General features: G+C 45.5%; 1 protein-coding gene across 3 annotated transcripts; it reads right to left on the bottom strand.

Moving 5' to 3' along the window:
- Positions 1–2,008: 2,008 nt before the first annotated feature.
- On the bottom strand, positions 2,009–93,302 carry PAK5 (p21 (RAC1) activated kinase 5). 3 transcript variants are annotated; one of them, XM_086745335.1, is made up of 9 exons: positions 93,214–93,302; positions 44,252–44,466; positions 20,915–21,712; positions 14,723–15,214; positions 12,829–12,962; positions 10,735–10,861; positions 7,123–7,248; positions 4,968–5,102; positions 2,009–4,316 (listed from the first exon to the last, which is right to left on the bottom strand). In XM_086745335.1, the coding sequence occupies exons 2-9, from the start codon at positions 44,453–44,455 to the stop codon at positions 4,161–4,163; spliced, it is 2,172 nt and encodes a 723-aa protein (XP_086601461.1). In that variant the 5' UTR covers positions 44,456–44,466; positions 93,214–93,302; the 3' UTR covers positions 2,009–4,160. The 3 variants fall into 3 exon arrangements, with proteins under 3 accessions (XP_086601461.1, XP_086601460.1, XP_086601462.1); XM_086745334.1 differs by lacking the exon at positions 93,214–93,302 and adding an exon at positions 80,582–81,118; XM_086745336.1 differs by lacking the exon at positions 93,214–93,302 and adding an exon at positions 80,582–81,118 and having other exon boundaries at positions 7,123–7,215.
- Between the last annotated feature and the right edge of the window lie 28,594 nt (positions 93,303–121,896).

The raw sequence follows: 121,896 nt of genomic DNA, 5'->3' as shown, positions 1-121,896 counted from the left end.
CAACAAGGGCAAGACTGCCCAGCCCACGAGGCGATAGTGACGGGGGAAACGGCTTCTGAGGCCTGGACACTGCAAGGACCTGGATGAGGGCTTAAGAGCCATCAGGTTGCAGGAGATGAGACCTGGAAGGTCCCACAGAGGTTGCCCTGTGCAGAGAGGCGGTGAACACAGCTCAGTCAACTGTGTAGCCTGTGGTTGTTCCCTGTTTTTTTGCCTGGCTCTGGCTTTATTTGAAGTGAAACAGACACGTTAGACAGTTAAGCTTTTTTTTTTTTTTTTTTTTGTTTTAATTTTTGTGTGTGTGTGTGTGATGGCTACTGCACTTTGAAACATCTGCTGATGTCAGCAACCAAAAGTAATATAAAACCTCATTTATAAGACTTGAAGATGCTTAAGGGAGGAAATAATACTGTGGGCTCATTAGCTGGCTGCTGATGCTACTGGGGAGCCTGGGAGGAATGTTTTCACAGGCATGACAGCTGACCAGTTATGAGCCAAAAATTAAGGACAATAACAAAAAAAAAAAAAGAAAAAAGAAAAAAAAAAAAAGAAAAAGAGGGATTATTTGCCCCAAGGAAAGAAAGGTGGAAATGTTTCAACAGGTATGGGCTTTGTTCAGTACTTCATGGAGTACTTCACATGCAGAGCTCTTTGGGTGTGCTGATCACTGCTCAACATTTGCTGTACTGTATGACTGACCGGGTGTTTCTTTCAAGCACCACCGTTGCTGACTCATGTTGAGCCACAAAAGGTTTTTGTGTGTGCGTAAAGGAGAAGTTGTATATTTTCTAACATAAGAGAGTGTGTGAGCGCAGGTGCACATGGGTGTGTGGGCATCTGTGTTGTGAGGTGGGCTCTCAGAATGGCTAAACCACGGTATCTCGCATTCAGATGGATATTTCACTAATATTTCTCTAACTACATCATTTCCTTCAGCCTGACAAACCACACTGGTGATTTCTGCTGCAGGAAGTTTCTTTTTGTGCAAGGAGAAAGGGGGAGGCTGGTACATGACAAACGGGTGCTGGGGCCTGGCCTCTTTGCAGGTGGGAAGGTCCCAAGGAGCAACAAAGTCCATCTCCCATGTCAAGGTTTTGGCAAAGGCTGGTGACATGGATTTGACTGATTATTCCCCCACCTTGCTTTGGGGTTTTTTGGGTGATATATTTAGGATATTTAGCTCATAGGCTGCCTGCTTTTGCCAAGCTCCGTTGTACTGCAAGCCCTAAGCATTTGCAGTTTCTCCTTATGGCAAGTTAAGGATGATTTCCTCCAATCATATGGAGGCTCTTGCCTTTTCCAACCTTCTGGTCCTTGGTTTGTTACGTCTGATGTGCTTGGGACAACTGTTAAGTTTTGGTTTGGATTTTTTTTTTCTTAATTTTGGGTAGAGACACAGTCAGAATCTCAGGCTTCTTATTCTTACTCATGTCCTGCAGTTCATTGTAGATGTTTATGCAGTGACGGTGCAATGAACCAGGAGAAAAAAAAATATTGATACTGAGATGTTCTTTTTTTGGAGGTCTTATTCCTACCTTCTAAAATCTTCCACTATCTTAAACTAATAAATACAATAAAAAAATACAAAACAACCTATTTTCTTGTGCCCGTACAGCTGCTGACTCCTGACTGTCAACTTCCCATGGCTGGCGGGCAGGCACAGGTTTTATTTGGGATCCAGTGGCTTTCCCAGCCCCAAGCCCTCGTGGTACTGGAGCTCAGCCCCTGTGGCCTTCACCGAGGCTGGGGTTTCCCAGTAACCCCCCCAGTCAGGAGTCAGGATGCGTCTGAGACAAGCACCAAGGGAGCAGGGCTGAGCAGCTGCCTTAAAATCACTTTATAAATCGCTATATACGTGTGTATCATCTCACACATATATACAAGGAACCTCTTTTTTTTCTTGTTATTTGCTTGGTCCAGTACTGTGTGACTGAGTCAAATTTAGAAAAGAAAAACAAGGGCATGGGGAAAAACAAACAAACAAACAAACAAACCACCGCACTGAAAATGAAAGCATTAATTAATTAATTTATTTAACTTGCATGTGCATTTGTCTCACCAGTAGCTGGTGTTCACAAAAGAAACCTTGAAATTGACAAAACTTACTTTCAGAAAACTTGATGAACACCGCTCAAAGTATCTAATGATAAGAAAGTTGCAGGAAATTCTTCACCTGTACAGCCTAAAATGTACTGAATATTGAAGAAAAAAAACCCCAGCAACCGCAACCCCTTTTTTTTTTTAATTCAAAGATGGTTAAAAAAGTTAAATTTTGTGGCTAGCATCACAGTTTCACCTGTATGTCATTGCCTTTACTGGTGCAGCCTTTTTTTTTTTTTTTTTTCCTGAGTTGTCAAGACTACAAAATAGAAACACCTTGGAACGTGGTGGTTTCTGCAGGGGCGGGGGGGGTACCAGGAGTGTGTTTGCGATGGGGCGGCGGGAGCCCAACACATTTTCTTTAGTGTCCTTCTTAAAATGTGCAAACAGAGTGAAGAAGAGAACGCAGTGGGGAGTAAGACACACAGCTGTAAGAACATTTATTCAATGGTCGAGTTCATATTTATCTCCTCTTTTCAATTCTTTCTCTCCCTTCAAATATTCTTTAACTTTTTAAGGGCAGTACTGAAGGAGCTTCTTTACTATTGGCAACTCTTTTCTTCCAGAGGAAAAGCTTTAAGCAACAGCTCCGGCCAGGTTTAGAAGTTTGGTTATAATTTACTACAATAAATAACAATTAATTTATTCACGATGAAATTCCATAATAAGAAAGAAACTAACTGTGTTTTCACAAAATTGGCTTTGTGTTTCTTAATGAGATCGTAAAATGAGGTCAGTAAGGAAAAAAAACACAAACCTTTTTGAAAAACATGGCTTTCATATAATACACAATTAAAAAGAACTAATCATTAATAAATAAAATTCATTTATCATTGAAATAATTATGAAGCACTTCTAAAAATTTTAAAGGCAAATCTATTCAGGCCTACAGTTAACATGCAAAGTCATCCAACAAATAACACAAACCGTAGTAGTTAACTGTTGCATCAACATTCAAAAAGGTCTAGACAGCAGCACGACTTCTTCTATATGGCAAACACCTGGTAACGCATCACAATGGTTTGAGCTCTGGGGGATCCCACTGGGCGGGTGGGCAGGTCCTGCCACCCCTTTCCACTTCCAGAGACAGAAATAACCGAGATTTTTTTTTTTTAATTTTTTTTTTTTTTTTGTGATAACAAAACTGAGCTTGTGGTGGCATCAAACGAAGGGACCACCACGGTGTGAGAAGATGACCTTTGAGCAAAGGTACGCTGGATGCGTTGGCTCGCACCGCTTGAGAAACAGGGAGATGAGGGAGACCCTGACGACCACTAACATTCAGCAGCAGCTCTGGTGGCCACTGTGTCACTGGTAGCGCTATGAGGGCGAGCGCCCGAAGCGAGACTGTGAGCATTGGCTCTTCAGGCTGCCGTGACGGTGGGACGAGAGCTCTCCTCACCCCAATGGAAAATCTGCAAAACCTTCTAACTTCCTAAAGGTGGGGTGTTTTTTATTTCTGTTTTCAAAAGGGTTAAAAAAGTAAGAAACTTCTTTATCCTTTCAAATTGTTGCTAAGTTACACTTATTACTTCAACTAACACAACAGTTACGTGACAAAAGTACTGCAAATTATCAAAACGTACTGTACAGAAAATTACAAATTCATTGCAAAATACATTGCGCTGCTATGACTGAGATAAAAAGTGCTTTTTTTTCTCTTTTTTTGTCAGAAAAGTGTTCTTCTCAAATAGAAGTGCTGTAGCCTGCAATAAAATTCTGGTGTTTCGCCCTCGTTGTGCTATCTTCTATTAATTTTCTCTCCAACCTTGTTTGCATTTGGCGCCTTCTGCCTGGATGGCTGAGACAGCGACAGCACGGGGGAGCGACGGTCCATGGTGGAGTGTGGCCACCCAGCTGGTGGCCAGGCTCGCTCCCCGCTCCCTCGCAGCCCCAGAAGCACCTCCTCGGGTTTTTACACACCACATTATTTCCGCAGGGCTGGTCTTCCTCTACAAGGTTTCGCTCTTCCCTGGCTGTGATTCCCATAAAACCGCCAGGATTCCTGCACAGCTGTTATCCGGACTCCGCACTGACCTTCTCCCAAAAAGTCGCCGGCTTCAGCGGTGCCTGTGCTGCCTCATGAGGGGCACGATGCAGGAAGGGGGCCCAGCCAGTTTGAGAAACGGGTGTCTCAACAGTTCCTGTGCCGTGGCTCTCTGCGAGGGCTCCCGCACCAGCATCGACTCCAAGAAGCCCCGGAGGACCGAGGAGACCTGCAACATCGCACCGGTGTTAGGGGGCGGACAAAGACACCTGTTTGCAGGCTACACTGCGCACATTGCTTTTCTGGGGACAACAAGGGGCGTGCTGAGCTTTCCTATGGCAACAGATTTACTGAACTGAAGGGCCGTGCATCTTCTACGTGCTGTTAATGTTGAAAGTATCTGGACATCAGTGCGGTGCAGAACAGCACTCACTGCAAAGCTTTGCGTGTAGTTGGTGAGAAAAGTATTAACATACGCTGAGGGCTCAGATCCAACTTCTAGAAGCACACCCAAAAAAAAACCATGGGAGGTACCCGAAGGCTTTGGTGTGGGTGTAACAACCCATCTGAGCAGGGCTGTCGCGCCGATTTGCTCTGGGCCTTGGGGAGGGTGGGAAGTGCAGGGAGCACGAAGCTCTGCCCAGTTGCAAAAGCAAAGCTGGGCTGGGCACAAAATGAAAAAAAAAAAAAAAAAAAAAAAAGGCACTCTGGTATGCTGATGGCTTCAGCCTCGCAACCTCCCCACGAGTCCTGTGTAGGACCCACTGCTCAAGGGGGTACCTGAAAGATGCAATTTATCTTTTGGGCATGGAAGTGTGGGACTATGGTTTTATTAAATGTTTGTACATGCAAGACCCTCATCACCTAAGGCAAGTCTGACCTTGTGCATGTCCTTCACCCGGGGCGGTAAGTTATCCCGGATTCGGCGCATGGCCTGCAGCGGCGGCTCGTTGAAGTAGGGAGGTTCGCCGTCTATCATCTCTATCACCATGATGCCCAGGGACCAGATGTCCACCTGTAACACACAGGCCCTTCACAAACCCCGCTGGTAGAGCAGAGATGAGAGGAGTAACAGGCTCAGCGCTTGGGTTCATGCAAAGCTGGCTGGCTCATTCTGTCGTACCTGCTGTCTGCCTCCAGTCTAAGTCTGGTGAGCCGCCACCATCATACTTTTTTTTTTTTTAACCAGCTGGCAACATTTTTTTTTTCTTTTGAGCAGTAAATGCATTGAAGATAAAAATTAGAAACCCTTAAAATCCCAGGTCTGCAGCCCATTTAGGTGATGGCCACTGGAAGCACTGCTAAGGTGCACTTTGAGGGGCTGGCAGCACTGCGCTGCATTGATTTGCACCCAGTGAACGTGCGGTGCTGCAGGAAGGCGCAGCTAATGGGAGAGCAGAGTAAAATTCAGCTGCTGTGAAATCAGTTACTCTGTCTCCCCTGAATTTTTTTTTTTTTTTTTGTGCTATAGGAACTCCATCTGAGACCCCAAGGCAAACGCAAGCACTTACTACACCCAGGCCCATTTCCAGCGAGCACAGGTAACACATCATTATACAATCACTTTGGAAAATGATTCAGCCCCAGCTTAAAAAAAAAAACCAAACACCACCCACCCACATCTACCTTTTTTTTTTTTTTTCCCTGCTGCCCTGCTGCAGAGCTGTTCCAGAATCCCAATCCTCTGATGACTGTAATTCCCGTCATTTGCCAGCCCAAATACAGCCAGGGCCAGTTCACAGTGCTTTTGCTCTTTTGCCAAAACCATCCTTCAGCTTAAATCCTCTTTTTTTCCCCCCTTTCCCTTCCCGTGGGGAAAGCCAATGAAGCTGTAAGTTCAGCCACTTTATAATCCCTTCAGTGTTACTAATGGGCTAATAATAGCTGATGTTATTATCCCTGAAATGTCTCCTACAATGCCACGCGTCCTGGGTGGCCGCCGGTGCCTGCCAGCGTGCTCTCGCTCTCGGGTGACCAGTCCCTGCTGCGTGACGTGAAGCTGCAGCGTCTCCCATCTTAGGCCTCAGCTCATTCCCCTCTCATTCCTCTCTCTATATGTATCTCTCTGTCTTGCAGGTTTTCTCTCTGCAGCTGTTACTACAGGCACTATCAAGCAGAAGACGAGTCCCCTCACGACGCAGAGGAGAAAACGCAGCCGCGTCTCTGGCTGGGGAGGCGTGAGTCACTGTCACGGCTGAGCGCAGGAGAGGGGATTGCTCTTTCCAGGCTGGCAGCACAGAAGTGACTCAGAGCTTCCTAACGGATGGGGTACGGCACTGCAGAGCCGCCGGGTCTCCACCTACAGGCTTTTTGTGGTCTGATCTGGAGGGCTCCAATAAAACTGTGTGAACTGCCTTTCTCAGACCACTGGGCAGTTCTTAAAATAGTTCGCACAGATACATTCCCCCCCCCCGCCAAACTAATGAGAGATTGAGTGCATGGAATAAGTTGATGCAAGGACAGAGAGGGTGGCAACCCAATGCCCCATCCAGTTTGGGACCCTACAGCACCGTGCCCGTGCCTTTGCTGGCACTCCGCCAGAGGAAGGGGATCTTGGGCTTCAGCTGGATGAAAGGGGAGTGGATCTCTGCCTGTAGGGCTGTGAGAATACTCATGTGACCTGGCTGTAGGGTATGGGTATGAGATTTGGCTGCTTGGTTTGGTACACGTAGGCACCTGTATCTGCAGCTCCAGCTTGCAGGCTTGATATAAAGATCATCAAAGGGTCTTTCATGATGTGAAAATGATGCCAGTTTCCTCCAATACAGCACCCTAAGCTATAACATGTAAAAGCATTACATTGTTTAGTGTGCTAAACAGAGTCAGCAGTTAATGACTTTGTCTGAGAGAAACACTAAGACAAGGCAGGATGTAGCACTCTGGGGCAAACAGAATTGCTGCTACTTAGCGTATCTGTGCAAATGCAGTTAACTGCACGCTTCTCACAGGGCTCGGTGGGGTCAACCAAGGCACCATGCAGAGGGAAAAGGGCCGCTCTGGGTCCACGTGGACAGGCAGTGCCTCGCCGTGCTCACCTCCGTGCCGTAGGGCAGGCGGGATATCACCTCTGGCGCCATCCAGTACGGCGTCCCGACCAGCGATTTCCTCCTGGGGACCTCCTTTGACACCTGGGCGCAGAACCCAAAGTCAGACAATTTTATCTGAAAAAGCAAAGAAAAAGAGAAAGCCCCTCTTGAATAACAAGGCAAATTCCTCCAAGACATGCGTGCCTCTGAGAGATGCATCTCCAGCTGCAGCTTTGGGGACAGGGATGGAGCTGCAGCGTTTGCCTGGGACAGGACAGCAGCGCAGTTTTGGAAGAGCGGCTGGAGATGGCGATACAGCCGAGAACATGCGGCTCATTAAAATGAAGGCAGGGGAAAGAAGTAGGAGAGAGTGGCGACGGTGCTGGTTACCAAGATCAACTGTCATAGCTCATTGCCTCTCCATCAGCAAAAGATGCGGAGGTGATAAATCGCTTATTTAAAAAACAGAAGGAAAGCAAAAAACTCTGAAGTAACAGTGTTTTATAATGAATCTATGATGGCGTAGGTATCTCCCCATGTTGGTAGCCTATGTATGTATACTGATATTCAATCACATAGGTATTTCAAGTGCCACGCTCCTATCTGTATCAGGTATGTGCTCTGTGAGTTTGTCAGAAAACAGACTCACACCATTTGCTTTTAGCACAGAAAGCAATACCCCGCCAACGATTTTTCAAGACCAGGACCTCACACTGTGGACTATCACTAAAGACACTGTCTCCTTTATGTAGTAAGTGAGCTGATCTGGGGAAGGCAGGGAAGGGTAAAAGACTCCTCCAAAAGGGTTGTAAGAGCTAAGGGGACCTGCTCCCTGTGCTTGAGAATTCGGGAATTAATGATGGTACTGTCCTTGAGTAGCTGTGGCGGTGACCTGAAATAGAAATAATGGGATACAGAAGCACTCCGGAGAGCAGCTCTTGCTGCATCATGTGCCTGCTCATACTTCTATGCCAAGTTTTTGTTGTTGGTTTTTTTTTTTAATAAAAAAAATTATAGAAAATTATTGCCTCCCCCTCCGCGTTGCTGTACAACACCAAGGTGAAAACTCATGCAGCTCCCAACCAAAACAAGCCAGTCTGTGTGTCAGTGGCATCACCCCCTGCCAGAAACACCTTGTTCCTTAAGGCTAAAGTTTTTTGGTTGGTTTGGGTTTTTCCTCCCCTCCAAGTATTTATTTGGAGGCCTTGAAGTTATCATAAGAGTTTTCCTGGACATGAGGGTAACCTCCATCCCCCTCAGCTATACACCGCACAGTGCAACGGCGACCCATGGCCAAGGTCCACAAGTGGTGTATCCCATCACGTCTTTGGTGCCTGGGGACACAAAGCGAACCCAAACAGCCCCAGGACAACCAAACTGGGAAGCTGCACAAATCCCTGCATTGTGTAGAGCAGCATTTTATTATCAGCACTGATTTGTTTTCTTTTGGATTCTGTACAGACATTACTTTTTTTAAAACTAAGAGTATTATTTTTAACAGAATTACAAAATGATTGTTGGTATTTCTAAGACAAAGCCAGTAACAGCCAAGTTCTCCATGCTAAATGTATTTTTCAGTTTACAGGATGAAGAATGGAAGAAATAATGCATATTTTGGAAGCAGAGCCTGATCGTCTTTTGTAGGAGCACAAGAGGTTTTGCATATCTATTGCTCATTCGAGTACATAAAAGAAGACGATTTTCTAAAAAAAGATAATTGCACAACACAGCCATGAAGAAATCTGCAATGCAGATAATAAGTACTGGAGTAATGAGTATAATGAGGCACTGTATGCAGATCTCGGGAGCAGATCAGATGCTATTTCAGCAACATGGATTGAAATCGCAACTGAAAAACTCCTACACACGTGGAGTTCTCTTCCCCTGACAGGATTAACAGGAGCAGCTGCAGGAAGAAAATCCCTCTCCCCTGGTGAAGTGGGAATCAAATTATAAAGGCGAGCCTTTGATGAGGGAGTCAGACCAGGCCTGGGAGGCCAGGAGTTTTACTGTCTGAGGGAGAAGATCTAGGTTTGGTTCCAGAAGGACTGGGTGCTCTTGGGCTCAGTCCAACCTGCTAAGTCGCGTTTAGGTCGGTGTGGAACGCCAGTGGAGCAGCCCTGAAAGCCCTGCTTATGGGCCTGACTGGCCATGAATGCATCAGTTTCTACTCAAAGTATCCCAGCGGGGCCACAAGGTGAGATGTAAACTGGTGCCTAACTCAAGCAAAAATTAGGGTCTTATGAATGATTTGCCTCCCTCCAACTAAGCCTTTGGGTGCCCCAAATTAAGATGCCTCATGTTTTACGGCTGTGTACGCCCAGAAGTACCACAGCCCAAACCCACCTTTCTCCTTGTAAGGAAACACTCATTTCTTTGGGACTAAATGTTGCTGAAGTAATATTTTTTTGAGTGCAAACTTTATTTTGCTTACTGAGCAGGTCACGTGCAGCATTTTCTCTCCCTCTCTCCCCACTCATTAACAACACAAAGTCCAGTTCACTCACAGCAGCATCCCACTTGAGTAAAAGGAAGTGTGGGACAGGTACTATCAGCCATCTCGTAAGGATACCAATGGTAAAAGCCACTCTCAGGCAGGGGAGTATTTCAGCAGGAATGTAGAATATTTCCTATTTCACAGAATCATAGAATGGTTTGGGTTGGAAGGGACCTTCAAAGGCCACCCAGTCCAACCCCCCTGCAAGGAGCAGGGACATCTCCAACCAGATCAGGTTGCTCAGGGCCTCATCCAGCCTGGCCTTGAACGTTTCCAGGGATGGGGCATCCACCACCTCTCTGTTCCAGTGTTCTACCCGCCTCATTGTAAAAAACTTTTTCCTTATATCTAATCTGAATCTGCCTCCCTCTATTTTAAAACCATTACCCCTTGTCCTGTCACAACAGGCCCTACTGAACAGCCTCTCCCCATCTTTCCTGCAGGCCCCCTTGAGGTACTGGAAGGCCACTACAAGGTCTCCCCGGAGCCTCCTCTTCTCCAGGCTGAACAGCCCCAACTCTCTCAGCCTGTCCTCACAGGAGAGGTGCTCCAGCCCTCTCATCATCTTTGTGGCCTCCTCTGGACCCTCTCCAACTGGTCCATGTCCTTCTTATGTTGGGGGCTACAGAACTGGACAAAGTACTCCAGGTGGGGTTTCACCAGAGCAGATGTATAGATTATATAGATTGATGTTAGCCTCCTAATTAGCTTGGGAAAACAGAGCAAATGTATAATATCTTGCCAACTAAAGGATAACTAAACGTAGTAAAAAGAAATATTTTTTTAGAGGTGCCAGAGTGGAAGTGGTGGAGCACAGAAAAGGTCTCCGATCACGGAAGCATCATCCATGTGGCATTGTTTCCTCTGCCACTGCCTTGTGAGACGTGCGATCCCCCGCAGCCACTCTGCATGCAGTGCAGATGTCAATCACTGGCCAGGCCTCTGTTTTTCTGATTCAGCTCTCTAACAAGTTATACACAGGTCATATCCCTTGGTTTCATGCACCTGTCTTTTTGTTTGTTTTTTTTTTTAAAGTTAGTGTCACTTTTTTAATGCGCACAGCTATTTTTACGCCAGCCCCAAGAGATGGCAGGCTTGTGAGAAGGATGGAGTTGGGTGCTCACCCTCCCGTCGCTTGTGAGAAGGATGGAGTCACTTTTGATGTCACGGTGGATGACGCCTTGGTTGTGCAGGTAGGACAGGGCTCTCAGGACAGACAGGCAGACGGTCGCTATCTGCTCCTCATTCATCCTGAAACAGCAAGGTGGGAAAACGAGCTGAGCGTTAACGAAGACAGCGGGAAAGGGAAGCTGGAGAGAAGAGGCCCAAGTCCCTGTTCAGGCCAGCATACAGAAAGCCAGGAGACAATTTAGGCACTGGCTCTGTGGAATGACACTTTGGTCCTATTTCTGTCAAAAAAGGGGAGATGAGGGGTGAGAGACAACCCTGCAATGAGGTCTGGATAAGTCTCTCTGCAGCACCAAAATGCAGAGTATATTATGTGATGTAGCCTGTTTCCCTCTGGGAAATAACGGCAATGCCTTATTTACAAGGCATTTGCCCTCCTGCCAAGGAGGGCAAATCAATACTGGGATGGAAACAGGCATGGAATAAATATGAGGAAAAAACCCTCTTAATCGTGTAGGCAAAACATTGGGCCCTGGGTGTAGCTCTTTGAGAGCACTTCTTTGTTTTTATGCCTTGTATAAAAATATCCATGGTATTTTGGTAGAAAAATAAACAGCAAGAGTCCTCACTTCTGTGCACGTGTGCAAAACCCCACTGTGGAAGAAGCCATCTGCCACTACGCGATGGCCGGGATGGGTTGTGCACCCCAGTACCGCTGCCCCATCACTGCACGTCCCCAGCATCTCTACTAAGTGAGCAGAAAATCACCCGTGGAAATTTCTGCTTTAACTTTGCGTGTCATTTGCAGTATTTTAGCAAAATCTTTGAGAGAAAGTCATGCAATGTAAAAAAAAAAAATACCCAGAATATTAAGGAAAGACTATTTTGAGTTAAAAAATAGATGACAGCTCTTAAAAAGTGGTGTCCTGGGAACATCTGTTTGCCGTTAAACTCCTGTCAGAAATAGCTAAGATAGAGCTTTTCACGTTTTGGAGAGCAGTAGTTAACAAATGACTTCCAATATTGGGATTTATTTCAGCACATCAGCTAAGGCAACACTAAAAAATTAAAATACCTGTGTTACAACTCTGCTTTTGGTAGGATCTAAGAGCATCATTAAACGATGAGAGAAGGCAAGTTTTCTCATTTACTATTCCTTGCTTTTCTTCTTGCTCACCTAAATACGCTCCCACTAGTTTGGTGTGGAAATTTTAATTTTTTTTTTTTTATTCAAGAGGAAAAAATTAAATAAAGAATTCTTCTTCCCTGTCTCATTTTATCCTGCTTATCAGGAAATGATGAGTGAAGATCAGCTGTAAAGAGGGCTGTAAAATCCAGTGTCTCCACTCAGCAGCGGAAGAGTGGTTCCATACACTACTGCTTCTGTGCTGGCGAACCGCCTTCTTTAAAGATACAATATTAAGTGAAATAAGGGAACAAGCTCTACTGTAAGCACAAATATTCTGATACAAAAATACTTCTCCCACTATATTTTAGGCTTGGTTTGCAGTTAACATTTCTGACAGCGTGGTTACATGGGTTATGAACATGGAGAGAAACCACCCTTAGAACTGATGTAGTTATAACAGTAAAAACAATACAGATCACCAAACAGGGAAAATAATTTTTTTTTTGCCATTTTAGGAATTAATGGATAAAAGTCATATTGCTGCTAAATTACCACCTGAAGTGCTAGCAAATCCCCATCTACCTTTCAGAAATTTCTTTCCCTTCTATTTAAAAATGCTGGTACTGACAGGAATTTGTCTGCAGTGGCTTATTTATGCTGGTAAAGTGAACATGCTACAGCACATATATGTATGTGTGCATATACATACACACACACGTGCATATATAGCTATACATACACACATATATATTTATGCATACACATTTTCCATGTATGTATATTGTATGTATTTTTACGTTTGTCTTATGTATTTTGTGTATATATACAAAGCAATAAATATATATTAAAATATATATTAAAAAATACATATTTAGAGCCAGGAAGTACCCAGCTTCCCTCCTGCCCAGCTTACACCATGGGCTTTACGCTGCCCGTCCCCGGCGCAGCGCACCCAACCCACCTCGTGTGAGTCACTATATCTGTCAAAGCGCCGCCCTCCAGAAACTCCATCACAACCCACAGCTCATCACCAACAAGGTAACTGTTGTACATGTCAACCACGTTTTCGTGATGGTAATCTCTCATGATTACAACCTGTGAGGAAGAAAAAGACGGCATGTGAATTGCTACAGGCGCTACCTGACACTTGTTTTGACCTTCTTCTTCACTGTGCTTTTCTCTTTGTGCTCAGTAAAGGTTCTGCTATGAATCACATCCTCCCTAATCCTTATGCCAACGCGTAAACAAAATCAATATATTTACATAAAAATAACAGTCATCGTAAATGCATTAGCAAGAAGGAAGAATCTTTAGTTGCCAAATTATAAGTAGTAGATAATAGGACTTTTTTTTTTTTTAGACTGCAGAAGCAGGGCTGTTTATTTCACTGCTTTTTTATTGCCACTTGCTTTGAGTACAACAGAGATTATTTTTTTTTGACCTGATCAATTGCTCAACCCATCAAAGTCGTCTTCATCATGTATCAAACTGTACTTTGCACAGTATTTTAACAGAATGCTGGTAATATAGGGGATATTCATATCACAACTCAAATCTCACATCTAAAAGGACCTGTGCAGAACTGGGACCACAGTGACAGCAGCCCAGCCGAGGTGGTGACCATGACCACCACTGTGGGATGTCAGAAAGGCCATCAGGAGAGCAAACAACGGCCAAGAAAAGCTTCATTATAGATGGAGGAATTTCAGCACTGCTGAAAATAAATTTTCAGATGACATGAGTGACTGGAGCGTGTCGGGGAAGCAGCTTGGTCCTGCACAGCATGTAGGACCTGCTTCAAGATGTTACCACTCAAGAGATGCTTGGTTAGAGCTACCAAGACGCAATTCAGCGCAGTCTTCCAGCAGAGGCAAAACGAAGCCAAAATATCCAGTACAGTCACGGACTATGCAAAGGAGAACTGTGTGAAGTTTGTTAAAAACTAGTATTTTAATTTTAAAATGTTAAGTTTTTAAAGAAACCAGTGTGTTATGTGCTGAGGGAAGATCCTTTCATAGTTAACATACAGGAAACAAATGACAGAATCAAAAGTTAGTTCTCACAAGAGGTTTCCTGGAGGACCTGCAGGGCTTTTGGTGTTGATCAGCATATTCACTGATCTCAAAAAAGGGAGAGGAGAACATGCATCCGTAGCTTCTTTAAGGGAGGAAGGAGTAAAAAAGGAGAAACTCTCTGAGTTGCAGAAAGAACTCTCAGCACCAAACTGGGTGAACAACTGACACATGAAAACCAGTGTTCTTAAATTTAAAATAATGTACATGATGGAAACAATCTTCCATGAGCAGTTGTGGGCTCTGAACTGGCTGCAGCCACTCAGGAAAGGCGACGTGGGAATTAACACAGATGGTTCCATGAAAAAGAGACTGTCAGCTCTCTGCTTAGTAACCATCAAGAAAGCAAAGGGACTGCTAATAGTTAGGAGAGGAAAGGGGGAGGAAACAAAAAGCACGTGTACGCCAGAATACGGCGCACATGCTTCTTGAACAGTCTGGTTAGTTTGGATCCTCCATTTTGGAAGAATAAACTATACCAGCGAACGGGCAGAAAAGGCAGCCAGGCCGTATCTACGCACCTGATGGGCTGCATGGACCAGCTAACAGATTTCTTAGCTGTTTACTGTGACTTCCCACTGCATTACAGGTTTAAAGCCAGGAGGAGATGCAGCTGATTTGAAACTGGTCTGGTTATACAATACTTATACAGCACAGATGCCTGTGGGACTCACCACCTTCTTTAGAAAAATATCAATTTGGCTCTTGAAGTTGTCATTTGGCCCACATCACCTGTTGAAGCTACCGCCCGCAAAACCCATTGCACCACCCAAAACAACGTACCTCATTAAAGAGCAGCTCCCTTCTCTGCTGTTTCCTGAGATCCATCTTCTTTACAGCGACTTGCTTTCCCGTGTGCTTCTCGGTGGCAATGCAGACAATACCCGTGGAGCCCTCTCCGATTTTGATGAAGCTGTCCAAGTACTCCCGGGGGTCGCCGGGGCTGACCACAAGCTGCAGGGCAGCTCTGAACTGTTCGTGGGACACCCTGGAGGGCTGCTGGTCTGAGGAGGATCCCCAGCTGGGTGGAGGATAAGCACTTGACGTGATACTTGGGGAGCTGGGGTAGGAGGCGGTGGAGATATAGGGAGAGCTGGGTTGGAGAGACGGCTGGTGATAGTGGGACGCTTTGTGGTAGACCAGAGGGTACTGGTAGCTGCTGCTTGAATAGCTGACTTTGCTCTGACTTTGAGGTAGCTTTACTGGGCCCCTGGGGTAGGTGTCTGATCCAGAGAGCGGTGGGCTAACGACCAGCTGCGCTCGATCATAATCCACCTGCAACGCAAAAGCAGATGAGTGAACGCGGGTGAACAGCCACCTTTCTTGCCGTTCATACACTTGGTTCATTTTTGGCACCCCCAGAGGTCCTCAGCGGGTGCCGGCGCAATGTGGTCCCACCTGTATCTGTTCTCAATGTGACAATGCTGCCCTGTACGTGCAAGGAGATTTTTAGACCATTGGGCTGCTGTCTTCATCAGCACTAAAATGAGGTCAGGGAAGACCACGAGATCTTTTGTGCAACTCAGGTGTACTTTTCTGTCCAGGTACCTGTTTGTAGATACGATAATCTTTGTTTAATGAAAGCGTATGCTCCAGAAAGTGTATTTGCTCGGCATCTGCAGTGCCCTGCAGGCTCTCTGGGCCATTTCCTCCAACAATTCATCCCTTTCACAACCAGCAGCCCTTTGGCAAATTCCAATTTGTGTCTTTCCTTTCATATATCAGCTACTGGGTTTTGATTCTCAGCCCTTAAGTCTTTTTCTTCTGCTTTTCTCCAGCAATTCAGGGATCACCCAACCTCTTCTTGTGGAGGTGGCGGTACCCTGAAATCCCCGTCATCTCCTGCCTTGCCCTGCTACCAGCTATTGTTGAGTGACTGCACACATGAGTATGACGAGGAGCCTAATTCAATTTACCATTTCTTAAATCACGTTCCAGAGTGACACACCACTTAACTGCAGTGTCACGAAACCGCTAATTTTCATCTGAAATCAGAGACAATCGCACAGGAAATTATCCCGATGGGAGGCCTTGTTCATTTGCAGGTCCCTTCCTTTCTTTTTATTTTTCAAGCTTTTCTAAGCTTCTTAGACTGAAAGCAAATTAATACTTCACATTTGCAAACTTAATAGTTTGCTTCTATCCAAACCAAAAAAAAAAAAAAAAAGGATGTAAGACAAAAAAAATCCCCCAGAAAAGAGCATCTCCACATTTACGATACAACATACGTGACTCCTGACGATGTGTGGAGCATCTCGGGGCAGGGGGGTGGTTCGACACAGGCTCATGATGTAGCACAATTACAAATAATTACGGCAATGAGTTCATTTAATCAATCAATTTCGGTGGCAGTGCACAAGGGTGGACAGAGCAGCAAACTACACAGCTCACGGTTGCTACTATTACTGCTGGCTGCCGGCCAGGAGTCCCTGATCCATGTTAGTTAAATGCACATTAATCTGAATTTGGCAGTGTAATCAAGGACCCAACTGAACTGTGAAATTGAATTCTGCGGTGGAACATCATTTGACCGTTTTATGCTAAGACTGCAAAAAAAAAAAAAAAAAAAAAATCTGCCGCAGCATCAATTTATCACTGTAGGCTGCCGCACAGCGAGGAGGAGTTTCTAGCTGGAGTCGCCTCGGTGCGAGGAGAAAAGCCTCCAAGCACAATATTATATCAGCGCTTCCCCACCTCGTGCGTGAGCCGGGTGCGCCCATCTTTTCATTTCACGTGAGGTGTAGCAGGGAAGAGGGAATGTCTCTCCGGAGGGGCTGCTCTGAGACTTTCCTTGGAAACACGAAGCTGGAGGCCACTTCTGCCTGAGATGCGCACGCTGACAGCTACCAGCCATACGGAGCATCCGGCGAGCACGTAACAGCGTTGTACAGCCTCCTCCTAGGATGCCGGTTTTGTTTAAGCGAAACATCCACATGATTACAGCCGTAATCTCACTTACTCCGTCAGGCAGGGGTAGCCATAAAGTAGAAGGGGGTCAGAGACATCACGAATTTCATGAAGGACATTACATCTGCCAAACTAATTAACACGGAAAAGTGCTCAGATGGTTTGGTCGAGGGAGGGGAAACTCAATCTAGCCCTGTCCTATATATCTGTGCACGTAGTGACACGTAAATTATTGCTTTGGCTGTAAATACACAGTTTTCTTTTAACTGGGGAAAGCCTTGTCTAGAAATGCAAGCTGGATAAACCCACACTAATGAATTATTTGAGGCTTCACCCATGCTTGATATTTCTGAGCACGTCCCAAGCTTAACAAATTGGCAAAAGTAAATTCTGCAATGAAATTTTAAAATGAAAATTCAGGGGTTCAGTGTGCTTCCTAAGAATTTTTGAAAGCTTTTCGAGGTTAGCACTGCAGTATAATGTAAACTCATTCACGTCCTGAATCCCACGAAATCTTAGGAAAAATCAGGAGCTATAATGAGTAAATCAGCTGAACCTCTCCTCCGAGGCTGTGTCCTGACGCAGCGCTTCACATCACAGCAAAATCGAACACACTTTATTCCACTAATAACTCTATTTCTGCTACTGAGTGCAGTTACCTGCTGAAAGGAAATTCTTTAAATACCACAAAGGAAAGAAGAAACCAGTCCCGCGCTCATTCAAGATCAGGTCAAAGGAGCAGCCGAAGCTCTGGCACGACATCCATCACGGTGCCGCGGCGTGACGCGGTACCCTGCTGCTGCTGGCCGGGTTGCTTCACCAGCTCGCAGGATTACCCGCATCCCCACGCGGCCACGTCGGCAGTCGGGTCTTCTTGTTGTTAAAAGGTGGATGCAACGCTTGATGACGGCGATGCCCTTTTCGTACTGCGTGCAGAGGAAACACCTGCTTGTTCATAAGGGGTACCTACCCCACAAGGCAGGCTGCCCGGGCAGCCTTTCAGCCAAACAGGTGTCCCCACACACTCTGCAGTCGGACTGCGGCAGAGACGGCAGCAGCAGCCCTGCAGCCGGAGCCCGATCCTCCTAGGGGAGCAGCAAGCTCCCAGTGAGATGGGCTCACCTTTCCGTAAACGTCAAAGGGATTGACGTTTGATTCGGTTTCAGTCTGTCGAAGCAAAAGGTGTGGAAGGGGTCTGTAAATCACACGGAGATTGCAAGGGGAAAGGTGCTTCGCTGGTGGAAATCTCCGAGATTCCCTGTTCCACATAGAGCACTTGCAGAAAATTACTGGCATGTGAATGAGAAAATAGGGGAAAAAGGAGAGGGTTTCTGACAGTAAAGGCCTGGTTCTGCCTCCACCTGGCTGGAAATGTCCTCATGGCGCGGAGCGCCTGCAAAACACACAGCAGGAAAACAGCAGTGCCGAGCAGCGGCCAGATTAGAGAGAGGCCTCTGCTACCTGACAGCAGCACAAGGTAGGGAAGGGGAGAGCAGAAATCACGGCCCCTTGGAGGAGGAACAGAGAGGAGAGGGTCACGGAGAGCTGCTACCAAAACCTACAGGGAAAGGAGCTTTGCAATAACAGGAGCTGGTGCAAAAAGTTAAAGAGGGTTGCCTGCGATGAAGAGGAGGGTAAAAAGAAAACATACTGTACAGAGTGTCCAAAACCAAGCAGACCTGGTGGGATGAGTTTGATACTGTGTGACAACACTGAAGAGATGCCACTGAGCAAAGTGGGACGTAATCTCTGTGCTGTGAGGGAACCACAGCAGATGCTGTGACCCCATGCAAGCGTTACTGGAGTTAGTCCACAGAATAGGAGAGCAGCTGGGTAACACAGGGGTGGGCTGGACAGAACTAAATCTGAGCCTCTGGCTTCCTACAGCTCCATGGTCCCACTGCCTGGTGGTGGCCAAGCCCAGCACAGTGCAAGTCTTCTGACCTAACACCTCTGAAATCACTGATGATGAAACAGGGCTGACATTTGATTTATCTGAAATCTATCACCTGCAAATAACCCTGAAGTAAGTCTGCTCTTCACATCTACAAGCCAAAATGAATATCTTTGTTAAACGCATTGTGAAGCCATGCATTTGTGCCGGCAGACTTTCTCACTGCTTACTCCCCCCCACCTTTTAATTATACTTCAAAGCCAATCTCATTTGTAAAATATCTGATTTGAGACCTGATTGTCATTTAGTAAGCCCATTTGATGAACCATTATCTTACTAATGCCTCCTTGAAAAGAAGACTCTTCAGCAATCATCCAAGACAAGAAACTGCTATTCACTTCCAGGAGCTGGGGACGGGTTTGGGAATTGAAACTGCTGCATTTAACGGTGAATCATCAAGTTTCAATACACCAAGACTGTAGGAGTGTTTTTGATGCTCTGAGGAAAGGAACAGCTCACAATGAATCGTGCTCGGAGGCATCTTTTTTTTTTTTTTAATAAAAGTTGTTACTGCATTTTAATGAGATATTTTTCAAAGTGTTTGTGCTTGAGTCCTGTAAAACATATCTCTGTCTTCTACTCTACTGAAGGCTGTAAAATTTGCCACAGCAGGCGCAAGAGAGTCTATGAATTACTGGATTTGTCTTTCTCCTTTCTAAACTCTGACAAAATGATTGCTTTCAATGAAGTAAAAGGTAGACAGCCGACCCTAGGCTTTCCTCACAATTTCCAGAATCCACATTTAATGCCACAGTCTGGTACGCATTTAACTACCCACACGCATCCCTCCCACCACACCTCGAGCTCGGGAAAGGCACGCAGAGACCTGGTAACTTTTCTACTCCTCCCATAATTTATCCTCAACGTTCAAAGCCCTGCTCTGTGCTTTAATGCAACATGGAATGCAAGTGCATCCTCTCCCTTTACCGCGGGGCACTGATTAAAACTTTGCACCCCAGGATCAGCAAAGCAGCCAAAACCTGAGCAAGCAAGAAAGAGGCATGACTCCAGCATAAGGCTATCGCGGATTTGCAGAGGTCTGGGGCTTCTGGGTCTGCAGCTGCACAGGACCACGTTCACAGTGCATACAGTCAGTAAGAAAATGCGCCATTCAGATCATCACCGCACAGCAGAGTGGATCTCAGCACCTGACAAGCTACCTACTTCAGCACATTTGGGAAGTCACAGCAACCTAAGATTGTTTCAGCCCTGGAAAAATGAGCTATCATCTCAGCGCCCGTTGCTAGGGGAACTCGGTGATGTTCGATACAATCTACACTGAAGAAAAAAACATCTCTCGCAGAATATTGGATACTTAAGCAGGTCATCATCGCAGCTATGTGACTGGACGTGTAAGAAAAGCGTTATTCTCTTAACTGAACAAATAGTTACAGCAAACTATCACAAGCAGGGTCGGACAGCTTGTATGGGTAATATTCCTCACGTGACTTAGAAACGGCAGAGGGGGTCTCAGATTTGTGCAGAGGAGCTGCTTGTAGATATCACAGCTGAAATAGATCTTTTCACATCAACTCCTCTTTTTTAACTACATCTAAAATGTCTTGGGAGAGAGAAGCTGCTTTGCTTTAATTTCACTGCTTATAAACAAAGAGGAGAGTAGTGAGCCCCTACTCTCATTAGCGGCAAAGGGTCTTTAAACCTTGTAATATAAATATAGAATAAATACAATATAAATATTAAAACACAGAGTTTTCAGCCTTGCACAGAAACAATTAAAATACGAAAGTATCTGATATACAAATCAGAGCAGCTTCTCACCTCCCACTGAGATCTGCACAGGCACATGAACTCTTAATTCTACAAAAGCTGTCACAGACCTTGGGGTTATTGGGAACTCCAAGTAAGGCCCCCAGAAGCGGGGCATTTTCCAAACCTGCCCTTTAATAAATAACTTAAACCCACTGGCATCCATTTTCAGATACTCAAGTAAAGCAGGTAGGTTTTCGCACCCACCAAGTGGCAGCCACGCAGCTCCTGGGGATGTTACTGACCGTGTTGGGCACTGCATGCCCAACCATGGCTCCTTGCCCTTAATTTTTTGCACTCTCATTTTGGAGAGGTTGATCCTTGCCCTGGCAGCACTGTCACGTTACCTTGGGGATGCCTGCTGCAGTTTCGGACAAGCGGGGGTAGGTGTAGGAGCTGTAGGAGTGTCCTTGCTGGTGTGCTTTAAAAGCGCTTGCTCCGTAGGGCATGGCCGGCTCCTGCAGACCGGAGCCTGACCTAGACCTCTGCCTCATCGCTGGCTGAGGGCTCGCTGGGTCCACGTAGGACGACTTTGGCCTCTTGTCGTAGTCATCCTTGCCCAGGCCATGCCCCCAGTCGCCATCACTGTACTCCAGCCTCTCCTTGGGGCACTCGCTCTGCACCGACGCTCGGGACGAGGTGTAAGGGAAGGGATCTCTATAGTCCAGGGAGGATCCGCTGGGGATCCGCTGATACTCCAGCTTTAGGCCACCATATTCCAGCGGTTTGGGCTTTGTCTCCAGTTGCGGATGGTAATCTGGGAGGAACCTGGAGAGGTCTGACTGCAGGGGCGTCACTTCTGAATAATAGATGTCCCGGGAAGTCACCTTCATCATGTGCCCATTCTGCTTGGCGGCATAGCTCCCTTTGTAGTACCTGTCCAACTCTTCCCCGTAAAGAGTCTTGTCTCGATATTTTTCCACGACATAGTCTGTTGTAGTGTCCGACTCACTAGAGTACTGGGAATACGTGATGTAACCATTTTCTTCCTGATGCCTTGGCACGTGGTTTGCGTTTCCTTGGTGGTGGGTAGGAGGACTTTCCTTCCGCAGGGAATTGGATCGTGTCACCGAGATATTGTCGAACTCTTCAAGCAGGCCATTGATTGAAGTATCTTTGTGAGGCTTGTTTCCTCTAACAATAGTCTGGGAATAAAAAATCGCTTTGATTAAATACTGATTTTAGTTTAACATCTGACCAAGAAAACCACTGAAAAGAGAAAAGTTTATAATTGACTCAGAAATACCTGTAGCGATGTTCTTCAACCACATACCTCAGAATAATCCATTGCTAGAAAAGAATATCTCAATAAATACTTATGATAGGACATGGAGAAATGAATAAACAACAAGGGGTTAAATTCAGTGTACACCGTAAGACCAGATTTGGCATGCAACCCTGCAAGACACTCTTAAAAAGCCCAGTTTAAGAGATGAGTGTTCAGCAGGCAACAGCAAAGATGATTAAAACCACTCTTATTTTTTATTCACTATTATTCAGTTGTAGACATCAAGCCAAACTCGTGGGCTGAATCTGATTTACAGGGTATGGATCAGCTAAACAAAAACCATTCAGCAGTCACTTCTACACGTTATTTTAATAAATTGTTGGAACGGAAAGTAGCATATCGTTTGCTAGGCACCGGGTTTGGATTTTTTTTTATAAAACGGTATGTTCCTGGGTAGCAGAATTACCACTGGGGACTGCCTCTTAGTTAACCTAGCATAAGAGACACTTCAGGAAGAGGGAAAAATAATGCTTAACTACATCTCCTTCTTACAATACACAGCATCCAGCAAACCATTGTACACAGCTATGGCTTTGGGACATCTCCATCACCGATGCCATGTGGCAGCAGCCGGTGGTGGCCCTATTTGTGCCCTAATACTGTGAAGTCCCCCCAGCCCTGGATGATGAGTGTGTAGGAGCACTGCAGACATGAACTTGCTCCCACAGGTTGCCCACAACCCCCTGTCCATCCCTACTCATTTCTGTCCAAAATACTGGTGCTGCTGGTAGGATGGTAGGAAAGCAGTGCTTGGTCAAAACTCCCCTTCAAGAAAGAGTGACTATTTTTTAGCTAGTACCATCTGAAGACTGTAATACATGGTTGCATCCATTTTTCAGCAGTTGACTCCCACTGAGCGCTGCTTCACATTTATAAACACCCCACAAGAATAAGATGTACAGATTACGAGCTGGGGCCATAAATCAATGTGGCTCTACTGAAAACACATTTGCTTTGCTGATTTGCTTCGGCTAAATAGCTGCGGCTGTATCTTATTTAACTTACTGAGTATTTGAACGGAGTTGCTGTGGTCACACCAAGGGAGATCTCCATCTGTGAGCTGCAGCCTGCTCATGTTGCATGCTGATTACGGTCTACTGGACACCAGCCATGGCATACTGGACACCAACCACGCCATATCGGATACCAAGCGTGGCATCCAGCCTGGCCACCGGCCCTTCATTCACTGCAACGCTGACAGAAGATGCTCTGCTCCAGGCATGGTAAGGCCGCTCAACCCGTGCTTGAAAGCGCGCAGGGGCTCAAACGTTGTCAAAATATGCATTGCAACACTAATAAAATCACTTTTCCACAAAATTAACAGCAATGTACTTCTCTGTTATTCAGCAAAAGGCAGCTGAGGAAAACTGGGCTACAAGCAAAGCAGTCCTGACCTCACGCTGACCCCTGCTCTGATTTATGTCCGTAATTACTTCCCTAGTTTGCTATTTTGAAGCTAGTGATACCGAAACAATAGGACAGCAGAAATAAGGGACAGCAAATAGATCACTCCCTTCGCCTGTGAAGCCATTCAGCAAGACGAGAGGAATTGGTTTCACTCAGCTACAGCCTCTCTGGCAGGATGACTGCGCGATCATTCATATTTAATTATCACATAATAAACCAGCAACATTCGACAATGAAATGCTTATAATTGAAAACAAGATTGAAATACCCAACTGCCACCCTGCTTCCCCCGTGGAAATGCATGCCAAGGAGTAAAATGCCAATTTAATATTCTCTGTGGGACTGGCCTTCACAACAGAGAGGTTTCCTGGAGCAACCCGCGTTGTGCCTGCACAAAAGGACCTCAGAGCCGGAGGGAGCCCCTGGGAACACAGCGGCCTCTTCAATTACAGGAAAGAGGAGTTTTCCCTCTGCTCCTCCAGGCAGATGCTCTCTGGAAGCAGGATTTTTTGATACCTTCAGAAGGAAGATTTGGAAGAACGCAGTTGAGTGTTTGTGTTAGGGAATTCATCGACAACAAAACCCTGCAGTTTAGGGATTTTCTGCAGACAGGTGCATGCTTGAGAGCCAACTTTTTGATTAGGAGGACTTAAAAAAAGTACTAGTAGTAAAATGGTCTTGCTGGAAACTCCGGTTTTCAAAAAAAAGCATTTCCCACCGAAGCCCCAGGCTGATGAAGCAGTCTTGGTTGGCTCTGGGACCTCAGTGCTGTCTCATCCCGACTGATGAAGTTAAGGGGATGAAGTTAAGGGGATTAAGACCTAAAACCCTTTTGTTTTCCCCCAGCACTTTGAGGAAGACCACTGGCAAAAAATGACTTGCAAGGGTGATGGCTGTAATTCCTATTCCTCTCTATGAGTAAATTAAAAGGGCCAGCGCAAAGGGAAGACAAAACTTACCTACCCCAGAGGCACACTTTCTACAGACTAGTCTGTGCTTTATCACTATTAATAACAATTATTAGAATTATTTATTATTAATAACAACAATATTTCTATTTGCTTTGGCTTGGTTTTAAAATTAGCACTTCCCTTACGTGAAAGAACATATATCTTGGTGAGATGCCTCTGGCTAAATCGGACAGCCTATACAAGCTTGTTTTTTTCCCAAGGAGACCTCTAGTGTTATCCCTATGAAAAGAACAGTAGTGTCCATAAAGCAGATAATTTAGGAAGCGTTTCACCGAAACCCTGTGAAATATGTTATATTGTCAAGTATCCTGCTATCTGAATAGAACGTCAGGTGTTTAGACAAAAATCTGAAATAGAGTGAGTGCCTCTCTGGCGGGCAGAAATTTACCAGGCTCAAAACCCAAATTAATATCCCAAAGCAAGGATCATTCTAGAAGAGTAATAAGAGTAATTGCTCTGTAAGGATGCCCACAGAGAATCAAAAATTAAAAAATAAAATCAAAGAAGCTGTTATAAAGAATGAAACATACGTTGCATCACATTAACCTGCCCTGAAGTAATTTACTACAGAGAAAGCGTGTGCCAGGGGCTCACCAGCACCCGCAGCTTTCCTGGGAAGCACAGTATTTTTAGAAAGAAGCCAGAGACCGAGAACAGCCATAACGACAGCCCAAATTCCCAAACCCGAAAGCCTAATGTTAGCACCAGCGCCTGTACCCAGGTTCAAACAGCGGAAAGACCGAATTGCTGACGCGGGGGTCTCGGTTTGGGAACGCAGACTCCGGTTACTGCATCACCAGGCTGTGCGCTGCATCGGCGAGCAGAGGGAAAACCTCCCGGGACTGAAACACAACGGCAGGAATCACAAAAGATGGGAAAATTCTAGCTTTTAACTTAAAAAACAAAACAAAAACTTTGAAGGAAAATGTAACAGAAAAAGGCCACATTGAAAGTAATTGTGATAAACACCATTATCCTGGTAATTAGTTTCACGGGAACTACATTTTGTATCTATTTATATAATTTTTATCTCTTTTTCTTTTAACCACTCACCGGTTTCGAAATTTTTAAACTTAAGGAATTTTTGATGCTGCTGCAGGTAAAGTAGATAGTTAAAAGCAAAGCATTATTAGCAAAGGCTGACGGGCAGAGATTTATGAGGCCTCTGTTTCTGTCTATTGAGATCACATTATGGAAACCTGTACAACGCCCCGGCACACGTGAAAAACAGAGACCGAGCCCTACCGCAGGTGCAGCTTTCACCGGGTTCCCCACGGAAAGATGGAATTTGCTATAGTCAATACCCCATGTTTATTAAAGGACGTTTTTCAGCGCATTGTGCAATTTAGGAGGGATCAATGTTACAAGAAATGAAGGAGTGCCGGTGAATTTTATGCTACTGTTACCATCACACATGAAAATCAATGGGGCGCAATCTCTGTGAATTAAAGCGCGGTACTCAGAAGCTGTAGCTCTCATTTCATTTCCATTGCTCTCTGGACAGGTTTGGCGTTTGCTTTGGAGCTCGGTGACAGTAGACATCCTTCATGGTGTTTCTGTAGTGGTCTGTCCTCCGGTGATAAGCTATAATGGATCTGTCTGTAAGAAATGCTGTCTTGCCTTGTTTCCAAAAGGAGATGAAAAACAGCTTCTGCGCTCAAATACTGTATTAACCTTGACAATAATGAAGTGGGTAATTAACTGTTTTGCCCTAATACGACCTTGCATTTATTGTCTTTAAAACTACTATACTCCACACACTCGTTAAGAATATATCATCCTTTGTCCTCCCAGAGCTGTGTTTTCAGAAATTGATGGGGAATTAAAATCTCTCTGATGTGCAGGGTTAAAAAAAAAATTAAAAAAAAAGGTCTTTTAAGGAAATGTCACCCTTATAAACAGCCAAACTGAACTCTGATTTTGCTTCTAGCTAGCTTCTCTACTCATTTGCATTACACATACACTAGAAGCCCAGCCTATGCATATCTGAAAATCATTTTTTTTTCTTAAGAAAAGGTGCATAAAGCACAGCTGGTCAAAGTAATCTAAGTGTAAGTGACGGATGTGTCAGAAATTTATCTTCTTGTGTTGCAAGATGTTCAAAGTATTCGAAGTTGTGTTCACGGCACCACGTTTTACTCCCCAGCGCACGCAAATGTGAACAGCACTACCTTGGGGACAAAAACTGATACCTGTCATCGCATCAGAAGGAAAACTGCCTTTCCCTGTAAGTAAAAGAGTTTCATAGCTGCAGACAAGGGTGTAAGAAAAATGAGGGGTCTGCATTTGATCTGTCCTCACCAGAAGTTGTTGTGAGATCTCAGACCAAGCAAATTCCTTGGAGGAGCTCAAAATACCTGGAGATCCTCAAAACTCCTGGAGACAGCCACAAGCATGCAGCAAAAACCTCCTTTTCCCAGCAGCCTGGGGGGCAACATAAGGTGGGCTCCTTTCCCTTGTTTGTGAGGCTAAATTTGAAATCTGAGCTGCCGTTCTGAGGGCTGACACAAGGACGAGGCTCAAAGCAGAAGATGGGAGATGAGAGACAAACACCTGCTCACAGCCTCCAACAGCTAACTTTACGCATATAAGTGAACATGCTGCCAGGGAGAAGGAGCGGTGGCAGTTGAAAGCCCAGTGACAGGAGAGCTCAGAGCCATCCTTGCGATTCAGTGAATGCTTAACTACACCTAAATGGAGAAGCTTCATGAGAAAGGACTGAAAAACATTTCTGTACCTCCATCCCCTCTTTCACCCACTGCTGATGGCATCATGGCAGGCTGTGCTTCCCATGCTCACGGCAGAAGTGCCCCACCAGTGCTGCATTGCCATCTGCAGGAGACAAGCTTGTGCATCTGCCTTGGATATTACATAAAAGACTGTGTTTAAAAGAAAGTGCAGGAGTCCTGCCTATTTTTCGGACAAACAATGTTTGGAGACAAAATTAAAGACTGTGTTGGGGCTGAAGTCATATCCCTCTCCTCTCCATTTCCTCCCACCTAACCTAGGTGGGCAAGTGTCTTGCGGAACTCATTCCTACATTGCGCTTCCCAAAAGTCCCAGGGTTAGGAAGTCCCCTAGGTCTTGGCACAGTGGCACTGGGTGACCTCTCCATGCAGCCAGCAGATCTGCTCCTCACCAGCTGCCACCCCAGGGCTCTCTCCCTTTGGGTGTCATCTGCTCCCACCATCGGTGCGGGGTCCTCTTTGTGAACATGTCTACGCTACATCTGTATGCTTGTACCGTGAGGGAGGTAATTGGATGTATTTGCTGCTTTGAACTCCCAAGACCAAAACCCAGCTTCTGGCTGTGGGACCACCCACCTTCATCCTGAGACAGAACTGGAGGTGATACAAACTGTGCAAGTTAGAAATAAGTGCTGCATTTGGGCAGCTGCCTCCTGACCTCAGCAGGCAATGAGCAGATACAGCCAGACATACGGATGGGCCGGCACCAGCGACTCACACCAGCCAAACACCTCATTTCCCCATGGAAATACAAAACACGAAACTCAGTGGGAAGTTTAAGGAGCTTGTGTCATACAGCATTACCCTGGAAACACGCCCTTTGCAACTGAAACTCATCAGATAGGTGGCGAGAAACAGTGCTGGATGGGAAGAGACATCATTTATCACTCTACATCCTCCAGTAGTGTCCTACGGGATCTGCTCCAGTTTTGATCTACAGCCTGTCTACAAAATGGCTATTACTCAGCGCTAGTCACAAGCAATATACCACAGCCAGGAAAGTGTGTCAGAACATTTCTTCCTGAAGTCTGTAATTTAGAGCTTGGTTTACACCTGGAAGCCTCAGAATTTATATCATTTCTGTTATGAATCTCTTCCTAATTCTCATTCTCTCCATAAAAATAATAATTAAAAAAATAATCATTTCTAATATCCCACAATTCCCTCTTAGGGGGAGGAGTTCTGCAAATTTCACCAGTGCTGGATGTCTCAGCTGGGCGAGGAGGTATGGGTCTCTGCCTCCCGGACCAAACACATACTTCACACCACAGAGTGACCCGGCAAAACCAGGAGCATGAGACCACGTCACCTGTTGCTTGCCATGAAGTGTCTAAGCACATGAGCCATGATTTGTCTCATTAATTTCTCAAATCCCTTTCTAGCAGATACAGAAATTCCTGTTTGGGACGGCGCTTAGACAGGACCTTTTCCATGCACAGAAGATACTAAACATAAATGAAAACTCCCAACGGAAAATGCAGTCAGGTCCACCTCCACGGTTTTCGCTAGCTGGGAAGGCAGAAGCCCCCAGGCAATGAGCCCACGGGGGCTGCAGGATGTGCCATGTCTGGGATGTGCTTGTCAGCAGAGCTGACTCAGCATCCCTGGATATGAAAAAGCAGGTTTTACTCTGTCCACCCACTATCATCCGACATCTGCTGCTAACAGTATAGCTTCTTTTTTGCATTATAACAGAAAAGGCAACTGATACCTTGTCGTGGTTTTGTTAGTGAGGGGGGGCCTAAGGTGGTAGCTTCTGTGGGAAACTGCTAGAAGTCGCTCTCCTTTGTTCAGGGGACTTGGCCAGGCCTAGGGCGGACCCACTGCTGGCCAAGGCCGAGCTGATTGGTAGCAGAATGTCCCGTGAGAACGCCTCTGCGACAACGTATTTAAGAATGGGAAAACAGAAAAAAAAAAAAGAGAGAAGAGAAGATGTGAAGAAGCTGAGCGGGGGCAGAGGTGCAGAGGGGGAGGCACAGGCCTCATGGGCCTTGCAGGCCTCACCCTCTGGCCTCTCACCAGGCAGCCGACTGGGCCCAACTCGGTCCGGCCCGGCTGCAAGAAGTGGAGAGGAGATGAGAAGCGAATAAGATGTAAAAAAGATCCTGAGAGACATCTGCCAGCCTGTTGTGAGGAATGGCTGCAGACGCCACGGTCAGTTCAGAAGGAGGGGGAGGAGTAATGCGGCTCCTGGCCAAGATTCCCCTGCAGCCTGTGGTGATGACCATGGTGGAGCAGGTTGTCCCCCTGCAGCCCATGGAGGTCCACGGAGGAGCAGAGATCCACTTGGAGCCCGTGAAGGACCCCGTACTGGAGGAGGTGGATGCCTGAAGGCGGCTGTGGCCCGTGGAGGGCCCGCTAGGACAGCTGTTCTGGAGGGACTGAACTCCGTGGAAGAGATGACCCACGCCGGAGCAGTTCCACGAAGGACTGTGGCATAGGGGTGGGACCCCACGATGGAGGAGGGGAGGAATGTGAGGAGTTCTTCCCCCAACCATGAAGCAGCGGCCTGAAACAACGTATGATGAACTGACCGCAACCCCCATTCCCTCTTCCCCCCTGTGCCGCTCAGGGAGGGGAAGGTAGTAGAGATAATGTTAAGCTTGGGAAGAGGGAGGGGTGGATGGAGGTTATCTTGTTCTCTGTCTCATTATCCTGCTGTTTGTAGTAATAAAGAATAGTTTTCCCCAAGTCGAGACTGTTTTGCCCGTGACGGTAACTTTAAGGATTTCTCCCTGTCATTATCTCAAACCTCGAGCCGTTTTTCTTATATCATCTCCTCCTATTCTCTCGGAGGGTGGGGGGAGTGAGAGAGAGACTGCGTAGTCTGGTCCCGATCGGGGCTGAACTACGACATACCTGTACAACACCCGCACTTTCCAAGGCGAGAAGGTCACTGCGGGCAACATCAGCTCAGAAACACCTCCCTCAGAGAGGCTGATTTACCTGTTCTGTATGAAGTCCTCTCCACCATTCCGGTTTCCTTAATACTGGACTAGAGATGCCGAGCTTGGGGGAGCATAATGCTGGGCTATCCGATGGCTACGTTACTCCAGGACCATGCTCCTGTCTCTCTAATAAATTGAGTAAAAAAATAAATCGTTCTCACAGTTTTTCCTTTGGAGGAAGGACAGGTCCCAGAGACTCCTTCCTGTGCATCCACCTCTACAAAAGCATCTCCCGCTCGCTTCTGCAAGCACTACCTGATGAAATGTCGTGGCTGCTCTGGGCCGAGCTCCGCAGCGTGTTTTGGTGGGGCTTGTCCATCAGAGATGGACTGAATGGGTCAGATGAGCCATCACTGGGTTCCTGCTGCTGCAGACCAGCTACACGGAGACGCCTGAAATACACCCGTCTACTTCTGAGCATACACCAAAATACACCCGTCTACTTTGGCATCACCAAAATTTTTTGTTGCCACACAGAGAAGTCACTGCGCAGGTGAGAGCTGAGCTTGGTAACACACAGCCTTCAGATGCATATATCCAATACTATCACATTAATTAACCTGAAAACGGTGGCGTGGCCGGATGTTAATTCCTGCAACACGTAGATGATGGTGACGATGATGAGCTACACTGATGATGTAGAAATGAAATTTACTCAGTTTAAAAAACACATACTACTTGATAGATCAAAATAAAGGTACAGCTAAAGGTTTGAGAGAAGTGTAATATGCTTACCACCACCACTAGTGCCAGCTGTTTAAAATTCTTCAAAAGTAAAATGATGGAAAACTATTTTAAAAAGCGAACCAAAACAGCACTGTGTGATTTGTCACCCTTCACAGTAGTTTTAAAAGTTAAGTTGCCATAACAACAAGAGCAACATTTCATTATAATCACATTCTCCAGTAATTCTTTTGACATTTTAAAATACAAAACTTTAACAAAACATTTAGTTTTAAAATTCCACTGAAACATCTACATTCTAGTAACTTTTCCTTTTTCTTGTTTTTTTTTTTTTTTTAAATATACAAACATGGTTGATATATGTAATTGGAAATACTACTAGAGAATATTAAATGTCAAAAATAATTATTCTGGGTCTGCTTCAAACACATCAGGTACATGCAATTTTAGATGTAATGTGTATACACAGATCTCTCAGACATAGAGCAAATGAGAGTGAAATGTGACCTAAAAGTTTTAGCTTCAGTAAGAAAGTTAGTGTAGTTATTACTGATGAGTTACACAAGCACTTCACAGGGAGAGGAATGGAGAAATCCCAAACCCACTGAATTTCTATTTCACAGGACTTCAGACACAGAATGAAAAAGCAAAATGTCCCCTAAAATGAAATTCCTCAAAAACATTAACTGTGGGAATTTTAACTGCCCTCTTAACAGTGCTGCATTTTCCTAAGGCTGATGGCATTGTTCTAGCATGACAGTGCACAGAGTGGACCTGCTAAGCCAAAAAGCTCTATCAAATCACACCAAAGGCTGTAGATTTTTGGCCACATTTTGTATAAAACCTGTCCATCAATGTCAAACCTTCCTATTTTGTCAAATCAACATTTTCTGGCAGAAGAAGACGGCCAAGTCGGAAGGTCTGTGGCCAGCCTTGGTGATGAACACCAGCAGGACCAGGTATTGTACTCTCCCCCTTTCAAAGCCATGTCGTCTGCCAGTGCCTCCGTGCTAGTGGAATTTTATTTTCTCCCCTAAGGAAGTGGTAAAGCAAATTCAGTAAGATCTACTGAGGTATAGCTGTGGTCCACCGACCAGTGGTTCAGTTTCTGTGGTTAAAACCCTGCAGCAGCAGCAGCACCCAAGAGCTTTCCAACTGGGCTGACTTCAGAGGCAGCTAAAAAACACAAAGCAAAGTTGGAGATGTTTGAGACTGACGACAGAAATCCTCCCTCCAAGAAACACAACTCTGTTTTTAAAATCTTGTAACAACAAGACAGGAGCAGACTGGAAACTTGTGACATGTCATAGCTCCAGGAGCAAAGTTTGCCACAGGCAGGGGCTGTGTGTGACTTGAACAGGTTTGCATCCAAACAAAAATGACAGAACAAAGGGCAGTTAATATAACGCAATGAAGCTCCAGTGTCTCTAACCAGTATCTCAGAAATCTGGGCTTGGGAACTGGTTTGTACCTGGATTACTGATGTGCTATGGGAGAAACGTGGGCACGCTGCCTTCTGCACGATAGCTCTTCATCGTCAGCCATGATGCACGTGCAGTGAACAGATGAAGCAAGGGGTGGTGGCAATCCTGACACATTGTTCTGTTCTGGCATCACAACTTTCTAAGCAAAATCCATTGCAAAAATGCATCTTAAACCAGGTGTGAACCGACTATGCTGCCCATCGCTTTGAACTTGGTGCAACCACTCACATCAGCGGAGAAAGTGCAGGGAGGTGAGATAACATCCAGGACCCTACAGCGGCTTGGGGCTAGCCCAAACGGCTGCAGAGTTTTCTGAAGCCCTCTCTGCAGCCACAAGACAATCATCACCAACCTTAACGCTGTATCAGCCAGTTGTCCTTAGATCCAGTATCGCCAAATACTTCAGCTTTGATAATGGACCGCTACATCTCACAGGAGCCGGGGGTCAGTGCCAACGCCGAGGCGCCCACTGACGCTGCTTCTATGGCACAGAGTCGGTGTTTTACATCTATAGGTGATCAATGCTGGGAACTGGTGGGGCACAACATGGTGTGAGTCTTCCCAGGGCTGATATCATTTCAGTCTCACTCACCACCACGTATGTTTACCCCTGGTATGGGGGTACCAACTGCTGCCATAGAGAATACAGTTTGCTCTCAACTGATGATGTCAATTTTAAAACCCTGAAGAGAGGGACAGTCTATAATTCAAAGTCACACCACAGCATAAACTGTCTTTGTAGCTCAGACGACATTTCCCAGATGGGGTTCCCCTCGTGCCCTAAACATGCCCATTAACAAATGCAAGGTTGATGGAGCATTAACCCAATTAATGATCCCAGTGCTTTTTTCTCAGTGAAAGATTTCCGGCTGCAGTTTGATTGAGCTTTCTGAAATACTTAAATAAATTCCAACGTGATAAAATTTTACGCTAGAGAAGTAATTGCCTTCATTTGACAGCTCTGGCAGCGAGGTGCTTGCTTAGGAGGGCAAAGGCTCTTGGGTCACTCCACTGTGGTTGTGGTCATCTCCCTGCTTTTAATTAAAATGAGGATTTTGACAGTCTTGATAATTTAGAAGAAACAATTTAAACTGTATTACTTTTTGCTACGATTTACCACAGTGAAGGAGGCTTTATATAGGGCTTGAAGACAAAGTCAACATCTCTGTTTCAGAGCGGACGGAGGCCAGCTTGAGAAGCTCCCTGTGCTCTGCAAGCCGTGGCGTACGGTTGTGAGTTACCTTCCCACTTCATAACTCACCAGGCAACGGCAGCGAGCGGAAGAAGATGCTGACGAGTGCCTCAGTCCCAAGTGCCGTGCAGTTGGCGTTTCGCAGATCCATGGGGCTTGCCTCCCATGAGCCCAGCAAAGCACCACTCAGGGTCCAGAGGGTAACTGCAATCACACTTCTGCGTATTTGGGATTAAAACACCAAGGAAGGGTGGGATGATGTGCGTGGTGCACTAGTCAGGCTGCCAGGGAAGGGATCATTGACGTACAGCAGGAGAAATCACCCTGCAGACGGTGCCATGCCGAAAAATACCTCAGTCCTATGGCCTTAAAAACAGAGAGGAAGTTTCAAGGTACTTCACTAAAACTGCACGCTCCCGGCCACAGGCATGTAAGGTGTGCTTTTTAATCTGATTGACAACTGAGTATTACTGGCTCCTTCACCTTCTAAAGCCTCATTCTTTTATTTCAGAGAATTTAAGAATTTGTATTAGCAAAATTAAAACAGAAAAATACTACATATGCATTGTAAATTGCAGTATTCTTTCTTCCAAGGAAGTATTTTAGCTTTCGTTTTCAAGGACAGCTATTAAATGGGAAATGCAGCAATAGGAATGCCCTCAGTAAGGGGTACTAACTCCCACTGAGCGATTTTCACCCGCAATCGTGGACATAAAGCAGAAAATCTGTGCAGAAATCGAACAGTTAGGTCAAATTTACAAGGCAGGGGAGAGAAAAGACATGAGCAGCTTCCTGAGCTGGTGTTTTACCTATTCGCTCTTGTAAATGAGAAGTGCAAATCAAAGACGTTCCGACAGGAACAAGCCAAGGCAGAAGATTTCAGAGGATGCTCCGCAGCAGAGGCGATGCCCAGCACAGCACCGCAATATCTCATTTACAAGAGACCGCTGAAACATTTCTAGGGTAATCTCGACTTGATTCGATTTGCTGGACTGCGCCCTCGCCAAGTGCACTATGTCCCCGGCGGCAGATTGGTCCTGACACGCTTAATAAATTAATCTGCCCGACAAAATGCTGCTCCCACTCCTTCCTCCAACCCTCCCAGACAGCATGGAAAGTCAGGAAGAAGGAAAAGGGCCATGCAGCCACTGCTGGTAAGAGAGAAATGGGGCTGCTACTCCCAGTCTGGGGTGTGGGATGGAGTCAGATCCAACCTCCGGCCCCAGAGAGTTCTCCCAGGGTGGTTCATAAAAGCCAGCAAATTTAAACTGGTTTTCTATGCCTATCTATCCTAATGCTCCCGGAAAGTGCTACTTCATATGGAAGCGCTAAGTCCTAGCAGTAAGGATCTTCACTTGTTCTCGGCGAGAATTATTACACATAGGCTAAGACGCACATCGCAATTACTGTTTTGCTCAGACTACAAAACTATAAAATTCAGTAAAATTCACAATTTCTTGCTATTCTTTTAACCGTGTGATCCTCATAGCTAATTAAAGCCTGTTGGATCTGATCCTGGCAACTGAAAAGCAAAAACGCTCATCCTAAATACTTCTCTTCTGTTCACTCTTTTCTCTCCAAAGACCTGTATCTGAAATGCTCTTTTTTTTTTTTGGCCCATTCAGTTCATCACACAGACAACAGAAAAGGCATTTAAGAAGTCTCTGTGGGCAAGTCAGCGTTGTTCCCCATGATACACAGCACTTGTCTAGTGTAATTGGATCCTGTTTGATGGGAAAGACAAGAAAGAGCGAGCAGCAAAGCATTTTCAAATTCCTAGAGAGCCACCAAAGCCCAGACCTAATCATGTCAGAGTAGGAGATAGAAAAAAACATATTTACACCTAGAACTTTAGCTCCACAGGTAAGTGAGCTGCTTGGCAACATTATTTTCCCACTGATCCTACTGCTCGTTATAAGCCAAACTCTGCTGGGATTAAACTTGGCTGTTTGCTTATAATATAGAGTACAATTTAACGGGACTACAACCAGTATGGTTTCTGTTCTGGACTACAATGGACCAAAACAAGGTCACCAGTAGATCTAGGAGCAAATACATCATGCAGGTGTGCAGAACATATAGTTACTGCATGATTATTGTCATTGCATGGTTAAATGGAAATGGAAGCAGCAAACACTGTCCTAGTGCTGACAGGGAGTGCAAATGCTGCGTGACCGACTTTTTACAGAAATCCCCTCCACAGACCTGTGACGAAGCGGGCTAAAACCTCTACCTCGAACAAATGCCATCAGGATGCCCAAACGCATTTCTCATTACCTCTGCTGTCCAGATCCGCTTTTGACGTGCAGGGAATGAACTTCCAGAGATTTCTTGCTGCCACCTAGTGTTTGCCACTGCTGGCCACTGACCAAATGAGCAGAGACTTTCTAACATCAACGCAACTCTACATCAAAGTGACTTCAGCAGCACTATTGCAGGTTTGCCCAGTCCATGGAAACAAGAAATCTCCCAAAGTGTTTTAATCCATCCGTTTTCTCAGCTGAGCCAAGTGCAAGTCTGCTGGATTATTTAACTGAAGCTCAGTAAAACACATTCAGCCTTTCCACTTGTTAACTGGGGAAAGCTTTTACTGCTTGCATTTACCGTTTATTTCCCACGCTTTGCTCTGAGGGATCATTGCCACAGTACGGGAACCAAAAGGACCCGACTGCCGCAGCAGCCGCTCCAAAGCGCCACCTCTGCTTGCCCAAAATCCTGTTTCTGGCCTCAAAGATCTCACGGGTCACTGCAGGGAAAGTTTGGGAGGCAAAAAGCTTGGCTTAAGCGAACAGGAAAGAAACAACAGCCATGTTAGCAATGATGGAGCTAGAGCCCTTCACCTCCAGCAGCAAGCTGGGAGCGTGGCTCATTTATCAGGGCAGGCAGGCAAGCGAGAGGAGTTACTGGAACAGTTTCCTGCGGATTTGTCTTCAGGGACTAACTTCCACATTAAAAAAAGAACCTGGTTACGAGTGTCCTTGCTCAGGATCTAATTCCTGGCTTCTTTCAGGTTATACAGTGCTACCTGGAGAGTATTCCCAGTCTTGGTGTTCCCAGAGGAGACCAGATTTAATTTCTGAAACACTGACACCGAGAGTTCACCCCTTTTATGTGTAGACCTACAGGTTAATGTGTTCCTTGGGCTCTAAAGCAGGCGAGTCTGCCTCAGCAACTGTAGGCTGTGAACTCTAAATTTACTTTCCATCTTTACTTAGTGTATTGCAAAGTTCTGCTCACCCGTGTAAGCTCTCGTTAATGGAACTAAAGCTTGTCCTTACACGGTTCCTCCAACACTAGTATTGCTTAAAACCACAATGCTGACATAAACAGCATTTAAAAACATTCTTTTACTAATTATATTGGAGAAAACTACTTTTACCCACAGAAGTCTCTAATCTATATTATTGCCTATCATTGCTGCAGGCTCAGCTAAAGTCAATTCTTTTTCATGTGAGCAAACCCATTCAAATCAAGGCCAACTGTTGCCTGAACAAAGCTTACTCAATGACGAAGGACTTCTGAGCAACATCCCTAGATCTCCACCCTGTAGACAGGAAACTCCAACACTACTCCAGGGAAAAGCTCAATGAGGTCAGGGGGACCACTCAGGTGAAGATGTGAGGTCCTCCAAGTGTCTGGAGGAGCAGGGTATTGGTAGCACAAGCTCCTTCATGGATCTCAGGGACTTTTTAAATGAGGGACATGACCAGCAGGCAACCAAGGATCAACCCTCCAAGACAGAGGGATAAAACGATGCACTTAAAGCCTTACTGCAGTGCTGAACTCGTCTACGTGGTCCAATGAATCATTCCCTACCCAGCGCTATCTGCTGAGGGACCACCTCTGTAAACCACATTTCTGCAGGCATTACTTCTGGGTCACTGGAGCATGTTTAAACAACAGAAATAATAGTTAAAAAAAAAAGTGTTTTGTCACTTACAGTATTTATTCTGTGTGGTGGAAGAGATTTTTTTACTGACAATCTCAGTGTTTCTCTAGGACGGCCAGGTCCTGCTTGTGAACCCTGACACTGGTGTCTACAATTCAGCTGCAGACAGACCCTCCAAATATACCTGGCTGAACCTGAAGGGTTTCTTATGAGGGACAAATACATTGGTCAGAAAAATTATGTGAATAATTAATTTTCTTGTTCATTAGGTGAACTGAAACACTGAGGAACACTTTGTGTTTTGAGTCAATCCAAAATGATAATGATGCTGCTTTTTCTTCTCCAAAGGAGGCACTAGAAAAACAATTTCAAGTTAAGCTGGACAAAGTGCATCAATAGCGTGAAATGCAATGGCATGAAAATGAAAGAGCTACTGCTAAGAACACAATCGGGAACTTTGCTGTTTGGAAAGCCAGAAACTCAAAACTATAAAGAAGAAATGAGAATGCATCAGTTAAAAGCACCATGGGAAGAGGTGCTTCCTTCATTTTATGATGACTCTAGGTTGCCAGTGTGACACTGCAGTAAAAAAATCCATACACCAGTTAATGTACTTTTGACAGAGATGAAGATGTATTAATTTCACTGAATGTATGTGCATAGGGGTATGGAGAAGACTCAAGGGAGGTGCAAGGAAAGGAGGAACTAGTGTTACAGGAGCAATAGCCACCCTCTCCCCTAACTTTTGTCCTCGGGTGGTTTTTCACCTCACCTGACCTCCCTGCCCAGGGTACATCAGCGGAGAGGGATGGGCAGCTCCTACCATGGCGAGTGCCAGAAAAATCGCTGTAACAGCTCTGCTCCGGGCTGCATCCTGGCGCACGTCACATGCAAGGCTGCTTTGATCTTGGAAACCACAATATTTAAATACTTTCACAGAAAAACCTGAAAAAAAAAATTTCTGATCTCCAAAATGTATCCTCTTCCAGTTGAAACTCTTAGAGTGGAACTGCATTTTCCATAAAAGGAACTACTCATCTGAGAAATGTATTCCCATTCTTTCATTCAGGCCTTTTATTGAAGTCAACCTCACAGGCAGCAGCAATATTCTTCTAAAGGACTTATGTAAAAACCTGTTATTTTTGAAATCAGACAATCAGAAATAAGACTAAAAGTTTCCTCTCTGCAATGTAGTATGTATGAGAACAGATTAACACAGTGATTTATATCTAGTGATATAAATGATAAAAAACTTCTGAGCTGTATACTTCTTGCATTTATTCATACAGTGGCTGATTTTTATTTGTACAGGGAAAGATTTCCTGCAATATTACACAGAATTGGCAACGTGGCTCTTCTCACACCAAGTGAATGCCGCAGTAAGACACATCCATGGACACTAGGTGGCATATTTGTATTACATCTGTACAGGGAGGTACAGAGATTAATTGAAGTAGTACTGTCACTTAAAAACTTGAGAAATCAAACAACCCTCAAGACAGAACCATCATCCTTTTGAAACAGAAAGTTTCTACTTAAATATGTTGCTGTAGTTTCTTCTGGCACCATGTAGCCTCAAGTCTGTTCCTGTTTAGTGATCAAAATAAACTGAACAAGGGGCTGTATGACAGGACAACTGCAAATCTGGCCATAATTACCTGCAGAGGAGGATAATCACAGAAGAACTGATCCTGGAAGGGACCTCCGCAGGTCATCCAGTCCGACCTCCCATTCAGAGGCTAATGTCAAAGTCCAGTCAGGCTGCTAAGGGCATCGGCCATCAAATTTTGCCCTCTCCAAAGGCTGTGGTCCCACAGTCCCTCTGGGCTGCTGTCCCACTGCTCAACCATGCTTGCTGGTAAAACATTTTCCTTTTACCCAGAATTTCCTATGCTGGAAGGTGTTGGCTCTTGCCCTTTTTGGAGACACCCCCTCCACTTTCTCTCCTCCTGACAGACCATGTGTCAGGTCCAACGTGCGATTGGAAAGAGTGCAATTAGGAAATGTGAGTTATTAAGCATGAATTTTCATGACGTTGTTACAAGAAAGGCCCACCAGATGTCAGCAGCCTTCCAAGTCCTGTCCCTGTGGGTCCACAGCATCCTGGTGGGATGGGAGCAAACCTTCTTCAGGTAAGAACTTCAGACTGTCTCATGTACAGAGGTACCAAGCGAAAAATAAGCAAAAAAAAGCTAAACAGAGGTAAAAATTTGGGAGGGGGAGGAAGAGAGGTCAGGACAACCATTGCTCTGTCCATCTGCCCCCAAGCAGCAGGAAAAGCCTTTGAGCGGCTCTTTATTTCTAAACGCCCCTTTTCATGGTCAGGCATTTCCTTCATGCAATTCCATGCAGAAGGAGAGGGCTGGGGGTTACCTAATGAGAACTGGACATTTCTGACTGCTCAAGCCCAGACAAGGACCCTTGCTCATCTCCCCTCTTTGAGGTCTTTGGCCACACAGCACCGCTGCACACGGTTCTGCACAAATGCTCAGCATCCTCCACCTAAGCAAGGAAAGCACGTGAACGTAGGACAAAAAAATGACAACCTAAACAAGGCTTGAATTTCATTGCTGGAAATATTTTAAGAGGCCAAATAGGATGGGGAAGAGAAATATCTGCTTTTCCTCCTGTCAACACGCACTGTAAACAGAAGCTTTGATTTTCATGTCAGAGCTATTAAAAGGGCCACCACCAGTAACTCATTTTCTGATTATTTCCCCCCCCCGTGTAATAGAGAGGCTGAAATACAGCAGTAGAAGCTTAGGAAGGTTTTAAAGATTACAGTTAACTCACCAGGATTGGGGTCAATGTTTGAAAGGCAGAAGTGAGAAAAACTAAAACTAATAAGACAAAACATACAGCTTAGACCGCTGAGACATGAGGATGAAAGAGAGGGAGAAAAGCCAGTGACCCTGTGGTCTGTCCCCTACAGAGATTCTCTGCTCTGCAACACCCACACATTGCAGGACATCAGGTAAATGAGCTGCCGCAGGCTAATGGCACAATTAACGTGCATCTCAAATTAATGTGCATCTCAGCTCAGCCACGGGGCATTCAAGGGCATTTTGGTGAAGTGACGGAAAGGACGACGTTTCATCTACTTTTAAGGCAGCTCGACCCACACGGCACAGAAGAGACTCCTTCCATTTTGCTGACAATACAGCATCGATGTCAAGCTGAGGATCTCGCTCTGCCTTTGCTGCCTGAAGACTGACCCCTCTGCACCGCCAAGCTGTGCTAACGCTTATCTCAGTGTGTGTCCAACACCACGGGGCAGCAAAAGCCCCCATCCCCTTCTGTTCTGTGTTCCTGAGGGAAGAAAGTGGGGGAGGAAATTCAGGAAACCTGTGAAATTCCATCACATGAGCATGGTTGGACGTGTGGAGAGGAGGAGGAGATAAGGAGGAGAGGAGAAGGACATAAGGAGGTCCTAGAAAGGATTCAGTTCTCTTGATGCTTCTATTTTTTTGTCACCCAAATACTCACAGTCATGTCCCACCATACTCAAGGACAAGCCCACCACCATGTCATCCTCAAGTTGGGTACCTTGACCTTGCTGATGGTGTGGATACCCAAAGAATCAACAAAAGCAAAGCGATGGAGGCTTCACGCATGTAGTGGCACAGACAACCAAATAATAACCCTAGCATGGGGTTTTTTTTTCAGAAACAAATGGCATTTTTTCCTCTGGCAATTGAGAGAAGGGAGGAAGCTCAGCTGTTCATTTCACTGGGAAATATGAGAAAGGATTTTAACAAGTCTTCAGGGCTGTCCTGCTCCCACTGACAGCAGCATCTTAACAGAGCATCTTTACAAAGCCAATGCTAAGCTCTTTTGGCAAAAATCCCCAAAATAAGGGTTCTGGTGGTTTTTTCCTAATGTTTTGAGCAGAGTGGAGAAACCATGAAGAAGTCATTGAGTTTTGCAACCTAAGCACGATGCATTTGCTTAGTTGTTGATTCTGAAGCTTTCAAAAAATCAAAGGGTGGCAAAAAATTGAAGCTCCTCTGTAGCAAAATGGTGAGGACAGGCCAAGTATATTGTGTGCTGAGGGGAAACATGCAAACCATGAGCTCCAGGTACATGCAAGACAACTACAAAGCACTGAAACAAAAGGACCAAGAGGCCTGGCATCAGGATCTCAGACTTTATGAAGCCTATTTTAAGTACAGGACGACACAGACAGTTCACATTTTTCACATAGAAATGTTTTCAGGGAAAAAATCAGTCTCTTTTCAAAACCCACTCTCTCCACACCCCAAACCTTTAATGATTGTCGTTTTCTATTTTTCATGAAATTTTCTGCTGCGTTTTCCTGACTCGTGTTAGCATCTGAAATGCACAATACTCTGCTGGTATCTGGGTCACCCACATCGAGAAGGGGAATCCCATTATTGTCTCTCCTCGTACTTGAAATGAATAAATTTGTATAGTCAGCTTAGGTTGGGACTCAAACGCTGATATTACCACGACAAGCCGCCGCCACCTGTGTGCAAAAGCACTATGAGCCTTTCATCCCAGCCAACGCAGAGGCAGGGCGATGACTTTCCCAGGATATTTGGGAGCCCAGGGCACTGCCTCTTCATCATCACCGCTGCTGCCTTTGAATATAGATGTAGCAGCGAGAATATTTATCATTTATTGGTTTTACCCAAAGGGATAATTTGCTTTGCAGCTTGCAAAACAAGCAAATACCACGAACGGGGAAAGCTGCAAAAGCTACACAAGCCAAGAAAATTCCTTCTCTTCCTCTGCTTCAGTTTTGGGTGAACCCCAAAGCAAACAAACACCATTTCTTCTCAAAACCAAGAAATCGTGCTCTCTAAGTCTACCTCTATGATCTGTGCTACTCTTCAGCCACCAAGGAGCACCCATTAGCAGGAACACTTCTGCCTCACACCACATGGGTAGTCAATACTGAAGTAATTAAACAGAAAATAAATTCAGGAATGCAGAACAGTTGAGTGTTACAGGGCTGCTGTATGACCTGAAACCATGGCATGAACTAATTCTGGCCAAATATCTCAGTCTGATTTAATACCGTGACACAGGACACAATTCTGAATCTTCTGCTACACCTCAGGGCGTTCACAAGTGTGGTAAATAAACTACCAACTGCTGGGTGGAAAAGTTGTAAACAATATTGAGATCTGGGAGCCTTTGGTTCCTATCTTCATGAACTGCAAGACTATTTTAAACCCTCAGTTCTTCCTGAAGTTATGACATTCTCAGTGCCTAAATCACCCTTCAACAGAACTAAAGGTGCTGGTGCACGTGCACACATAAAAAATTCATCTAAACTAAATTATTACGCTGAACTGCTTCAGCAACATTAAATATTCTTAGTTTTAAAGTGGCCACAACTCAGTTTCTCTCCGTAAGTTAAGCTGTATCAAAACAAAGCACGTTAATTCTTAATAAATATTCCTCCTTTGGGGCTTGATCCTTCACACCTCGCAGTGTGTTTTGCTTCACTGGGACTCTGCACGTGAACCACGCCATGCATATGTCCATTCAGAGGCCAAGACCCGGAGTTGTGGTGTCTGTATGCTGCTGAGAAAGCTAATCTATTTTAAAACTTTCTAAGCTTACGGATTTACTGCTCTAGAACTGCAGAAAAAAAGATGGTACTGCTGCAAGATTGTAAACTGTTTTTTGTTTTTTTTTCATTTTAAAGCATGTTTATGTATTCACATCAAAACACCCAGGGATATTTTGGTGTTAAGAAGGGCTGTGGAACAAAGTTACTCTCCTCCTCCAGCAGGAAAAGGTTTGCCTACTTTTTTTCCTCATTATTCTGGACCTGTATTATACAGCAAGATATCTTATTACAGCAAAAAATCAAGACTTTGGTCTTACCCTCCCTGTCCTGTAGAGCAGTCCTGACCAGCAAGTGATGAGAGCCCTTTAGGAGAAGGCAGTAAATGTAAATTTAGCAAAGAGCACTTAGCAAATATAAATACGGGGTCTGTGCTCTCCAGATTATCTGATTTTCCCTAGCTGCAGAAAAAAATCACATTAAAATTAAATTCTAAATTTATTTTGCAGCTGGATGATGGTGAGATGTATATCGCTGGTGGGGTATAGGCTACCACCAGCGCACAGGTGTAATTTACTGCGACATTAGGATGCACAATCCCAGAAACACTGCTAAATCAGGGCAAATTTGTCTACTGGAATCCTGAGACTCTAAGGACTGGGATCGCAGAGCTGCGCTGGTGCCTTGTCCAGTGCTGTTCTACCCTCCAAGACAAATTTTTTCCCCAGCTGTCCAGCCTGAACCTCCCAAGCCACACGGGGCTGCTTCCCGTCATTTTGCCACTGGGTGAGGAGCTCAGCTCCATCACATGCGTTACCCCCTCCAGGTAGCAGTGGGTGGCAATGAGATCTCTCCCTGAGTTCCTTGCCTGGCTGAACAAGCAATTTAATTTTTTTCCTTGGGTGTACTTTTCCCTCTCTCCCTTGCTCCAAACTGCCTTTGCCTAAAGCACCATTCTGAAATTAATTATCAAGGAGCTTCATGCTGCAGAGGAGCATCATTTTGGTCCTCCACTGGGACTTGTGGCTTTTTCTTCTGCAGCCCGGGAGTGGAAAGGCATGGCCCCTGTAAAACCCATGACATGGTCTTCTGGGACATTAGTACAAGTTTTATACATATAACAATTTTTCCTTGCAGTCCTACTGTTAAATATTTGGATTTGCAGCTCTCTCTGTACTTGCACACTCCCCAGCCATGCCTGCCTTCTGGGACAGTCGCTCTTTGCAATGCAGATAAATATTTTCCGTTTGTTGGCACTTGGTGGCCAAGCCTGACACACCATCTCCTTCCAATCTCCTTTATATTTCCAGCAACACATAACCTTTCCCCAAGTTGTAGCGGTTTAGAGAAGTTGGGAAAACAGGTGCCCAACGGTGGCCCCCACCTTGCAGTGGGCACCTTTTGGGTGAAGAAGGGATTCTTGGGCCGAGACCAAGCACAACATCAACTTTGGTGGGCAGAGGGGGATTACTTTTGCTAAGGTTACAGGCAATTAAAGGTAGGTTAGAAAACAGAAAGGAGACTTTGCACAATACCTTCATAGGCGCGAGCTGGATGGGAGTGATGCATGAGGGATCCACCATAGGCTTTGGCCTGTTTGCCGTGTCCGCCAGCAAGCTGTGCCACTGCTGAGGTAGTCCCGTGAACTTCTGCTCCTGGTGGTCGAAGCCAGTGTGAACCCTATGCTCGAAGTTAGAGGGCCCAGAAATTTCAAGCCTTTTCTTCTTCTTTCCGAACATGGTGGAAAAATCTGGAGAAGTGAAAGAGGAAGGAAAAGAAAACAAAAAACCCACATCTTTATGCTTTGTTGCAACCTGCAGCCATTCACTCTACTGCACAGACAATTGGAGTAGATGTTATTAGCCAAATATCAATATGAACTTTAGACCACACACACTGTCTTTGAGATCTAGGCAAGGAAAGCACTTATCTGACCTCCTCTCACAGGATCTGAGATTTTAAGAAATTAAGCCAGTCTCTAATCTTTATATGCTTGTAATACCTTACGACACAAGGAAATGCCTCTACTCCCAGGAGAGAAAGCCCCAGGTCCTACTATCTACTCTCTCTGCTATCTGCTCATGTTGCAAGTTGTGTCCCACAAAAGCACACGGCCCTGAGCAACACCAGCAGCAGGATATGGCTTTGCTTGAAGGACAGCACACGGTGCGAGTGGCGAGCCGCGGCCTGACACGCTACAAGAGTAAACCGACACACAGCTTTGCATCTTAAATCTATACGCCAGATCTTGGAGAAAAGACAACCCTCTTTGCACAGGGGGTGTAAAGAGAGAGGAGTCCCTCCAGTGCTGTGCAAACAAGGAACTGGAGGCTGGTGGAGGAAACGTGACCTTCCCAGCTCGTGCATCGCTGGAGAGACCTGGGTTGACCTGGCTCCCAGTAAAGCTAATTGTTACAGCACTTATTCTACAGAAAGTGAGTATTTTGGTCAACTCCTTAGTTGTTATTTCCTGACAAGAGAGGGTTTGTTTGCCTTCCTCATGTCTACCTTGCCCCTCCTGAGGAGCCTGGGGAAGGCAGCAGGAGGGTTTGCAGGGCACGCAGGGAGCAGACAGCTGGGGCCAGAGAGGTTTCAGAGGCAAAGTGGGAGGGAGGAAGGTATTTGCTTGCTTTATGGGCATAGGAAATTGCTAATACACTTACAATCTGGATTAACCCTTGGGTTTGGTGAGCCTCACTTTACAACAAAGTGGAGCCTAGTATATTCAGGCAAGTTCAGAATTGACTTCCTGAGGGTCTCCAGAAACCTGCTGTGTAAGGCACGGAGAAACTCCTGGTCCTGTAGAAACAGACATAAGTCCTGTTGCTTTTCAATGAAATACTGTCCTGGAAAAGTCCTCTGCCTTCCTTATGCTGTTTCAAAGTAGTCCTCTAACTCTTGTGTCACAGGTTGTACAGGTGCTACCCTGACTTTATGACACAGTGGGAAGAAAATACAGCTGCACTGCTCCTACAAAAAAAAAGATAGGATAATAAATCAGGTATTTAATCCACCCTCATTCACTTTTACTAGTTATTTAAAGATCAGGTCCATTATTTGAAAATTGATTGCCAGCTGCTTTATAAGTCCCCCCTTGTGTCTGCAGGTGATTATGTCTCCCTTGTGTGTATTTTCTTGAGACGAAGCAGACCTGCTCCCGTTGGCTTTTCTTCACAGGTCTCGTCTTCCACACCTCCCTCTGGCTTTGCTCCCCTTCTCTGAACTCACTCCAAATCTTCTGCCCTTTTGAGAATCTCTCTCCACCTCTGTTATCTCTGCTATCTTCCTCACCTTCTCCTGAAACCTCTTACGACTGCCTTGCTAGCTAGTCCTTTTTCCACTTCCAACATTGTCATCTTTTTTTTTTTTAATGTCAGTTGGGTACCTTGTGGCACTTGCGGAGGTGTTTCTAGCCTAACTCAAAGCAGTCATGGTTGGTTTCTGGTCCAAAATTACTTGTTTCCAAGACTGAAACAGAAGCAGCTGGCAGTTCAGGTAGTAGCTGGTATTCACTGCTCTTCCACGGGGCTCCACAAATGGCAGCCGGCTGCAGATCAATGGCACGGGATTGATTTCATTCACCCTCTGGGATGGGAATCTATGAGGCTTATTACAGTCACATTTTAAACCACCAGCTCTAGACACGTACTTCTTCATCTGATCAATGTCCGTACTTGCAGTTTCCTGCTAGACTTGAACCCTAATGCAGCTGTTGGATGCTTGAAGTCCTCTAGAGCCCCACACAACATCAGATAAACAAAAGCACATCAGCTGGCATACTGTATACTGCCTTTTAAAAAATACACAGCAGATTCATTCAACAAGGTATTACTCTTTCGTTTTTAAATTGCTCTTTGATAGATTGCACTCTCTTGTTTTAATATCATTGCAGCTAGAAGCAAATGTGAAATTTGCCCCAGCGAGACCTTTACTTTCTCAGAATATTTAAGCCTCAAACCTGATGGCAAGGCCACTTTTTTTTTTTTTGCACGGGGATGGTGTCTGAGGCCTGGGCAGCGGGACTTGCTCTCCTCTTCTGACTGCAGATCATGCTTAGATCAGCTTAAATCGACCACGAAGTTAAAGCAGGAGAGAAAAGGAGTAATACTGGTACCTCACACAGCAAGGGACGGGTTCAGCCATGCGGGCAAATGCACAAATGCTATGCATGTTGGTGGCTGGAGAACATGTCCCGTGGGGCCATGCCCATGAAAGGTGATCGGGAAACCTGGCTGATGGAGGTCTCAGCCACGTGGCAGTGGGGTAGGACTCCTGCCATGGCCACCTGGCCCAGCTCTGCAAGTAGTCTCTCCCAAAGAATGGGAATGATGCTACTTGCTACTGCCTGAGGATGTGGGTTTGGGGATGCCAAGCCAGTGAAACCTCCTGCTCCTGCCTCATATGAGCCCTGGTTCAGTCCTTAACAATGTGCTTAGACCTTGTTAAGCCCTCAAAAAGGAGAGATGATTGAATCTCTTTGCCATAGCTTTATTGGTTCATCACAAAAAAATAAAGCATTTACTCATTTAATCAGGTGTGGAAGTAGAAAACATCCTGGACAAGTGAATAAATGAGAAAGCTCTCCAAGGTTATCAAATTATTTCAGGAATGAGAGGTACCCAAGTGCTTTGAAGAGAAATGATGGATCTCTCCAGTTCCCCAGGATGCCAGACAGCACCTATACAATATGAACGTTATGAAATTTCTATCAAGAGCACAAAATGCGTTTTATTAAAAAACAAGGCACCTATCCATTCTCCGCCATGCAAAACAGGAAGCCTCTCACAGTCACTAAGAAACCCTAATTTCCTAATGGGATTAGTTAGGAAAACATCCCACAGACAATGGGGCAATTTAGCGGAAGCAAACGGAGGTGAGTGACTGTGGGGCAGCAATGTGGGGCTGCCCAGGTGGCATCCTCATGCAACCCTCCCCATCATGCCAGGGCACTCACCCTTAACTTAATTCCTCTTGACAGCCTCCAACGTACTCCCGATCATGCCAGATCTCTCAGTCCAGCTCCTCCTGTGCTCGTCCCCACAGAATGAAAGGAAATTAGGAGGTGTACTTCTAATTTGTTGCTATTTTTGTGGGGATGAGCACAAGCAGGATGTCTGTCCTCTACTTGTGTGTGCTTTGCCAATGAATAGCCTGGCTGATTTCAACACCACATACGTGGCACAAGGTGATACTCAACATGAGAGGGCTGGAGGAGCCTGTCCTAACAGCTACTACTGGCAGTGGGTTTAAGATAGCTTCAGGAGGGAAGAAAAAAACAGAAATAATCATTACATGGCTTCAGTGGGGTATTTCTATAAAAGGACTTTACTTACCCTTACACTGAAATGATGCACATTAGTTTTGCGATTGTAAATGGGAGGTCTGAAGGAGGTACAGTTACAGCAAACAAAGAATTTAGTAGATGTGACAGCATGAGACCAAAAGCAAGACTGTTCTTAACTGGGGGAGCCTGGAGAGAAGTCTCAGGGTTGTGATGCTAAGGGGCTCCTCCAACTAACAGTCCAGCTGGGGCACAAGAATAGAGATAAGGGCCTTTCTTTACCAAAACCGTGATAAAAAAAAAAAATACGGACATGACATTTACTGGAAGAAAACAGAAAACAGTAAAAATCAGACTATCATATCACCTCTCCTTGCTGACGATGGCTGAGTAATCCACAGCAGTGCTGGTCCCAGCTGCACCTCTGGGGAATGGGGAAGGAGTAGAGATGGCAGGAGAGAGGTGTGAGCTCTTGTAGACACAGCTACCCAACCCTTTTTAATGGCATTATTCAGGTTTCTATCCAGGAAAGGAGCACTGCCAGCTCTGCTGGTGTGTGCCGAGCAGTTGTAACACAGCTCCATCCAGCTGCTGCAGAAACTGAGGTAACGCCGAAAGGGTGCCACCAGGAGCAATGGCTGCATCTTGCCCTTAATGCTGTTTACTGTAGTGCCCAACAAATCGAATTACATGCTAATCAGCACACTCTGCTTGTCAGATCTACGCCAGACTTGGCTCCTGTTCCTTTCACTCCTTTCTATGCACAGAAATAATTCACTGAGCATCACAGTGCCGTGGACTCCTGGCCCGGTCCAAATTTCACGTTGTGACCTCCAACCACAAATCAGGGCTCCACATGCAGAGAAAACTCCCTGCGTCCAAGATACAGCCCATGCAAGGTGTGAGACATGGACCAGCAAAGCAAAATCCACCCTGTCAGCTGCTGCACCATCATTGTGCTGCCTCCCAGTCACAACTGAAGGTATTTTTCCAGTAAGAAGTCTTCTACAATCCTATGCTGGAGTAAGAGAGTGGCAGTATTATTTTGGGTGCCAGAGGAGCCCATTCAGGTCCTCCCATGAGGGTGTCTCTCCTCAGGGCAGGATTTCCAGCAACAGCCTTCCCACAGAAAGTTAAAGCCTACCCGTGAGCTCAGGTTCAGAGGTGACAGGTTGCTCTGTTTGTTCAATCTGATACACTTGGCCCCATCCTGGGGTTTTGGTGGGTTGTCCCTTCCCTGTACACTCAGGGGACACTCAGGGGGACTGAGGAACTGAAAAGCTGAAAGTCCAGATTTATGTAACCGGCCTCAAAGAACAAATTTTTGCACTTACAGCATGTAAAACCCAAGGTAGTTGGAATAAAAGGAAAAAAGGATGTCTTCAATCCTAAAATGAATCGTATTCTGTATCTTTTATCATATCCTGAATAAGAGTAATCCAGTCAACCCACCAAGTCTGCTCAGCTCTGCCTGACTTACGGAGTGCCAGACCCTGTTTCCAATAAAATAGTCAGAGCCACTTTTTTCTTCCCTTCCCAGCAGCTATTCTCTTAGATTGAAAACTAGGAAAATTGCAAAGACATACTTGGTCTTGTAAGCCTGAAAACTACTGGAGTCCCAAGCGCATCTGCAAAGCACTGACAACAGCACTTGCCATCCCAGATGACCCCAAAGACCAACACTGAGCAAAGGTCTGTGAAATTTTGCCATACATAAAAATATACAAAGTTATAACTAGAATAACACAGGGAGATGAGTATTTTTAATTAAAAGTCGAGCTTTTTATGATTACATACCATAGCTATGCAAGCTGTATTTTTTTTTTTTTTCATTCCAGTATTGATTTTTTTCATTCCAGATGCTGTGTCCAAGTCAAGGAAACAATCTGTGCCCAGCAGCAGCGCCTGCCGATGACCCCGAGAAGTCTGCAAGTATTTCTTACATGCACCTTTCTGCTGCTCGAGCACATGGCCAGGCTCTAAATACTCCCTCAGGAGGGGCGCGATGCTCGTCTGCCTCAGCCCAGCAACACGTTTGCTATTTAAACAACCAGCAATTAGTTCATTTTCAATTAGGAAGCGTACGCTGCGTGAAGTTTGTATTTTTTTTCTGCAGGGATTCCCTGTGGTTCCTCTGCTGAGCAAGCAGCAGCAGAGCTCTCTTCCCCCGGGGACAGGCACGCCATCAGCATCTGAAAATTGCCTTCCTGCTCACCAACTATCATCTGCAAGCCCAGAACGGAGGGCAGCAGCCAGGGCTTGAAATGGTTACAGCCAGCAACATTAAAAAAAAAAATGCTTCATTTTTTAAGAACTTTTAAGAAAACCATCAGAAACACAGATTGCAAAATGGGAGACGGGTGCAGGTCGCTTCCCTTTGATAATTTTTACTTACTAATAACAGTTTTCTGTAGCACAAAGACCTCAATTATTCCCCTCCGGAGCAAACAGAACGCAGTAATACATCATTAGCTTTGCCAGCTTTTGTTCCCATGCTCTGATTAATTGTAACCTTTCCCGATATTTGATCGTAAATGATAGAGTATGAATTGAGAAGCGCAAATTAAATTAACGTGTCAAGCCAGCTTGCACAGCCAGTACTCCAGACAAATGTGAGCGGGGCTGATACTCGATCTCAAGGAGAAAGCAAATGTCTGGGACGGACCGATGGCAGCATAAATTGCTAAGAAATACTCCGTGAGCGGGGGAGTAAAAATGAGGTTGGTTCTCCTTCAGCTCACACTGGTGCAACTCCCCGCTGCTGAGGCAAGCGGAAGGAGATCGACACCTACCTGTATAGCTATAAAAACGAGGAAAAGGCTTTTTTAAAAGTAAGGAATAGCAACAACAATAGTTTTGCATTTCCTTTTTGTCTGCTTTAAGGATGGTTCTAAGCTTCTTGGTGGGGACCCTCTGGTGCTGGCTACAGTCAGAGCACGAGTTTCTTTCGATGGTGAAGGAAAAAAAAAAGTAAGCCTTGTTTGCAGGCATACACTTTTTAAAGAAGAATTTACCTCTATTTTTAACTGAAAATAGAGAACATTACTCTATTTTTCAGGACATGAAACAAGAAGCAGTACCTGGAAGAGCAGAGCAGATTGAACAAGAAGCCAGTAAAGTTAAAGGAAAGGCTCTTAAAAACCGCACTGGTTTCAGGTCAGGCCTGACACACCACCGTGACTCTGGGACAGAGGAGAAATCCCGCTTGACTTTCAAGATACAATACCCCTAAATACTTCCCTAATTCACAAAGGATCTTCCTGGATGTGGAGGACGGAGATGAACAGGGGGCACGCAGGAACTGGGGAGCAGCTGCCTGCAGAGCACACCCAAACCACAGGTAGGGGTGTCCTGCTGTCATGTCTTGTATTTATTAATTCATTTACTGGTCTTATCTAGCGGGTACAAGGTAGTTTCAGACCTTGCAAAAGGATATTTTTTGTTTTGCCACATGGATGGCCAACACCAAATGCAGAATACCCAGGTTGGGTCATCTGTCTAATTAGAGACTCCGTCTCTTGTGATCCCTGCTTAACTCTCTGCTCTTCTCAATTATGGTTTGAGCATTTCAATTTGGGAACAAGAAAATAAACCCGTAGAAAACATTCTGACATACCCTGCTAATGAATCGGATGATGATTTTAAACATTGATTCTCTGGCAGCAACAAAAGGGATCTACAAATCCTGAATGAATTGAGTCAGCACATACACCCCAAATTTTGGGAGTCTTCTACCATCCCGTTAAGCTCTTCTGCACGTAAACAGTGTCACTTGATAAAAAAAATAATTGCCTGTGACCATACAGTTTTTCCAGACTATCTTTATCTTTTTTAATCCAAAGAAAGTATAGAAATACCTTTTTCAATGCACGCCCACGTGAGTTTTAGGCACAAAAAGGCTTGATGGTCAAAAGGAATCAACTTATTATTCCCATGGGTTTTTAAGGTGCCTCGTATTTTTTGGGATGAGACAGATTCCTAAGTCATTTGAACACTATTAAAATCCATGCCTTAATCATGGAAAAATATATACTGACGGACCTGACCACAGCCAATAAGCACAAAAATGCTGTCCCTCCCAAAGTCCCTCATTAACACCATGGCATTCTGCTCACTTCAACCTTAGGTCAAATCAGCCAATTTTTCAGAGTTCCTATGTCACCGCACAACACAATAAAAATACATTTAAGTAATTACAAGCTGTCCAGGACTTATCATTGTCCACATTTCTTTTCAGTCCCACAATACCCTGTTTATGGTTGAAAATGCCTTCATTTGTCACAGCACAGTAGGGTGTCTCTTGATAGCTTGCCCAGGAGACGTATCTAATAGAAATGCACAATGGAACAAAATACAGGACAAAAAAATAATAACAAAAGGCAATGCATGCTTCTAGAGAAATACTAAAAGCTGGTACAGAGTGGCCAAAGTAGGATTGATGTACTCCAGGGAACAATACTCATTCTTCCTATTGAAAGCCACTCTTGTACGAGGAGTCATTTCCACACACCGGCTGACATGTGCTTCCCTAATTTAGAAATCTTGTGATTCCCAGTGGATTTTAATGCTCAGTAATTTTCAGCTGAGTAGCCTAAATGCATGTATTGTAGTCAGTCACTCTCTATTATCTTATACACATGCACACACATACAGCAATGTACAGACAGTGAATTAGTCTGCAACAGCTCTGGGCAGATTAAACAGGGGGAAAAAAAAAAAAATCCCCAAAGCCCACCAATCCCTGGAGGTAACTCAGATTGTTTCTATCCCTAGCAGTTGAAAAGACGCCAGATTTGCAGAAGCAAATAGTCCTTTGGGTGGTCAGCTTGAGATGATTAATGGTGGACACCCACAGGGAGGGTGTATTAAAAAAAGCACGCATTAAATGAGACACCTCAAATCTCAAGCTACTTCTGAAACTTCAAAGCAGTTGTAATATTTTTCTAATTATTATTAATCTTTTCAAATATAATTTATATATTATAAAAGATGTAGATAGTCTGTGTCTGAAAGCCACTCTATTTCTATGGTTTGAATTAAGAAAAAACATGAGGAAATACTGTCAAGAATGAAAGTGATTGCTAGAGATAACAGAGTGAGCAGAGAGATCAGGAAATATCAAAACCAGAGTTGTAAAACAATATTACTGAAATCTGAATATGAGTATTAGTAAATATCGATGCTTCTATAGGTTGGGGTGACTGTAGGGTAACAACTGCAGGGATTCAAAATCCTACACCCATCAAGAGAAACGACTGGGGGAAGAGGTTGAAAAGCACTTGGAGAATTGCTCTGATGGATCACAATAGGTTACACCACCTCTGCACTTTGGGCCACATCCTCACTGGGGTCCATTGGCAAAACTTTGGCAAAACAGATGGATTGGCACCAACCTGTGGCACAACGAAGAGGGCACTTGGGCATTGAAGTTTCTTTTGCTTTTGTTTTCGCATGTAAAGCTTTAGTTTTAATCCTCTGAAACTAAGTTTCCTCCCGAGCACTTGATGGTGGTTGCAAAGCTGGAATTGCAAAGCCTGTTAAGCTGCGGTAGGGCTTTTTTACAGCTCCCAGGAAAGATTAATCACGAGACCACGCTCCTCCTCACAAATGCCCTGTATTTACTATTGATGTATCTTGATAATCTGTAAAAACCAGCTTTTCCTTTAAAAAAAAAGGACACAAAATGGCTTCTAGGTCCCCAAACCAATTTATCTCGTGCTGGTTGGATCCATGAACGTACCAAAACCGTGTTGAGCAGAGGTGCCTGCCCCAGCACAGGTTATTTTACGGCACCCAATAAGTGCCATGGGGCAGGTGGTGACGAGCCACCATGAATGGGACAGGAGAGGGACACAGGCCTGTGACAGCATCACGTGTCACCGAGACACGTTACTAAGACGGGGGCTCTGGAGCCAATCTCCTGCCATAAATCCCCACCGGTATGTTCACACCCGACACACTGTTTTTTCCTGCGATAAAATTAATTGCATTTCTTATTTTACTTCTAAAACAACACAGGCTGTGTTGGCTCTCAGGAATTGCTCCATTACCATAACATTTGTAATAAAGATTGCTTTCCAATGAATGATCAACAGAAACAAAAGCTTCCTAATGCATTATTAATGGCAAGCCTCTGATAACAAGAGTATTCTTTAGGATGAAACACTCTACTGACCTGTAAATGTTTACCAAGAAATGGAACAAAATTAGATTATTTGATATGTCAAAATATTCTTAAAGCACGAACAAACATGTCTACAGATTAACAAATTCACAGCAAATGACTGGAAGATGAAAATCACGCCTGTAATCACTGTGGGTTTCCTACCTCAGCATCAGGTTTTGCTCTAACATATAAATGAAGGAAAAATATTTCCATAGTCTACAATAAACCACAAATTTATAGATCCTACTTTAAATTTTTATTCCCTGCATAATTTCTTGTCTTTTTCCGCACTCTGCATTGTGCTGAGAAACGGGTTTGAAAGCCAATTCTTACCCTATTATCTACTGAGTTGCTGCCATGCAACACTCGGTTTCCAATATTAAAAAGAGAACTGATCCCTTGAAGGCTTTGCTAGAGCTGACTATTTATTACGTCTTTCAGAAAGTTTACCATAAGCTCTTTATACAGAACTTCATAAAGCGACGCTCACTCACTCCCCCTCCTTTTGCATCACTCACAACAATCAGTAATTGCAACGGACTAATTCCTCAACGCTGATTTTTTTCAGAGCTAAGTGAGCTTGCCATGAGGAATTTGTGTTTTGCCATCTCCAGACATCAGTTTGGAAGTGATGGGTTTCACCTGTTCAGCTGGGAGATAAAGGTTTTAGGGAGAAACGGAGACCTTTGATGATGTATCTCTGAAACCAATGTGGAAGTTTTGAAATCAGACGGAGAAAAGCAAACAAAAACCATAATATAATATAAACTGGATGAAAAAACCCACACATTTTTTTATCTCTGGGCAATCAGTGCAAATCCAAAGATTAATGTTACCTGAGTTTTTATTGTTTTTCAGCTTTAAATTACTAAAACAGAAATATTTTTTGACTGCAGGTAGGTTTTGAGCAACCAGAGAGGTTACTGCATCTCAGATGGCCACCACTGCCACCTCCTGAGAAACGATGCTGCAGCAGAAAGCGGCTACGATTCCTTTCTCCGTAGGAACAGTGCCCACACGTGAATCACTGCATTTTACTGGGCCCATCCATACGCTGTTTCTGGCAAGGGCGTGTCTTGCCTCTCCAAGATGAAGGGTTTCATCTGAAATAGTCCAAAAGGACACTTCCAGCCTCTCAGAAAAAAAAAAAAAAAAAAACAAGGGAAGGAGGTTGCCAGTTGACTATGTGACCAGCTAAGCCAACTCTCTCTACCTTGGTCTGGAAACACCAAGAGAAGGTGCCATTTGACCGTGTGTAGGAGCTGGTTTAGCTTTGAAACTTTTAGACAATTAGGTCAAAATGCCACTTCTCTTCCAGAAGAAATGCTCCTGCTTGAACAACACGGCATCACCCTCTCAAAGCCCAGACACTCATTTTGCAAGCAGCTCCAATGGAGGTTTTTTCATTGAGAAAATGCCATCATAACAAGGAGTCTGCAAGTGAAGGCAAGATATTCTCCAAGTATTGTTTGAGAAATCTTATTTATCACAGATGTGAAGAACCTGGCCATGTGAAGAACCTCTTGGGAATCCAACAGGCCATGGCTCCCACCCTGCCAGGGAAATGGTGCTGGAGGCTCACCAGATCCTGAGCCCTCTTTTTATATCCCAAGAAAAGAAAAATTCAGCATATTTGCATCTGGGATTACAGGTCCTTCTTAATGTCTCAGCAGCAAAAATACAGCATAAATTAGAAAATAATAATTAAAGAAGAAAAAAAAAGACATTCCTGCATGCTGACTCTGGTTGCATTCACTGCTCTTTCCAGTAGCAACGAGATTAATTAATTAATTAATTAATTAATTCATTCATTCTCTACTTTGTTAAGGAGCAACTCCAACAAAGCTGAGCTGCTGATACAATTGGGAAATTAAAAGATGAGCTGGAAAAGTGACTGCAAAAAAATGCATTAAGGAAACATGCGTTATGCCGGGTGGTGGGGGCCAGAGTTAGCCCTCAGTGAAAACAGAGACTGCAAAGTTCGCTGGCTGAGATAAGAATTAAGTACACAGAACGAGTTTAACTCCTAAAGGAAATATTTTCTAACCAGGAGAAAATTATATGTTGTCCAACCAAACCTTTCATTTAATTTTCACCATTTTCTTTTTGTTCTTAAATAGGGAATAACATAAAATGCAAAAGACATTTAAGTTAAAAACCCCCAAATGTCAATTTAGGTTTTTCCTCAGATTTTTGGACATGTGATTCAATACATCCCCTGGTATTTTTTGTTTCAGCTGATCTGAAAATTGTTTGTGCTCTGGGCGGCCATGAGAGATGACTTACTGTGTGCTTCACAGGGCAATATAAAGGTTTTAGAAAGATGATTTGAAGATGGCCATGATACTCAGATTGTTGGAGACCTCACAAATGAACAACAATAATGGTGTTTTATGGGTGCGCAGTGCCCACCCTGGAGTTCAGCCACACTGACAACCCTGGTTTTCTAAATTATTTCCAGCTTCTTCAGGATGAAGGCAGGAAGAAATCCTGAAGGGCTTTTAAAACAATTATGCAAAGCATGGTGGGCTGTGTAATACCTTTTCCAGTAAAACTCCCTTTTACTGCTCTGAAGGTAACGAACCATGTTATTCTAACTGCTATTTCTTCTTATTACCTAGAGGCTGGATGTCTTAAACAGAAATAACATCGGCTTGTCCCCCCATGTTTCTTACTTGTGGTGTGTCCTTGAAAGTAACCAATGCTCAGGATGCCAAGAGCTGAAGGCTCAGCTCGCCCAGGTGAGATATGATATGAATAAATCAGCGCAAAGTCCACGCGAGATGCTTCTCTCTCACTAGTAGGGGCTCAGGCTGGAAAAGCTGGATCTGCAGCAGAGCTGCCATGCAGCCTTTAACTACCCATTTTAAAACATCAGTTAATTCAGTATTTTGATCTATTTTTAAAAATGCCAAATATGCAGCTCAGTATTTATGGAGAAATGAAAGAAACATGTATTTACTATGATGGTATGACTGTTTCTTTTAGAGTTTTACTCACCGGCAAGGAATTTCAAAACTTCAAGAAATTCCAAAATTCAAAAAGCTTCAAACTTCATAAGTGTCACTATCAGACTTGTCAGGCCAAATCTTGCTCCCGCATACCCCACGAGAGCAGAGCTGGGTACCTGCTGCTGTGTGTTTTGTTCCTCCCTGAAAGCCAACTTCAAACGCCATTTATCTGTTCTCCGCTGTAGAGCTGACCCAATGCAGTCTTGGGTTTTCTGGAGCATCACTTCGGTCCTGATTCAACTCTTGCTGGCTTCAGTGGAAGGCCTCTCACCCTAGAAATAGCCACTTTCTTCTCCATTTCCCCTTATTGATAGCAGCTTGGGAAAAATAACCCTGAATAGTGACAGCACAGTCAAAATCACGGGAGAGGGGGAGTGCAGTTGACTTTATTTGAGAAAGCTTATTTCCTATTCCCTTTCTTTATCTAGCTTTACCACAAGCTAGAAGAGATGTTGCTTCCCTCCCTCTTGCTGCCACCATCTCCCGCGTCTCAATGAAAACCAGAAAGGTGGTGGAGGCCCCATCCCTGGAAACGTTCAAGGCCAGGTTGGACGGGGCTCTGAGCAACCTGATCTGGTTGGAGATGTCCCTGCTCCTTGCAGGGGGGTTGGACTAGATGACCTTTGAAGGTCCCTTCCAACCCTAACCATTCTATGATTCTATGCCCCTTCCAACATTTTATAAAACTGGACCAAGGCTGACCTGCACATTATCTGCTCTGAAAGCAGCCAAATTTCTGTTAACCAGAAAATGAAAGATAGAAACTTCCAAGTTGGAAAACTTCTGAGCCAATATTTGTGAATAAAGTCTAATTTAATTACCAATATATGTATTTTTCAGCTGCCCAACCCCAAAAGAGTACACTCCCGTTGGGATGAAGCAATCACACTGTTTAACACGCAAAACCACTGCTTGCCTATCAGCTTATTAATAAGTAGTTTTCTAATTCAGAGGAAAAGGCGAGTTACAGGCAAAGCAGAAGAGCAATAATCTGAACACGAGCATCTGAAACGCTTCACTGAACTCTGCTCCAGGAAACATAAGAAAAGATTTTTTTTCTCTTCTCCCCCTCCTCCTTGATGACAGCTTTCCAGTGCCGCTGGCATCCATCACAAGCGCAGAGGCAAATGCTTCCACACTTGTTAATAATCAGAGCAAGGAAATTACGGATCGGGGGGAGGAGGAATTCTTATTTTTTTTCTGTTGGCTAAAGGCACACTTAAATCTGAAGAGCGCAGGAAGGGAACTCAGTAGTAGCTTCGTTCTCCGTTTCCACTTTCCGAGTAGAGCCAGGGGCTCCCTGTAGCACGTCATCACCACCAGCTCCTACCTCTTCCCCTCTGCATTGCTCCTCCCTTACCTATTTATGCAAAACAATCTTCCAAACCCTCTCAAAACTTCATCTCAAACCCAACTTCACCACCAACTATTGCTCTGTCCCTACTCTTGCTGTCACTTTGAGTTACCAAGAGCAAAGGTACTCCTCTCTCCCTTTGTGACTCCGGATGTTTGCTGCAAAATAATACCAGACCAAAAAACTGCCCTCGGCAGAACAGCTTCTCATGGTAGCAGATAAAAAGGATTTTCCTTAACGTCATTGTGCACTGAAATTAATAAATACACAACAAGGCAAATACAGAGGGAAACTCAGGCACTATAGGGACCAAGTAGGAAATCTATGCACGCTACGGTTACAGGGACACGGAGTAAAAGCAAAAAGAAATGTAAAAGACACTACCAGATGCCTAAAATCAGGACAGAATATTAATAAATTATTAACATGGCAGGTTTCAGGACAGGTGTCGCCCATTCTGTATCTCTACAAAATCAGCTTTCAGAAGTCTAAGGCATTAAGGCTTAATGAATCAGCGCACGTTGTTTTACAGACGAGATACCTCCAGTCAGCTAAACTGCAGGAATAAAAGCGAGGGTTTAATTCAAGCTTCTCTAGGAAAGAGATTTGTTTGAAAGAGGTCAATTAAGCCTTCCACTCAAGTTAATCTCTTCTGTTTATTTAAAAAAAAGTCTGGAATGAGGAAAAAAAAATGACGCTAGCAAAGGAAAATTTTCCTACGGATGCACCAAAGCCAAAACCTGCAGGTCAGCTTGCTCTCAGCTGGTAGAAACACAGGCAGAAATTGCAATCAGTCTGCAATTCATACGGATGCATCACGTGGAGATGATTCAGACCGAATCAGCCTAACGAAACATTCTCCTCTGAGGAAGGTACCTGGACCATTTTCAGCAGAAGTTAATATTTTAACTTACAAGTCTGGTTTGAAGAGAGTCGCTGCGGTCAGGGCAGAAGAGAGCGGACCCTCAAAGAAGCTACTTCCTTTAGTTTGCCTTTTCCTCCAGAAGCAGGCAGCTGCCCATCTCTGCCTTCGCAGCCCCTTTTCCCCTACACGCTTTCGTGCTGTTTATGGCACCATCACCATTTACATATATTGCCTTTAAGCTTCTGAGTCACCAATGGTCATTCAGGTCATTTGTTTCTTCTGCTCTTCTAAATATTGATGGGTTTCAGTGGCTTTTTTTTTTTTTTTTTCCTTTTTCTTCGGTCACTCTGTAACTCATTTCTGAGCTTCCTATAGCAAAACAGCAAGTGCCAGGCGAGCTGCATACTGTGCTGCCCATCTGCTTCCTGCTGACGCCTTCCTCTTCACCCCGCGTTGCATCCGCTCAGCGGTGTGCGTGATCTTTGCGGCAAGGTTTGCTCTATGTTAAGACTTTCCACCCTGCTGAATCAGAAAACGGGAAGAGCAGCATTATCCCTTACCAGAGCCACCACTGTATAGTTTTCTCCAGTGCTAACCAGCACCAAGCTTGTTTCCTCAACACAAAACACTAGAAAAAAGCTGCAGAAAATTTTCAGTGTGCAACCATTCAATGGGCAGATGGGAGCCACCATGGCGTTGTGACACCTCCCAACCAGGAAAAGCATCAGTTCGCATTTATTTGCCATGGCATCGATTGCCTTGAAGGATGCTCCCAGCCGTTAAGAAAAAGCCCCAGTGCACGTGCCCGCAGCAAGGACGCAAGGGACCGACAGTCCCTACAGGGGACCAACAGATCAACAGGGTGGCAGAGAAAAAAGGGGTCTGCAATTGGAAAGGCAGGAGCGATGAGGGCAAGGGAGGTAGGCACGGACGTAGAAATCACATTGGGTTTCCCTGGAAAGATGGGAGCAGCACAGAGATATCACCGTGATAGATAGATAGAGGAGGGGGAGGCTGAGCCAGAAGGGAGAGATACAACAGAAAAGGGAGTCAGGGAGGAGAGGCCAGGCAAGGAGGAGCTGAATCCATGACATAGTTTTGACTTCATCTGGTACTGAAGGTGAAAGCCAGCCGAGCGGCGCTCACAGGGCAGTGAGGAGGATTTGATCAGCCACACTTTACATGGAGTGATGTGATGGTTATAGAAATAACTTGGCGTCATGTGGGAGCTGCTGGGTCTGCCCTGCATATTTCTCCCAGCACCCTGATTACTCAGAATCACGTTAATTAGTCACAGACCCAGCCTCAGTAGGTCCCTTCCCCCAACAGGAGGGCTCCACAAATCCATAAAACCCCTTGGACTCAGCCCTTTAACCCCTCTCTCTCTTCCCTAGAAGTGAGACTTTTTGAGATCAGCAACACCCCATCTCCATTTGTGGGCCCAGGAACGTCAGAAGCCATCCATCACACGTGGGTAATCCTTGGCTCTCTGCAAAAATGAGTCTGCAATCAGTTTCTAGGAAATTCATTTACGCAGCAGCAGGCAAAGGCAGCTCTCTCTCTGCACAGATTTATCAGTACCAGCGTATTTCTGCCAGGGTAAAGGACTTCCACTCGTTTGGAAGACATGCTTTGTCCCATGCTCTGCCTTTCTTTAAAGGAAAAAAAAATATCTGCTTTTCCAGCTGCCTCCATGGAAACAGCAACACTGTTGTACTGGCGATGCTCCAGGCTCGATGGGCTTGGTTCAGACATAGAAATCTGCATTTTCATCGCAGAGTACCAAAACCTCGAGCCGGGATCCCAGAGCTCAGCCAGGCCTCCCTCCGGCTCGTTTGTCGTCACCAGCGAAGTTTCTGTGGGTCAAATCTCACACTTGGCAACGTCTGTGCAAGCCTACTGCTGAGGAACGGGCTGGTTCAGTTAGGCTTCAGACAGTGGAAGGACTAGACAAAGCTTTCAACTCTGCACGCTTCGTTAACTCGGGCAGCAATAACGCAGTTCCTGGGCTACCAAAGTAGCTAATGGAGATGAAGGTAGGTGTTCAGCTTCCCTCCTGTAATGAGCTTTGGGACCAAACATCCAGTAAATTTAAATGAAATTTTAAAGGTTTTCCTCCAATTTTCACTTTGTAAAGCTTGGTTCCGCATGCACTTTGCTGTATCTGGCCCCCTACACCCTGCTGCATCCCCGAGCACAATCATGGCTGGTGGGAAACTGCAGCAACACCGACACCGTTCCGTTCCCAGGCCCAGCTTCCAAAGGAGGATCAATGACTCCTCTGGCCCCCTGAATCCCCTCATCTGCAAACTTTCAGACTATCGAAGACAGCGCAGGGCAGCCGCACAACCAGAGCACAGGTAGAGAAGAGAGGATTTGCCCTCTGGCTTGGGAAAATTGGTCCACAGCTCTTCTGTAATCATTTGTTCAGCTCCACAAACCCCAGGGACTAAATCAGGCTGTCGGGTAGAGCAGCTGTGCAGGCATCTCTGCAGAAGGATAAAAAACACTGTGACCACCTACAGCATCACGGCACGCCGCCGGGGAGCCGCGCCGGGTGCCAGTCCCAGCACTCATCTGGCTTCAGGTCGATTTACTGCTGCTCACTTCCACGCAGCTGCTCAGCCGTAGTACTATAAATACCTGCAGAATGAGGCTCAGTGGCAGCTTGTGGTGAATATTAGGGAAATGCAAAATTCAATGATCCCTAATTGTCCTTCAGTCAACAGTACCTGTTTAAATTACTGTTATTATGGCAAAGATATTGATATTGCTAACGTAAACACAACCAAGGACTGCAGATGCTGTAGCTTTCCACCAGCAAATGTTTTACTTGCTCTTCCCTTTCAATACAGAACCGCCACCTACACAGCAGCAGATACCCAGCGAGCGAGGGCTGCTCTGGGATTTGCAGGAGGGTGCCCTGCAAGCAAGGGCAGAGCTGGCAAAGTACATGGCAAAGGTCCTGGAGAGCTCAGGAAGGAGAGGCTGAGCACTGACCCACCTCAGGGCTGAGTTGACCAGGAGATCTTATCTTGTGGCACTGAGACTTGCGCGTGGCAGGGCTCCTGGCTACTGCAGGCTGAAGAGATGTCTCCTACGAGGGCAACGGCTCAACCCAACTGGGGTTGAGCACTCATCCTGCTAGTAACAACTAGGCTGTTTAGTAGGGCCTGTTGCGATAGGACGAGAGGTAATGGTTTTAAAATAGAGGGGGATAGATTTAGATTAGAAATTAGGAAAAAATTTTTTACGATGCGGGTTATAGAACACTGGAACAGGTTGCCCAGAAAGGTGGTGGAGGCCCCATCCCTGGAAGCGTTCAAGGCCAGGCTGGATGAGGCTCTGAGCAACCTGACCTAGTCAGGGATGTCCCTGCTCCTTGCAGGGGGGTTGGACTAGATGACCTTTGAAGGTCCCTTCCAACCCTAACCATTCTATGATTCTATGATTCTATGAAAGTTATGGAAAAGATGTTAAGAGAGACCAACAGAAACATTAGCCATGCGTCAGATGAAAACTGAAATATGTCCTTCTTTTTAAAATGGACATGGCGTACTTGTCAAAAATACTGTTTTGAAGGATCCAAGTCACTTATGGACTTGGGCTGAATCCAGCACACAGGTTCAGCTGTCTTCTGCCTTAGAAGTGCTCATGAAACCACATCTCAGCTGGGTTGGGAGAAGCAAGTCCAGATCTCTTCTAGGTCTTATTCAAAGCAGGGCTTTAACAGAGAGTTTCCCCACCACTCTCTGGTATTGGTGTTTCTCAGAGTCTCTTCAAAACGCTGAGATGTGCAAAGAGACTGAGGATGGGACCTGGATCAGCCACTCCCCAGCAGCATAACTCAAGCTTTTTTCCCTCCTCTGCCAAGAAAGCTGTTCGTCCTTCCTGGGTTTGCTGCAAAGGATCGCAGACCCAGGAGTTGTGAAGCATGTTTCACATCTGCCAAAGCCAACAGAAATGAGGGGTATCTCTGGCAGGATCTAACTCAACGGGCCCTACACTGTCAGCCAATGTAAGGTTCAAGACATATTCACCGGCACCAGCCACTGCTGCTGGGTACCAGCAGCCTTCTGCACTCCGCAGGATCAGGCCCCATTGCTTACACCTCGTCCTCCCGCCTCGGAGAGTTACACAGATGACTCAGTCACTGAACAGCAAGAACAAATTCAATGAGCAATGGTATTTCCACACACAGGGAAAAACTGAATGCTTGGTAAAAACACTGCCTGTGCAGACAGGGAAAAGATCTTGAGTCAACATGAGGCTTTGCACATCACTGAAGCCCAAGCAACTGCAAAATCTGGCTCAAAATGCCTTTTCCTTTGTTATGTGCTTGCATCGCAGGGGATTTTTTAAAAACACATTTCCAAACCAGACGTCTTAACACCAACACCTCCAGCTCTGCCAAGGAATTACATTGATGTAACTCTTCTGAGGGGCTTTGAACTTAGTTTAACTGATGTCAAAGAGCCAAATCCATCCCACTGTAGGTACCGTTACTGGGTGCAAGCCGCATCTGCTGCACATGGGATGCAGTCCCTACCCTGGAGGGCTCGCTGCTTACATAGCCAAGGCAGAGCAGGGAAAAAACAAGAGGGAAAACTCCAGTTGATCACATGGTGAAGTGATTTGTCTACATCACCTGAGGAGCCTGTGAATTCAGACCTTTGAGCCCACCTTTTCTCAGAAGAGCATCTCCCTGGGAAATCCCAAGCTCAGAGGCACAGATCAGGTCTGATGCCAAGGGGAGTTTAAGCCCTGATCCTAAACACATACAGGCATAACTATTTCTGCTATTTGGTCTTACAAGAGTTAACAGACTATTCCTGTGCTTAGAGCGACGCAAGTATCAAAGCTCACAAGACCAAGGTCTGATTTTCTTCTCTGAGGCAAGAAGCAGCTTAATTTGGCACTGGCTTTCTCGGGAAGGCAGTTGTCTTTTTGGAGCTGCTCTTTGCCATAGGCTCTATCTATTTTGAATATTTTCAAAATACCACTGCTAGAGCCACTTTAAAAAGCACCAACGTAATTAATATTAAAAATGACTTAGCGTATAATCCATGGCCTCTAGAAACCATTTCTTATTCGACTGGCAAACGAACCGGTCATGCATTTTACATCGCTTTCTCATTTTCTTAGAAGTGATGTTCTACTTCAGGAATAACGCATCTGTGCTGCACGTGTAAGTCAGACAATGCACCACTCTCTAGCAGACACCTCGATGCTAACACAAATCCAGCATGATCACCCGGGATGGGACAGAGCCATTTGCTGTCTCACATAGGAGGGAAATTGGAGAGTTACAACAGATTTATGATCAGGTTGAATTAGATCAGCGGGGATCTCTGTAATATCTGTCCAGGTACAAAATGCTCTATTTTATTTTTGCATTTCTTTCCTTTGGATGCTTTAGCCTGAGAATTTACGGCAGCATTGTTTGAAAAGCAGTGAATTTTATGCAAGTATTGGAGAAAACCCTTGGGAAACACTCAGCAGAATAAGCTCAAGGACCGGTACTAGAAATAACTGAGAAAACTCAGTTATTTCTAGTTATAGAAATATATATTTCAGTTATATACATAGCTATGGATAAACCTACTTCAATTTCTACATCCTAGAAATTCAGTCACCTGCTGCCTACTCTTCCTCCAGACCAGCCGTGTTCTGCAGCAGCACTGCAGCCCCCACCAGCGTAACCCCCCAAGCCCTGAAGCTTTATTCATGGTTTAATTCTTCGATCAAGGTCGATTCATTGCCACACATTCCACCCAACAAAGATTGATCATTCACTCAAAATAATTAAATTTTAGCGCTAAAGAGTTGAAGTATCTCATAAGAACTGTCTACAAGATGCCACATAGGAAGGTAAATAAACTGAATAAACATCATATGAACATCTAAGTATCATAACTGTTCAATCCTTTCAAAATAAATCCAGGACAACATTGTATTTCATACTTAATTAAATACATCTGGCTTAATATTTAGTAACAGTCAGCTCTGAAGCCCCTAGTTAAAATAAGATGGACTGTAATTTTAAAATATTGGTTTAGACAGCCCCTCTTACCTAATCTGGGACTTACAATGCACTTGAGGAAAAGGTCTCACACACTTGGTGTGAGGTGACTCAAACAAGATATAAGCAGATTCCTCAATTCATAACTGGGAAGGAAAAAAGAAAAAAAAAAAAGAAGGAAAAACAAAAGGAGAGAGATTCTATTTACAAGCTTTTATTACGGCAAAGCACTGCCCAGTGTTTAAGACAGGGCATGCCTCCACCATCTCAAGCTCGAACACCAGGTCTTAATAACATTCACTTAAAGAAATCCATGAGATCTGCCTCTCGTGTTCAGTTTTTAAAAGTTTAGCCAATACTCCTAATGTAGGTTATACTGGAAAGGGAATCTTGAAGTTCTTTCTCAAGAGATTTGAAGAATGGAGACCTCCACTGGCTTAATTAAGGTTAAATAATCAAGTTCAACTTCATATAATTAAATTTAACCACCTATCAGAGCTAATAGGCCAAAAATAATAAACCTCATGAGAAGAATGAGAAAGCCAGTCCAAAGGTCCTAGAGTCAATAATACGGTTATTAAAATACTGGAGTCTGGCATACATGCTGGTAGGAAAACAGACCATTGGAAGACCCACGTTCATTCAAGCAGAAGGCTACCAGAAGTGCAAGAAAATCAAGGCAGTGAAAATTCTAACTTCAAAGATTTTTCAAGGAGAAAAACCAGCTAACTTCAGATTTATTTTTTTTTTTAATTAGTTTCACAAAAATTGAAGAGTAAAGGCTGAAAATAAGATTCATGAAGCAAGGAAGAAAACATTTAGGAAGCTAAGGACATAATATGATCTGCACGTGACAAAAGGCAAAAGAAGAGATGATAAAGACTTTGCTGGAGAATCTTTTCAGTAGTCTTGATCCTAAATGACATTCAGACGAGTCATGCATGTCCCTGATGACTACTGCAATGATAGGTCATTGTAAGAGGTTGGTCAAAACGTATCAGAGAAGCACATGGAAGGAACCACAATTCTTAGCTCAAAGATCCCAAAAGATACAAGCGGCTAAAAATAATGGAGAAGATTAAGAAGAACTGAGGCACTCAAGTTTTGCTTGCTGCTTTTTTGCTGATGTTATATGCCATTTCTTTTAGGATATTTTAATTCTTCCTAAGAAAAGCCAAAAGCCATTTAAATAGCCAAAAAATATTGTGTTTACAGTGGGCTCAGAGCTGTGCCCTAGAAATTAGGAAAAAAAAGTTTTACCTTCACTTACTAAAGGTTATTTGGCATTCTTTTATCTACTATCTTTAGAATTATACATTGATAGTAGACAATCTTTGTCACATCAAACACTGACTCAAAACAGACATAGAGCTTATTCTCATCAAAACCATGACATGGCTACAAATTTAGGATTAAAACTTAAAGAAAAAAAGCTTTTTGAGATTAGTGGATAACTACTTTCAGCTCCACCTTCCGGTCTCAAATGCAATCGGTTTTTGAGTAGAAATGGATTTAGCATCCTCAGCAGCCCACAGCACCTCCTCCTCCCCTAAATAAACATGCACCCCTCAAATCTCCGGGCTGGAGGGCTGGATGTGGGCCCCAGACTGAACCAAAGCAGCTGCGGTGGGCCGCATCTCCCCGTACCTGCACGTGAGCCAGCAGTGTTCCCAATTCCCCTCTTGCCGTCGCAGATGTAATCCCCTGCCCATCTGGTCCCCCCCGTCCCTCCCCACCGGGTTATGGTGGCGGAGCCGCTTTCCACCCTCTCCGTGGGTGGCTGACTGACAGATGCACAGCACGGGGATATCAGGCCTCTCCATATGATTATCTTTTGCTCCCCGAGCAGGATTTAGTTTATTGAGGTTGTTGCTGAGAGACTTCAGTTTATGCAAGCTTTTTGCTGGTGAGATATAACCCACTGGGGGTGTTTCTGTTTTACTCAGGCTATGCGACACCGTGGGGAATCACCCGTGTGCCTGCAGGAAAAGGGTGCAAAGCCTGAACGAGTTGCTGGGTTTCAGATCTCAGTAAGGTCTAGTTTAGCTGTCAGGGTACCCCAAACTCACCTGCCTGCCCCTCAGGATGAGAGTTTTTTCCTATCACTGTATTCTCAAGCTTGAGAGTAAAAATAATGAATCTCACTCTGCCATTAGAACAGCTCGAAATACACAGTACTGATTAACCTGTGCCATGTATACATACGTATAAACATATGTATGCATACATATAAACACAGATACACACACATACACGCATATAAATGAACACACATGTACGCATACACACACATGCATGACTAGATGCAGCTTTAACGAGGTTTCTTCTGCCTGAATCTGTGTGCTCGGCTTCATTCAACATTTCCTCTGGTGCCAGAAGTGTGGGAAAGTTACTGTGAAAACCAGAAATCCAAGATTCTCCATCATTTCGCTTCAAGACACAGAACTTTGAAAAAAAACCCCACATTACTGTGGCCCTCACGAATGCAAGCTTTGCTCTGCTTCTTGCAATTTTTTCCCATTTTTGTAACACTGCAGCAAGCCTGTTTGCTGTCGTGATGTCTCCTCCACTACTTGCAGCTTGCTATTTACAGCTGAAAATGTATGGCCAAGCCTCTCGCACAGCCGAGCTCTGTGAGAGCAGAAATGGGGGAGCCCCGCAAGCCCCAACACCGCATGGCACCTCTGCAGCAGGACCTGCACTGGGCCTGGCCCTGCAAAAAAAAAAATCTGTGATTTTAAAAGAAAATTGCGGGACTGCAAAAAAAGCAGCTCCCACAGCTGGTGCGTGGCTGGGTGTCTGTAAGCCTCTCTCACAGACTTCATGTGTGGTCAGCCGTGAGCTGAAACAGAAGCGCTTCTCTTCAGCGTCACCACTTTATCTAGCTCCAAAAAACCCATGCGGCCTTACTACCATCAACACCTTCAGCTGATAAGTTTGGCTGATCTGGGCCCACGGGTTCAAAAGTTCTCCAAGGGAGGGATGAAGATATAAACAGAGCACGATCACATAAGCCTCCTTAGGAAGTCGGGCTAAAAAGAGATTTGACTTTCTAAAGTGCCATGATACGGTATATTAAGACGGTTTCAAGACAGGCACGCAGCGCAGTAAGGGGATCACTGCCTCCATTTGGGCAGCAACAAATAAACCCTTTGTATTAAGTGTCCTGCAGACAGCTTTCATGGCGACACAAATATTGTACAATATAAGCTGTAGGATAAGGTTTTGGCCTGGGCTGGCGGAGACCTCAGCAACTCACATGCTCCAAACCAAGTAGGTATAAAGATGGCCAATGGTGGAAAAAGTATTTTAAAAAATTTAAAAGGTGACTCTGTAGCCAAGAAGGTGCTAGAGGCTGAGAGAAGGCTCAAGAAGACCCTCAACATGTTGGAGATGCTGAGATCCCAGATTTCTGCCCTAAAAAGAGACGTGTTCTCTTACCCTCCCAGCATTATGCATCCTTGCAGCACTGTAGAGATAGTTAGTAGCACCAGACAGATTTTAAAATGTTAACATAATACAGACAAGCTTTGGGAAAACAACGTACTGATGTGCATTGTTTACTCCAGTCCACATGCACATGGGTGGCAAAGTCCCCTCCACCAGACGTAGGATCAGGTGTCCTGCAAGGGCTCACTGTTTCTCCACCAGGTCTGGGTCTTCTTGGCATCAGCAGGGGACTGCAAGAAGGCTCACTGCCCTCTTCTTCCTCACAGGATGGAGGGAAGGAAATGAGACCAATGAAATTAAATGAAGGTAAACAGAGGATCTTGCAGGGCAGGAAGGCTGCTCCTGCCGGGGATCAAAGCTGCAACCTGGGAGATGTATCCCAAAGATGGTGCCCGGTGAACCTGGGTGGGTCTTGCTCAAAGCCTTCAAAGATTTCCCAGCCACTTTGAAGAGGCAATAAACCTTAAATTTCCACTGGGAGGATGGGGATCCTCAAGTTAAGCACCCACTATGCTTGACAACGCCAGTGCCCGGTCCCCCCCCATATATGACGCAAGCCACAATAACCATCCGCGTCAGCCCTGGGACATGGCAGCGTTGGTATCCCATCTCCACCTCCACTCCTGCTTTTATTTTGTCTGTAAAAACCAGTTTGCACTCCCTGGTGCTATTTATACTGTGTTAGGACTCCTTTCCACCTAGCTATTCACATAATTGCAGCCACCCCAAGATTGCGCTAATGGTTTAAGGCCATGTCTAAATACAGGCGTAACAAACTCACACTAGAAGCTGGGTGCTGAGTGTTGTCTGCTTTCCCCAAATTAGAGACTCTACAATCATGACATCCCTATCCCTGCTGTAATTAATGCAGTACAGTCAAAAACAATTAATAAGAATAGTGTTTAAAAGGTCTAATTTGTCTAAATAGTCTGTTAGTGAACAAATTATACATTGCCCCTAGGAAACAAGACAACACAAGCCTGTGTAATAGAGAAAGTTAATACAAAAGCATTTACTGAAGACTTCAATTGTTACCAGCCCCAGTTCAGCCCCAATACCAGTTCCCACATGGAGACTGGGGATGGGTCTATGCATCCACAAATAACATTTTATTCTGGCTCAATTCTTAGGTCTTGGTTTCTACCTATCTCTCTCGCATTCCCATAGAAAGAGAAACTTTTTCTTGCGAAATATTGACAGAACCAATACAAATTCTGCAAAAAGTTTCTGTTTTGGAGTTTTCCTCTGGGAAAAAAAAACCCAAACAAACCAAAGCAAGACCCCAAACCAAAACCAAACCAAAGATCAGTTCAGTTGAGAAAAAGGTGCCAGGGGAAGCGGCTGCTGCTCACGAGCGCTCTATGTCCACAGGCTGCCAAAGAAGAGATGGCTTAGGAAAAAACAGCATTTTCAGCAGTTTCCAGTTTTGGGGAATGCTGGACTCCAAGCAAGCACCTCTTCCTTGTAGGTGAAGACTTAAAATGAAGATAACACTTCCCATTAAGGGAAGCATAAGATCATCTCAATGGAATTCATTTTTTTAATAGCCAAGTCAGTGAGGCTGTAATTATTACAGCTCTCCTGGGCTGATAGCTACTAGCCATTTATAGGGCAGCAGGGAGATAAATACAGCATTTACACATGCACATAATCATTTTATTTCTGTATTAAATATTAATTTGCAAAGGGTTTCCCAGCATGCGCAGGATTTACAGAATCTTTGTGCAGCGACCACCGCACAGCGCTCCCACTCGCTGCGGCGCCCGCAGAGCGGGCTGCTTGCAAACACGTGCGTTTGGCTTCATCTGGCGCTTCAGACTCTGCCTGCTGCTGCCTTGCTCAGCTTCAAAAAGTAACTATTTTTATCATTATTATCCTATTTTTCTTCTTCTACCTGCACAGCGTAGCCACTGGTGCCACTATTTTGTGTTTCTCTACCCCAAATATCAAGAAGTTCTGAAGTTATTCTGGCTGTTTCTCAGCTTGTGGCGCTCTCATGCCCATATTTTTTGGCTGTTACCTTTCCAAGACCTCCCAGGACCAGTGACAGATGCCTAAAGGACTACTGCCACTCACTTTAATGACCACATTTGTGCCTGTATGGGGAACCCAGGGTTTGGCATCACATCACATTCATCCAGAGGCCAGGCTGGATGGGGCTCTGAGCAACCTGATCTGGTTGGAGATGTCCCTGCTCCTTGCAGGGGGGTTGGACTAGATGACCTTTGAAGGTCCCTTCCAACCCTAACCATTCTATGATTCTCCAGTTCTAACATCCTTTAATTCCTTGAATGCCAGTGGATGCCATCAGAGGTCCTATAGTGAGATATTCTCTTTAAAATCACATTTCACCCCCAAACTGCTCTGATCCTTTTTTTTTTTCTTTTTCAGAAGACCAAACTTGCAGTTGTACCTCAGACAACCACTTTGGCCTACATCAACTCAGTGGGAATTATACACAACTTCAAAAACAAACACCAGTTTGGAGAACATTGCTGAGTCAAACAGAGGAGCGTTATTATTATAATAACAAGCTTCTCCAAAGCACAGGAGTCCACGGAACCCTCGCTCCAGCATTTTGCAGCAGCTGGTTTCGCAGGGATAAATACAGCCTCGTGGGCAGTTCCATCTGCTGGCCCACCAGAAATGGCAACATTAAAAAAAAAAAAACCACGAAAACTCCCCAAATCTATGTTTTACTCCAGTGATGACACATTCATCCTTCCAGCTGGTTTCTAAGTCACTCAGCCTCCCAGACTTAAGCGAAATGGTACTTAAAAATGCTTCTTACCATTAGCTGGAGGGGGAGAGGGGCCGAGACAGCAAGAGCATCCACTCTGAGACTACGGAAGAGCTCAAAGTTTACTGCAAAGGGCTGTAAAGAAACTTAACCAGGCTACATAGCAAAAAATCCCGACAGCCTGAGAACAGGATTTTGTGCAAGAAGTCTCCTTCTGTGAAACCAGGCACAGGACAACAGAAATGCCCAAGTCCCTGGTTAGGAAGCAGCTTCAGATGAGTTCAAGCAACATTTTGTTACCTGGTTTTGCACCAATGACAGGCAAAGCCCACGACAATGCCTGTCTGATGTACTTTTATGGGACCCATGGGACTAATGCACTCCACAATCTCTACATATGATATGCTTTGATGTACAAATGCAAACAAGCCCTTTTTTTTTCCCCTACCACAGACAGGAAAATAACCGAAAGTGAGCTTTGAAGGAAAAAAGTGTTGTTTCTGGGATATACTGAAATTAAAACAAACAAACAAAACCAACCCCCAAACCTCCACGTCCGTGTTGGGCTTTCCTGGAAACGTCGCTTTTGCTTTCAACAGCTTTGGGGCAAGGTGCAGCCTGTGCAAACTAAAGTTTCTGTAAACTGGCTAAAAGCAAGTTTCCAGCACTGCTCTGGTGGAAGATGCTGAGCTCTGTACTCCGCGGTTCTGGCTTGGCTGCGAAGCACAAAAACATGCATGTTAAGATTAGCAACTATCTATTTGCAGTTACTGCCAAAACCACTGACGATGACTCTGCGCCGAAAGCACAAAATCCCTCATTAGATCCTGCAGCAGCTCAGGTCGCTGGGTTTTCTATAGCTGCTGCCCTTTGCCAATGAAAGTATAAACTCTCCCTTAATTGAATTTGATAATTGAAAAGTAAAGAGATTTAAAATAACAAATGGTTCCCCAGCTTTCCTTGCAGCAAGGTTAGAGACACTTAATTGAACTTTAGCTTAGCTGCCAAACCAGAAAGCCAGCAAATAAGAAAGCGTTGGGAATACCTGTGTTTAAGTTAGTAACTCATCTTTCTCCAGAAACAGCTCTGCACTGTCAAACTTTTTTCTTCATTTCATCGCTGAAAAAGCAATAAAAAGAGAAAACTATTGGGCATCAGAAGGAGGTACCTACAGAACTGGCCACAGCAGCCGGTTACAAAACACCTCTGCAAAAATATTCCAGAGCACCACCTCCCCACGTTACAGGGAATATTTCACTTACGCCCTGCCCATATAAAATGGAAATACAACATGTGCAAGCTGGGAGGCAATTTCACCCCCCATACGTCGCAGCTGATGAGATGATCCTTGAAGAGCTTTGGGGTCAAACTTAGCAAGAGGATGTTAAAAAACTGGAAAGGATATGAGAAACAGCCGTAAAAATCACTGGATGGGAGAAAAATATAACGAGAAACTTGGTGCTCAATCTGTTCAGCTGGTCTAAAGACGACTAAGAGGTAACTTGATTATAGCATAAAACCCCCTTCACAAAGGAAAATACAGTGCAAAAAAAAGGGCTTTGTTATTTCTGCAATAAGGAATAAAAGGAATCACTGGCTGGAAGCTGAAGGCAAGGAAGAGCCAACAAGAAAAGTATTTTTATACTATGAATCATTAAACTCTGGAACAGGCTATCAGAGCAGCAAACGTTTAATTTCTCGGAGACGCCACGTGAAGCCTGGACACCTTCCTGCACAGGGAAGTGTAGCCAAGCACAGTGCTCCCTGTGCAGAGGCGAGCAGGTAGAAACAGAGCGGCTCACAAAATGCCAGTGAAAGGACAAAAAAGAGATTCAGGAGTCCCTTCTGGACTGACTTTCTGCATCTACACGAAGTGATGAAGCCAGTATCTCACATGGCTAGGGAGTGGCATGATACATACTGTAAGATGCTCAGCCATATAAAAATTGAATAAATCTTCCTTTCAAAAGTCAGCTTCTAAGAAATTTGGAAATACAGGTAGGAGCATTATGTTCTCATTTTATTTGAGACTTTGAGCTGAAATTATAATAGATAAATATGTGCTCTTAATTGTCTTAACGTAGCGCTAACCACCTCCAGAGAGGTCCAGGGCATTGCTTTCGGTGCCACCAGACTCCTGGCAGCCTTCAATGTACCTTTGGGCAGACAAGAGGCAAACCCAGGCGCACCCTCACAAACCCCCTTTTGCTGCTGTTGGGAACCAGCTCACACTTTGTTGGCTCAGTTGGGCTTTTGTTGAGGCAACGTTACGGGCAGTCGACCACAGCAATTTCCCACTTGCAAACTAATTATTGAGGGATATTAAAACACACGAGGTAAAAAGCATTTGTGCTACCTTTTTTCTCCTCCAAGAATCAGGCGATGTTTTCTCACACAGCATCAAAATGAGCATCTCCTATGCTACTTATTAATCTTTAAACACGTTTATTTCAAGCGATAGCAGCGCTCTTTGATAAGCAATGATCCAGGTAAAATAAAAATAGCTTACAAAGGAAAACAAGATTGTTTGGCTGCTCTTCTGTCAAGCTGTTCTCAGAAGTCCAGCAATTAAAGGAAAACACATCCATGCTAGAAAAGTTCAGGGAAGCATGAGAAATAACAGTTATGAGGTAGGAAACCCTTGGAGCTACATCCTCGCCCTGACCTCAGTACAGGTGTTGCTTGGTAATTTGGCCAGCAGGTTTGGCACCAACGCCTGGCCGAGCTCAAACCCTCAGACACTGACCCGCTGAGCCTTTCTTGAGAACGGCAGGGCTACGCTTTGCACTGAATTTCAGCAGTGCAGCACCAGGATCTGGGGTTAAGAGATTCATTTTAAGAGCTCATTTTGCAAAATACTTGCTCATTATCACTAACGAACCAGTGATTAAATAATCACATACTTTAATCTCAGATACCAGACAGCTTCCTTTGCCTGGTCTCTGAATTACAGGGAGAAATTCTCCCATGCTGGGCAGCAGCTCTGCAAGGACCCAGAAATCACACCTCTCACAATGCACTGAAACGTATTTCTGTCCTTCTCCAGTAAATCTCAGCTTTAAAAGGCAGGTGGCTAGAAGGTAATGGCAAAACAGTTTACCCAGTGTAGTTCATCCAAATTTTATGACAGAGATACAGAGCGCTTTGCGGAGGTGGCTTAAAGCTATGGATGCTTGTACTGAACTCCTGCAATGTTTGCAATGATTCAAAATGATTTAATGACACATCTGCTTTGGGTTTGTATTTTTCTGAGCAGCAGGCTGTTGGAGAAGCAAGTGTATCAGCTCCCTTTTCTATTCTGAGCCCCACTCTGCAATTTCTACGCCGAGGGCACGCTCTACCCTGCTGAGGCATGGGAGGGATGAACGGATGGATGCTCTCCAACTCACCCACTGCACTCAGTGCAACGGGTTTTGTGCCAACTCTAGCAATGCAAACATCACATACTGCTGACAGCAAAGAACAAGGAGGAAAAAAAAAAATAAAAATGTTAGGGTGAGGATTTCCAGAAAGCCCTACCTGAACCAGATCAACCTGAACTGAATTTCAACAGGAGGTGAAAATCCCAGCCTAAAGATTCTGCTGTTTCTGCCAGCACCACATCAGTTCCCTTTGAGCTGTGAAACAGGGACCTGATCCCTCTCTCAGCAAAGACAGGGATTCCAGCAGTGGGTCAATGGTTTAGGAACAGGATTATATGAAGATTTTGTCTGCAGCTACTAACTCCACTACCAAGCGATCCAGGAAGGTTTTGTGGACCACCTTGTCTTCTCCCCCAGCTATACAGAGAACTGGCGTCCTAAGACAGCCCCCTCTGACATATGTTTAAGCTTGGTGCTCGAAATAGGTCATGTTAGTCCTGCCTAACTATTGCAGAGGTCCCTGCTTTGCCTAAGGCTCATTTAAGCCCCACTAAAGCCCTCAAACTAGGCTTGAAATGCTGTTGCTGCAGTGCACAGGATTAATACTGGTCCTTCTGCAGAGGGGTGAATGTCATTTGCAGAACTGTGTTAATTCCTGATTTGAATTTAGATGATGTTTTTAAATAAGAAACAAGCTCAGAACATCCGCTGGGAATCTGTGACTTGGATAAACCTTAATAAGTCACTGAATGCGAGTTACTTTTGGAAAAGCGCTCAGACTGCAGTGCTGGCTGTATAATAACAGTAATTAAAAAAGGAAGATCACTTATAGAGAACAGAGAATAACGGCTTCAGATTCCGTATTACGGGCACGGCTGATGTATTCAGAATGGTAAGACACCATTAATGAGCTCAAGATCAGCAAGCTCAATCTCCAAAATATTCTCTCATGAAGGAAGAAGAGAGGAATAGGAAAGGAGGAGGCTCTACCCAGGGCTTTCCTCAAAAAGGCACTTTCCTCAAATGAAAGCAACAAAAATCGGGAGAGGGAAGTCCCTGGGGCAGAGTGCCTCAGGACAACACGGGTGATCAGACCGCAAAATCCTGTGGCTATTCCACGTAAACTCTCCCAGTGCCGATACTTGCTGTTGCATGCCCTCGGCAACTCCTCCTGCGGTCAACAGGTAGTAACAAAGCTCAGGCAGCACTAGACTCCTCAGAATTTTGGTATAGCTAACTTATCAGCTTCTTCAGATTATCCCATTCTGCAGGATGATTTTCCAGCCCCAAACAAGTGGTAGCTGGAGCAGCAGCTCCAACAAACACCCATCGGTGACCAGCAGCCCACCATAACTCCTGGCTGCCCTGTCAACACCACCATGGTGCTCCAGTAGCACCATCAGTGCCATGAGCCTCTTTCACAGGTCCTAGTTCATTTTGGATTATTTTTAAATGTAGGCTTTACTAGATATTTATACTGGAGGAAAAAAAAAAAAAAAAGAAACCAGCTGTTTCCATGCCATCTTCTAAAATAACATGAAACCTTCACATCCATACTTGATTTCCCTCCCACCAGTAATTCTAAGATGGTGACTCGCCAACAGATCTCCCCAAACTGGTGGTGTGTTAAAGTAAAAGACGGTCCTGCACTCGTCTAAAAGGTGGTGGTAGGAAAACCTCCCGTGAGTGGAAAGGAGGTCTGGCATCTTAAACTGGATTAGCACACAGCCCACATCTTTACATTGCTCAAAGTATGAGAAAGGGTTTCCAGAGAGAGGAAGCAGCAGCTGCACTGAAGAATTAAATTTAAAATACATTTACTTTCAAAGTGGGTGAAAAACGTCTCCTAACTCCTAATCTTTCATATTGTGGACTTGAATAAAATGGATGTTCTTTTATTTTAAAAAGTCATGCAATTTAATGCGATGCTTCCCAGCAGGCTGCATCTGTTTTAAACATTTGCATTCAAAATTTGAAACCATTCCCTCCTCCCCCTTAATTTTATCTAGAATTATGAATACTTCATTTGCTTAAACGTATCCTGAACAGATGAGCCTCAGAAAACCACAACCTTAATCTGGGACAACCTTCAGCATCCTTTGGGATAGGTCACATTCGGGTAGTGCCGTGGACAGACTTGGTAGCTGCAGCCCACCCAAGTATCGGCAGCAGAATTTAGGGCTGACGTGTGATTTGGGCTGTTTTCTGTGTTTCTGGATGAAACACCACAGTGAAATCCTCTGAAATATTCAAAATGTGGAGGAACAAACAGTTTTGGAAGAGGTTCCGAGCAACGAGGACTCAAGCAGACTCCCAGAGAAGGTCAAGCCTTACCGAGGAAGGGCAGCCATTCCCTAAGCAAATGGGGACCAAGTTTCTGGCTTGGAAAATTCAAACGATTACATGGAAGGCTTAAGAGCAGGAAGGAGGGAAAACTGAAACGCACATCTCAGGGTAATGCTTCTTCTAGGAGTGAATGCCATCACATTCTCTAATTTCAAAGATCAGAAATTGGTAACATTTGTAAAAAGAGACAAACAGTCCTTGGCAAATCCCACTGAAGGGGGGTTCATAAAAACAGTAAAGCAGACAAAGGTCGAACAGATGCATATTTTAGACAAATGGTAGACCACCCAAAACCCAAATGGTGATCAGGGATGTTGAAAAGCAGCTTATTGCTACAAAAAGCTATGTATAAACAGGTACTCCACAATTTCCTAGGGAAAAGATTAAAAATATGGTGCAGACTATACAGGAATGACAGAGCAGAGATGGTGCTGGATGTCAAAGGAAGCTCAAAGCTACAGAGGTAAGCGAGCCAACGGTATCAGCGTAACCCCCATGAGTCGCAATGCCATGCCCAATTCCAGGCAGCATGGCAGAGACACATCAGCACGGCCACCTGTGCAGCACCTGCCGTTCAATCCTCCGGCTTTTCCGCCCTTCCTTCGCAGACAATAAGAATGGAAAATCCCAATTACTTCCATGTTGACTAGGCAACCCTCTTGATGGCCTGTGGCTGTAGAGACTGAACTTGCTGGCCTCAGAAGTGACTGCTTCTCAGTCAAAAATAATTTTAAAATGTCAGTTTAAATTCAGTGCTGGGAAACGCAAGGCAACTCACAGGGCGGGGGCAGCAACCTTTGCTTTGCGTGCGGAGCAACAGTCTCTCAATTAACTTCAGCATCAGGAATGAAAACTTGAAAGCCTTATGAATAGTTTCCTATAAGCACCAACCTAACGTTCAGCAGTTAGATGAAAATATAAAGTCAAGAACTGTCATGAGACTGAGAGGGGAAACAAAGCTAGCAAATAACCTGATGTGGCAGTACGCATTGAAGCACCGAATCTGCCGAGGGTCAGGCTCCGGCTGCGCCTGCCTGCGGCTTCGCTGCAGCTTGTTCAGCCGTACCAGCAATTTTTCTATTGACCAAGTGGCTGATCGTCGTACATAACCATAATGCTTGTACAGAGAGCGGTAACAGGCAGGTACTGTGTGGAGAATGAAATATTGATGACCCCAGGGCAATCAGGCAACGCAGAGGAACAGCAGCACCACACGACATAGCGGGGGACTCCCAGGCAGGAGCACCGAATACCACACAGAGGGGTACAGGCATGGGAAGATAAGAGAGGGGACACAGGATGGTAGCAGACCCCTCACAGGCAACACTGCATAAACCCCACGTACATCTCATTAACAGTCAAAGAAACGCAGACTTTGGCAAAATCAGGTTTTGGGGTAGCAAAGAGAATAAGGAACAAGTATCCGATGTGTTTAAAATGCTCTACATACACTAAATATGGCTATATTGTGGGGATGCAGACTCTAAGAAAGAACATGTAAAAGCACACTGGAAAACATAAATATATTTATTATCCCAAGTGGATCCTAGAGCCCAGTGGAAGAAACCACCAACCTCCACCTCCTGCTCCTCCCAGCAAGGAAGAATAAGCGCCACCATCAGCATCGTGCTTCTCCCAGCAGCAGCGCGGGACACTAATGACTCACTGCCTTTTTCTTTTTAAATATTAAGAGTCATCAGGACTAGAAGCAGAAATGCTTTGGAGACGAGGCATTTTGAATTTACAGAAGGGTCAGTAAGGCCAACGGGGGCTAAGAGCCCTTACAAGGCAGCAATTTCCACCTGCAGAGTTGGTCTGTTTTGGTTGAATTTCAACTGAACTTCTGCTTCTGCTGGTTGCATCTCAAGTTTTGGGTGGGTTTTGATGTACAGTACAGAAAGTCAGACATGCCTGCAGTGGAGCCAAGAAAAAAAGAAAACAAACTTATGCCTGTGCCACTCCACTTTTTCCCAGAGGGCTGTGGAACAGTAAGTAGAGGAAGGCACAGATGTTAGGAAATAAGCGTTCAGTAACATTTAACTTATTATTGAGACGACTTCCGGAGCAGGGTTTTTTATTTTCCTTTTGTCCTTCTGTAATAAGTACAGTTGGACTAATAATAACCATTTCATTAGAGGGTTAAGATTTCAGTCACACTAACAATACATTCTTGGCTTTGCAATTAAGATGTGTTTCCTTTTGCTCATAACAAGATTTCAAGTGCAACACTCCACTAGTTACAGTGACTTGCCGGACTTAAGATGAAGATTTAAAAACTGAGAATTGGGTTGGGTTTTTTTCTTTTAGAAAGTTCCTATATTTTGGCAGATTCCCTTCCCTCCTTTCTCAGTTTTTGGACCAGGATACATCAAACACTTCCATGCCAATAAAGCAAGCAAATGGAGCTCCCTCTCTGGCAACAAAGCCCATCGACATGTAGATTCCTCCAGAACCTCAGACTTGGTGCCCTCAAGGACGATGGTCAGAGCAGCAGCAGAACAGCAAGTCTAGAGATTTCCTTATTTTTCTAAGCACGACACAAATCTCATTCCCTGCATCTCACTTTCACTGGCCACAGAAGAAGAGGATAAAAACAGCAGTGAACGCAAGAAGAGCTACAGAGACAAAAGAGAAAATAATTTCTCAACCCCCAAACCATCACTGCAACCACACAGAAGCAATCGGGGTGAGAAGGAGGCTGCCAGGAATGAAGTTCTTTTTCAGGAGAAATTCTGCAATAGCACACAAGGACTGAAGCTGGGAGATTAGTTAGCTATTTTATGTAAGGAAGATTGCTTGAATAATCAGTTTTTCTGATGTTGCCATGTCTTTTCATTTGTTAGTGTGAAGCATAATTGCTTCTTGTAAAGCTGAATGACTTTAAATTAGATGGAAAGATGGTCATTGCAAAGATAATTTTGAACATTCCCATTCAAAGTTGTAGGTTTATAAATATGAGTTGAAATGAGATGGGATAATTAATCTGGCAGCAGTCACTTAATTTGTCCCTTTCCTTTCGTTTCTTCTTGCTACATCCTTTTAAGCTACACCAGCATGTACATCCACGAGAAAGGAAATGCAGGAAAATAAATACATTTATCTACATCAACCCCCTTGCCGGACCTGGAAGCCAACACCAGTGATTAAGCCCAGATTACATTAAAACAAATTTGCCATGTCACTCCTAATACTTCTATCTGGCACCGACCCAAACATTTTTGTTTGTTTTTATCCTCTCTCCAAACACCGATGAATGTCACAGACTCACCCCAGCAGCAGAGGCCTCTGTGCCCCTCCGTTTGCAGCAGGACCCAGGCAGGTTGCCTGGGGCTTTGTCCAGATGGAGCTTGAAAACCTCCAAGGAGAGAGACGGGATCACCTGCAAACCTTCTCCATGTAAGAGCTATTCCTAATATTCCTGAAAATTACTCGATTACTGCAGCAACCAAAAATTACTTATTTCTCACTAGCCAGTTCAGCTGGGCTTTGCCATCGTGTATTTTCCCTCTCTCCAATTTACTTATCTTTCCAAAATTCCTTGCTCGCCTATCTCTTCTCTTCCTAGCAAAGCGCTTCCCATATTCCTGAAGGCACCTACCACCCTGAGTGTAGGAATCTTGCAGTTGGTATTTTTACACCGGCGGTGCCTTTTATCTGGAAACGCAAAGCTGCTCTCGTTTCAGCGCGGAGCCCCTGCAGAGCCCGCGGGGCGAGCCCTGCCAGCCGGGAGCGGGGAGAAAGCGCTGCCAGATAAAGGACGGAGGAAGCAAAGAGCAGAAGAGACTCCCGCACGCCGCCTTTGATCGGCAAACAACTTCCAGCCACTTGAAAACTTAAGGGGGGCTTTGGGGTCGTTTCTTCTTCCTCGAGCGTGCTCTGCTCTGCTTTCAGCCTGGGGATGATGAGAGCGCTGCTCAAGAAGATGACGCATCGGGGAGAGGAGATTTTAGTAACTGGGGCGGAGGAGAAGAGGCAGCGAGTGGTGAGAGGAGGAGGAAAAGGAGCCTATATAAAGCAAAGAAATTCAGAAAAAGTCAATGCTTTCTTAGAAAAAAGAAATGTAAGAGGGAAAGAGCCAAGTTCAGGGAATTTTTGGAACTGTCAGATCCATTCTAAAAGTGAGCTGAGACCCAACCACGTCTTGCAACAATACTCATCCCATGGACCAAACTCAAAACCAAGGAACGTCCACCTCACTGCCCTTTCCAAATGTACGAGGAAGTTTTCAGGCCCCGATCTCACACTACTGCAAAAGGCAGGAGACCGGCGGTCTCCTGAGGTCTGAAATTCAAGAAGAGTGTTAGCAGAATTACTGCACCGAGACCAAAGCTTTACTGGGCAGAGGCACTGGGGTCAATAAAGCAAGGCAACGCACCAGGCGTCGCCAGCAAAGCAAGAAGCCCCACTGCAGCTTCTGCTTCTCAAACTGCACCAAATGAACTAAAACATCAGCAGATCTTCCAGCACAGCCTCCAGAAATGTGACATTAGGGAAAGATTGAACCGCGGGAGCTGATGGAGGCAGGGGCCCACCCGGCTGAGTGTCTCATCCTGTCTGGGGACTTCTCCCTTGCTCAGCTAAGGCGCTGGAAGTTTCCATCAGTGGGTACTGAAATACAATAAATAAAGAAACAAACTGCTGCACCGTCCTCAATCTTCTGTATAAAACAGCATACATAATCAGAGCTGCCTTTGTACGCAAAGGCTGAAAATGAAAAGTCAGCTACTTCTACTGTTACTTCTTGATTTTGGCATGTCTCACTTTCCCACTTGGCATCCTAATGATGTCTTTGGTAATGAGTAAGATAACAATCTTGATTTTCAAGGATTTGCTTTTTGTAAACAGGCATGTGTGTACATCAGATAAACCATCCGGTACCTGCTGTACATTTAATATCTCCGTAACTGTACAAAGAATTTACTCAAGTGCTGTACAGCTCTCCACTCCTGCACTTTAGCTTGCATCCCACTCGCCCTTAGAGCCAGCTACACGCTGGCTCATCGCTCGTGCTAGCGGCTTGTTTTCTCATCCATTCACACCATGTGCTTCCAAGGCTGGGTTTTATTTGCACAAATCCCCAAAATGCCTTCCCGAGCACATACAGTACTGCTAGGAAAGCCATCATGACAGAAAATAGCACTCTTATGCCAAGTACAAATCATCTTTAACTTACTTTTTCTTTAACTCCAAGGTTTTTTCTGTAATTTTGTAATATAACTAACCACGGGTTCCCAGTGTCTAAGAGGTGGGGGGAATCTCTCCTTGATTCGTTAAGGCACTAATGTACACACCTCTGTTTAACTGCAGAAGTCCAACTTAATTCAATTTGACTATTTATGCTAAAATAGCTCAAGGACCTGATGACATGGTTAGTCCTTGGACAGAAGTCTGGGACCAGACGACTGGAAAACCAGCCCATTCCCAAGCTGTGGACCTCTCTCAGCCAGCTGTAGCTGCAGGAAGCACCGATCACCGCCGGCTGTCCAGCCCAGGGAGGGCTCTGCCCCATGCTGCCATTGCAGATCATCTAAATCACAGCTGTCACAAGGCTGTGACAGCAGCCAGACACAAAAGGTTTTCTAGACAGGCTCCTCCTTTGATGGGCTACCTTCTTACCTGTCCCAAAGCCAACTCTTTCGGCTGTCCCAAAGCCACCTCTACATTAGCTTTCCATTTTCATTATCAGTATTTCGCAGTAATTTCCCCCAGAACTGCCACCCATCCCAAACTTCGGTCCATCTCAGACATCCTCAGTCCAGGCACAATTGACTTTGCACGTAATTTCCTGAGAATCTCCTTCTCTGGAGCAGTACAGTATAAATGGTAACCAATACTCTACAACTCCTAAAATAAATAAATAAATAAATAAATAAGCTACCCTGCACACACCAAACACCTGCTGCTCACTCACAAATTGAGAGCCATCAGCTTTTACAGGAATCCAACCTGAACCAAAGGCTTGCCTGAATAAAAGATGGAGAGCAATTTCAAAAAACATGTGATTACAAGTGCCAGTAAACAGCTCCTTCCCATTTCACATAGAACAAAGGGCGAGAAAGAGGCACGGCCTTTACACGGCCTCGCCACAGACAGTAGCAAAGATTTACTAGCAGAGGGCAGCAGTGAAGTCTCCTACTTCTAAAATTTTATTACTATTACATAATACACTATCATGCACTTACCAGCATGCTGTGAAGCGCTGTCATAAATATTTAAACTGCAATGACAAAGTAAGTGAGCTGTTGGTCGCTTCTGCGTTTCTGGTTTTTGCCGCTTGCTCTCTTGGGCCCGTGGTGAAGAAAGCATTGCTGTGCAGAAAACAACTACGCGTGAACCAAACCAGACACAGACACTTGTCTTCAAGTAAAGGGAAAGGAACTTAAAATTGTTATTAAAAGATCTTGCTAAACTGGGGCCTCTTATGGTCATTATCATCAAGCTCGTCACCAGCGAGGCTCCCCTCCCCAAATACTTGCCCGGCTGCATTAGTTATTACCTTTGATAGCTTTATTGTATTATTTGAAGCTTGCTATTTATCTAGTTACACAAGACCCGGTGGCTTAGAGCCCGCTCTCTGTCTGGGCTGCAAATCTCCACAACTACCTCCAAAATAGCCCAGATTTTATGACCCGTTAAGCTTAATGATAAACCCTTGGATTTATGTTCCAGGCTAGTGGGCAATGGGAGATCAAGGGCTAAACTTTGATTTATTTGTGGGCCAAGGGAGATTGTTATTTCTATGTTCTTATTTTTCTCATCATTTGCCATGATGATCGCAATGCTTCGGTATGACATCATGGAAATTTTTAGTGTTATTTATGTGGAAATCAATACTGCACTTGGACCTTTCGCAGTTCTGGCACCGGTATTTCCTCTCCCAGCAGGATGAGAACATTGCCGGAGATGTTTTCCTTCCTCTGCCCAGCCTGAGCAGTGGATCCTGCTACAGATATGTGAACTCCAGATCTTCTTGGTGGCATGCAAGGCAATAGTTTTCAGCCTACAAATACTCTTGGAGGTGGGGAAACGGTCTGGGAAGCAAGGTTGTCCTGCTGTGCACAAGTTGTCCACTTTTGTGCTGCCTTACATGCGATGCCAGTGGCACCTGGAGCTGAGATAAACTCAGTTTCATGGTGCTTTGAATCCAGAACCATAAAAAGAGCAGCTGGTACTTTGGAGAAATGCTACTCAGCATGGCCCAGTATCTGCTTTTATAACAAATCTCATCATTTTAACAGTTTCTCTGAAAAAAAACCATGCCTTTAGAATCAGGGGATTGCAAGAAAATCTCCAGTTTGCTCTCCAAATTTACTTTAAAAGGAAATAAAGAGAAAATTAAATGCCCTATGTTATAGGCAAAATTCTTGAGAAATGGTCCATAAGGACCACAAATGTTCACGCAGCTCAGAGTTTCACACTCGCCTGGCTTTAAAACACTCATCATAAAGCCAGGCTCTTCACATTTTAGAGCCTGAGTCAAGGCTGGTTACTGGTTTTAGCAAGGGCAGGTGGGTGCATCGCTGAGCAACAGGGCGAAAGAGTGGAAAAAGGTTAAAGAATGCCATAACATTACAAAGCTAATCACACCTTAAAGCTATTTGCTTCAAAGACTATTACATCTATTTGACTATGCTGTACAGGTATACTAAGACTACTTAAATAATACTGAGAAAGGACAGAAAAAGTAAACATTAAAGGGCAAATTTTGAGTAGCTCAAATTTACAGAGCAAAGCTGATGCCTAATATAATAAAGGGAACTTGCCAGGGGAATGGTGCATTATCCAATCTTTGTCTTGATTGACAGCTTGACAGTTTTTCACACATTTAAAAAAAAAAAATCTTTAAAAAAACATCAGTTACCAATTATCATTAATTTTCCTATTAAGTCCATCAAAGAATTTGCAGTTGCAAGAATTTGCAGTTTAATTTATAGCTAAATCAGGACAGTTGGCTATTTGTCTTTCTTACACAGAACTGGAAATTGAAGAGAAATAGCAAGATGCTGCTACATCAGTAAGAGAAAGCTATCAAAGAGCAAAGTAAACAGGAAGAGAAATGCATGTAAGAATTAAAAACAAAACAAAACAAAAGTAATGGAAAGAAAACACCCAGAAACTCTTTAACCACCAGTTAAAGCTCTCCCACAAGAAGCAGTATCAGGTCGTCACGCAAGAAATGCAACAAAATATTGTGGGCCAAGTCCTACCAGATGCCGAGGAAAAAGTCAAAATGCTTCTTCAAGCAGAAGTTTCTAAGAGATGTGAGCCACAGCAGTACTGAGATTCTCACATCACACACAGTCCCAGGGGTCTGTTGCACTGGCGATGTCCAAATTCAGACTGGATTGCCCAAGAGGAAAGAAGTCCTGGCTTTAACTCGAGCTCATTACAGCAATCCTGCCTCCTGGAAGGAAGCAGCCCTGCTGACTGGTGGCACATTCCATACTTCTCTCCTCAAAAAGAGGAAAAAAAAAAAATCCACTTATTGTTAAGAAACCGTTAAGTCACTTTTCAGCTGGTATTGCTCTGCCTCAGTATTTCAATTATTCACCTCATCCCTTGTACTTCCTAAGTACTTGCAAGAGCCACACTTGCTCTCCCTGCGAATCCTGACAGCGCCAAGAGCTGGTCCTCAAACAGACCGGGAAGGGAAAGCACAGACGTGTGACGGGTGTTGCATTTTCGGTACTTTCAGAATTGTATCTCTAATGTACTGAAAAATTAGGGATATGCTTCTGTCCAGAATAAAAGCTTTGCCTCAGTAAAGAATTTCCCTTTCTTCCCTGGCTCAAGACTCAACTCTTACCTCCGTTTGAGTGAAGGTTTCTTCCCTCTCACCCCCAGGAATAAATCCTCCACGGCACACAGGACACGTGATTTTGCACGTGTTTCCCCGGAGCAATCTTTAGGGTGTGCACTACACCAGCTGCTTTAAGCCGAGCCCTATCATCAATACTCAGTTTTGGCACGAGAGCTACTGGCAATAACTACTTTTATTCATTGCCAACCCCTCCCTGACTTGCTGTAGGACGAGGCTTTTTCCACCCAGCCGCACGAACGCAATTACAGACATCCACACACGGGATTTTTCTAATTTGTTTGCTTTTCTACTTCTCATCCTTCATTTACTGTCCTAAAAATGTCAGAAGAGCAAGAACTTAAAAGGCAATCACCACCTGCAGCCATCGTAGCGACACTAAACTATTTTGGCAGCCAGGCCCCTCTCAACACATTCTTATGGGGCTTATATTCCTCGTGCTGGGAAAATGCAATATATTCCCCGGCTTTAGGCTGCGTCATTTCAAGCTCCTGCATAAAACATGGGAGCACCCAGAGATTTCCTCGAGCAGCTGATGGCCGAGATTACAGCCATCGCCTTGGCACTGGAGCACTTTCCGGCAGCACACTAAACTTTACGTTTTCAACATAAAATCCCCGGTAACGTTGCTTCCCCAAACCCTGCCGGCGCACTCCACAGCCCAGATGGTGCCCCCCACCCAGTAACAGTGGTCCACAAACAACTTTTTCATTAACGCTTTGGTCTCAGTTGCACTTCAGCCATGGGGTTTTCTACCCTTTTGATTATTTTTTTCCCTGTGACACAAAACACAACTAGGAAGAAGTTCTGCTATTTGGAAAAGAGAAGCTCTGTGTGTGCAACAGAGTGAAAAATTCACATACCGTTATTCTTTCCTGCGTGCTTCAAAGTCTGGGAGAGAGGCACAGCTCAGGGCACATTTACCTTGCTCTCATGAAAACCTTGCTACTTCTTCAGCCTAGGAAATCCACCCTTTTCTACGAAACACAAAACCAAATACCCTCCAAAGCCTAGGAGAAATGCAGCAAGTCTGTTGCCTTTGGGGTCTTTACGTTCAAGGTACAGATGAGTTTAATAGGCGTAAGCCCAGATTTCTCTGGAGAAGGCAGGATTTGGTTGAAAAAATGAACCATTTCAGCATTCCGACATTTTACTTAGATTTCACAAAGAGTTCACAGTAACAACCCGTCTGAACCAGATCTCATTTCTGTGCCCTTCAGTTGTATACAAGAGGCCTTCTGAGAGTAATTCATAGAAGATTCACAAAAAATATTTCCAACATATTTATTGACTTGGCCTAAACAGCCCAAGGAGGCATTAAGGGTTGTTTTCATAATCCTGCGAAGTACCAAATGCCTCCTGGAACGGACCGAGTCTCTTCAGCTCAGGACTGGATAGTTCCGCACCTTCTAAAAAAAAAAAAAAAAAAAACTAAACACCTGAAAGTGCTTTTCAAAAGCAATTATCATAATCCCTCCTGTTACCCAGAGGGAAGCAGCGGCACGCAGAGGTTAAGTAACTTCTCAGGGGTGGCTCAGCGAGCAGCACAGCAAGGATTAGAGCCATGGTGCCTCCTGACTTCCAGCTCCACGCTCAGCCCGGCGCCTTAAATAGCTGCAGTGCAAGTAATTAGCTCTGTGCAGGCATCTAACTCAGGGAATGGGAAAGTTGGAGATTAACTTTACGCTATGAAAATTTCTCTGGAGAATCCCAGGAGAGAAATCCTAGGTTTTAAGAACTATCACCTAAACAACCTGTACGAAGGCGGAGGGGAAAGCATCATACAGATTTTACAGCCAGCAGTTTGGGAAGAGTCGACTACTCACACGCAGCACGTCAAAACAAAAGGTTTATAGTGGCTATCACCAGAATCATTCTTGTGGCATTCATTAATTCCAGTTTCTGTTTGTTGGCATTTCTCTTGTTCTCTCCTTTTGTCACGGATCTCTCCATCCTCCCCTTCCTGGGGTACCTTAACTGCCAGGAAAACAGCAAAACTTTTGCTAAGTGAGGGGTTTAGTGACAGTGCACGTTTTTATTTACATTGTTATTTTGCATTATTGAGCATTTCTACAGTGATATCTGGCACACGTGGTTTTCTTCCATGAGAGGTGACTGTGTATGCCTGTTTCCACTATTCCCTTGCCTATAGCTATGGTATCACTCTCAGTTTTTCAGCAGCCTTCTGCAGGGAACAATACATCTAAAACACACTTGGAAAAAAGAAAAATCTCTATTCCTATTTTTGGAAGGCCATCTTTGCCCAGTAAAACCAAAGCTCCCACCCCAGTGACACCAGAGTGTCCCACTGCAGGCTGAGCCGCTCGCTAGCAGCAAACTAACGGCAGAGCCAGCGCAGAGAGCAAAGCCAGGATGGCCCAGAAGGAAAGTGACGGGAGCTGGGATTTCACTTTCGCTCTCCATCGCCGCATGCCCCTGAGCAAGTCACCGCCGCTCCTTTCCTGCGGGCTTTGGCTATCCTCACCCCAGCATATGCACAAACAGGATGGGTGCACCTTATCCTGTAAGCTCCCCAGGGTGAAAGCGTGTCTTACTACATCTCCTTACAGCCTCCAGCTCAGGGGGAGCCCCGTTTTGGTGGTTTATGAGATAGAAATATGAATTGGTACAAACAGATCATGTTTTAATAAAAGCTTTGCTTAGGGGATAAGAAAGGTCAGAAATAGGAAACGGCAGCCCAGCCTGTAAAAGGAGAAGAGCTAAACTTGATTCACACATTTTTCATTTGTTGGTTTGATTTTAAAGGATATTCAAGCTCTGCCTGCTCTGAAATATAATTACCTTTGTACCTCCACCAGATGCACCTTCCAAAGGCAGTAGCATTCTTACGCAGGCCAGAAAAAAACCAAACATAGATGGAAAAGATGCAAAATAGCTGACTTTGTACATGGTGGCCGTCTCTGCATGACATGATGGGAGCACGCGCTTCTCACGTCACTGTGCTCACGGGCACTACTCGGAAACGGACAACCCTTCAACCTCTAAGGCACAAGACTTGGCTCAAAACTGACATTTTGGGCCAGGGCTGCGAAACGGCTGCTTTCAACAGCCATGGCTGAACCACGCAAGAACCAAACGCTGGTCCTAGCAGGTGTTAGCCCCGAAGCCCATTCATTTTGATAGAAAGAAAATACTTTGTTTTCTTGGTTGTAGGGACAGCCCTTCAAGCCAACGCCGAGCGATGCTGGGCTTGGTGACAGGCAGGCTGACACCAGCACTAACAGCAAGTCTCCAGTGAATCTCCATGGCCTAATGGATTAAAGGCTTAATTAGAGTTACCTGAACATTAAATATCATTAGAGTGTAGTGAAATTTGCTCCAACTGGCTGCGGGAGTGAATTGTCTTTTCAATAGCCTCATAACTAACCGGGGTTTCGTGCACAGTTGTTAACGTCTTTGAAACTTTCCAGTTTTCAGCACTTTTCCCTTGATAATGACGCTGATGCAGTTGTGCTGTGCATCAGGCAGCACCCTGATGCACCTCATCGTCAGCCAAAGCTGAATTGAATGGGGAAAAGTTGTCTCAAAAATACCAAGAGAAAAGGGAGACACCCTTTGAAGCTCCTACCGAACAAGGAACAAACCTGTATCAGACACTGGAGAAGCTACAAAGAGGACACCATAGGAACCAAGGCTCTATTGGTCATGCCATCCATTTTTTGAGTAAATAGTTGTATAAAACACCTTTCATGCTTCAAATTGCTATTGAGAGTAGTAAGATGGCATGGAAATGTTTAACTAATGTTTAGAACTAATGGAAAAAAGAAGTATAATTGGAAGACGGTAAAAAGTGTACACTCTCCAGGTGCGAGGGATATCAACCACATGAAATTTCCATCGCAGTGTTTCTGGTTTCACCTGGCTGCAGTCACCGACCGTCCCACCCTGACGGTGGAGAGCTTGCTTGGCTTTCACCGAAACCAAGGGAAACCTGGCCAAACCCTGCAGCAGACCCAACAGACCAACTCCGCTGATCTCAGCAAGAAACAAAGCACAGACAGCCCCAGAAACCTCGCCAGGATCACCAAACAGCACCATGAGTCACGCTAACGCCAGGAGCGGGATATCCCGCGGAGGTACTTTAGCAGGAGGTATTTTGTTTGAGCTTTATGAATATTTCGGAAACTCATCGGCTGCTGGTACCCACAAACACCTGTCAGCAGTTTCAATGCACACCAAGAGGTAGACTTCTGTTTGCAGCTTTTGCAAAGTAAACCAGTAAAACCGGAGTGAATTTATGTATTTTGAACAAGTAGATGCCAAACACTTCAGATACTTAATTGAAGCAGCTTCAAAGCAATAATTGGATTTAAGTGTCAAATCTGAGGGTGATCAGAGAGGAGGCGCAGAGACGCAGGTGCTCTTCTGCTCCGTTTTTCCTCTTCTTTTTTCCGTACCTCCCTGAAACAGCACAGCACCCGTGACAGATCTGTGCCAGCGTCACTTCTTGGGCTTCAGCCACAGGAGCTGGAATCCTCCTTGAACTCAGCTTTAAACTCAAATTATGTGCCCCAACCAATGTCGAAAACAACAGTTTGCCTCCTCTGTTTCAGTACCAAATCTGGGGTTAGAGGTGATGCTGACGACACAAGGCAAAAGTCATAATTGTTGTTAACTAACACCACGAGAAGTTTGTTCTTGGCTGAACGACAGCAGGAATTTCCCAACTAATAGCTGCTAAATAAAATGTTTTGCAAGAAATTTGCTTGTTACACATTTTCATTTTAGAATCAGTCACTGTGATGCTGAGATGTCACTGAAGTCAAATATTCACCTACTGTGTGATTATTTGTGACTGATGAAGATGTCCAGGGGGGAAAAAAAAAAAAAAGCCACTGACAAGCAAATAGGAGTGCCAAAGTAACAAGAGAATTGAACAAACAATAGGATTTACGGGGTCTAGCTCCATGGAGGGTCGCCAAGGTGATTCGCTGATGACTTATAATGGGGTTCTCCACGACAGGGCTGCCACTGTCTCCTCTCTGTGCCACCGCTTCTCTGCACAGAAATGACCACGCTCAACCCCTCTGTTAAGTACGGTTCAACTGTCACTACAGCTGAATGCCACGCACAGTGACTGGTTAGCTCTCATTTGCTTAGAATAAGGTTAAAAACTTGAAAAAGTCAGTAATAGCATTCAGAGCTTCTGCACCAAGGGGAGGAAGACTATGGCAGATTGGTCTAAAATCTTCTGAGGAAAATTACTCTCTGCTAGAAAGTGCACTTTCACCTGGATCAAAACCATCTGTAAAAATGTTTGAAGCAGGAGAAGGAAGAAAGTTTAGCTTCAGCACTCTCAACGTGAGAGTGAGTCTTTCCCTCAAATCATGTTTTTACTCCGCTTATCTCCAATTTTTGATAACACAAAAATGTAATTCCACACTGAACAAAGACCTTCCATCAACCTGAAAGGAGCTACAACCAAAAAACTGCGACTAAACCACAGAAACGGCCAGGAAGGCAAATGGCAATGCGTAACTCTCAAAGCTTTACTCGGTGCAGCAGCAGCAGCTCCGAAATCGGTGCCCTGCCCCACGCTGCCCGGATCCCTTCATCCCCACCTGCAAACCGGGAGAGCAGCTGCTCACCGTGGGGGGAATCAATGTGCAGCGCAAACGGTAACACTTTGGCTGGATGAAACCAGCAATGCAAAGGGCCATTTTGTGAACCTCAAATTGAAACAGAAAAGCTTCTCCAGCTTCTGCTCGACCTCACTCCCGGGGCTGCGGACGGCCAGGGATGCCGCAAGCGACGCTAAACCTACTCTTGCACCAGAAACATCACCCTCAGCAAACAGCCGGAGCGATTTCCCAACACCTCCAGATGCATCCTCCCCGCAACGAGAAGTCCATCCCCAACAGCAGCAGAGATGCTCACAGCCATCAATGCCGGCTTCCGCGCAGGGCAGGGGAGCGCGGCTCTACTTTAGCCCTAAGCCGCGTTATTTGAAGTTTCACGGTACAATAAAGGTGATAAATTAGGAGCGATGATTCCCTAAGTGTTGTCTGGGCAGCAGGGACCACAGAAATCCATCTCAACACAGGTACCAACTCTCTTCCTTCATTTTGCAAATGCTAAAGCATATAAAAAAAAATTCTAAAATGAAGGGAAAGGCTACTAGCAGTGCGGTCTCACAGCTGGTGAGACCCTTTTAGAGTTGGTGGGAATTTTATCTTTAATGGCAATGACAGCCCATTTGGTCTAATATTTGGGAAGAAAAAAGATATTCTATTGTTTCTTGACGTTGACAGGGGGCTGGTGTGTAACAAAGAGGAAGGAAGGCAGCCTGCCTGCTGCTGGCAGGTTGGTAAGAAATTCTCAAGGTCTGATCGATACCAAGTGAAAAAAAAAAAAAAATAAAAGCACCTCTCCTCCGGTCTGGGGTTGGAGTGTTATTCGAGCACGGCGGGCACCGTACAGCTCATTTTCTTTAGCTACGATAACCTGAGCCTAAGGAGCACAGGCAGGAGAGAGACGATTGCAGGCATCGCTAACGCTTTATATGCAAAAGAAAAAAAAAAAAAGAAGAGTGAGCAGAGGCACACAGGTGCATGCAGGAGCACTGCCAGGAGCGGCTGCACCTCTCGCTGGGTACCTGCTGTCGGGGTGAAACCCAAAAACACAAGGCGTTCACAGAAAGTTGGGAGCAACTTCTGGGGAAAAACCGGACAAAACCCAAAACGCCTTTAAAACCACGCACACGCACACACACACACAAAAAGCCATTGTTGTGGGAAGCCCCGGCGAGGTACCTCAAGCAGGATCGCCACGCCGACCCCGCGATCGGCAGGAGCGGAGCCCGGCAGCCCCGGCTCCGCCCGCCCCCGCGTACTGCGCGCTCCGCGCAGGTAGGGAAGGGGACGCCCGGGCGCTGCCTTTGTCTCCCGGCCCCACCGGCTGCCAGGACGGGCGGGCTGGCGGGCGGCACCGCGGCCCCCGCCGCGCTCCCGGGGAGCGCCGCTCCCGCCCGCCCAGAGCCCACGCAAGGTCGAGCCTCCGCCGCGCAACCCCGCGCGGATCCCCGCGCCTCCCTCCGCTCCGCCGCGCCGCGCCGCGCCTACCTCGGCGGCTGCCGCCGTCACGCCGCCCCCAGCGCCATGTTCCCGCGCCTGCTACATCCGGGCCGCCGCCGCCGCTCGGCTCCGCACGGCTCGGCCCGCAGGTGCCGCCCGCCCCGCGCCGCGCCGAGCCCAGCCAGGGCGGGGCGCGGCTCCGCCCCCGCGCCGGGACGGGACGGCAGCACCGCCCCGCCCCGCCCCGCCCCGCCCCGCCCGGCGCGTGCCCGGCGCGTGCCCGTGGCGTTTGTGCGGGGACGCTGTCCGTCTGTGCACCCACCCACCCGTGCATGCACCAGCCAATGCACTCATGCACCCACCACCCGCACATGCACCAACCCACCCACTCATCCACCAACCAATGGACCCATGCACCCACCCACGCACTCATGCACCCGCATATCGCCCACCCACCCATGCACCGATCCACGCTCCCATCCCCATCCTTACATCCACACCCCAATGCGTTCACCCATCCGCCCACCCACTTCCTCCTGCGCCTGGACCTCAGTCATCATATATCTATAGAGTCATAGAATGGTTTGGGTTGGAAGGGACTTTCAAAGGCCATCCGGTCCAACCCCCCTGCAAGGAGCAGGGACATCTCCAACCAGATCAGGTTGCTCAGAGCCCCGTCCAACCTGGCCTGGAATGTTTCCGGGGATGGGGCATATACCAGCTCCCTGGGCAACCTGTTCCAGTGTTCCACCACCCTCAGAGTAAAAAAAAAATTCCTTATGTCCAGTCTGAGTCTGCTTCCTTCTATTTTAAAACCATTACCCCCTGTCCTGTCACAACAGACCCTACTAAGCAGTCTCTCCCCATCTTTCCTGCAGGCCCCCTTGAAGTACTGGAAGACCACTATGAGGTCTCCCCAGAGCCTCCTCTTCTCCAGGCTGAACAGCCCCAACTCTCTCAGCCTGTCCTCACAGGAGAGGTGCTCCAGCCCTTTTATCATCTTTGTGGCCCTCCTCTGGACCTTCTCCAACTGGTCCATGTCCTTCTTGTGTTGGGGGCTCCAGAGCTGGATGCGGTACTGCAGGTGGGGTCTCACCAGGGCAGAGTAGAGGGGGAGAATCACCTCCCTCGACCTGCTGGCCACGCTTCTTTTGATGCAGCCCAGGATGCGGTTGGCCTTCTGGGCCGCAGGTGCTCACTGCTGGCTCGTGCTGAACTTCTCATCCACCAGCACTCCCAAGTCCTTCTCCTCAGGGCTGCTCTCAACCCATTCCCCGCCCAGCCTGTATTTGTGCCTGGGATTGCCATGACCCACATGCAGGACCTTGCACTTGGCCTGCTTGAACTTCATGAGGTTTGCATGGGCCCACCTCTCCAGCCTGTCCAGGTCCGTCTGGATGGCATCCTTTCCCTCCAGCGTGACAACCGCACCACACAGCTTGGTGCAGTCGGTGAACTTGCTGAGGGTGCAAAGTGCTTTTCAGCAGCACCAGAAGAAAAGACCTGAAGCTGGCTTGATCGATGCAGCCCTGCATGGGAGAGGGGCGATCTCGTACATAACAATGTCAAATTAACGCACTAGTTTCTTTGACGCGCGTTTGCGTTCAAATGTGCTCTGTATGGCAGGAGCAGAGAGGATGCGACAGGAAGGACTTGGAGGTGAGGGTCTGCATCGGAGCTGCATTGGGGCGGGCAGCCGTGCTGGGATGGGCAAGGTGGCCCTCAGCCACTCACCTGAGGTCTCGACAGGTTTATGCGAGAAAAAACCCTACTTTAACAACTTCAACAAGAAAAAAACAACCGATACGAAATGTGCAGACAAACACAATCAAAAATCAGGGCATACAGTGAGTCAGAAACCCTGGACTGTAATTTCAAGCCCCGAATGCAAAATTCAGACCTGGGGTTGGTTAGGGCCGCCCTGAGCGGGTGCCCATGCTGAAGCTGCTTGGTTGCTCCTGGTTTCTGTTGGTTTGGAGTGGGTTTTGTGGCCAGAAGCATCATTTGACAGTTGGTAGCCACTGAAGGATGTTCAGACTTATGGAAAAAAAAAGCCCAAACAAACCCCATAAAAACCCTGAGCCAGGCTTAAAGAAAAAAGAAAAAAAAAACCAACTTGGGCTTAGACTTCACCGCAAAGCAGAAGACTTTCCTTGGTGCATCAGACCAGAGATAACGTGGGACGAGGCAGTGCAGGCTTCCCTGCTCTCAGTCAGCATGAATGATGTCTGTCTGTAAGGCCAGGTGTTGTGTGTCATATCTTGGCATGGTACATATGGCTTCTGGCAGGGGAAAAAGAAAAAAAAAATAAATCAAGAAGAAATCAAGCCTTTGCTGTTTAGTCTTTAGTCTCAAATGTGATTTAGAGGAAATTGTCTCAGTGAATTGTCAAAATGGGCTGATGATTGCCAAACTGCAGAGCTGGGAGAGAGGCACTGCTCCATTGGCAAGAGCGTCAAGGAAGGAAAGTAGCAGTAATCCCCCCGCATCCCGCGTGGTGCTGGGAGAAGGGGTTGTAGAGAGATTCAGTAGCATGAACCTGCTGAGACTCACACTGAAGGGAGGTGGATGCATCCATTGGCGTTGGACAACTCCATCCTGTGTATCCCAGAGAGCTCCAGACGTGATGGTTGAAGCCAACATGAACCAGACATTGGGGCTCTGGAGCCCCCAACATCAGAAGGACGTGGACCATGAAGATGATCAGAGGGCTGGAGCATCGCTCCCATAAGGGCAGGCTGAGAGAGCTGGGGCTGTTCCGCCTGGAGAAGAGAAGGGTCCAGGGAGACATTATAGCGGTCTTCCAGTACCTAAAGGGAGCCTACAGGAAAGATGTAGAGGAAAACGTAGTGACAGGACAAGGGGTAATGGCTTTAAACTGCAAGACAGCAGGTTTAGATTAGATACAAGGACGAAATACTTACTCTGAGGGTGGTGAGGCACTGACACAGGTTGCCCAGAGAAGCTGTGGATGCCCCATCCCTGGAAGTGTTCCAAGCCAGGTTGGACAGCGCTTTGAGTGACCTGATCTGGTGGAAGGTGAATGAGATGATCTTTAAGGTCCCTTCCAACCCAAACCATTTAATGATTCTATATCTAACTTGGACATTAATTTCTCCGATAAAGTCAACTGGACTACCTGAAGGATGAACTTGACATTTAATCCCTTCAATCTGAAAAAATAGATGTGTATATGCATGCACATACCCCAAGGCCCAATGCTTTTCAAAAAAGGTTCACTTTGCTTTTGGCTTATTCTTTCACATGATCTATGAATCAGAAATATCCAAATTCACATTGCCACCGCAGTGACTGCAGTATTTGCTGAACCACCTGGATCAGGAGGTTCCCGAGACTCCGAGTCCATTCTCTACAGACCTGTTTGTCCTCGGGATGTGGAGAAAGACGGTCTTCCCTGCAGTTCGCTCAACTTTGCAAAAACCATCGGGGAATGAAACCAAAGAGCGAACAGGTGACTGCGCTTTCCCCCGTATGAGTCTTTGTAAGGATCTGGTGATTAGAAATAGCCCAGCCTGCTGTCAAGAGGCAATATTGCCCGTGTTCAAAATGTCCATTTCAAATGCAGAATGTTTTGATAACTGTATTCTTCCCCTTACCCCATCTGGCCATCATATTCAAGATTATCATGTCACTGAAATTAGAGCACGGTGACTACCGTATGTTTCTTACTCTGCTCTGTGGTGCCCCTTGACACAAATTAACATTAAAGTTAGTCATGTTGTAGAGGCGTCGGTCATCCGTTCGGCACATAAAATGAAAGATGTTAAGCAAGTTCAGACTTAACATGCGGATTCTTAAATAAATATGGTAATAGCATATCCGGATCGTAAGTGAAAAGAGAGCACTGGGCTCCAGCAAGGAAGTAGCAGTTGTTCCTTAGGAAAATAATTAAAAAGTATAAATGAAGAACAAGATTAATTTAAATAATCAACTTTGTGTTTCCTGCTAGCTGATTTAAATCATGATGAAAATTCTTGATTAAAGCCCCTCGTTTAAATCAGTGTCCCTTAATGAGAGTGCAAGCCTATGAACGTAAGCCCATCATAGTAATAAAAGACTCTTCAGAGAAGAAATGGCTTTCACAAGGATATTTTCAAGGCTGGAAGAGCATCGTCCTTCCTTTGCAAAAAGAAAAATAAATCTCACCAAGCTAAGCAATTTTTCTCCCCTGAGCTCTTAACCCTGTAAAAATAGCAGGAACAGGGCAATAAGTCATAGGATGTTCACAGCCGCTTTATGGAAGCACGACTGAACTTGTGATCCTTTTCACTAACTGTTGGAGAGGAAGATGAAGTATCGCTGGAATAATTTAAAAGATGGGTTTAAATTCCCTAAATATTGCAGATGGCCGTCCTGTCCAGCTATTCGTCTCGGTGGCCAGCAGCCTTTTGAGGGCTGCGAGCTGTCGCACGGGGAGGACGGCCAAAGGATGCACTGGGTGGAGCACCGCAGTGCTCCTGTGCAGCCCCAGGACTCTGCCCAAAACACTGTTTAAGGGCCGCATCTCTGGTACCAGAGCCATTGCTCTTACAGCTACACCCCGAATCTCCTCTAAACTTAAGATGTCTTTGTTTTTCCTTATCAGTCAAAATCTGAGCACAAAAGCATTCATAATGAATTTATAGCAAATGTAGAAAACTGCATTTCACTGAGGGTACAGGTATTTATGTGTCCACCGTCCACTGAAACAGGCTCTTCCCTGTGGTTCTATAATCCGCGTCGCTTCCTAGTGCTCTTGACTTCAGGGAATTTGGGATGGCTCCCTCAAGAGCGCATCAGCACAGCTCCACGGCCTCTCTCTCTGTTTGCACGGGCGGCAGTAACCTGCCTAGTGCTCCTCCTGCGCTCCCAGCTCCTGGGCTCAACTTCTGTATCTCCCAGACAGAGACTTCTGCCCTTTCAGGAAGTGTAGCACAAGATGAAGTCTTGAAGGCACGACCTTCACTGCACCAAGATCAGTCACCAGCCACAAAGAACAGATATTAAATCTCAAAAAGGTAGGTTTAATGTTATTGCATATTTTTAAGGCGTGATTTCTGGAATGCCTGCTATTGCTACTGCCAATATCCTTATTGTTCAACGATCAAAAGATACACAAAGATCTTTAAGTAGCGATGTTTCTTGTAGATTATCCTCACACACCTATGATTCTTCCCCTTCAACTCGTACATCGGAGGGCAGCAACAGGCCCTAACCCTGCAACGCAGAGCATGAGATGCGCTGTGGCTTGCGTCCTCCCAGGATGCTGGTTGCAGGACATCGCTGCTCCAACTCCGGGGATAACCCTGGGACATGCAGGGGCTTCAGTCCTGCCATGTGCCCTGAGCATGGTGTTGTCCTGACTGAAATGATGGTGGTGCCGGGGTTATATCAGGCTCTGATCCCTGTTACCACCCAGTGGGGCACAGAGCCTGCACATCCGGCATCTGCACGGAGGAGCCATGCTGTGTCTTATCGGTGGGTGCTGAGCAGACACCATTTCAAGAACTTCTTGGCTGTATCATAAAACTACAGAGATCCAACAACACATTTCTTTGCTCCTTTTCTTCCCCCAGCATTTTGCAAAAGCAGCATCACATCTTTGTGTCACACTGCCCTTCAAATCTGCTTCCAAAAGGCTGCCTTGTTTCTTAAGAGTGTTTCCAGTGCTTAGCAAGATCTCTCAGAGCCCTTGACTTTGCAGCTGGCAAAGTTTACAACATGTTTACAATATCCTGCATAATTTGGCTATGAGATAATGTATAGTATAGTCCTTCAGTGGTGCACAGTGGGAGAAGAACAAGTGAAAAAAAAAAAAAAAGGTGATGGAAAGCCAAGAAAAACAGATGGTAGCGAGCTCTCTAAGGGGCAAGAATGAATAAATAACTCCAAATTTTTTTTTTCCTGAGGAAAAATATATTGTCAAATCAATAACACAGTTTTTAGGAAATGCAAACTAGATCAAATGTGCATTTTTTCAGTATTAAACAATGGCACTTCATCAAGACCGATGGTCTGTACTGCACGTGTCTGACTAAAAGAAACAGAGAGAAGTAAAAATAGCGTTCCTCCAAAAAGTTCTTATTTGACCTCAAGGTTAAATTTCACACTTCCTGGGAAGTTCTGCTACAAGTAATGGGCCAAATCTTTCAGGTGTAAATCAGAGCGCCCCAGCAGTTACCCTGCTGTTTAACAGTGTGGTATCTTTGCCAGTCTCAGTCAGGGCTGCAATTTTGAGAGAGCAGAACTTCTCAATTTTTATGAGAACTTTCCTGTGCCTCCTATCGGGGCTGCAGGAAATGGTATTTACTTTATACATCTGTGCACGCTTCTAAAATCATCAGTCAATGCCCTTTCTCTTTTTTGACCACATCAGGTCAAGCTAAAGGGGGAGAAAGAGATGCTTAAAAATAGCCAAGTATACAAATACTCCTACTTTCTTCCAGCAAAAGATTTTTTCCCCCCTCTTTTTAAGTGACCCAGAGGAAGCCAAGCAACATATGGGACGCATGAAAGTTGCTCTCTGCGAATCTGTCAATCCGTTTTAGCAAGGCCGTGCATCAACCCCAACTCCGCTATTAACACGGGCCTCCCTGCGCAGCGGCTGCCAACTGGCTTGCAGTCAGCTATTCACCGCGAGACAAACCATCTCCTGCTGCAGCGATCGACGGCCCGAAGAGCAAAAAGCCGCAAGGCGTCAAATCTTGCGTGCTCCTCCTCTGTAGCGGTGCAAAACCAATCTCTGCAGCGTTGCTATGCTCGCTCGGTCACTCACTGCTGGTGGTGGGTTAGAGAGTGGAAGACTTCACGGGCTGGAAGGAGCTGCAGCCTCTGATGTCGGGCAAGAACCTCCTGACCCAATGGCTGTGGAAGAGGGCTGTGTGCTCAGGCCTTCCACGGTGGGTCCTCTGGGCTATGCCCAGGAATGGTGGGTTTGGGGACTAATACAGATCAAACCTTGTGATTGTGCAGATCTCCCAGTGAAGCTCCTCAGGAAGTCATACCTGCTCTGGTCCTTTGAGTAGAGGCAGCTACAACCCTAAGGCAGAGAATGAGCAACCATCAGATCTGAAGTCCTGGAGCACGATCACACAACAAAGCTTTGGAAATATCGATCCTTCCTTACACACATAAAATGGGGAGGCTCTCTTTTCTTTTCTGTTTCAGAAGATCTGGACTCATAGGGTTGGCTGACTGTAAAACTTAACTGCCTTTTCTGAGCACGTCAATAAATCAAAGAGCCCGGGGTAGTTCTTGGAAGCCAGAAGCCAGCAGAGGCAATGGGAAGGAAGGGTCACCTCTTCATCGTACTGCTTTTCCGGAGGCAGAGAATGCTCAGTTATCACGCCCACAACACTGATGATAATATTTTCATCCAAGCTCCATTTTCTATTCTGCCCATGCAAATCCGAACAGCAAAGTCACTGCTATTGCCCTAGTTTTTAAGTCTTTCTGCTGAGAGCAGAACCTGACCTCCTCCTCAAAACCACATGTGTTCTGGCACCAGTTGTTTTTGCTACATAAGGGGAATCCTCTCTCTAAAAATCACAATATTTCTTATGACGCAATGAGCTCGCAGGTGAGCCTCCCAGCTGCCCAGAGCCCTTGCTCCCCACTCAGCAGGTACCAAGTACTCCTCCCTCTAACAGTAACATCAAAAAAAAGCTAGATCCAGAATTTACAGCGGCAAAGTCAGCAGAGTCAGAGGCGGCTCCTTTCGAAACTGGACAGGTTTCAAAGGGACGCGAGCTGTCAGAAGAGGCAATCGCTGGGAACGCCTCCAGCTCCAGCCTCGAGCTGCAAACTAAAATACTTCCTTTTGTTAGAGCATATGGCCAGATCCTGAGGCCTACACGTGTCTTAATGCCAAGAGTGACTATTAGTTTGGCATTCTCCACAGCAAAGAAGCCAGCAGGAGTTTTGCCCAACAGAGAAGAGAGGTGGAAGCAGGCGGTTTATCCCACTGCTATTTCGGCTTGTTCTGTGTTTCCTGGCCACCATCGTGTCCCTGGATTAGTCCAGCTCTTGCCGTTCTTTGCTTTCTCCAGTCCCTTCATCTGAGGGAACCTGTATCTGTACCTCACCCTTATACTGCAGGCTACAAAAGACTGCATTAAAAGTACTTTGTAATCCAAAGCATTTTTCGATTCCAAACAATTCTTTGCAGCAAATTCTAGGTATGCTGATATTGCAAAGCAATGTAATCTCAATCACTCAGTAGAATATTTTTCTGTAGCTCCTTTACGAGTATCAGTACCTGGCCTATTTTCTTTCTCTCTTACTTAAGCCTCCAAAATTATACTGATCAAAGCAACCTGCATTTATATACTGATGTGCTCCTGCGTTCAAGAGATTTGCCAAGTGCTAAATATAAGGTTTCTCACTATAGTCAAAATCAAATTCAAATTCCAGCTGCCTCACTGCTAATATGCAGCAAAGGTTTAGCAGTACAAAGCTGCGTTTGTAGAATCAGACAGCAAAGATGATTAAATTAAACTGAATGGAGAATTGGTACAAGCCTGAAATTAGTTTGCTGAGGATTCCAGCGTTCCTTTCCTTCCTCTGACACAAGGAACTACCTCATGACCTTTAGTGATCAGAGCAAACAGGATCGTGGCTTTGCCAAGGCTCCTCTCCTTCCCCAACAGCGCGCTGACTTAAAAAATGAGCTTCAGCCTGCGCTGACCGGGTGGGGGAACTGCAGGATGCTCAAAACAGTGCTGCAGGTTCTGAGAGACTCCTGTGTGGGCTGTGATCCATCTCCTCCCTCTCAGTGGGATGCTCTCCAGCAGACCAGGCACTTGTTGGGACCTGAAGAACAACTCTTGGGTTTATCTTGGTGGTCTATTTTCAAAGCAAAGGATTGTCAAGTCTCTGGGAAGAGATTTGATCAAGATGGAAAAGCCAGGAAGGTGTCCAGGGTCAGCAAGGTGCATTGATGAGATCTTGAGTGCAGGCAGGAGCAGGAAGGCATCCCAGGGATGGGCAGGTAGTTACCTCCTTGGCATTGCTGATCTGGCTCTTTTAAAGCAGGACTAAAATTTGCAATGCAAAATTATTCCTTGCAATGTAAAAATATTCCTCCATGCTGACGGCCACATGCAAGAGATGGAAAACAACGTGCTGTGAACAGGGATTTCTCTTGGCTCTTACATACATGTGCACAGGTTTGCCAAGACACCTTGTTCTGTCCCTGCAGCCCTTCTGCTGATACTGTTCCGGGTCTCCTCAGAGCACAGATGGAGAATAGCACCAGGCTGTTTGCTGTTCTTGTCTCGCTAACGTCAACTGACCTGATTTAAAAATTGGATTGAGATCAGTTTTTCACTGATTCTGCCTTTCTACTCTGCTCTGGTGAGAACCCACCTGCAGTACTGCTTCCAGCTCTGGAGCCCCCAACATAAGAAGGACACGGACCAGTTGGAGCGAGTCCAAAGGAAGCCACAAAGATGATCAGAGGCCTGGAGCACCTCTCCTGTGAGGGCAGGCTGAGAGAGTTGGGGCTGTTCAGCCTGGAGAAGAGGAGGCTCCTGGGAGACCTTAGAGCGGCCTTCTAGTACCTAAAGGGGCCTACAGGAAAGATGGGGAGAGACTCTTCAGTAGGGCCTGTTGCAATAGGAGGAGGAGTAGTGGTTTTAAAATAGAGGGAGGTAGATTCAGATTAGGTATTATGAAAAAAATGTTTTACAGTGAGGGTTCTAGAGCACAGGAACAGGCTGCCCAGAGAGGTGGTGGATGCCCCATCCCTGGAAACATTCAAGGCCAGGTTGGACAGGGCTCTGAGCAACCTGATCTGGTTGGAAGTGTCCCTGCTTCTTGCAGGGGGGTTGGACTAGATGGCCTTTAAAGGTCCCTTCCAACCCAAACTATGCTATGATTCTATGATCACTGCTCCTATTTGGTATAAGGTACAAACTGGTGCTGGTCCTCAGAGATTTTCACACAGTCGGTTTTTCAACAGCAGGAAGGGTTTTCACCCTTTAGGAGGCTAGGGTTAACACTGTGGCTCCTTGGCAACATTTACATTGAAAGGATAAATTGTACGAGCAGGCATCCCAGAGCAGCAGCACAGTCTCTACCAAAAAAGCCACTATCCAAATCCAATTCAACGGTACATGGCCCAGGAGGGAGGGGAAAAAGGCTGACAACCCCACAGCCATGCAGGTCCGCCGAAGCAGAGCATGGCCCAGCGGCGTCCAAGCACAGGAGTGGGCATCCTGCTGAGGGAGCATCCTCTGCCAGATGGTAGCTGGGGTGTTCCTCTGCTGTGCTCCATGCGTAGACGTGCCCACACTGTTTCAGCAAAGCAGAGTCCCCTGAGACTGGGCATTGATGGCATGCTATCAGAAATCAGCCTCTGCGTCAGCGTGGCTGAGCAGGTGCAACAGAGGGAGAGGAGAAAGCATCAACCCTCAATTCCACAAGGAATGGTGAAGGGAGAGTTCAAGGATCAGATCTTTAGAGGTATTTATTTAATTTCTTTTGAAATCAGGCAATGACTGCCTTAGAGAGGATCTGGGTTGAAACAGTTTGCCAGTGCAAAGTCACACTGGAAACTGTTAGAAAACCAGGATAGCTCCTTACTCTTCTCCAGTTTGTTTTGGTGACTTAAGCAAAAGGGCATCAGGCTCTTGGGAGCTCTGATCTTACATAGCTTTCCTCTCTACCACGCTGTTTATATGTACTTCATCAGTGATGTCTCTCTCAGAGCATGGAATCATACAGAAATAGGAGAGGGCTTCAAACTGAACTATCTCCAGTCAGGAGAGCATCATGGGGATGCAAGACCTGCAAGAGGAAGATCCAGAGGGTCTGGAAACTGAAAAAGGGAACCCATCTTACCGTAGGAGATGATTCCATTAGACTTAAAAGCCAGGGTGACTGATAAACTGCACTTGCAACGCTGAGGTAGAGCAGCACCAGCCCTGTCACAGGGCAGCGTGCAGAGAGGTGGTTCAATATTGCCCAAAGGGAACTTTTAAAGATGCAACCAAGAAGACAATGTGCAGCAGAGCCTGAAGTTCAAGTTCCTAAGCCTGAGGTGTGTGGGCTGGTGTTTGCCCACCTCTGCTGATCTCACCACGTGGCCATCGCCACAGGGCATGCTCTGGGGAGCATCAAGGAGGATGCAAAAAAGGATGCAAGTTTGCTGCCAGGAAATCCTGGCTGAATAAATAATGCAACTTTAAATTTGAAATGGCGAACCTATCGGGGAGCTGATCCTCACTTGGTTTGAGGCAACTGCCTCCTGACAGATAAACACACGCACCGCTGGGTTCACGTGCCGCTGCAGTGATACCTGACGCCAGTTGGAAAAGCCAATATGGTCCATTTCTGCTGCAGGATCTCTCAGGGGGAATATACCTCACCTGGAATAAATGCTTCACTTGTGCTATATCTGTACAGAAATCCCACAGTTTAGGGATTGGGTTTCAAATAAATAAACAAGAAAGAAGTTGCACCTTGCTGAAAAGGCTGGGTTTGGCATGCTCGGGGAAAAGCAGGGCATGGTCCTGCTCCCTGACAGCACGAGCCACAGTAAAAAACATTAGGGCCACACTGCCACAAACTCTGGTTTCCAGGGTCCCCACACAGCCAAGGCAGTTACTATGGGTTTCCTCGCATGGCTGAAGGCCAACACGCGTTCGGGCAGCATGGGGCTGGCCCTCCACCAGCTAGTTTCTGTTGACTGACAAGCATCTCCTCCTTTTCTTCTTCTGGCTAAAGGATGACTCAGTTTGTTATGGCAGGAGCTTTGCAAGAGCAATATTAAAGACACTTGTAAAAAAAACAAACCAAAAAACCCCCTCATCATTTGTCACCTGCCCCAGCTGTGTTTCACATGATTCTCACTTGTGGGAAACCACCCATGACTTGAATAAGGAAACGCTCTTTTTGATGTCTTCCTTTCTGTGGATTTTGTGTTTTCAAGTGCCCGAGTACATCTAAGATGCAGGCCTGGGAAAAGGAGCTGCAAACAAGGGTGAGGACCAACCTCAGGGTTGGCAGTGCCGCTCTGTGCTTTCCTGCCAGGCTCCCCGGAAGATGCTAATCTGGCTGGCTGTGATTACTCTCTCTAGGATCTTTAAATCCAGGCTTTGGGGATTAAGGAGTCCTCCTTTCCCAAATGAGGGAATTCTCCCTTAATCCAATCCCACTGGCACAACATCACCAGGGAAAAACACCAGCATCTTCTGGGGGGCACGGTCCTGGCTCTTTGTATTTCAAGGCCTTCTGGGAACACCATGTCCAACTGTCCGTGGCTTGAGAGTCCTTCAGCATCACGTCAGACTCTGGTTAAGGTCACACCCTAGGGTCAAACCCGCCCTTCTTCCTCCACTCGGTGCTGTCAGGGGGTTATCTTGGGTCTCCCACCCTAGGTACAAGCCCTATAAGCCCTTCTCAGCTTCACTGCCCCAGGTGCTCTGGGGACATCGCCTCCACAAAGGATGGAGCTGTTTGGGTTTCTCATCACTGCTCAGCGCCCAATAGTTGAAGCAAATAGAAGCAAGAACTGAGGAGAAGTGCCATAATACAGTTAATCTTTAAGTGGCACAAAAAGTTTATGATCTTACTTGCCCTTACTCTGCATTCACCTCTCAGAGGTTTTCACCAGTTTTGACCCATGTTTCAATGGAAGCCAAACCCTGCCCAAAGCAAGGATGTTTGTTTCTGTAATTGAAATCTTCCCTCTCAGTTCTCCAGTGCTCCGACTGCTTTTCTGCCTCTGCTTGCCAGAACCCCCATCTTTCTGTGGATGCTCTGAGCACCATCCACAGCAAGGAGCATATCCTGGTCCACAGTCCCCACCTTGGCTCATCTGCAGGCCCTCGCTCACTCATCTCAACTTGTCACTCTATTTTCAGGTCGACAGGGCTGGCTGAAAGGGCCTCCCCCCCGTGCCCCCTGGTTCATGGGACAGCTGATGAGGAAAGGATAATCGACACTGTAAAGCTGTGTCACCTTCAACCTGGGAATTCACTCCCCCAGCTCCCAGGGTCATGTGGCTCCAAGAAAGTCAGATTCTGTATGTAAAAAGTTAAAAAAAAAACCCAACTTCAAGACCTATATAAGACTGTTTACAACCTACATAAGACTTATTTACACAGGGGGAAAAAAACCTCACTCTTTGTAGATCTAAAACCTAAAAAGAAGTAACTTGTCTTCCAACATCAGCTATTAAAGGCATCCTGAAATATAACCCACTTTCATCATTTTGGGGTCTGACTTGGACCCAGATGGAGCACTTCTGCTGTCTCAGGAGCTCCCTCCAGCGTGGCGAGAGGCAGCTCCGGCTCATCCGGCACTCCTGGACTCTCACACCCGCAGCAGATTTGGCCGCTGCCCTTCTTGGCCCATTGGTGTTACAGGTGCAGAAGGCAGAGGAGCGCTGGGTAGATACCCCAGGGCCCCTGACCGTATCGATTTAAGCCCCTTGTAGCAGCGGTGAGCACCAGCCCTGGGGCTGCATCTCACTGATTTATACCCTCCTCATCTGCTGCCGCAAGGATGACTTTTTTCTTTTTAATCCGTTTTCGCTCTGGCGTGCTCCAGCTTAGCATAAGCTTTGCTGGGGGAAGAGAGGTTTGATTTGAGTTGTGCCAAAGCTGGGAACAAAGAGGCAGAAAGCAATCGCTCTCCCTGCTGCTCAAAGCCTGAGCAGGGAAGGAACCACAGCACCAGCCGGCTTTTCCACCCCCCTGCCCCTTCATTTTCCCAAGGCTTTGCCCAGCTCTGTTTGCACGTGGCACTAATAAGCATTGGGAGGCAGTAGCATTGCTTTAAGCTTTGAATTGCTGTTCTCAGAAAGAAATGTTCATCCCGACAGGCTCATTGTCATGGCAACGAGAGATTCCCCCTCTTATGAGGGTACCGCTGCCAGAGAGGCGATGCGTGACGTGGCTTGTCCGCGGGGATGTAGCCCCGCTGAGGGCAGGCATGCCAGCAGCCTGCGGTGGGAGGTGGACAGAGGGAACAGGAGAAGCCAGTTCCCCCCGGAGAGCATCTCTAGGGCAGCACATCTCCATTGCACCATAGGTGCAAAGAGCTGATGGGGACGGCTGAAGTTTTGCTAGCTCTGACATCAGGACATAGCAAAGGGGCAGTTACACCTTTGGATTGTCCTAGGTAATACCTGCTGACTTCAAGGATTTACTTGGATTACATTTTCTTCTAGCCCACGCTGCCCAGGCACAGTGACACTGCACCACTTGCACACTCTGGCACAGGGTAAACCCCATGCTAGGAGATCTTAGCAGTGTCACAAAATGAACACATTTTCTCTTCCAGTCAACAGTGGAGAATCAAGACAGGGCTGATCTGGTTATTCAGCTTGCACAGAAAATCTCTGGAGCCCTTTAGGGGTTGCAGGCTGCAAGAGAACAATTTTACAAAGGTAGAATTTCGGAGAGCTCAAAGATTTCTGACTAAGAGGCTATTTACTATGACTTTTTTTCCCCCTGCTGTGATGACAATAAGCAAGCAAACATGATTATCACCTTCTACAGCAAGTGCCTATCCCCTCTGCCATATGCCCAGGCATTAATCAGAGCGACCTGGACCTCAATAGCCATGAGGTGGGAGTGTGAAAAGCACTACAGAAGAGTAGCACTGTGGTTCCCACCAGCCACTTGCTGCCCCCAGGCAATGCTCAAGAGAAGTCCAAAGTGCATCTTTAAAGGATGCTGGTTGTATTACTTATTAGCGCTTCAGTACCTGGAGGGCTTGTCTCTCCAGAGCACAGGGTGACGAGGGTACAGTTTTGCTGATTTACAGTGGCATGTAGGTGTCTTTGAAAAGCTCACGCAGAGGAAAGCCATTATATAGAGAAAGCACAGACAGCAATCCTTGCTCTTGGAAGCTTTCAGCTCAAAATTTGGGTCATTTTCATGAGGAAGCCAGACAAGGACCTAGAAGCAAGTTGGGAGCAAATGCTACAACAATGTTCTGCCTGGAAAACACTATTAATACTGGAAAACAAAAATATTGCTGGCAACACCAAACATTAAATGGAATTAGTCAAAATTTGAAGTCTACCATAAATAAGCCCCATGGAGAACATAAAGCAAGTGGCATTTACTTCCCCCACCTAGTCCTCTTGGCAGTGATAGTCAGTTTTTCCTGACCACCAGCTTTCAGCTGGAGCAGGATCCCCCATTCCCAGTGCTGCTCAAGCCTGGCAGTCAGCAGGTAAGAGCCATTGTGACAAATTCTGGATGAAGTAGAGAAGAGCCACCATTTGCCAGAGGTGCTGCATTGATTTTGGATGGCACAAGCTCACCTGACCCAATATAGACCCAAAAAGTCTTTTTTTTTTTTTGGAAAACCACTCAAAATTAACATGTCCTTTTCTTTAGTGGACAGGCTGCTGTTGTCTGACCTTCGTTGTGGAGATCCTTGCAATGCCACTTCTGTGCCAACAGTGGGAAAGGAAGAGCTACGTGTTCTGCTCTTGGCTTGTTTTCTATCACAACATGTATCATCAACCAAGTGCTGAAATGCTGCACGTTTCACACAGAATTATTGCCTGTAGTGAGATTTCAGTAATTGCAAAGGAAAGCAGGATTTGGCCCACACAGTAGAAGTAATAGATGGTCCCTCCAAAGCAAAATTAAATGCACATCTATTGGTTTACTCACAGTATTACAAAATTATTAGGCTGGCAGAATATATCTTAGTCTTTATGAATTTAATATTCCAGAAATAATTTAAAGTCTTTCTGGTTTTACCTGCTTTGTGAAATGCTGTATTTCTCCTGCGATTCAGTGCTAAAGCAATGGCAATTTAGCAAAATCCAGTGAGGTATGCATTGCATGCCAAAATATATATATATTTTTTTTTGTTTCCCAGGTGAACAGTTTTCAGCTTTAGACCAGGTTTTTTTGGTGGTTTCTTTTTTTTTTCATATAGCTCCTCATATTTACTTTCCTAAAGAATTTTTATTCATCCTGTGAAAAGTCATTAAGACGCTGTAAGCAAGAGGGGAAGCTTTCAGGAAGACCAAAGAGAAAGTTTTCAAGAACATGTAAAGTACCACGGAAAGTCAACATGGATTTCCTTGGTCTCTACTCCAAGGCTATTAAATACGATGCCATTGCGAATGGTTAACCTCGACTGAAGGTATCTGATTTCTGCCTTTATAAAGCCAGCCTTTAAGAATACTGCCTCAAGGAGGGAAAAAAAAAAAGAGCATCTGATAAGCCTCTAGCACTGGAGCTTGCTAAAGTACAAGGAAGTTGCATCAAACACAGCATCTTCTTTGCTGTTTTATCTTTGAATGAACATGATAATCTGGAGTTGGAAAAACAGGACACTTATTTCCAGTCAATAAAATGAGAGACAAGGCACAGAGCTGGTGGTTATAAAAAATCAGAAGAACATGGAGACTACAAAACAGTTCAGTTTGCTGGCTTCAGGTAACACTTCCTTTGCTGGATAAACCAGCACTGAATGCAAAACATGCTCTGATAAGCCTGGTTTTTGCTTATGTATCCAGCACACTTAATATTATTTCATTCAACTAAATGTCACTTCTTTGCATGTTTAATTGCATTCTTGTTTCTACACAAGAGCTATTTGACTCAAGTTGTCAGGAAAACGAAATACAAACAAAACGCCCAACCCCAGTAAATCTTATAGTTTAGAGCATCAGACAATGAAAAGTCAACATGAACAAATATATACTCAGCTCTAATTGCTCACATGTATGTGGCATGTCCTAGTATTTAGTGGAGAGGCTCTATTTAATTATAGAAAAACACATTTAAAAGTTAGAAAATTAAAATCAGCTTTTTCGTTAGCCAAATGGCAAACGCAGCCAAAGAATCTTGGTTTAATTTCACCCACAACCAAATAAACCCCCCCATGAAGAACACTTGCTTACAAACCCATTGATGAAGCTAAGCCTCTTGCATCTAGGTCATTTTGCGAAGGTCACTGAGGCTGACGAAAAGCCTCAAAAATCATGGATGTTCAAAAATCAACAAACTGTGGAATTTGTTCAATCACACAGTAGAGTGTATCCACTGGTTATGTTTTAGGCAAAAGGCTGGAAAACACAGTGCGGTGATTTTGCCTGGTTTTCAGGCATAAATATTACCAAGTAATTTTGGATCACATATAAAAAAATCTTTAGGGAACATGAGAAATGCTAGAAGAAGAGCCAAGAGAGCCTGGTCATTTCCTTGGTTCTGCTCACACTTTGTACGTGTTACTAAGACCAGCCTCAACAAGTGTCCACTTAACGGCTCCTCTGTGAGCAGCTGTAATTACCTACGTTCACTGATGCTCAGCTCAATACTAGCTGAGGTAAATAGGGAAGGCGCAAATTAACAGCTCAGTACTTATTAAAAAAAAGAGCTTTGAGGTGCATCTCCAGGAGAGCAACCAAGAATTAACGGGGGACAGAGTCCAAATTCAGTTTGCTTTTCCACACTAGGACTAAAGCCAAGAAGGACTGAGGTACATGGGCACTTGGAGAAGCTTACCTTGCTGTCACCTCTGTAGCATTACAAAGCACACACACAGCCTGGTCTGGGCCACACCATCTTCCTAACGCAGTGCCTCGCTGCCAGGTGAGGTAAATAGAAGGGCGAGGGAAGGACTCAGGTCTTTCTGGCTCTCTCAGTGCCCTTGTGCCCATCCCTGCCCTGACATAGCTGCAGGGACATAGATTTTTCAATTGGGGCAACCAAGACCTTGGGTATTCTGTGCTCGTTAACGCTGATGGGATTTGGGCATCCAGATCATTTGGGTAGCTTTGCAAATATCAGCCATAAAGCACAATATACTCAAGTACGGCATACGCGTCCTTTTCTTTGCTGGGATGTAGCCGGAGCTATTTCTGGCTATAAAAAGTAATTATCGGTGAAAACAGCCCGCACCCCAAAGCAATGATGAGACAGTGGAATTTATTCCACCACACAGACCTGTTGATTAAAACCATCATTCATATAATGGAAAAATGAACTGCCATAGAGACAAACTACCCTGGAGCTTGCTCTTTCATTCTATAGTAATTATTTCACACAACATAATTATCTTGAAAAGTTGCTGATGACAAGACTAAAATACAAAAATATTCAAGAGTATCCCCATGAACAGTTTATTGATGTGCTTGCTAAATTTTCAGCATATACAGAGGCTGGGAGAGGTCTTTGTCTGCTTGTCTACATTAACATTTGCATTTGCTGTTCATAAGAAAATGTGGGCTTGATCATGTTAATTGCAGCTCTTTCATCTTTCTGCTTCAAGCTGTATTATAACTGACCTAGCTTAAAAATGCAGCACTAAAGGAATCCAGAAACCGAGGAGTACAGATGCCATAATCCTGTCTACTATCTTAGGTGATGTTCCACAAAATACCCTCCAATTTTTTGTCTTTGTCAGTGACACGGACAGTAGGATAGAGTGCACCTTCAGCAAGTTTGCCAAGCCAAGTTGCCGTCGGCACACTGGAGGGGAGGGATGCCATCCAGAGGGATCTTGACAGGCTGGAGAGGTGGGCCCGTGCCAACCTCATGAAGTTCAAGCAGGCCAAGTGCAAGGTCCTGCATGTGGGTCAGGGCAATCCCAGGCACAAATACAGGTTGGGTGGAGAATGAACTGAGAGGAGAAGGACTTGCGGGGTTCATTGGTGGACGAGCCGGCAATGTGCCCTTGCGGCCCAGAAGGCCAACCGCATCCTGGGCTGCATCAAGAAGAGCGTGGCCAGCAGGTCGACGGAGGTGATTCTGCCCCTCTGCTTCGCTCCTGTGAGACCCCACCTGGAGTACTGTGTCCAGCTCTGGAGCCCCCAACATAAGAAGGATGTGGACGTGCTGGAGTGAGTCCAGAGGAAGGTCACAAAGATGATCAGAGGGCTGGAGCACCTCTCCTATGAGGACAGGCTGAGAGAGTTGGGGCTGTTCAGCCTGGAGAAGAGGAGGCTCCGGGGAGACCTTATAGCGGCCTTCCAGTATCTAAAGGGAGCCTGCAGGAAAGATGGAGAGGGCCTTTTGACAATGGCGTGTAGTGATAGGAGAATGGAGTAATGGTGTTGAACTGGAAGAGGGCAGATTTAGATTAGACATAAGAAGGAAATTCTTCACTACTGAGGGTGGTGGAACACTGGAACAGGTTGCCCAGAGAGGTGGTGGATGCCCCATCCCTGGAGTGTTTAAAGCCAGGTTGGACGGGGCTTTGAGCAACCTGGTCTGGTGGAAGGTGTCCCTGCCCATGACAAGGGGACTGGAACGAAATGATCTTTAAGGTCCTTTCCAACTCAAACCATTCTATGATTTGGGCTGCCAGGCAGCTAAGATACCAGTGCCCAAGCTCTCTTATTTAAAACCAGTGCTGAGTTAACTCTAGTAACCCCAGAAGAAAGGGGACACAGGGACATATCTGAGTATCATTCTACTGTGCCCTGTGAATAGCACACTTTCACATGAAAAGCAAAGCTTATAATAGATTCTGGGGGCACTGAAAATGCCCACCTACATTGTACCACAGCGGCGTCTTTGCAGCAGTTAAGCTCTGAATCGCAAAGCACAGAGACAGCTACTGTGGTGTACAATTAACGGCATAATATTGTGGCATAACATCCCGCACTGTCTGAATAAGCAGAGCAGGGAAGGTTTGCTTTGAAGGCAAGTCAGGCAACAAAGAGAAGTCGAGCTACTCATTTTGGCTGAAATGTAATGAAAGACATTTTGGGAACTACCCAGGTCAGTCTCCCATGGGCATAAGGTGCAAAAGCCCAAACCTGATGCACCAGAACTCGCAGCCCAGATGGAAGGAGTCTTCTGGCCCTGTCTCTCCTTTGAAAAGAAGAAAACGTTTTGTGTTCCTACTGCTACCAAGACTTTTCTTTCTTGAAAATGCTGTCGGCTTTCACACACTGTGCACTAGAGAGGGTAGTAAAGTGAAGCAGCAAAGATGATAACCAGGCAGGGTAGCTGGATGGATTTGCTTGGGATGCTGCAGAGCTGGTGGGACAGCAGCCCCTGACGGCCCCAGCCTGGAGCCAGCTATGGCGTTAGGCAGAGGCACCAGTTGAGCAAAGCCCATTGGCCATACATTGTGGGGAGCAGACTCGCTTCTAGAAGTGCACTGAACACTGCACCTTCCCAGGCAGTAATGTGAACTCTGAAAACACATGAAGTGGAGGAATGGAGCAGATAAAAGGCTGACAAGAGCTGCATCCTTATAAAAATGTGAAGACAGATAGAGAGGGCTTCAGCAGTGCTTTGCCTGGGAGCAGACCCACAGAAGAGCAAAGGATGGCAACGTCAGTGTGATTAAAGGCTTCTTGGTGTGTTCTGCTTTACACTTCACCCCTTCTCTCAAACGGATAACAGTAAGAGAGGAAAGCAGATAAAGAGACCCTGTTTCTAACAATGACTTCCAAAAGCCTGGCTTTGCAGCAGCTCCAGAGATGCATGCCAGGCAGGAGTGGGATTTGTGCTCCCTGCAAGAAGGAAGCAAGGGAACAATATGATTTTAGACAGAAAGCATAAAACCAAAATGAAAATACAGAAGCATTTGTAACTTATCTGAGGCTACAAGCTGCATCTTGCAGATTCAGGAAGGCAGCGTGGCTGAGTCCCTCCGGAGGCGCCAGACCCTGACTTGGGAGCTGGGCCAGAAAACTCAGCACTCAGGAAAACACTGCTGGAAGATCACAATTCATCCATAGAGGAGCAATTAGGATATTCCAAGTGAAATAATTAAGACCAGACAAGCATATATAGAAAACACACAGTGCTCTGATGCCTTCTGGAGGAGGAGCTGGACAGGCTGGAAGCGATGCCAGTGGATGGCTGGGGGCACTGGTACCTGGTACACTGGGGCAGCAGTCCACAGAGATGGGGGACTCTCCATCGTTGGGATACTAGAGAAGAGGATTTAAACTACAACCAAGCCCCCACAAACACCATCTTCACCAAACCCTGATCTGGTGCTGCCAGACTGGTCACCAAAAATGACGCTTTTCGTGCTGCTCAGTAACTTGCCTGGATTGCTTTGGGAACAGAGACAAGAAATGAAATTAATTCAGGTAAAACATTGTATCATTGCAGGTGAAAAGCACACCTAACACATGCTTGGCCGTTATTGTAAGAGTGGTTTTGTATGGAAGAATCCTTTGCAATAGCTTATCCGAAGCAGAGCGTTTATTTTACCTGCTCAGTTCACTGCAGGGTGCTTCCTTTGTTTTCCTGCACAGACAAGCCTCTGTAACTGAGACCACTAAATATTTCTGATATATACTGGCACGTATAACTAGAGCATGTGTTGACAGGCAGAAGCAATTTAATTTCAGTCAGGTTTCATTTTTAAATCCTCAGCCCCTGACCTTCGAGAAAAGCTTGGCTACGGTGAGCACACAAAGCACATCTGTCATCGTGCCGGGATAAAAAATGAGAAGCCAAAAACCAGAGTGTGTCCATGTTGGAAATTAGCTGTTTGTATTTTTTTTTTTGGCTCTGCATTTCATAATCTTCCAATTAAAGAAGATTTTCAGGGTTTCCCAAATATGATTTCTTCTCTAGCTTAAGTCAATTTGGTATCTGCACACTCAAGAAAAGCCCTGTGTTTAAGGCAGAAAAACTGCATTAATATTAATGCTGAACAGGAAAGAAATTTGGGAATTGGACTATTTGCCAGTTTTAAGAAATGGATTTAGATGTGTGCTTAACCCAAATGATAACCCATTATTGTCACAATGCAGCAGTTTCAAATGAAAAAAAAAGAAGTGATGCTACTGGCTTTTTCCAGCATGGGAAGGATGCAGCAAACATCGGGACCCGACTGATTCTCCCGGGGCTCCTCCACCCTAATTGTCACTCCGACACAGAGTTCCCCAGTGGCCTCCATCAAGTCATTTCCCCTGTCTGACCTAATTTTCTCAGCTGCAGAAGTGGGATAATACTGACTAATGTAGGATTTATGAAGGGGAAAGGATTTATTTTATCTTGTAAAACATGACTTAGGGATGCTAGCTGTTAAAGGCCCAGTGTGCTGGGCAGCAGAGAAACGCAGGGTCTCCTGCATGAGGAGCTCGCTGTTTGGTCAGCTGGGGCTGACCGAGTGAGGGGAGGTAGTGCTTGCACCTCTAAGCAGTGAATAATTGTTCTGATTAATTATTCTGTCATTTTATTTATACTTTATCTATAAGTTTAGTTTTGGTTTTCCATTAGTCCAGCTTAAAGTCCATTGAATAATTTGTGAATCTGTTAAATAAACAATTCATATGGTGACTTTTGTACTCTTATTTTTTTTTCCATATAAATATATCCATTTTGTTCCACCCTGGAAACAGGCAATTGCTGACAGGGTTACAGAAAACTTTGAAAATGTTTATGGCAGGGACTTATTCCACTGCTCAGGTTTCCCAAACAAGACAGATATGCCAAGTACATAAGGTCACCTTAAAAGTGTGGAAGAACTGCCCGTAGCATTCTTGCTGCTCTCAAGACCTCTGCTGAGTCTTCTGGTTTTCTAGAGAGAATCATTAATGTTTTCATATCAAGTGAAACTGGATAAACCTCAACTGGGGGTCTCTGTTCTTCAGAGTTTTCAGTTTTTAATGCCAACTCAATGCCTTGAGATCGACTGGAGGTTCTTCAACAGGAAGGAGCCCTGATAGCCTCCATGAAGCACAGGAGGGCTGTAGATAAAACTTGTGCTGACTACCCAAAGGGAGGTCCTGACCGACCATCCAAGTCAAGTGGTTTACAGAGGCCACTGGAAAGCATATTTCCCAGCACTATTTAATTTTCCCAAATAATCCCTCACTGGATTATTTCCATTCATCAAAAAGGAGCATTTTCACTCACATGGGGTGAATACTTGATAGCCATGAACATGATCCTTAAAGAATCACAGAATGGTTGAGGCTGGAAAGGACATCTTGAGATTGTCTAGTCCAACCCACCTGGTCAAGCGAAGCGTGGCCAGCCAGAATAGGTTGCCCAGTTCTGTGTCCAGTTGGGTTTTGAATGTCTCTACCAATGAAGGGCTTCTGAGACCCATAGCACTGCCACTATTGTAAGTTCATTGCAAAACTCCTGATAATTGGAACAGCTCTGAGCAGGAGATTGGACTAGATGCCCACCAAAGGTTCCTTCTAACTCAAATTATTTTACTTGATAAAGTAGATACCATGACAGCTGGGATCATAATTTTGGCAAGATGTCTTCTGTTTTAGAAAAGCTTTCACAGCTAAAAGGAAACACTTGAAATGCTGTCTCCTTGGTCCATGGATCGAGTTCAGAGAAAGGGAAAAATGCAGATCTACAAGTTATTAGGGGGCTGCAGAGAACGCTCCAGAGGAAGCTAGAGGTGGATGCTAGAATATCTGAGGCATATTGAGTCTCTGGATGGAGAGAGTGCCATGGAGTATGGATAAGTCTACAGTTCTGTCCTGAGGAATTCTCCTTGGAGGCCAGCTTAAAAGTAGGCTAGCCGTTCAATGTCAGAGTATGGCTCAGGGCTGAGACAACAAGAAAAGCTGGAGCTACAGCCGGCTCGTGAGAATGTCAGAAATCAGCAGAGACTGTTTCTGCAAGCAATAGTGTTTCAGGAGTAGGTGACCTTTTAAAGGATTTGAGATCCAATTCAGAGAAGCGTTTAAGGAAAGGCATCAATGAGCAAGATCTACCATTAAAACATTACTACAAGTCCTCAGTGGCTAGGAAACTCACTGTCAAAACCAGAGAGAAGACAAAAAGTTTTCTATTGCTGGCAATCTACTAGTCAAGTTAATTAACACAGGACTTTGCGTTAACTTAAGGATCCCAAACTGGCTGATAATGTTTGTGAAGGTTTCAAAAATTTCCATAGATCATACTTTTTTTTTTTTAATGTAGATTATATGCATTTAGGACAGAAAAGAGTATTTTAACTGAAAGAGTCAATGCTTACAAGTTAACAAATTAATAATTTAACGGCCGTGGAACAGAAGTTTGACGCTGTGATACGCGTGCCCTGTATTTATGTGCTCGCACACCGGGTTTCAGACACTGAGGGCTATGTGTCCTTAAACTCCTACTGCAGTTGTGTGACAGACATGCTGCCCACACGTTATAGCTTGCTACAGCACCACTCATTCTTAGTTGCCTTTTTAATTTTCTCCTCTCTGCTCCTGCTCAATTCAATTAGCAGGCTACGACTGAACAATATTTAACAGTGAGCAAGAAGCTTCAAGTAAAAGACTGTAAATTTGCCTTTAGAACCAAAAAATGGGAAAAGTACCAGAGCATCTAAGGAGATACATAAATAAATAGGTCAGTTTTTTATCGAATCGCAATGGAACATCTAGGATATCTTGGTATCTGCCCAAGCTGATAGTTTTCTTGAGATTCATGACCAGAATAGCAAAGTGGTGTCAAACATCACAGGACATTTGGATGCCTCCATTAATAAGTGACTACGACCTTTTTTAGGAGTCAGGTAAGACTAAGCTGCCAGATAAGAAGAGAAGGAACTATTTTATTACCATCAACTATTCTACTGGTACCAAACTGGAAAAGAAAATGCATTAGCTAGTCACTGTTTTCACTTCACTTTAGGAAGTCTGAAGGATGGGGTGAAAAAAAAAAAAATCACATTTTTGGGGTTCAAAACAGCATCTCAACTTTTCTAGGAATAAAATTTTTCAAAAATACCAGAAAGAAATAGCAACTTTTATTCTCTGCTTCTCATTCTTTCCATCTTTTTTCTCTTTTTAAGTCTAATTTGTCCTCTTTTCATGTTACTACTGGAAAAGAGAAAAAGAAGGAAAAGCAAACACAAAGGGAATAAAGCAAAAATTAAACTCTGTTCTGCACTTGGGAACAAAACAGTGCTTTGTGGCTTAAAACAACAATTTTCATTCAGTGAGGAACTGCGTTCAATTTTAATCTGGTGAAAACTGAATTTCCTCATTATCTTTCATGCAGGTATAATGCTTTGCAGTAAGGATTTCAATCAAAGAGGAGGGGAAAAAAAAAAAAAAAAAAAGAAAAAAAAGAAGCAGCTTCAATAAAAGTTGTGTCCTGACAGCTCCCAAAGGCTCCTGGAGCGCCTGCAAAATGCTGCTGACCACCGAAGGGACCCTGATGGCTCTCACCACACTTGCCTTTTAGCTCTCATATCTTTGAAACTCTCTGGAGTACAGCCCTACTCACAAAAAATAAGTTTGTATCTCAACTTCCTCAGCAGAATAAACCCAAAATGTAGGGAAATAATTGTAAAATTAACATAAAATTTAACATTATTGAAATTATTTCCTTCATAAAATGAAAATGTATGATTTCTATTTGTGTATTCTCTTTTCAAAGAGAGAAAAATAGGCCAAGCTCAGCATGGAGCACAGCTCAACCAACATCCATGGCTAGCAGCAGAATAAATTGCCCCAGTAGCAACGCTGCTGAGTTACGAGGGTGATTAGCCCCTCAACTCGTGTTTTCCAGCTCCATTTTCTCTTGCCTTCAGAAGCCTTTCATTTTTGCCCAGAATAATGTGGGCAGCAGAGGAAAGACCAAAAGAAGACAGTACTGGCCCTGAAACCTCGGTCCCCAGCAGGTGACTGAAAGCCCCATGGTGTAAAGCTTCCAAGCCTCCTGGAGATCTGACTTCAGGATACACTTTTTAGGAAAAGCATCACTTTTTATTCCTCAGTTAGTAGCGTCAGGAATGCAATGGTGGTATTGATCAGAAAATATGCAGAGCTTTAGGATCTGCTTAAAAGAGGTTTAAGGTAAGTCTCTCTAATTATACAGTTTAACTGCACTCTCAAGATTTTTAAAAATATGCAGCTCCCTATAACAGGCATTTTGAACCACATGGCCAAATCAAGCCCCAGTTGACAGACACTGGACCTCCACAAAGTTGTTGTCCCCTTTTTTTGGTGGACAGCAGTTTTGGCAAGCCCCAAATAAAGGCTAATCTAACCTTTCCGAAAGATCACTGTTTATATTCTTAAACAAGCGTCAATCCCAGTGGCCAAAGCAGATGCCTGTTCTCCCATGACAACAATTTCCAGTCATCCTACAAGACGAGTGAGCAGAAGTTGATTTTCACCTGGAGACCTTTTGCAAAGCAAAAAGCCCATGTTGAATCGGAGCCTGTCTCTCCCTGCAGCTAGCCTGGTGCTGTGGCTGCCATAACACTGGCAGGAACCCCTTGTCCAGCACTGGCAGAAAGGCCAAGCTTGAGGCACGGTGAAGTGCTATGGCAGCAACCTTACCCAAAATCACTGCTCCTCTGCCTAGGTCTCTTTCTCCCTCTCAAGCAGCTGCTATTGAATTCACCTGACCCAAATACAGACTTTCTGGTTGACTTTCTTTCTGCTTATTCTAATACACCAATTTGTGGAAGAAGCTGTAATCAGATGGACTAAGCCCACTGCGAGATCTCCAGCATACAAATTCCTCTCCCCCAGGGAAAATCCCAAATCACACTGCTGAAAGCAACCAGATGCCTTCTCTGAGGGGAACAGCAAACCTGAGGGAATGACTCCATAGCTTAGCTCACATCGCAGACGTAGTCATTTAATACTCTTGCTTAACATGAGAAACAGCAAACCCCATGCAGAAGTAGAGCGTTAATCAGTAATTTCTTGAACAGGCCTGAAAACAAGAATCTGCTGAGTAAAATGATGTAGCATCCCAAGGGTTAATCATATTTAGGAAAGGATGCAGCAGAAACCCTTGGAGGAGTTAGCTTTGTAATTATAGTGCAAAACTCAAGCTGGGTGACAGCCAGCAGTGGAGCTAGTGGACATGTCGCTGCTGCCCCACAGGTCACCTACTGGCACGATATCTTTATGCTTATGAATATGGCAAGATAAAACCCAGGGCAGGCCTGAGGTCTTGACTGTTCCCAGACGTTACAGGAGTGGAAAAAAAAAAAAATCACTGCTTTTGAAGTGTTTTCTTGACCCACACTAGAGCCTCTCATTTTAATGTTTATTCATTGACTAAGAGGAACCACTGAACAGAGAAATTATTCCTTAGGAAAGATAAAAATATTTTTTTTTGCAGTGGTTCTATAGAGCTGCTGGTTTGCTTCTTTTAAAGGCAGAGAACTGAATTTCTGGGGAAGACTGGATGGGTCAACCCATCAACCCATTCTGCGCCCCCCACCCATCTCCAGAGCTGCTGGTGTCGGTCTGGCGGCGGAGGCAGCCACCGAGCTACCGCCCTGCTGCAGCCGCTGCTGGCTCCAGCGGGGTGACCCGGGCCTGCGGGGACCCCCAAAATGGGCGAGGGGGGGGGCAGCCAGGCGGGGCACCCCGGCTTTCCCAGCGCCTCTGCCAGCTCCCCGCTCCGGCCGGCAGGTGGCGCCATGGCGCCGCGGGCGGCGGGGGGCTCTGCGCGGGGCCCCGCTCCCTCCCGACTCGCGGCGGAGGCGGCCCCGCAGGGCGGGAGGCGGGCGGGGACCGGCAGCGGCATCCCCGCGGGCGGGAGAGGAGTTTTACCCCTTCCCTCCTTTGAGAAGCCCTCAAAAATTATATTTACGGGGGGCGGGGGGCAGGGGAATCACACCCACCCCCCCCCCCCCCCCCCCAGTTTTTTACAAAATAAAAAACCCACACCTAAGTACCAGGCACGCTTCACCTCACCGTAAAGCGAATCCTGGCCGCCTGGGACCATCAATCAACCTTGCGCTCAAACACAGGACTGCGCTTCCCCAAATTAATCGGCCTCAAGTGTAGCAAGGAAATCCTCAAGCCTGCAACGCTGACAGGTGAACGTTAAAATAAATTGGGGACGGAGCAGGGCAATTAAAGCCAGCACAGAGCTCCCCTGTCCTGCATTTTAGGCTGACCTTAAGGCTCCAATATTTAGAGCAACATGGAGACATTTTGTGCTCAGTGTAGCAAGGATGGGGGTGCAAACTCATCTCTTGCAAAGGTGAGGGTTTGGATTTTTTTTTTTTTTTTTTGGCAGTGAAAAGGACCATAAACTCGTTCTAGCCAAGGCTGAGGATAGAGGAGACTCAGGCTGCTGACTGGAAGCCTGGCAGATACCCTCCTACTGCCAGGAGCTTGCCCGGCTCACGCCTCGAGCAGGTGAGACGCATGCCAAACCACTGGTGTCGAGGGCCAGCAGCCACCCTCCAGCACAGCACAGCACCCAGGCTGTGGCACCCACCTGTGCCCGCAGTTCCTCTCACCCGAGCAGGCGGCCAGCCCGCTTCGCTGCACGCTCTCCCTGCCCAGCCCCGCAGCAGGTCCCAGGAGGGACCTCGCGTGCTTTCCTGGCTCAGAATGTGTCTCCCGCCCCGTCGGCACGAAGCACAGGTGTTCACAGTCACAGCTCCTTGCCCAGGAATAGAGGTGGCACCCACTTTCTGCTAAATAACCTGTGCAGGTAGTCCTCTTCCACCACAGACTGGTTGCAGGGTGGTTTTGGGGTGCAGCTTGTGGCAACTCCGTCCCAGAAGCACCCAGAGCTGGATTGCTGTGATAGCACAGTGCTGTCAATCTGTGAGATGGGACCTGCACGTTCGCACGGAAAACAAACAAGAAGGACTAGTAAAACACGCATAGATCATGCTTTTCAGGCGGACCCTTTACATTGATCCACACTAAAAATAAAAAGGAGGAGGGGAAGGAAGGTACTATTTAAAGAGGAGGTTCTGACCCTGAGGTTTTAGTGGTGATCAGCAGCACCTCCACCCTGACAAAGAAGGCAAGGTCTTGCCTCTAACCTCAGTGGCTGGTTCAGAGAAAGCAGTAAGAGAGCTGGCAGTTGGGAAGCTGCG

This window comes from Chlamydotis macqueenii, chromosome 3, assembly GCF_036417535.1.
Source record: "Chlamydotis macqueenii isolate bChlMac1 chromosome 3, bChlMac1.mat, whole genome shotgun sequence".
NCBI lineage: Eukaryota > Metazoa > Chordata > Aves > Otidiformes > Otididae > Chlamydotis > Chlamydotis macqueenii.
The sequence above is the reverse complement of the archived record's forward strand: the minus strand, read 5'-3'. Positions and strand labels throughout refer to the sequence as shown.

Coding starts and splice junctions, on each gene's coding strand:
- PAK5 (XM_086745335.1), bottom strand. CDS start 44,455: ATGTTCGGAAAGAAGAAGAAAAGGCTTGAAATTTCTGGGCCCTCTAAC. Junction 5,103..7,122: donor GCCTGCCCTACGGCACGGAG/GTGAGCACGGCG, acceptor TGTGTGTTACAG/GTGGACATCTGGTCCCTGGG. Junction 4,317..4,967: donor GGGTGAAGGACATGCACAAG/GTCAGACTTGCC, acceptor GCGATGTTGCAG/GTCTCCTCGGTCCTCCGGGG.